The 144,179-nt window shown below is 36.9% G+C and overlaps 4 protein-coding genes across 7 annotated transcripts; 1 reads left to right on the forward strand and 3 right to left on the reverse strand.

The window, feature by feature from the left end:
* Positions 1–14,626: 14,626 nt before the first annotated feature.
* LOC141291244 (uncharacterized) lies at positions 14,627–32,380 on the reverse strand. The gene is made up of 6 exons (XM_073823415.1): positions 32,211–32,380; positions 26,337–26,618; positions 25,928–25,993; positions 15,717–15,859; positions 15,369–15,440; positions 14,627–14,798 (listed from the first exon to the last, which is right to left on the reverse strand). The coding sequence occupies exons 1-6, from the start codon at positions 32,242–32,244 to the stop codon at positions 14,793–14,795; spliced, it is 603 nt and encodes a 200-aa protein (XP_073679516.1). The 5' UTR covers positions 32,245–32,380; the 3' UTR covers positions 14,627–14,792.
* Positions 32,381–56,766: 24,386 nt separating this feature from the next.
* LOC141290661 (uncharacterized) lies at positions 56,767–66,359 on the reverse strand. The gene is made up of 4 exons (XM_073822764.1): positions 66,179–66,359; positions 59,666–59,992; positions 59,121–59,218; positions 56,767–58,252 (listed from the first exon to the last, which is right to left on the reverse strand). The coding sequence occupies exons 1-4, from the start codon at positions 66,357–66,359 to the stop codon at positions 58,208–58,210; spliced, it is 651 nt and encodes a 216-aa protein (XP_073678865.1). The 3' UTR covers positions 56,767–58,207.
* Positions 66,360–71,460: 5,101 nt separating this feature from the next.
* On the reverse strand, positions 71,461–82,130 carry rprd1b (regulation of nuclear pre-mRNA domain containing 1B). Of its 4 annotated transcripts, none has more exons than XM_073822964.1 (8): positions 81,915–82,130; positions 80,362–80,540; positions 78,837–78,966; positions 78,213–78,376; positions 77,755–77,873; positions 75,817–75,943; positions 75,560–75,735; positions 71,461–72,378 (listed from the first exon to the last, which is right to left on the reverse strand). In XM_073822964.1, exons 2-8 carry the CDS (start codon positions 80,510–80,512, stop codon positions 72,229–72,231), a joined length of 1,017 nt encoding a protein of 338 aa, XP_073679065.1. In that variant the 5' UTR covers positions 80,513–80,540; positions 81,915–82,130; the 3' UTR covers positions 71,461–72,228. The 4 variants fall into 4 exon arrangements, with proteins under 4 accessions (XP_073679065.1, XP_073679067.1, XP_073679064.1 ...); XM_073822966.1 differs by having other exon boundaries at positions 78,213–78,352; positions 81,915–82,129; XM_073822963.1 differs by having other exon boundaries at positions 77,755–77,876; positions 81,915–82,128.
* A 73-nt stretch (positions 82,131–82,203) lies between these two features.
* On the forward strand, positions 82,204–97,677 carry tti1 (TELO2 interacting protein 1). Its single transcript, XM_073822962.1, has 8 exons — positions 82,204–82,445; positions 84,203–86,489; positions 86,586–86,744; positions 88,123–88,265; positions 88,371–88,511; positions 88,852–89,056; positions 92,771–92,858; positions 97,304–97,677. Exons 2-8 carry the CDS (start codon positions 84,227–84,229, stop codon positions 97,509–97,511), a joined length of 3,207 nt encoding a protein of 1,068 aa, XP_073679063.1. The 5' UTR covers positions 82,204–82,445; positions 84,203–84,226; the 3' UTR covers positions 97,512–97,677.
* Positions 97,678–144,179: the final 46,502 nt, after the last annotated feature.

Raw genomic sequence — 144,179 nt, forward strand, 5'->3', positions numbered from 1 at the left:
GGAGCACTTCATGCTTCCATCTGCTGAAAAGCTTTATGGGGATGAAGATTTCATTTTTCAGCACGACCTGGCACCTGCTCACGGTGCCAAAACCACTGGTAAATGGTTTACTGACCATGGTATTACTGTGCTCAATTGGCCTGCCAACTCTCCTGACCTGAACCCCATAGAGAATCTGTGGGATATTGTGAAGAGAAAGTTGAGAGACGCAAGACCCAACACTCTGGATGAGCTTAAGGCCGCTATCGAAGCATCCTGGGCCTCCATAACACCTCAGCAGTGCCACAGGCTGATTGCCTCCATGCCACGCCGCATTGAAGCAGTCATTTCTGCAAAAGGAAACCCGACCAAGTATTGAGTGCATAACTGAACATAATTATTTGAAGGTTTACTTTTTTTGGGTTTTCATGAGCTGTATGCCAAAATCATCAATATTAAAACAATAAAAGGCTTGAACTACTTCAGTTGTGTGTAATGAATCTAAAATATATGAAAGTCTAATGTTTATCAAAACATTACAGAAAATAATGAACTTTATCACAATATGGTAATTTTTTGAAAAGGACCTGTATAATAAATTTTTTATACAATTTTTTTGGCAAAGGCCAAATAATTAATGAGACGGTTTAAACTCAACAAAATGGTAGAATGCATCCATCAAAAGCATGCTTTCCGCTTTTAAAATAGTTCAGTTTAATAATGGAAAAGTGACTATGTTTCGTTTCATTTTTTTTAAGTTAATTTAGAAAAAACGTTTGAAGCATTTTTTGTCATTAATGGTACCTTAAATGTTTTTAAAGTAAAGACTAAGCGGCCAGCGGCAGTGAGTTGATCATCTATATTTGATCAATTTAGCCTTCTCAAAGCACAAGGACTTGCCTAAATTAAAATTCTTTATAAAAAACAGTTCAAGCATATTACAAATGTTAGATTAAACATTTAACCTTGATAAATGCGCGCTGTTGGATGTGTGGAGACTGGAAGGCAGCTGAAGCATGCTTTGTAGGATGGAGGCGCCAGTGCATCACTTGTTTGTTTGTTTTTTTTCTGTGAAAACAATCTAAAAAAAAAAATCTTCATTTTTGCTCATAAGGGTAGGAGTGATACATCATTCTGACCTGTAACTCGTCAACTTTTATTTTAGTGCACTCACAATATAAACAACTCATTGTGCGTTTATAAAATAAATAGGAAAACAGAAGATGCGCTTTCTGCCGTCTGGTCTTGAACAGCATCGCTTCACACAATGAACTGAAACTCAGCGAATAGCCTCACAGACATGATATGATATTTTATATATATACAGTATATATATTTATAAAGCTTTAAATTACCACTTTAAAACGAAATAATTCAAATCGAAAATAGAAACTTTCATTATGTAATCTGTAAAGATTTAAAGATATTTCTACTGTATATAAAGGCACGTCCATTGAAGAGATGGCAAGTAATTTTTTTCTTCATCTCAATTATTGATGAATGTCTAAAATATAAAAATAAGGAAAAGCTTTAAACAGGCCCAATTACATTTATTTTATAATTCAATTAAAATTATGTTCTATAATATACTATAAAATTATAATTACAAATTATACTGGCATTTGTGAAACTTTAATAATTTTAGCTGCTTATATTTTCTGATTTTTATGTTTCTCTGTTCTAAATATCTTAAAATTTAGAGGATTTGCTGAAACACAATTTTGTACAATATGCGATTTATTAATAAGCCTATTAGTATTTTAATCCATACTGCAAATGTTTTAAAAACACCTTTAAAAATTACTTTATTGCATTCCAGGTGCTTTTAAAGAACTTTTCAATATATATGTTATCTTATATCTTAAATGTAAACCATGAATTTGTTGTATTCCCTGTAGGGCTGCAACGATTAATCGAACGATGTTGTGAGGCGCGTCTAGACAATGAAGCCGGTACTTTGATTAGTAGTAAATCTCCATCACGTGCGTTCAGCTGGAGCGGCAATTCAAACACCCCGCCGTAAATCACTGACAAGCCACGCCAAAAATCGAATGAAAATCGAATTCGATTTTCAGCGCGATTTGGCGTGGCTTGTCAGTGATTTACGGCGGGGTGTTTGAATTGCCGTTCCAGCTGAACGCACGTGATGGAGATTTACTACTAATCAAAGTACCGGCTTCATTGTCTAGACGCGCCTCACAACATCGTTCGATTAATCGTTGCAGCCCTAATTCCCTGTGTAATGAATCACTTAACATTGTAGGTGTTAATATTTGTATTGGGTGTGCCCTCATACTGCTCATGTCATATGCTCATGTCACCTGTCTTCCATATAAGGACACATGCAAATAAAGGCAGTTCCGGTTCATCAGCATACCGAGTAGTCAGCATGTTTTCTTGCCTCCGTATAAATTGATATAATTTACCGGTTATCCTACGCAAAATGGCTGCGCCAACAGTAGGTATATCTGAGCTTTGTTGTTTATGATGAGAAAAATCAAGAGTTGAGGACACTCAACAAAACTGACAAGACTCATTTGAACACTTCTGATTAGACATTGCATTCCTAAACTCAGCAGAATCATGTGTGATGGTTATAATATACATAACATCCTTCAAGATAGACTGGAAAACTGGGTCGGGCTTTCTGGGATGGTTCTAAATTGGTTCAGGTCATACTTAGAAGGGAGAGGCTATTATGTGAGTACAGGAGAACATAAGTCTAAGTGGACGTCCATGACATGCGGAGTCCCACAAGGCTCAATTCTAGCGCCGCTGTTGTTCAGCCTGTATATGCTCCCACTAAGTCAAATAATGAGAAAGAACCAAATTGCATATCACAGCTATGCAGATGATACCCAGATTTACCTAGCCTTAATGCCAAATGACTACAGCCCCATTGACTCTCTCTGCCAATGCATTGATGAAATTAACAGTTGGATGTGCCAAAACTTTCTTCAGTTAAACAAGGAGAAAACGGAAGTCATTGCATTTGGAAACAAAGATGAAGTTCATAAGGTAAATGCGTACCTTGACACTAGGGGTCAAAAAACTAAAAATCAAGTCAAGAATCTTGGTGTGATTCTGGAGTCAGACCTCAGTTTCAGTAGCCTTCTGTTTTTATTGTTGTGATTTATTATGTATGATTTTTATGATTTTAATTCCTCTTATGTACAGCACTTTGAATTACCACTGTGTATGAAATGTGCTATATAAATAAACGTGCCTTGCCTAATATGCAACACTGTAAAAACGCCTAAAGAATTACGGTGCAGATGAGCAGATCTTAATGTAATGCCGCAATTGACCCTCTCTATTCATTTTCCTTTTATTAGCAACAGACGTAATATATTTAATTTGTTTGTGCAGGGGAATATGTCCATTTAGTGGCATTATTTGCCCCAGGTCCCCGTGGCCAGTACACACGCTCCACTTGAGTTCCTAACTGAATGTGTTCTAGCACTCAACCAAATGACGAGGACGTATTGTTTTTTAAGCTTATTATTATCAATTCTTTTATAACTGTATTACACGTCCATAAATATGACTAAAAGTGGGTTTTGCGTTGATATCCGAACATTATATCATAAAACATATTCTTTAGCAGCAGTAATATGTAGGCTACATTCATAAAATTAAATTCAAACTGTTTTACTCAAGTCTGTCAAATGATTGAATTACTGATATACTTACAATTAGTAGGGCAGTTAAAAAAAATTATAATAATAATAATTATATATGAAATATATATGAAAATTAATTTTCTAATAAACTTTTTTGAATTAAAAATATAATTACATCAAAATCACTTGAAAAACAAAAGATAAAAAATAATATTTCAACATTAATATGTTAAATTAAGTAAAACTTGAAGGTTAGACCTATTCACATCACTACACTTATTACACATTGCCACCTGCTGTGGAAAGAGGGTAAGAGTTTTTTTTTTTTTATTAATGCCATAAACAGATAATACAGTAATACAGAGATAATACAGAAAACATCAACATTCCAATCAAGTACAAGCAACAACAACAAAAAAAACTAGAGTTATTATTTGATCATTTTTAATTCCTAATGTTCAAATTGTATAGCGCTGACGTCACGTGAGGTCGTTACGTGGACCTGCAGAGAGTTCAAGACGTGTGGTCAGACATTCTGTTAGCCGTTCGGTCGGTCGCTCGGTCGTTCGGTTGAACGGTTTTGGCACGGAGTACGCGCCATAATAGTCCAACTCCGGGCAGTCTTCCTTATCTCTCCCACTTGCTACATTTCTACACGTGACGTAACCTATAGCACTCAACTTTTACTGTCTGTATGTCCACACACACCTCTTGTTTCGCGCAAAAAGGACACTCACTACGTGCACGAGGCTACATTGCGCATGCGTTGAACCGTGTGACGAACACATGTTTTTTTTTCATGTACCGTGCCACCCCAATAATTTAGGGGTTAATTTTTACTGGCTAATTTAGCTTGATCCATGATTTTGTGTCTGTAAGTCAATACTGGAGATGCCACAACATGTTCCAAGACATCAACACGTGAAGACCACATGTGCACAGCAGCACCAAAGATCTTACACTTCTGAACAAGACTCCATTTCAGTTAAGAATACTATGACAACTGCCATTTATAAATTATAACTGTTCGTTGACAGGACATTTAAGATACACTTTTTAAAAACTCAATTTTTAATTGTTTAATCGCTGTCTGGCCGTCTGAGATTTCTGTATAATCACAATTTGTTTTGGCAGTTTTACTGTTTTGGTAGTACTACCGCACACCATAAATGAGAATTGTTCGTTGTTTACCTTGAGCGGAAATGACGCCGAACTTTTAAAGACACAAATGGCGCTTATCAAAACAGATAACTTTAGCCATAAACTATTAACCAACCATTACGCAAAATCAAAAGTTCTCCGCATGAAACACACACGACTGACAGATTAACCTGTAAATGACAATATTAGCCTCAGTCACACTTCACAAATGACACCAGAAAACCGTTTAACGTAGCCTACTAGAGAAAACGAATAACACGTGTTGATCTGTCATTCGGGTTTCATCCGGAAAAATCCACCGTGCAGCACACATCCAAACATACATATAAATAAAGCATCAAATAATAATAATAAACGCCAAACAATACACTTAAATAATAAACAAATATAAAGCAAAAATATAATTACTAACAGAATTGAAAGCCTTACCGGCAATGACACATGTTGTCGAATAACGATTCATTTCACAATGTTTTACAAAACTACTGCTGAAGAGTGAACCGCTCTCCTTCTGTCTTGAGATTGAAAAGACAGTAGTTAACTAGAAAGGTACATATAAGCTAACCTGCTCAAAACCTTGCCCACCAGTGTCTGTTTATAGCGGAAGTAAATAGGTGTGACGCAGCAAGAAAGATCGCAAAACCAAGGTCTTTCGTAGCGGTTCACCATCATAAGTATACTCCTTTGGCCATATATGTTCTGTCGTTATACTAATTCATAATCTTTGATGACTTGTGTTTTATTTAAAAGTAGTTTTTGATCTTTGACCAAAATGAGCAAACTGCTAGAATAAATATAATGGTGGTTAAACAATGAGCATTCTTGTGCTTTAAGCATACCGTTTCTAATAAACATTCCGCGTTTCAGTATTTGCTTTAATTTGGTGTTGGATGTCATGTTGTCTTTTGATAATGCAGGTTAATGTAGCAGGCCCAACTCTTTCTCTATATTGACACTGGACTAAAAGCACATCAGTTAATTGATCAATATCATTTTAACCCAGATGTATCCTATAATTTTCAAACACTCAAATGCACACACCTGTATCCTGTGCGAATGCTGCTGATCACTGCGGATCCTCCAGGCAACTGAAGCCAAACACCTTCTCTGTCGGCCATATCTCATGTGACACACCAGTCTGTATGTAAACAGACAACAGTGCAGTGTTTTTTTTCTCCAACTCCACCAATATAGGCAACAACTGACCTATTGACTATTAATTTCTATAAAACCTCTGCAATTAAAATTACCAACATATGAATAGCAATCCATGTTGTAATAAACAGCTCACTGCTGCCTGTACCAATAAACCAAACTGGCTCCAGAGAGTAAAGTAAAATATTTTTACCTGAATAATGATCAATGATGCACACTTGATTTAGAAGAATGCTTTGCAACATACAAACAGTGCTAGACATGTTTGAAAACGTAAGACTTAGCGAGCCTACATATATGCCTATATATTAATTATATTTTACTTAACCTGTTAGTGGTATCTGTATTATTTAATGTGTTTAAATAAATCTATCAAGAAAACAAGATATTAAAACCACTGTGTTAATTATATTTCTGAAAAATGGATAGAAATGTTTATGTAAAAACTACTTTATCTGCAGTTTACATGTTTGCATATAATATTTTTTTTTTATTTGAATGTTGATTCACAGTTTGGGCTGTGTTGTTAACTATAACCTTTATTTCATAGGAAAGTGCAAGTAATAGGGCTCCTATCTGAATTAGATTTTTATTCTCAAGAAATTTTGATTATGGTTGAACTAATTTAAAGGCAGAGTAACAATTTGTTTAGTAAACCACTATTTAAAAAAAAAAGATTATTTTTTTCTTCCTGCTGTCAGCTTGTTAAAAGTCATTTGTTACAATTTTGTGACAAACTATTAATTTTAGTAATTAATTTTAGAAGGTGTTGAGCTCAGACAGATCTCGCTATGGGCATGCGCACATCAATCTAACGTTATTTTTATCTCACTGTACAACAATAATAGTGTTTTTTTTTATTATTATTATTATAGTAAGGGCTAAGTTTAGGGTTGGGGTAGGTGTAGGCGTTAAAAAAAACACAATCTAGTAATAAGTAGAAAAATTTATTTCATTGCCAGTTTCCGGTCGGAGCTGAATGACTTCTAGTCAGAACCATAGAGATATATATCTTTCTATGGCTCTGCTTCTAGCCTCCTATTCTTCTTTTTCTTTGAGTTTTAGCAGTTTGCATCCAAAAGCGTTGCGTTGCCGCCACCTTCTGGATTATTCTCCTGCCATGTTCCTCCGGTTTATTTCCTTCAGCTATTTCCTCTATCATATTTTCCTCATCAGACCCGTTCTAATTAAGAAATTACAAATTCTTCTACTGCCTTGCCCAATCATATCACTTTGCAGTATGTTTTTTATACAGGTTACCTTCCAACCCATCCCTTCTTAATTCTTCCATCATATTTTTTCTTTGTTCTTCATATTGTCTGCAATTTAAAATGACAATGGTTTCTAATATCTGACAATACTCACAAAAACCAGTAGGATGCTTCACTGTGTAATGTACTATTCAAATAGCTGTGTCCTATTCTTATTCTTGTCATCACTATTTCTTCTTTCCTAATCCCTCCCCAGTTCCTCACAGTGCCAACTTTATTTTGAATGGCATACAGATGCCTTCCTTTAGCTTCAGCTTCTTTTCAAACTATACTTTTTCCTTCAGATTTTGACATCTTTATTTTTACTTCAATATTATCAAATTGCTTGTTTAAATCTTCTTCATGTGTTTTATAGTTACTGCTATTCGTCACCTGCACTGCAGGGTTGGCAAATCAGTGTGACAAAACCAGCCCAACTACTGCTCAAAACTAGTCCACTCATGGCCAAAACTATAGCCCAATCATGCTACGAGGCAAATTGGCTGTCAAAATCACTCCAACATTGAGTTCCAGGAGTGCATCTTCACTTGAAATCGCATTCTGGGAAAAATTGAGAGCATTGATAGTAGCATATACATAATGCTATTTGGGAAAACTTTATTCTAACAAAACTGAGAAGGTGCTGACATTCTAATGTTGGGAACCTTTCTTAGCCTCTTGATGTTCAGTCCTTTCAATCCATCAGTTAACATGGAAATGGATGTAAAATCATATTGTGACTGCTGGAACAGAAGACTAAAAAGAGAGAGATTAGTGGTTGGTGGCAGCTGGCAGTCTGATTCATGACCTGCCACTGATAACATCTGAATATGTGTTTGTCACAACATCAACCACTCTCAAGAATGTATGAACCACAATGACAATAAAATGCAGAAGCATGTGTCTTGCAACCAGACACACCACTAGATGTTTACAGTGACAGAGTTTGATCTGAAAATTAGAGGTCATAAGTTAAAGAAGTTCACTTCCAGAACAAAAAAATTGATCATTTACTCACCCCCTTGTCATCCAAGATGTTCATGTCTTTCTTTCCTCAGTCATAAACAAAATCATGTTTTTTGAGAAAAAAACATTTCAGGATTTCTCTCCAAATAGTGGACTTTTATGGTGCCTGTGAGACTGAACTTCCAAAATGCAGTTTAAAAGAGCTCTAAACGATCCCAGCTGAAGAAGAAGGTCTTCCAAGCGTTATTTTCTAAAAATAAAAATGACAATTTATATACTTTTTGACCTCAAATGCTCATCTTTTCTCTGTACTCTCTGTATTCTGGTTCAAGACAGTTAGTGTAGGTCAAAAAACTCCTATCTCATTTTTTTTCCAACTTCAAAATCGTCCTACATCGCTGCAGAAGTACTGACCAAGTGTTTACAAAGTGAATGTGCAAGAAGATCAAACGCCCTTTACCAAAAAAAAAAGAAAAGGTAAAACAGCGATGTAGGACAATTTTGAAGTTGGAGATTTTTCGACAAACGGTCTTGAACCGGAAATACACTGAGCTAGACAAGATGAGCATTTGAGGTTAAAAAGTATAGAAATTGTAATTTGTAATTTTTTAGAAAATAACCATTTGTTTTGCTAGATAAGACCCTTCTACCTCCGCTGGGATCATTTCAAGGCCTTTGAAGCTGCATTTAAACTGTATTTTGGAAGTTCAAATGGGCAGGGCACCATAGAAGTCCATTATATGGAGAGAAATCCTGAAATTTTAAATAAGATTTAAGAAAGATAAACATGAACATCTTGGATGACAAGAAGGTCAGTAAATTATCTGTAAATTTTTGTTCTGGAAGTGAACTTCTTTAGAAGCTGTGATTGTTCATTGTTAATTTGTTCATTATTATTTTGGTGCCATCTAGTGTATAATAGTTTAATTGTCAGAGATCACTTCCTGATGAAGTCATAAAACGTAAGATCTTCAGTGAATGATGATCAAATGAGCTCGAGCTCCAGGGGCATCATCAAGACAAACATCATTATATTAAAATCTGATACCTGTTCTCAATGTCCATCAGCATGTGGGTTTTCATCCTGTTTTTCACCAGTCTGGAAGGTAAGGTGTTTTAGATCTAGTATTTTGTTCCATTCTTTTAGTGGTTGTGGTTTGCTCTTTTCTATTTCTATTCCTTTAGTGGTTACTGTGTAGCTTGTTGAGACACTCAACTCAACTGTCATGAGATGCACAAACACAAGAAAGGATTTTTAAACATCACCGTACATTTGCCTAACATGTAACTGTTTCCAAAAGCTTCTAAACTGAACTGATGTTAAACAAACATTTATTTATTTTATGTAAAAATGCATAGATAGATAGAAAGATAACCACATCCTGCATCAAGTATCTCCACTGTGGTTTGTGCTTGTGCTGCTAAAATGCGTCTAGATTTTTTTTTAAAGGAAACTAAATTAAATACATTTTCTTAATTCTAACTTGATTACTTGATTTTATCTTACTTGATTTTTTCTAGAATAGCTGTTTGTTGCATTTTTTAACCCAAATCAAACCTGCTTTCAGTGTGTGGACATGCTAATGCACCTGATAGAGTTCGAGTGATGGAGGGAGATGTCCTGCGTCTACATCCAGGCATTCTTGAACTCAAGACAGATTTTCAAATACTGTGGTCTTATGAGCAAATCAATGTAAGCACTCGTGTCGCACAGATTTATGAAGGGAAAATTTACACCAATTATGATGACAGATTCAGTGGCAGAGTCCAGCTAGACCAAAAGACTGGAGTACTAACCATCTCAAACATCAGGACCAATGAATCTGGACTGTTTGAAGCATTCATTGTTATTAACAGACAGATCTCAAAACGAAAGTTCAACGTTGATGTATATGGTACGTTTCAGCTGTTATTAATACTAACATATGTAAAATGTGTTAGTGGTCTGGCAGCATTTGCCTATTAACTATGTGTATGTTTCATTCAAAGTAGAGATCTCACTGGTTACTGAAGAACAATCTCCAGGTGAGTGTTTCTTCATTCACTGAGCTCATAAATAGTGCTAATCAGCTGCTCAGAGCAGAACGAGAGGAGTACTGCTCACTTTAGTATCACCTGCTGCCTCCAGTCCATAAACCATCTGGAGGCACGTAACACTTTGCTGTTGGATGGATAGATAGCAAGCTTGCAATCTGATAACTAGAAAAGACAAACATATTTGAGGCCATAAGTTGCTTTTCCTTTGAACTATCTATCAGGTATATCACAAGCAAGCAACAACAGCTGCAATCATCCAACCAACACCACAAATAGCTTCCTGCCACAAAAACCTCTGTGCAGCTTCTGTCTCTAAAGACAGAACAAATAAATGAAACAAGGTTTTGATGAATACATTTCTTCTCTCTCAGATTGCCTGCATCACTGTGGCGTCACTGAGGCTCTGGTTCGTCTGGTTCTGTCTGGTCTGGTGGGAATCACTGCTGTTGTATTTCTGGTTGAGCATTTGAGGTTCTCAGCTCAGAAAAGAGCAGCTTCTTCTGTGTGCTGATGATACTTTCTCATAAAATGCATTTGCTTTGACATTGAATTGACCTTCCAGGAATTAACAACTAATAACAATGGCCTTTATCATATGAGCTGAATGAAATCCAGTACTTATTTTTTACTAACTTCAGGCTGCTGATTTCAAAAATAGCAGCCGTTTGCTGCATCAATTTTACCACAACCAAACAGCCACAGAAAAGTACGGCTTTTGTGAAAAAAGAAGCTTATTTATGAATAAACTCTTAAAGTTCTTTGACATTAAATTGAGTATTTTAACATATTAGTCCAATCCTTTTTAGACTGTAAGCTAAATTATAGATTTTTTTCATATTCTGTAGGATCGCTAGCCGATCAAGTAGAACAATTAACATTTTAATCATTAAAAGAAAAAAATAAATAGGAATTCTTCAATATATATGCTTTCAAGTTTATATTCAAACATTTACTCACTTTTTCTTTATTAACTTTCTCAGTGTGGTGGGTAAAGTGAATGGGTCTTTTTGCTACAGTTGTTGTTTGTCAGAATATATATATATATATATATATATATATATATATGTAAACACTTGTGCCATTAGTTTGCTTAAGATTTTCCCTTCTGTTAAACATTTCGGTTATGTTGAGTTGCAATTTATTTTTCTTCTTGTTTTTACATTCTGGTTTTGTTTTTACAGAAGCATTACAATGGAAAGAATATAAAAAGTCCTGCATATTGACTGCTTGTGTTTAATCAAAGTCATTTCTAAACTAATCTCTACCCTCTCTGTGAGGAAACATCACATTTTAGTCTGCTTTTCAAAGAAGTAAACATTGTCATATTAGAAACAGGAGGAAAACAATAGGAAACAGGGAGAAATTGATAGCAAAAGTTTATTGGATAATCTTAGTTGTATTATTCCCAGTCATCGGCCTGACACGCAACAGCAAATACCAAAGCAACACTGATGACAAAATATTGCTTTACAATGACTTTATCTTGGGACTTGGATTTTTTTTTATTTCCAAGATAGATGGAAGATGATACAACATACAACATAAGTATTAATAAACTTAAATTTAATGTGTCCAATTCACCTGATCTTCATGTACACTGTTGTTCAAAAGTTTTAGAGTTTTTTTTTTTTTTTATGCTTTTGAAGGAAGTCTTTTATGCTCACCAAAGCTGCATTTATGAAATGAATGGTCTAACTAAATCCTTTTTTCCTGATATTCAAATAGAAAAGATGTTTAAATTGTAAAAATATTTCACAACATTACTGTTTTTGTTGTATTTTGGATCAAATAAATGCAGCCTTGGTAAGTGGAAGAGACTTCTTCCCAAAAATATCTTACCAATCTAAAACCCTGAACTGTGGTGGAAACCGAAGTACTCGGAAGAAAACCCACACAGACACGGAGAGAACATGTAAAACTCCACACCGTGCAAATAGCTACAGATATTTGATCATTTTATGCAATAATATTCACATTTGTCACCCAAAACTAGTATTTGGAAAACATATTACAAAAAGTATTAAAAATGTGCAAATGGCTAGGTTTACAAAAATGTAATTGTACTTTAAAAAAAAAAATCCCTTCTGACAATTACAACATGCACACACACACACGCACACACGCACACACTTAAAAACGGTGGTCAATTAATAAGCACATGAAAACTACCACTGAATAAAATTGGCAGTGATTTAAAAAAAAATTAAAAATAAACGCCCCCTGCTGCAACACTGTGAAAAGGACTTTAACATTTTACTAGCCTTTGAATGTAATGTTAAAGATTTTAGAAGGGGCAGTCAGTGACAGAGAGGAAAATATCAGTTTCTTTTTTCCTAAATACTTTTATACTGAGAACAGTAATTACACGATAACTTTAACGATACCTATAAAGAAAATTTATGATATTTTTGATACATTTTTGATGATAATTATAAACACATTAACAGCCAATCAGAATCGTAAAGCTTGAGCATTTACACTGGCAAATGACCGAGCTCCAGCCCTTATAACAAACAGACATTAAATGTTAATAAAGTTATCGTTATAGTATCATTAAAGTTATAGTTCTTGGTGTGAACGAACCTTTAGAATCCATTTTAATTTAGTGTTATCATCAGATTTCTAATCAGAGGTGGAATTTATATTTATTGACTATCAAACCAATGTTTCACCACTCAATGCATTTGTGTTTTTACTATTAATGCTATTATGTGTTCAATCATATTAATATTTTTCGAAAGACACAGAAATTTGAAAGCATAGCCTGGATGCTACATGGGATAATTGTCATTTGGTATTTTTGTTTTGCAAAGGCCTACACACTACTGAACGAAAGCATGCTTGTTTTCAAGTTTTAAACTGAATTTATTTGAACTAAAAATGAAACTGAAAAAAAATTAAGTTTAGTCAAATTAAAATTCACCAAATCTCCTTTTTTTAGGTAATCAAGCGCTCATTTTCATTATGGTCTTGGCTTCTACATGTAGCAAGATTCACAGGCTTTGTTTGGATTCACTTTGTTAATATTTGGCGCACTTGAGATGCATGTTGTGCAACCAGGGGACAGTGTATCAAATAAAAGATCCGCTAAATGAATAAAAGTAAATGTGAATGTAAAGGGTATGCACTGTCAGTGCACGTCTGTTTTGATGGGTTGATAACACATCTCTGGCCCTCAACTCTTCACTACGACACATTATTTAAGACAGTTCCATTTGTTACACTATTGATACAGGTACTTTGTTTATATATCGTTTTTACCTGATAAAAGAAGATCATTATGCCATCATTTGTAGCAAATATATATAGTGAGTAAGAAATACTAACAGAAAAACTAAACTAATGAAAAGTTTTTTTCTTTGTTTTTTTGTTTATTTTTTTTATTTTTTTTTTAAGAGAGGTTTGGACGGGGTTAGGAAGATCATTCCACTATTAAAGGTGCAGTAAGCGATTTCTGAGATATCCCCTTTGGTCTGCCAGGCGTACCTAGACGGACTCAAAATGAGAAATGGTCCCAGTTTTAATTCATTAACAACTATTTTTTTTTTTTTAAATCAGAACAGCTGTCATAAACACATACAATGAAAAAATGATCAAATATCTGTAGACTAGTAGTTTTTTCAATTCCACCTCTGATTAGAATCATTCTATGGCAAAAGACATTTTTTTCATATCTCTATTTATTTTATTTTTTTTTTCACTTCTATACTTTTATTATTTTCTGACCAGCTCTGACCAGTCAGTGTTTCTTAACCCCAGTCCTCGGGATCCTCCTGCCTGAATGTTTACATGTCTCCCTCTCCATCTCCTCAAACTCAGACCTGATGAACTGAATCATATGTTTTTATTGGGGAGACATCTGAAATCAGTGACACCTGTTGCTAGTAGGTTCCTGAAGACTGGAGTTGAGAAACACTGCTTTAGGAGACTTCTAGAGATTGAATGATAATCAGACCAATAAACTGATTTTAAGCAAATTTCCTTAATTCGGTTTTCGTTTCATGTTAGATCTACCAATAAATGGGGAAAATAATCATTCTGATAATAAGCCATCTAAACATTCTGAAACTAATTTGAAATGAGTTGACAAGCTCTGCTGTCATTTATGTTCATTTGAAAACGTTAGATTTATTTGCCAATTATTATAATTGTTGATATTAAGATATGAATTCACATGGGTATAAAGATAAAATTGATAAAAATGTGATTTTTCAAATTTGAATTCAATCCTATCAGTTATTAGATTCCAATAATTGGTATCAAAAAATAAAATCAATCTCTATTGATTTCTTGTTCTAATAAAGAAAAAAGTTAAATAATAAAAATCACAGTTTAAAACACATTGTATGCAAAACACATTGGCTCAGTGCACATATAATAAAAACTATATCTTAGAAACACTTGATTTTGTTAGTACACTGTGGCCCAATTTACTAAATGTTTGTAGTTATTAGAAATAATTAGTATAAAAAAATAAAATAAATAGAAATACTTATTTTTTTATAAATACACTATGAAACAATGCTGAGAAATTAGTTTAGTCAGCTGTAAACCTAACAATTGCACATGATTGATAACACACCAGTGTTATTCTTCAGTAAACATTTTTTTCTCTCTCTCATCACACCTGAAATGAGAAAAAATACAAAGGTTGTCAAACAATTCAAATAACTGATCTCTATAAATGTATAATTGTAGTGCATGTGCCAATGTAGAATTAATACATGTTGCACAATCTAGGACTAGTGTTACATCTGAAATGAAATATACCTATATATACACCTAAATTTATTTATGTATGTAACTATACAGGAAATAAATTTGGGATTATTCACAGAAATTGATTTTTATGCAATCAATACAAATAGTATGATAGTACATTGAGATTCACAATTACACATTACCTTGCCTGCAGTGACTTATTTCTCTGAAAAAGTTGTAAAGCGTGTTTTTTTCCCCCCTGAAGTTTCACTGACTAACATCGACTTCAGAGAAATATTAATTACAGGTACTGGATGGTCAACTCAAATTAGCTGTTTTTTACTTGACATTACAGTTGTCTTTTGAAATACATGTTAGTTGCTGATCTTTTGTTTGCTAATGCAATAAATATGAATGCAAGGCTGGTGCAGCTAAACCTGACATATGGCCTGTTTTTTCCCTCAGATAATAAATGAACAACTGCTTAAATGCATACCTGGTCTGGCAGGAAATTCACCATCTCAATGTGATTGGCAGCTGCAGGGTTTGGCACTGCATTTCGAAAGCGCTGTCAAAAAATGATAATAATAAAATGCATTTAATTTTGGTGACAAATATATTTGAATATCCTTCAAAACATGAAAAAATAAATAAAGCAAAAAAAAAAGCAATAGAAGAAAAGCTTTGAACAATGATTAAAATGGCATCACATCAGGTTTATTCATCAAATTACTTCAAAATACTATTTATTAGTGCATCCCACATAATACAGGGCTTTTTAGAAGTTCTCATGAAAAATGCTTTACAAGAGCAATGTCAACCATTTTTGTGTGGTAATACTTACCCTGTTGAAATCTGCTACTACTACTACTACTACTACTACTACTACTACTAGTACTACTACTACTACTACTACTACTCCTCTTCCATTTTCAACTTGTTTTTCTCCTTTGACTGGTTCAATCATTCTGCTCATGTTGAGTGGCTCTGTGAGGTACAAAAGGAACAAAAAAATATTAAACAGGATTTCAAATTGTATTTCCTTTCCTTAAATAGTTGCTGTCATGATTAAAGACAATCTGTAATTGTCTAAACCTATTGTGGACTCCTATATTTGGAAAATGACCATCTACAAAAAAAATATAAGTAAAACATGGATAAGACACATGAGTGGTGGCAGATGCTGAGTTTAGGTGTACAGTAGCTGTTACTTATTGTTTCAGCTGTCAGTGCAGGTGTTACAGAAGTTATTGGACCTATGTACGAAAACCAAAAGGGAATTTTGACCTTGTGGAGATATTATTTTTGGTCCCCATCATATAAATCATGCATAAACTTTTTTGAAAATCTAAAAATGCAGAAAGTTTTGTGTATGTGTGTCTGGGGGCCACTGTTCAGCAGAGTTTAGCTCCAACCCTAATCTAAGGGCTCTTCATTATTTACCTCAAAAGAAAGGAAGTAAAATGTTACAACATGCCCTGTAGGTGGGGTACATTCATTGTAACATCTTAGGGGCACGTTATAACAGAACCATATGACAGCTTAAAATGTTATCTGGTCGAATGAAAACTATATTGTCAAATTTGTCTCTTTTTAAATGAATACTAAACATTGAGATGAAAAATTTACTTCGGCCAGAAATGTACTTTTACTATGGTAAAATAAATGTTCAGCAACATCAATTGGCGGCTCGCCAATCATCTAAATCCGGCCCAGCAGGGAAGAAGTACGCACAGGTTGCTTGAATTGCACCAACAGAAAAAAAATGTGACCGCTCAGTCTGGAGCCCTACAAACGCCTGTCAAATCTGCCGTCTATTGATGTTGTCACTGCTGCGTCCCAATTCGCTTACTTATACTATGCATTAAAAGTATGTACTCTTTTTGTGAAGAAAAAGTACATACTTTTGAGTATGTAGCAGAATAGTAGGCAAGCTTTGGGACATACTACTTCATCATAACGGCTTCTTTAACGAACGCCCTGGTGAAAAAAACAGCTAAAACCAGCCTAGGCTGGTTGGCTGGTTTTAGCTGGTCATAGCTGGGAGGCAGGCTGGTTTTAGAGGGGTTTTGGCCATTTTTCCAGCCTGGCCAGGCTGGTCTTAGCTGGACCAGCTAAAACCAGCCATTTCCAGCTTAAACCAGCCTAGGCTGGTTTTAGCTGTTTTTTTTCAGCAGGGCGCTCTGTTGCTTAGTTACCTGAATCCTGTCACTGTTTAAACTGTCCTGTCAATCATCACAGTTAATATTCATATACATTGTTTCATTTATTTTCCTACCGTATTAGAGAGAAATGAAGAGGCACTTTCTTTCACGAGTCTTTCATGCCGAGAACTCTGCTCTTGTGTTTGCATAATTATGCATTTAAACGTTAATGACCAACCCTATCATTATAAAAGTTAATAATGTTGCTGCACATGAAATATAACACGGATAACATTAAATAAATGTATTTATCAGGTTACACACTGATTATTTATCACTCAAACCCCTTTCTCTACCTGTCCGTTGGTCGCGCATATCCTCCATGTTTGTAGTTTAACACTTTTTATACGTGTTTGTAGTTCTAATCGAATCCTCGTTCACCGCGCAATGTGTTGTGGGCAATATTAGCCGTTAGAGTGTGCATTGATCCACACTTCGAATTTAAGTAGTAGACCATCCGGGAAACTTTGGAATACTTTAAGCATACTACGTTTTGGGACATACTAATTCTATTATTAAATTCTATTTAGGACAGATAGTATGCGAATTGGGAAGCAGCAGTGGTCTCTGGTAGATTGTTGTTGTTCTTTAGCCTAGAATCTAGACGCGCCCCTAGCGGCAGCAAATTACATTTGCTTCCAAGGTCAGTCTAGTTACTAGGGGTGTAAATCGGAGCCTTCAAGACGATTCGATACGATACCGATTTCTTAAGCCAACGATTCGATTATTTTCGATACTTCAGAATTCCCTGTGATACGATGCGATTCGATCCGATTCGATTCAATATTAGATATTTTTACATGATATCTATTAAGTTTCAAATAAATCAACAAAAATGGTAAATAATTTGCCTTTTATTGAGAATACAGAAACAGTATTCTATTCACATAATGTGTATGTTCCACTAAAGCAGTTGTGCTCAATGCACTGCAAATAGAACAGCAAATATAAGTTACTGCATCTACAAAGTGCAATCAGATAAATTGTAATAAAAATAAAAAACTTATAGTGCAGGTCTACTATTGCCAATTAGCCTATTCATCGTTTTAAAAAAGTTTCTTTCATACAAAATTGGTTACATTTTGAAAATACAATTTGCATCTTATTTAGAGGTAATGGTCACACATCCTCTGCAGTAGATGAACTGCAAATAGAATACTAATCCACAAAATCAGTTCAAAATCATCGCTCTTGAAAGTCAGACAACAACGTGAGGTCTGTGTGAACATGAACAACATCATAGACGGACTGTGAAACGAAAGTAAGGCGTGTGAAGAAGAAGACAGTGAGGTTAGTGCCACCCGCAGCTTAGGAGTAGGTAGTACGCTTAATACATCGGAGCAGACAGTAAAAGAAAGGTCGGAACGGATTCTAAAAATAGACAAGTGAACAAACAGGCGGCAAAATAAACACATTAATCGATATTCTTGCGGACGAATCGATGCATTGAATCGGCGGCTGCATAATCGATGCATCGATACGAATCGATTAATATTTACACCCCTACTAGTTACTCTCAATTCACTTAAAATTCCGAAAAATCCAAGATGTACCAGGCCAATCACGAGTCGGTGGGCGGGCTTAACATGATGACGCCTGACCTGCGACCATAAATTCCGTCAGACATGAGGTGCGTTCGACTTCATGCGGCGCCGCCAGAAATCGGCTGCCGCCTTACAAAACAATGCATTCTGGTAAGATCATTTGTCCGACTTTGATCGGCGCTGCAGCCGCCTTTCGATCACGTGTTCCATCAAAGTACCGTGAGAGCAAAACGAGAGCAGCCGCAGAGGTCAGGCGCTGCAGCTGCTTAAAACCGGCTGCGAAAGCCTTGATGACGACCAACTTTATTCTCATTGGTCAGATTATGTGATGACAAGCACGACGTGTGCTGCGTGCTTTTCTTATAAAAGTTCCTGTATGTAATCAATCTTTATATCGAATATCTGATATTCAGACAAAACATTAATGATGAAAATGAAGATTAGGCGATATGGTAAACATATATTCTTATTGTTTAAGAGTTAAAATTAAAGTATACTGCTAAGAAAAATGTTTCAGCACACTACGGAAACTCCTCCCCCGACTGCAAGGGGCTGCTCTCGCCAGCCGGTGGCAGGCTAGTGTAGTGCATCTCGAACGCACCTATGAATTCCTGGTTCTGTGAATAGGGGTTATGCCCAACAGGCTTCCGTTTTCTGCTAAACAGGTCTCGTTGCTTCCGGTTCACGCGTTTTGCATATCCCTCTTTAAATATGAACATGATTTACTCAAGATTCATTCAAAGTAGACACTAAAAATGATCATAACCAATGTCCATCACATATGTGGATTGATATATAAAAGTTTTATATTTTTATTCTTTTCACTAACATTTATATATAAATATCGAATGAAACGTCCACAATAAACAGCTGGCTTGTTTAACTGATTACCTTAAAAGTCCGTCGATATCGCCATTATTTATTACGGGTATTAACACGTTCTCCGACAAGCGGAAGCAATGAGACCTGTTTTCCGGGGTTGGTCAGGTGACGTTCGACATATAGCCTATTACGCGTGGAAAACTGAACAGTATTTATATAATTTTTTACTTTGGATACACAGCCACGTCCATCTGTCCTGAGCAGGAGTTCGTTACATGTGAACGCGCTGTGGTGTAGAATACGCAAACACCGGAAGCGATCTGTGGCGTGCATACGACACTCATTGTTCACACAGTGCACAGTAGTGATGCGCGGGTCGTCTCATAACCCGCGGGCCCCGCGGGTAACCCGCGGGTCGGGTTGGGGCGGGTAAAGAAACTGTCACTTTATTTGCGGGGCGGGTTGGGGCGGGTCATTAAATACAAAATAAAATAAAAAAAATCAATGTATGTTGCGTGCAATTCCCTATAGCCTATATTACATATTTGGGAATATCTATTTTCATATTTTATTAAGTTCTTTAATAAGGTTATCAACACGTCACGTCACGAAAGCGCCAAGCAGCTCCCGCTGCCAGCCACAAGCGCATCAAGCGAACGCTCATTCGGCTCTGCAGGCCTGGTGCTATGCGTATTTAAATCTCCTCTGATGCGCATTTTCCTGCATTAGCCAAAATCATGACAGTCAACCACATCCAGTCATATGTGAATGAATGTAAATATTCGCTAAAAACACACAATAAAGACAGCAATGATGTAGTCAGGACTGTGGCGCCGGCTTGCTTTGAAATGTATTTGGTGATTGCGCCCGCTGCGTTTCCTGCACCCTAGTCATTTTAAACAGTAGCCTACATAATAACGAAAACAATATCTTACAAATAAAAAGAAGCAAATTTTCATGATCAGAACTTCCTTAAACCAGTGAACCTTTAAACCTTTCAGTCCAAGGATCCAGTAAACGAATGCGTTCAAACAGAAAGTTCAAGACGAAATGAAGCATATATACCCACATTTCTTCCGGCACCGCTAACGTTACACCACTGATTATCTTGTTATTAATATGATTTGATTTATGGTTCATATTCATAATCGTACAGTATTGTTGCCAGTTTAAAGGGCGAAAAGCACTTTCGGTTTTCATTTGCATTACAATGCATAGTATGTCTATTTAATTGTCGCGGGTGCGGGGCGGGGCGGGTTGTAAAAATAGACACAGTACTGCGGGGCGGGCCAAATAATTTCATAATTGCGGGACCCGCGGGTTGAAAAAAACCCCGACCCGCGCATCACTAGTGCACAGAGATTGTGGATATAGCGGCTATTCAAAATGGTAATTACTTGCGCTTATCCTGGTTGTTCAAACCCATTTAAAGCTAACAGATTACGTTTGCTTACGCAAACTCATCCTGGACTTTTTCACCGATTTCCCCTTCCGGTGTTTGCGTATACTACATCAGAGCAGGGTGTAATTTGGATTTGTCTGTGCATGTTTTTGTTTACTTTTAAAGGTTTAGTGCCCATTTATGTCTATTATTTGGCTGACAGACTGCACAGTGCACTGATTTTCGTTAAAAATCTCCGTCGCTCTGACTACGTCACCTGACAGACTAAGTCTCTGATTGGTTGTAGCGCTATCCTATTGCCAGAGCCATATAAAAAGAGAGTTGCGACACTCCCATAGGCTTCCATAGGAACTGAGGAATGCGGAAGTAAAGCGTGTCATGGAGCGGTCAATAGTTCCAAACAACCAATAGCTCCTCCATTGAAGCCCATTCATTTCAGCGCTTCTCAAGCACAGTCGCAAGTATATTGAAGAAATTACTGCATTTCTTTACATTTTAACGCATCAGTTGACCTCTCGAAAAACTGGCCAATAGTGGTGTTTTATGAAGCGTGTTATAGTTAATGTTTATCGTTAAAAAATAAACAGTTAAACTGTAAATGCAGCTGGATAACGTGAGAAACACCGTAATAGCGACCATAACCAGATACTAGTTGTCATATTTTTATGTTTTTAGTCTTTCTGCTATCTTTCTCTCACTGTAGGAGGTTGAATGAGTTTCAGTAAAGACTGCATTCAAGAAACACGATAAAAATGTATGCTGAATGCAATTCGTTGCCTTGTGTTTTTTTAAACATTATTTTCATCTTTTCTATTATGTTAAATGCCATTTTTGCTTGCCTTTTATAATATTCACTTATGTTGTATATTTGAATATCATAAAACAAGAGTAAATTACTTTTTTTTTATTTAACATTAAATCGTTAAATCGAAACATACTGTATAAAAAAAGAGTGTTTGATCATGTCCAAATACACATGCAGATGTATTTAACCTTAAATATTACACTAACTGTAATCTAAATACTATATTAGAAAATGTTATCTTTTAAATGGTCAGGATCATTATTGCACATATTAAGTACAAAAAAACCTCCTCAAAATATTTACTAAATAGAACTTAACTATATATATTACAGTTATTTAATTGAATAAAAGTTACACTTAAGGTGTTTGGTCACATTTGACTGCCAAAGAGTATGAGAACATATTAATTATGTCTCTTTATCACTCCCCAGAATAAAATGCGATTGTAAAGCGTATTCAGAGAAGTTATCAATACACAATCAATGCACATTATGTGTTAATAATTACTCGAAATTGCTGCAAATATAGTAAAACTGCTGTCTATCCTATTTAACTCCATTCAAACACATTGACAGCGCGGAGCTGTTTGGAACTATTGAGAGCTCCATGAACCACGTGACCGTGCGGCGGCGAGATCAAAGCGTGTCGCAACTCTCTTTTTATATGGCTCTGCCTATTGCGTGGAGAGGAGTTTGAAAGACAACCGTTTATCCCACCCCTCCGGTTGAGCCCTGTCTATGGAGAGTGCCCAGACCCTACATTTATGTGGGTCTGGCTTGCCAGGCTAGTTGTTCTTGGCTCTCTTGCTTTTCTTTTTCAGCTGGCCAGGGCAACTAATTAGTGCAAAAACAATTCAAGGCACCTGCTCATACTTCTCCCCAAAATGATTGGCGGGCCTCCAATTGAATAGCCTTGGTTTTTGTTAAGATTGTTTTAAAATCACCTGAATTAAAAGTTGTAATATATTCCAGATCGTATTAAATGTTGTCTTACAATTATACTGTAATGCTGAATGGACATAATATGTAAAAGAGAGAAAAGTCATTTAATAGAGACACCAGTAACAGTATTAATATCAATACTTTATTAATAATAGGCTACTTGGTAAAAAAAAAAATGCCATTAAACACATATTTAAAATATGCTGTATGTTGTTTCTACCTTAATTTGGAGGTGTATATAAATACATAAAATATAAAGACAATATAAATATAAATATGCAATTAATCATGTTTAATAACAGAAAAATGTTAGACAGCACTGATGTTAACCTTTTATAGATGTTGGTGTTGGTAATATTAGTTAATTTGAGTGAATATGCATTTCAATCTGATTGTATGCGCCCCCCTAGAAAGAGATTGGGACGGCCCCCACCCCCTTGGCCCCCTCTAGTGTTGCCATGTAAATCATTAAAAACCATAAATTTGGTTATGCTAGCATGTGTGGTTACAACTAACCCCACTTCAGTTTGTGCCCCACGCTTCCCTATATGTAAAAATTTTGCATCATATAGGTGCTTTATCAGAACAAATCTGGTGTTTTGGGAACCTGACACTGCTATAATTTTACACATAATGCTATATAATACAACTGGGTCCCAGAGTCGATAAATCTGAAAACAACGCCATTGCATTTTCATGTGTACAGCCAATCCATGTATTTTTTAATGCAATGATGTCCTCACCACACACGTCTTGACCAAGTGTGCCGTATGGTATGAGATCCGAAAAGTGAAGCCAAAAGTTTGATTCCCCCCAAATAATTTTTCCCAAAGATGGTTTCCATTGTGTGAGGTAGTTTGGTTTTCCAATAAGTTCGCTTTTAGGTAGTTATTTAATGCTATAAAAACGGGGTGTAGTGTCATGATTGTGATCTTGCGATTGGGTCTGGGTCTACTGCGCAGATTCTGGCTCCAAATTACGTCATTTCCCCCAAGATGGCAGCGACCATATAGGGGGTGCTTTTCATTTCTTACTTTTGCATCCTCGTTTCCTTTCCTTACTTCCTTTCCTCGCGTCTTAGCTCCACCCCCTTAGGATACGATGGAAAGATTAAAGGAAAGGAAATGAGGACAGAGGAATCAAAGGCTGAACATTGGAATATTCTTGACCACTCAAGCGTCACTTCAAAGCGTCTCAGCTGCGCTAAAGGGATCTGCCCATATGTTGTTAAAGTTCGTTATTAAAGGCATTCATAACAATTATTAACAAAGCAAGATGCCCTGTTTAAATATATGACATTATTTACACTGCAAAGGTAAAATATAAATGTAAATTATTATGACATATCTGAAGGGGGAGGAGCGCGTCACGTTTAGTCGATAAAACACTTCCGCATAGGATACACCCGCGTATCCTCGCTCAAGACTCCTCAGGAAGCCTCCTCACTCCTCGATCCTCACCTCCTCACGGTGCAATTAAAGAATTGAGATGTCCTACAAGATGGCTGAGCTTGATCGGTTTCCGGGTCATAGGATGGAGGACGGAGGAGCGAGGAAACGAGGAGGGATATTGAAAAGCACCCAGGGTCTGCATCCTCCTTAGGATCCTTCCTACCTGGTTGAAGGAGGAGGGGTCCTACGAAGACCGCAAAACCTGGAAGTGTCTGTGAATTTGGACAGCCTACCCTTCTTTCAGTTCCCTCCCTTACCCGTTGCTCATATTCTGTCGCCTAGCAACCATGACAGCGCTAAGCAAGAAGTAAGGTTATCTGTACTGCAAAAAACAAAAGAACTGCTCTTTGGTCCCTAAAAGCGTTAAAAACTGCTTCAATCACTAACAAGAAATTAGCTGTGTGTAAGGGGATATTCACAAAGGCAGTAAGAAAGAAGCTAGTTTACGAAAGTGATGTTCTTTAACATATAAACATACAATTTTTTTTAACATATAAAAAATAACATCATGACTACCGCTCGCTTCGTCCGCTATTATTTGAAAATTCAGGAAGCACTCTGCCGAAAGGAATTATGGGATAGGTAGGACGGGAAAGGATCCACCAGACCCATCCTTCCAATTCAGGGAAAAGGAGGACGTATTTGTGGGCCGCATTTGAAGGATCCTACGAATTTGGACAGCCTTCGTCGTGGCGCTGTAACGTAACATCCTTCAAATGAGTCCTACGAAGGATGTAGACCCTGAATTTGGACACAGCCCAAGTGTGCCGTACGAGTCCTGAAAAGTGAAGCCAAAACATTTTAATCGCCCCCCGGTGGCTGGCTGTAGTATATGTCATAAACCCCGCCCTCTCCATGTAATCTAATGGGACGTGAGCCAAAATGAATAATCGAAATTACACTACAAATATTTTTTTTCCAAAGATGGTTTCCATCGTGTGAGGTAGTTCTTATAATGCTGATTCATTTTCAGGTGTTCATTTTTCTAATAAGTTCGCTTTTAGGTAGTTATTTAATTCTATAAAAACGGGGTGTGGTGTCATGATTGTGATCGTGCGATTGGGTCTGCGCGAGTTTTGGCGGGATTTTGATTCCGCGGCTCTGCCTCACGACTCCACTGCGCAGACTCTGGAATGAAGTGGAGACGCGTCGTCCATCTTTTTTTGCAGTCTATGGTCCTGACAGACACAGCTACATCAAGTAACAGCAACAACAACATAAACAAACAAACAATGAGCGATTGTATTTTTATTAGCTAACATTAACACGGATTAATAAAGTCTAATAAACGTATCGTTCTATGTTCATCTTGTTGTGTTGGGTTTGTATACAGCGTGCAAAGTTTATGCACATGCTTTAAGTCTTCTTCTCCATTTTTAGTGTCTTTTTGTGGCTGAACTACAGCGTCACATACCAGTCTGGCATGTATACTACATAGTTTTGAACCGGTTTCGTGCGTACGCAGATATTTCTTAAGACAACGCTGTTTACAGAATTTTTTTTTTTTTTAGAATGAGGAAAAAAAGATTGGACAGGGAAAGCTCTGGCTTCGTGTGGATAATCCCCAACACACTTGACTTTGAAGATATTATTTAGTTTGTTCAGGTGTGTTCTGGGTTGGAGCAAGACTTTGCAGGACAGTGGCCCTTTAGGACTGAAGCTGCCCATCCCTGGTATAGGGAATAGAAAAGACTTTTACAGTACAAAAAAAACATTACACCAATGGCATGTCCATGTAATGCTATGATAGGAGTGTGAGTTTAAAATAATTAAGATTTAAAAAATATTTTTCAAAAATTTTAAACAGTAAATCAAAACTGCAAAATGAACTGGTTTAGTGATACTGGTGACAGACCGAGCAGTAGCTGCGTTTAGGCGGTCAGTACCTGTTTGAGTGACGCTTGTTGTCAGTGCTTCATGTGTCAGGTCAGGTGTTGCAGAGGTCAGGGGAACTTTGTACCAAAGGAGAGGTAGAGAGGTTAATTCCATAAAACGTTTTCAATGCTAATCATTTTAAAATTAATTTGCTAATCATATTTAAAAAATAAAACAAAAAGTTTAAAAAAATTCTAATTTCTGAATGTTTACTACTACTACTACTGATAAATACCTGAATACTCTTAGAATTGTTTTTACCTTTTACTTACATTTCTTGAGAAAATTAAAGCGGTTTACTTGCATTGTTTTAATTGGTTCATATTTCCTATAATACATAAACGTGGTAGTATCTTAAACGGTGACAGTAACAAGTTTTTGGTTGCAATCAAATCAAACAGATTTTTTTTAAATTCTTACCGTCATCAAAAGTAAAATTATTTTGAATATTTCCATTTTTGCCATAAATGAAATAAAAAAAACGATCGAATCGACTGATGTTCTGTATGATCAGAACCAAATAGTCAGACTGATTTTTCAGTTGGCCCATATTGTTTGGCTGATTCTCACAGATCCCTGAACGACACTGGTACTGTGCAACCAGCACACCTCCTTTTAACACAATCACTTGGCCATCTTTTCCCAGGTCAGAAATTTTACATATTGTCTTGGTGTAGTCACCCGCCAAGGATAGCAGCAGACCTGTAAACAAACAGATTGAAATCACAATCTACCCAAACTCACAAACGTAAGCTAACAGAAATGCATACAACAGTATAGAAATGAAAATGGTCTGTTTTGCGGCTTGATACTGCATACACGTATTTCTTACATTTATTCATTTATTATTGTATTCATTACACACCGGTTTGTAGTGCAGTTTTACAGTTTACTGTGCTTTGTTAATAGTCTAGAATCTAGATTTGCCTGTAGAAGCTATTAAATCAGAAGTCTGTCACATTCATAGAAAACAGCTTCAGTGCTGTAAAATAAGGTTGGATATTCCGTTAGGATATTGTGGCATGTCTACATTAATTAATTTCAACTCATTTGTAGGTATAATTAATTAAATTTGAAGGTTTTTGATGGAGGAATAAATTTTGACATTTCCCCCCCCTTGACTTTCAGGTTGCAGGCACCTATTCGGCAGTATAATTGCTGATTTTGAGTAATAATGCTTCACAGGAATACATTACATTTTAATGTCTTTTACAAGCAGTTATTTTAAATAGTAATACTATTTGGAACGATTTGGGTTTTTACTGTTTTTTGAGCACATAAATGCAGCCTTGGTGAGCAGAAGAGATTTCAGCTTGAATATTTAAAAATCAGTTTTCACAAGCCTGACAAGTGCTGCATGTGACAGAACAGTTGAGCTCCAGGACTGTGGATTACAGGCAAGAATGTTGTAAATAATTTTAAACTGTATTACACAGACCAATCATTTTGTTTCAGAAGACCTCAATATGTTGCATGAATCGCCAAGGACCATGGGTTTAGCTACTGGAAAAAGTCAGTCTCCAACTTTTGTTTGATGAACTAGGCTATTTTTAGGCTTTTGAGTTTGGATTATTGGTTTCTGTATTGCCTATTGATATAGTTGATTTTATTATGTTTATATTGGCTGAAATTAAGTGATTGTTTAAAGGAGTAGTTCACTTTCAGAACAATTGTTTACATATAATGTACTTACCTCGTTGTCATGCAAGATGTTCATGCTTTTCTTTCTTCAGTCGGTAGGAAATTATTTTTTGAGAAAAACATTAAGAATTATATCATTATATCCTGTTGTTTTAAGTTCACGGCTATTTTAAGCAGGCTGTTTGGGTGGTGTAATGTTATAATAAAATGTTTTCAGATAACCCATGTTATTTAAATTACTAAAGTGCTCTAAATAGACTATACTGAGCAATAATAAATTCAGACTACAACTTAAAAAGCACAGGTTTCACCTAATTAAATTATTAATTTGTTTAGCTATATAATTTATCATTTGAATATGAGAGCACTACCAATAAACGTGGTGTAATCATAAAAGAATTTATACATTAAATCTTTTTTTTTTTTCAGGAAATGTGCAGACTAGAATATAGCAACACAGTAGTGAACAATAAATGATAAAAAAAAAAGCAAAAACATTTTTTTTTTAAATAAGTAATTGAAAAAAGTCACAATATGTACGTTTTCGCCGATGTCGCATTTTCAAAACAATAAAATTGCGACGCTCGATGCAATGACGGAGCATGGAACGATGGGAAATGTCATTTCACAAATGATGTTCACAAAATTCTTACATATTGTGCCTTTAATAATATATATATTAACAACAGGGGATTATAAATAGCACAGTTTTAGTAAGTTAATGACTGGGAGACTTAGCAGCCATAGGTAAATTTGACCCCAAAGCAGTTCTAGTGTTAAAATAGTTGTGAACTTAAAACCACAGGACATAGCTGATGACTAAAAAATAATAATTTTATGACTCTAGACACTTGTGAAGACAGTGCCATAATACAGTGACTTTTTTAGCTATATCAAAACAGTAGTCATGTACATGGTAAATTTTACCCACTGGCATTTTTAGGTATACAAATACTGGAAGTGGTGCATTTCACCTTCTTTATATCTGTGCATTTCACGGACTAGTGTCCATGAAACACATTATTAGACTGTTTTCCAAAGCTGCATTCTATATTAAAAACCATTTTAAAAAGCATAATTGTGAATTCACAAAGGCTTTGATTCAGTTAAATAAATATATGAGATCCAGGTTAAATATGTGTGCGTCAATTATTTACAATGCATGCATTACACAGCAGCTCCGTTCACAGTACGCTGTTCCACAGGAGCTTAAACTCCATCTCTACATGTTGTTATGAGTTTGGGTTCTTAATAACGTTCATCTGGGAACTCAACGTGCGCCATTTCATCAGATTTTTAAGTTAAAACATTTATAAACCCACGCAAACTCAGGAGAGCACATCAATATCTGTCTCATTATGCTAAGTTCAAAATAAAAAAGTTTAAACCCTCGCACTGAGTTTTGATTAAATTACTGTGGCTATATCATTTCTGTGGTAAAGATATGGCCAAATATTAAAGATTAAGTGGACATTTCATTTAAATGTTGTTTAGTTGATATTAAACAAGGATTAGATCGAGCAGCGAAGTGTAAAAACTATATTCTGGGTGTTGACGCCCCCCTGCAGGCATTTGTTGCAATGAGTAATGTACATTAGCTCCATTGTTTACAATACATTATGTATTTCAACAGTTTTGTCTAAAAAAACCATGATTTCTTGCTTTTGATTCTTTATTTGAACTAATTATTGCCTCATTACTATTACATGTGTTTTTAGTCATTTTAAAAGGCTGTTCTTCATTTGCATCTATTTTTATTACCACAAAAAAGAGGGGAAAAAACATTATAGCGCCCTATGAAATCAGTTTGATTTCCAAAATTTAAATTTTAATTATTCTATACTTTAATCAAAAAGCTAATTACAGTAGTTTTATTTGTACCAAATTACTTTTCTGTATTCCATTTTAATAGTTCCATTAAATTCAAATGAATTAGAGGCAAAGTGGTGTTTGTGACGTAAGATATTTCTGAATGTGTTTTTTTGTGTGAATTTAATTCTTGTTTGTGAAATTCTAAGATTTATTTGTGGATCTCATTCTATTTATTTTTCAGTGTTTAATTTTTGTTAATTTATTTACATTTATTTGTGAATCATAACCTATTTATTTGGATTTATGCTACAATTCTACCCCCATATGTAATTCATCCCAGCCGAGGATAAGGGTCTTATCTCATAGACCCTATCTAGAAACGATTGGCAATTTTCCAAAAAAAAATTTAAATAAAAATGTATATACTTTTATATACATGTGCATGTGTACAATTAGGGTATGTTGAAAAACTCCCATTTCATTTTCTCCTCCAACTACCAAATCGTCCTACATCAGTGTTTTACCTTTGTTTGTAAAGGGCGTTTGACCTTCTTTGCACGGTTACTTTGTAAACACTTGGTCAGTACTTCTGCAGCGATGTAGGACGATTTTGATGTTGGAGGAGAAAATGAGATGGGAGTTTTTTGACAACGCATCCGCGTAGCAGAGCTAGACAAGATGAGCATTTGAGGTTAAAAATATATACTTATTTTTCTAAAAATGGCAGATCGTTTCACTAGATAAGACCCTTTTTCCTCAGATGGGATTATTTAGAGGCCTATTGAAGCTGCATTGAAACTCACGGGCACCATTGAAGTGCACTACAAGGAGAACATTCCTGAAATGTTTTCCTCAAAAAACTATTTCTTTACGACTGAAGAAAGAAAAGCATGAACATCTTGGATGACAACGGGGTAAGTACATTATCTGTACTTTTGTTCTGAAAGTGAACTACTCCTTTAAACAATCACTTAATGTCAGCCAATATAAACATTAAAAGCAGCTGTATCAATAGGCAATGCAGAAACCAATAATCCAAACTCAAAGCCTAAAGAAAGCCTAGTTCCTCAAACAAAAGTTGCAGACTTACTTTTTTCAGTAGCTAAACCCATGGTCCTTGGTGATTCATGGAAGATGACTGATCCCTGGTGAGGTATTGAGATCTTCTGAAACAAAATATAAGTCTATGTGCCTGTGTAAAACACTGAAAATTATTTACAACATTCTTGCCTGTAATACAGTCCTGGAACTCAAATGTTCTGTCACATCCAGGACTTGTCAAGTTTGTAAAAACTATGATTTTTAATAATCACACTGAAATCTCTTCTGCTCACCAAGGCTGCATTTATGCGAATTTAATGTTTCCAAACTTTGAAAAAGTACTGAATGAAAATTTGTAGAAAATAATGTGTGAAGTGATGCTATTGTTGTTTACAACAGATGCATGTGCAGAAGGCAGTGTAATCAGGAAGTAAATAAAATTGAACACAAGTTACACTGACAAATAGGTGTCTGCAACTTGAAAAGCAAGGAAAGAAAATGTCAAAATGTATTTCCTCTTAAATTTAATTAATTGTACCTACAAATGAGTAGAAATTTATTTAGCCCTGCCACAACATCATACCAGAATAACCAAACTTATTTCACAAGACTGAAGCCATTTTCTATGAATGTGACAGACTTCTGACTCCATAGCTACTACAAGCAAATCTAGATTCTAATCTAGATGTGTAACAAAGCACAGCAAACTATCTGCACTACGGTGTGTATGGAATACAATAATAAATCCAAGAAATGCAGGTTTGCAGTATCAAGCAGCTAAACAGACCGTTATCAATTCATTCTACATTGCTATTGGTAAAACTGCAACCGTTTTTTTACAACAATGAATTCAACTGTTAAATGAAAAGGTCCACTTTAGAGGATTAGTAGCTACTAGTTAATTCAAAAGTCAATAAATAAGCTCCTTTTTATGTGTATACGTTTAAAGTTCTAATAAAAAATATTTTTACTCAGGTGGCTAAAATGTTTACCCAATGGAGAAAAGTTTAGCTCAGCAGGAACATTGGGGGAACATTGCTTATAAATACCCGGCATTAACTGTTAACCCAAGTAAATTGTGAGCAGTGTGAAATCTGAAGCAAAATAACCCTGGGTTTCTTTTGGGGGGTTTAGAATAACCAAGGGTTAACTATTTCAAGTGTTAGAAGTCCTATGGTGAGTTTGCACTGTATTAGAGGCAGCTGCGTCTTTTTAGCAAGAATGCTATCAGTTCTCTTTATAGCGCATTGGCCTGCTGTTTTGAACAACAGATGATCTCATTTTGGATACATGGGGACATTTTATTATTTTGCATCTTATTCTTACCAGATGCTCTTCCCAAATGATTAAATATGAGATTTAAGAAACTACGCTAGCTGGTTAGCAGTATGCAAAGTTAGGGTGCTAACCAGATTAAGAATTATAAATATTTAATTTCAAAGTCTATAGCTTCTTTCCTTTTCCATTATCAGTAACATGTAATTGGAACGTCAGTTATCATTTATAATAAGGCAACATATCAGCTTAATTTGTACGTTTTTTAAACCAGCACAAAATGGCGTACATGTTTAAAGGCCTTTTAGCTGGAGGAATCACGTAAAGGGCCCCTGTTTTTTTTTTTTTTTTTTATAAAAAACATCAACATTTAAGGAACCACTTGTTTCTAACCATCACAAACCTGGCACGATTGCAAATTTCAGATAAAATTGAGTAGTATAATCCAGCCTTCACACAACGGTTTGCTTTTAATTGCTCTAAAACATCAGTAGCACACATGGAAAATATAATTAACAACCTTACCTGCAAAGACCAATACTGCCAATAAACTAGGCATTTGTCGATCTTCTGGTTGTTTAGTGTTTAAGTGCAGTGATGTGAACTAGGCCTACTACTACTTTCTCTTCGTGGGTGATGTGAATTGCTTTGTTGCAAATGCTAAAAAGAAAGCAATAACGCAGACATGCAGTTACCTGTCCTACTTCCTCCTTCCTGGCAAAAAGGTAAAAAAAAAAAAAAATTTCACCACCTACTGGGATGGAGTATGAAATCAAGATAGAAGGTGGCAACAAGAAAACATGTTCAGTTTCTTTTTGGGATGAGTAATTTTTTGGGATTTTTTTTTATAGCCACCTCATTGCACTCACCTCTACATGTGGTATTCACGAGACGTTTACTACTTATTTAAGTTGCTCTATACAATTTTTGCAATATTTCATTTCTTGTCTAAACTTGTTATGGCTGATTATGAATCGGAACAAAGCACTGCATTTATAGGATGATTTTCTTCCACTCACTGCATAGTCATTAGTAGTCTATTCTTGTCAGTTCAGTTGTAAATACAAAAGTACCTATAATTTGATCAAATAATAAATATATGCGTAGTCAAATATATTTAAAGTACATATCTGAATACTCTTAATACACGACAGTTATTAATACACGACTTGAGACAGTTAATGAGGGAATGTCTGTGTGACAAGATCACTTAAAGACACCAAGATTACATCTGGGAATAAAAAGTGTAGGCTTGTAACACTACTTTTCCCAGAAATGTTTATACAAAGTACTATAAACATGTTAGACTTATCATTTTTAATTATTTTAACCCTGCATAATAACACAATTCTATACATGCCATTATATATCTTTGTGTAAACCAAGATGAAGTTGAGTCCGGAAACCTTTTGGCTTACTAACACTATCCAAGTACACAAAATAGAAATATCCTACTGTAAATCACTCTTTTTTTCCCTGTCATGCACACAGATAAGGAATGTCGTTTCTATTGTCTTTCTTTTCGTTCAGTTTTCCGATTTATACTATAATGTATATTACTGAGAAGTCACATTCATTTGTGAATCAATTTGACAGTTCATGTCAAACATTTATACCTTTTTAGATCATGCTGTGCCAGACCTATAGCATTGCAATACTGACAATACTGAGTGTGGTGGCTCATTTATACTGTCAGTTACTGTGATGGTCCAATAGTGGATAAAATGTTTATAAAATGTTGATTACTGGTAAGACTTTACAATAACAGTACATGAATTATCATGTACTAATATGTGAATTAGTAATTTCTTGACTATAAACTAATTAGTTAAGACATGTATTAATCAAGAACTAATGAATACCTAATGTAACTATGACATGAGTCATATGAATTAGTGCATGAATAGCACCACCTTAATTACATGTTTGTTCCTGCATGTTAATGTATTAACACTTCAGGAACTCACAAACAGATGGCATGCAACAAAACTAATCTGGAGCAGAGATCTCTAAAAGAGAGCAAACACCACCACTCTGACCTGAACTTATCTCCTTGCTCATTTACGACCCCTTGCTCCGCTCTGACTAGTCCACCTCTCCCTCGCACACTTTTTCCCTTAAAGTTTGCACTGAAAGACAACATGTGTTAAATAGTGTGAATATGTTGTATTTCTGTCACGACCACACACACAGGGAGAAGGTGAGTATCTTTCAAGGTATTTATTAACAAACGTGCACAGTTCAACACACGTGCAAACGGGTGAATAAAGGTCTGTGGTCAAATCTTCAAACACAACACAACAGGTGAGTTCAAGTTCATAAGTAGTATAGCGTTAGCAACAGTCACTTCCCTTCAACACGATTAACGTGTTTCATAGGAGATCATCGGGGAAATCCACGAGGAGCATTTGGTGTGTTTCACAGGAGAACATCAGAGCAATCCACGAGGAGCACAGGAGAACATTGGAATTATCCACGAGGAGCACAGGAGAGACAACAGGAGGGGGAGAAGATCCACAGAGAAACATCCATGCAACTTCGATACCAGCCGGTGAGTGAGTGACAGAGGTAAGCATATAAAGGGTGTGGTGATTGCTGGTGCAGGTGACGGTGATTAGAATTCTGGTGATGGTTCACGGGTGTGCTGTGGTGGTGATTGGCTGGTTGGTGGAGGATCGTGGTGATTGGGGCTGAGGGAACGTGCAGAGGGTGTGACATCACCCCCTCCTCCACGGGTGACTCCTGGCACCCAAGAACGGCGACGGGGACGACCACGACCTCTGGGAGCTGGGCGTTCGGGATGTTGGCGGTGGAATTCCTCGAGGAGAGTCGGGTCCAGGATGTCGTCACGGGGTATCCACGATCTCTCCTCGGGTCCGAACCCCTCCCAGTCCACTAGGTACTGGAGCTGGCCGTTCCGCCGCCGGGAGTCTAGGATTTCTTGGACTTGGTAGATGTTGTCTCCAAGGATCTCTGGTGGGTCGGGAGGAGGAGGTGACTCCGATTCTGTGGAGGAAGGGAATAGGGGTTCAGTGTGGCGTTTGAGTAGGGAAACGTGAAACGAGGGAGCGATTCTGTACTGTGGAGGTAGGTTTAGACGGTAGGTGACAGGGTTGATTTGTGAGTGAACGGTGAAGGGCCCTATGTAGCGGGGACTCAGCTTCCTACTGGGCAGCCGGAGGCGTATGTCTCGAGTGGACAGCCATACCTGGTCCCCGGGGAGGTAAACTGGGTTGGGTAACCTACGACGGTTGGCGTGTTCCGTATGCCTCCGTACTGCCCGCTGGAGATGGACGTGCGCTGAGTCCCACACCCTCTCGCTCTCTCGGAACCAGTGATCTACCGCGGGCACCTCGGAGGACTCTCCAGTCCATGGAAACAGAGCTGGTTGATAACCTAGAATACATTGGAATGGGGTTAGGCCAGTAGAGGTTTGACGGAGGGAATTTTGCGCATACTCAGCCCACGGTAGATACTGGCTCCAGGTGTTTTGATGTTGGGAACAGTACGTCCGAAGGTAGCGGGAGATTTCCTGTATTTTCCGTTCGGTCTGCCCGTTAGTTTGAGGGTGATATCCGGATGACAGGCTGACTGTGGTACCCAGGAGTTTGAAGAAGGCCCGCCAGACCCTGGAAATGAATTGAGGTCCTCGATCGGACACGATGTCTTCTGGAAGTCCGAAGTTCCGGAATACATTGTGGAACAGTGCCTCTGCGGTTTCTAGTGCTGTGGGGAGACCTTTGAGAGGTATTAATTTGCAAGCTTTTGAGAATCGGTCGACTACCACTAAAATTGTGGTGTAACCCTGAGAGGGAGGCAGGTCTGTGGCGAAGTCTATGCCCAAGTGTGTCCAGGGTCGGCGGGGAATAGGTAACGGTTGTAATTTACCTTCGGGTAAGCGGCGTGGGGTTGTGTTGACGGCGCAGACCGAACATCCTTGGACGTACCGTTCCACTTCCCTGCTCATGTTGGGCCACCAATATTTCTGCTGGAGGAGCGAGAGGGTTCGCCTGCTGCCAGGATGTCCTGAGCCGGGGGACGTGTGCATACTATCCAGCAGAAGGGGTCTGAGACGGCTTGGGACATAGACACGACCCGGGGGAAGCTCCGGTGGTGCAGGTTCCTCGAAGGTGGCGGCCCGTATATCTTCGTCCAGCTGCCATAGTATGGGTGCGAGGAAGACAGATGGGGGTAGAACTGGATCAGGATCGTCAGAGGTAGGTTCAGGTGAGTACATGCGTGATAGGGCGTCTGCTTTGGTGTTTTTGTGGCCGGGTTGGTAAGTAATGTTGAAATTGAATCGGGCAAAGAATAGTGACCAGCGAGCTTGGCGGGCATTTAGTCTCTTGGCGTGCTGAATGTACTGGAGGTTCTTGTGGTCGGTTATTACGGTGAAGGGGAACTGGGCTCCCTCCAACCAGTGCCGGCACTCTTCGAGGGCGAGCTTTATTGCCAGCAGTTCGCGGTCTCCAATTCCATAATTCTGCTCGGCTGGGGTGAGTTTCTTGGAATAGTACGCACACGGATGGAGGGATCGGGGTTCATCAGACCATTGGGACAGCACAGCTCCTACGCCTACGTCCGCCGCGTCTACTTCCACCACGAAGGGCCTTGAAGGGTCGGGGTGCTTGAGGATGGGAGCGGTGGTGAACATTAGCTTAAGACGGTCGAAGGCTTGCTGAGCCTCTGGAGTCCACTGTAGTACCCGGCGTCCTCCCTTTAAGAGGGAAGTAAGTGGAGCCGATAGGAGGCTATAGTTTTTTATAAAGCGTCGGTAGAAGTTAGCGAAGCCTAAGAAACGCTGAAGCTCCTTCACCGTCCTGGGTTCCGCCCACTTGGCCACTGCGTCCACCTTACCGGCTTCCATACGGACTCCCTCCGCAGTAATCACGTATCCGAGAAAGGAGATGGAGGGTTGATGGAATTCACATTTTTCTAATTTCAGATAGAGTTGGTACTCACGGAGGCGTTGGAGAACCTGGCGGACGTGGTCTTGATGTTCCTTTAGGTTACGTGAGTAAATGAGGATATCGTCAATGTAGATGATTACGAAACGATGGAGGTAGTCGCGGAAGATTTCGTTCATGAAATTCTGAAATACGGAAGGACTGTTAGCCAGGCCATAGGGCATCACCTGATATTCATAGTGACCGGTCGGGGTGGTTTGGCGCCTGGCAGCAGGTCGATACTACAATCCCAGGGCCGGTGCGGTGGTAGTTGTGTGGCCCGTTCCTTGCTGAAGACATCGGTGAAAGACTGATAGACGGGGGGAATGGCGGTGGCGGATTGAGTGGCAGGACTTTCTATGGTGGTGGCGTGCAGAGGGATAGGACGGTATGGAGACTCTGCATCCGACGAGGAAGGATGGTAGCCGTGGTTCTCACACGTTTTACCCCACTCCAGGACCTCTCCTGTGCTCCAATCTATGCGGGGTTGGTGCTTAATGAGCCATGGTCTGCCCAGGATGACATCCACGTTGGCTCGCGGGAGTACTAGGAGGGTCAGATGTTTGCGGTGGTTGTGTTGGGAGACGAGGGTCATTTTTCTGGTCCGGCGAGATATCTTACCATCGCCCAATGGTGAGTTTTGGATTGTGGTAATTTGGTATGTGACCTCATTTTGAACGGTGGGAATTCGATGTTTAGCAATGAAGTGTGATGAAACAAAATTGCCAGCCGCTCCGGAATCCACGAGCACATAGATGGGGAGAGTACGAGAGTTTACTATTAGTTCAGCGGTAATATGGGGTAAGAGAGACATGGCTGGAGTAATAGATACGGTACTCACCATTGGACGAGGCGGGCGGACTGGACAGGCACTGATGAAGTGTGAGGCTTCTCCACAATATAGGCACAGGCGATTACTAATTCGTCGTTTCCTCTCCGCAGGATCCAGGCGATAGGAGTCGGTAATCATGGGCTCTTCAGCATCTCGTTGGGGTGACGGTGTTCGGAGTGGAGGGAAACTAGGTGCAGACTTTGCAGAAGGACACGCTGAGAGATGTTGAGAAATGCCTACTGCCTTCTTAATAAAAGTTTCCAGCGGTACATTGTCATCGTAGATGACCATATGCTTGCGGATCTGGGGTTTAAGCCCCTTACGGTAGGCTGCTAGGAGAGCGACTTGGTTCCAACCACTGGTGGCCGCTAGAGAGCGGAAGCGCAGGGTGTATTCATGAATATTGGACGTACCTTGATTCAGAGTAATCAGTTCATCGTGCACGGAAAGGGGAGTGAGAGCAGCTCCAAACACGTCCTTGAAGTGGGCAACGAAAGCATTATAGGAGATTAATGCATCGCTCCGTGAATTCCAGAGTGCATCCGCCCATTGAAGTGCCTGCCCAGTGAGGAGGGAAATCATAAAATATATTTTAGAAATTTCGTTTGGAAACTGGTGTGCGTTGGCTTCGATATAGAGGGAACATTGCAGGAGGAAACCATTGCAACCACCCGGGTCTCCGGAATAACTCATGGGGCGAGAGAGGGGCGTGTTGGAAATCGTCGTTGGAGCAGCAGGTAGAGATTGACGAAGGACGTTTACCATATCCGAAAATGGGTCGGGGGTGTCTTCGGTGATAGCGGCGCTCGCCTCCATGAGTGACGTGGAGAGTTATTACTTTTGGGCTGGTATCCTGTCACGACCACACACACAGGGAGAAGGTGAGTATCTTTCAAGGTATTTATTAACAAACGTGCACAGTTCAACACACGTGCAAATGGGTGAATAAAGGTCTGTGGTCAAATCTTCAAACACAACACAACAGGTGAGTTCAAGTTCATAAGTAGTATAGCGTTAGCAACAGTCACTTCCCTTCAACACGATTAACGTGTTTCATAGGAGATCATCGGGGAAATCCACGAGGAGCATTTGGTGTGTTTCACAGGAGAACATCAGAGCAATCCACGAGGAGCACAGGAGAACATTGGAATTATCCACGAGGAGCACAGGAGAGACAACAGGAGGGGGAGAAGATCCACAGAGAAACATCCATGCAACTTCGATACCAGCCGGTGAGTGAGTGACAGAGGTAAGCATATAAAGGGTGTGGTGATTGCTGGTGCAGGTGACGGTGATTAGAATTCTGGTGATGGTTCACGGGTGTGCTGTGGTGGTGATTGGCTGGTTGGTGGAGGATCGTGGTGATTGGGGCTGAGGGAACGTGCAGAGGGTGTGACAATTTCACAGCATATGTATGACGGCAAATCAATGCCATTAATAAACGAGCGCACCACTGATGCTGTCGTGCGCAGTAAATCATATGCGCCAGAGGAAAACAGATCTACATGACATGCGAGGAAACGGAAGGGGGTTACTTTTTATAGCAGGTCGAAAATACAGTCTGAAAAGATCTGTATCCCACTTTAAGGTTCAAAGTAAGAAGAACCTTGTCCATATTCACCACTATTATTAGACATAATGTGACGTATTCACAAAATAAAACCAGGCCATCGTATGAAGGAGAGGTAATACTTTTTATAGCAGGCTGAAGATACGGACTGAAAAGATACATATCCTACTATAACTTCAGCCAGGTAGGAACAACTTGACCATATTCACCACTGTTATGAGACATGATGAGAAGTACTCACAAAATAAAACACTTGATGATAGGCCAACGTATTTACAGTACGAAGGGGGAATACTTTTTATAGCAGGTTGAAAAAAGGGAAAATATCAATTCTGTTATTAGTCAATTCAAATCACAAGTCCTAACACATAATTTGTATTATCAACGTAAATGTTAAAAAAAACGACAATTGGGGCTTTATCAAAATTTACCAACAGGTCTAAAAGGAATTTTGCAAATTCTTTTAGGAAATCTGTATACGGCCCTGGTGGTATATACACAGTAGCCAGAGAAAGAGATAGAGATTTATTTTGCATGTCTGACAGAGTAACATTAAGTAGAAGTATTTCAAATTAATTTAAAATGTATCCTGTTTTCTGAGCAACACTGAGAATATCACTATAGATTGTTGCAACACCACCGCCACGACCAATCTGACGGGGCTCATGCTTATAACAGTAGTTCGGTGAAGTAGACTCATTCAGACCAATATAATCAATTGGTTTAAGCCTGGTTTCAGTCAAGCAGAGTACATCAAAACTATTATCTGTGATAATTTGATTTACAATAGCTGCTTTGGGAGTGATCTAATGTTTAGGAGCCCCAAATTTATTTTGCATTTTTCTGGTTTAAATCACAATCAGATTTTTTTTAGATCCTGTGTTAAATTGATGTTTTAAACTCACAATTCTAGGAACCGACACTGTATTTATAGACTGGACAGCGCCAGTACTATCATTTAGGTGTTCAGAACAAAATCCATCATCACAATAACACAGAAAAGCTTAGGACGCTTCCAGAAAAGACTTCAATAATCAACAAAGAGCAGATTCTGTTCTTTACACCATTCATTTAGAGCAAAGAGTCTACTGAACCTTTTGTGACCACGTCGATACATGGGACAGCAGTCCTGACACGATGATCTTTGTCGAGAGCGATGTGCTGCGTACCATTTCGATCAGACTCTTTAAGTCCCTCTTCAAGACCTCTGTCTGCCACAGCTTGATGTCATTCAATCGGGCGTGCAGGACGATCGAGCAGACTCTCCTTGTCCTTTAGGATTGTGGGTATCTGTGCAGGAATATCAAGAACTCAAGCACCAGGAAAACAGCAAGTGTGCACATTACCTTTAACTAAGGTAGAATGGATGTGTCAGACGATGGAGTCTCTGCCGATCACAGCACCGCGTTCCGTCTCGCACGGAGGGGAACGAAGTGGTTCCAAGTGGAGATCTCGAAGACTGGAGGCGGCGGAGAGGGAGAGGTCCTCGCCCAGGGCCTGGTTCGCGTCTTCCACTGCTGCTCCCAGGGTTTGTAGTGTCCCGGCGTCATTGTGAAGGATATCTGGGAAGATCACGTCCTGGGTGCACAGGACCTGTGCAGAGAAACACACAGAGTAGAGTTATTGGGAGTATTAGTACACTGTGTACTCACCTGGGATGTTTAGAGCATGGTTCTCCGCTCTCACAGCTTGGCCTTCCTCTGCAACAGCACATGAATCTGCTTCTCCATGTCATCACCTGCTCTCAAAGCTAGACACAAATTCGCCATTAATGCAAGTAACTGGGTAAACAATGGAAATGCGTGTCGGAATAGAGAATGTATGCAAGATTAGCAGCAACCTCATTGTCAATGCTAACGGGCTATAAGCGGTATCGGACTCAGGAAATCAAAATAAAACTAGTGATAAAGCGCTATGAATGCTTTTGTTGTAGATTACAAATGGGGTGTATTCACACGTTATAAAATACAAACTAAAAAAAAATAGACAATAAATTAGCTCGACAAATCTCCAACTCAAAGCATGTAGCAGTAACAAATAGGAAGTGATGTCTCCCACATTACTTTGAAACATGATGTGAAATATTCACAAAATAAAACACTTGATGATAGGCCATCATATGTAGGATGGGTAATACTTTTCATAGCAGATTAAAAATACAGTCTGAAAAAAATATCTTGCTATAACAAGAAACTTGTTCATATTCTGTTATTAGATAAGATGTGAAGTATTGACAAAATAAAACACTTGACAGGCCATCATTTGAACATTTTGGAGGGGGATATTTAGCAAGCCGAAAATACAGTCTGAAAAGATACATCTCACTATAAAACTTTTGTCAGGTAACAAGAAATGTGTCCATATTCACTACTGTTATTAGAAAAGTATTCACACAAAAAAATTACTTGATAGACAATCGTATGTAGGAGGGAGAATACTTTTTATAGCAAGTTGAAGATACAGAATCGCTTCAAACCCTAGAACTGAACCCGCAAAAAAAATCAAGCCAGCTGGTTCGGAGACTTACTAACCCGACTAACTCTACTAACACTAACCAGTCTCAGACCAGCACTGCTTCCCACTCAAAATAAATAAAATTAGCAAACAATCTAAAAATATATATCTGGAACATTGGGATCAAGAAACTAAAACACAAAGTAAATTATATCTATATTAAAAAATAAAAATCTAATTATGAATTGAAAGAATATTTCTAGAGTATTAGAAAGAGCTGGTTACCCAGAGAGGTGACTGCAAGACAGGAGACAGGAGACATTGAGACAGAGGTGCACTTCCTTCACTGCCACAAATTTACACACAATAGGAGACCTATATATATATATATATATATATATATATATATATATATATATATATATAGAACTTTACAGCAATGACTGCAGACCAACAAATAAAAATAATACTAGGAGAGGGACAGACAGCAGCACTGGCTACAAGATATGTATGGACGTGACACAGCCCTTTTTTTTCTTAGCATATTGCTATTTGTATTTCAAAATTGTCAATATTTTATTATGTATTCATAACTTTTACATTTATTATGTATTACACATATTGTTTTTAATTGTTTTAATAGTTTAATAGTTTTTAATAGATTCTCCTATCTTCTGTGGTATTCAATTCTATCAAGGATGAATCATCTTCTGTACCCTGACTGGTAATCGCTGCATTGCTTAGCTGCTTATTTGCAAATATATTCTTATTTTTGTAGTCAATAATCTCGTGAGAAGCTGTCTTTGACACCATCCGTCACTATTGATCTCTTAATGTCAGTGCTAGAATTTAAAGCAGCGTCTCGCTATGGTAAGAGTGCTTCAGGTGAGAGTTGGGCGAGTGAGAGAGTCACACCACCTGACGCAGTGGGTCATTCCTATAGATATGGTGTGATGGGAAAGCACTCACCACACAACTCTATCCACCACCATCTAAGACAGCAATCCTGCAAGAAGTTGACTACATAGGCCAAACCATCACCCACTGAGGTGCTTTATCAAGCTCTGTGATAAGCGAAGCCGCAATGCAAAGACTACCAAGTCTCTGAGTTGTTGGCCAGTAGGCAGTTTATTATGTCATTACTGACATTTATTTTTATTTTCTATATTCATACATATTCAGAATATGACACGCTTCCTGCTGCCAGTTGGTGGCGCTATAACTTTGACTCATAATAGTCACATTTATGGAATCGGCATCATACAACGAACAGACTGGTGAAGTTTCATCAGAATCAGGCAATGTGTGCAACAGTTATTTGACACTTCCTGTTTCTCATTTCTCGCCATAACTTTGTCGCCTTGCCACGGCCAAACCGTTCGAGATATCAAAAATCCCCTCGCAATTTAGCATCCCCAATGTCTTGAGATCATGTCGACCGAGTTTGGTGACAATCCAATATAAATCCTGGGAGGAGTACATTAAATTCCAGAGCATGCACTTTTTAAACAGCCCTAAATATCTCACTTTCTGTGGAGTGGAGCCTATGACATAGAGTACAAAGTTGTTTGGCTCAGTGAGACCTATATGTGTACCGAGTTTCATATCAATACGTGCAAGTATGTGTGCGCAGTACATCAAGTTTTCAAACTGTGTTCCAGGGGGCGCTGTAGAGGCCCTGAACCACGCCTGGGTCCCAGCCTCAGTAGCGTCCTGATGGCCGCAGATTCCGACGTGTGTGCAAATTTTCAAGAGTTTTTGAGTATGTTAAGGCCCCCAAAAGTGCCCTTTTGGCCTCGGACCCTAAAAAATCAAAGCATTATATGGCACCTTAAATATTTGAGGTGATTAGGGGATATTTTTATGATATTTTAATATGCTGCATTGTGACATCATAACACCCGGAAAACAACACTGTAATCCAAAGGAGCTGTTTATTTTAATTCTTGAAAAGTGATTTTTTTTTAAAACAAAATATCTCCTTTTGGAGTGGACTTTGAGATTTGAAACTTTGTAGATGTTTTTTATGCCCAAACATACACAGCACACACTGACTAAAATTCAAAAACTGAAAAAGCATAATAGGATGCCCTTTAAAGTTATAGTTTCCCACTGAAAATGGACAACACATTTTTTATCTGGATACTGTCGTGGTTCCTGTGTTTCACCTGGTTGCTTATTGATGGCAACATTGCCCAGCAGCATTGCTCAAAAAATGTTGACCTGTGTATAATCACCTTAAGGTTTCAGAAGAACACTCATACTCAAGACTGCGGGACAGGTGTCACTTCCTCTTGATGATGTCAGAGTAACAGAAAGAGAAAGATAGAAAAACTCAAAGTTAATGCTGCTCGCTTTAAAAACCAGGTGCAGCACTGAATATCTGATGCTCATTAAGATGTCTATCAGCATGGGGGCTCTAATATTGGTTTTCATGAGTGTGCAGGGTAAGTTTTTCTTTTTTATATAATAATGTTCTGGTTTGTTTTAGTATCCCACAGCAAGAAATATATATTTTCAAACATATATTTAAATATATTTCATAATATAGGGGAACATGGCCCAAAATATATTTTCTTAAATAATTTTCTAAATATATTTATGTAAATATATTTTACCAATATATTTAGGCCATTTTTTGTATATTTTAAAAAATATATTTTTTTTTTTAATTAAATTGTCTTGGCACTGAAATACATTTTAAAATATATTTTGGTATATGAAAATTATATTTCATTGAACTATACTATTTAGAACATATTTAGCATATATTTAAAAAAAATGTTTTTAATATTTTTCATTGCGCATCACTATTTAGAACATATTTTGCATATATTTAAATAAAGCGACAAAATATATGTACTTTTTTCAGTATAAGATTCTCTCAGTTGTTAACTTATTCAAACAGTTTAATTGATGGTGACAGTAGTCAGTACATAGTCTTTAAACAATTTTCAGTTCATCAAAAGTACTGCAAAAGTTGCAGTTTATCTTACATGGGCACGAGTTGCTACAATACATGTCTTAAGACAATATTTACAGAAACTTACGACGCTAGAATTATATAAATACATAAAGAGTATTTCATAGGTTTGACACGTCATGCTATAATTCTCGGATTCATGCTAAGATTTTCGGATACAGGATATTTCTGATTGCACACACAAGATGTGTTCAGAGGTTTCCAGTATAACAGTGTTTTCCCATTGTAGCATTTCAAAAAAGTAAGCCTAATTTACTGGTTTGTTGGTGGTTAACATGCCAGAGCCACTTAAACAGCGACCATATCCATATTTCTCTTCATAACTGCATTTTACACCATTTCACAGAAACACTTTCTGTTTAGGGGCAGGTAATTTCCAAACATCATTGTCTAAACCCTCAAAATGACCAAACTTCCTTTTCTACTCTTCAGATCGCTTTCTGTCAGACCACAGACAGGCGTTAGTGTTGCAATGCTGCAATGATTTCACTTTTCCGAGGTAATCACCTTATAGACTGCGACTAGAACTAAATGCTGCTAAACACAACTTTTACTACACTAATATACAACCCAGAGCAGTGGTTTAAACAAGGAGGTTTAAACACACAGCAAAATTGGTTGCCCACCTCTCCGGGTGTGTGTTCATGTGTTAATGACTAAACGTGTGTGTGTGTGTGTGTGTGTGTGTGTGTGTGTACCTGGTATTCATCACGTTGTGGGGACCAAATGTCCCCACAAGGATAGGAATACCAGTAGATTTCTCAGGTCCCCATGAGGAAACAGGCTTATAAATCATGCACAATGAGTTTTTTTGATGAAGTAAAAGTGTGCACAATCTCCTGTGAGGGCTAGGTTTAGGTGTAGGGTAGGTGTAGGGCGATAGAAAGTACGGTTTGTACAGTATAAAAACCATTACGCCTATGGAATGTCCCCATAAAACATGTAAACCCAACATGTGTGTGTGTGTGTGTGTGTGTGTGTGTGTGTGTGTGTGTGTGTGTGTGTGTGTGTGTGTGCACCTGGTATTCATCACGTTGTGGGGACCAAATGTCCCCACAAGGATAGGAATACCAGTAGATTTTGACCTTGTGGGGACATTTCTCAGGTCCCCATGAGGAAACAGGCTTATAAATCATGCACAATGAGTTTTTTTGAGGAAGTAAAATTGTGCACAGTCTCCTGTGAGGGCTAGGTTTAGGTGTAGGGTAGGTGTAGGGCGATAGAAAATACAGTTTGTACAGTATAAAAACCATTACGTCTAAAGGATGTCCCCATAAAACATGTAAACCCAACATGTGTATGTGAATGTGTGTGTGTGTGTGTGTGTGTGTGTGTGTGTGTGCGTGTGTGTGTGTGTGTGTGTGTGTGTGTGTGTGTGTGTGTGTGTGTGTACCTGGTATTCATCACGTTGTGGGGACCAAATGTCCCCACAAGGATAGGAATACCAGTAGATTTTGACCTTGTGGGGACATTTCTCAGGTCCCCATGAGGAAACAGGCTTATAAATCATGCACAATGAGTTTTTTTGACGAAGTAAAAATGTGCACAATCTCCTGCGAGGGCTAGGTTTATAGTCATAAGTGTTTGTCACATGTTTGTCTGTGATAAAACTATTTGAAAACCTGGAAGCTGAGGGTGCAAAACAATCTAAATATTGAGAAAATCGCCTTAAAAGTTGTCCAAAAGAAGTTCTCAGCAATACATATTACTAGTTTATGGTATATTTATGGTAGGGAATTTAAAAATATATATCTTCATGGAACATGATCTTTACTTAATATCCTAATGATTTTTGTCATAAAAGAAAAATATATAATTTTGACCCATACAAAGTATTTTTGGCTATTGCTACTAATATTCCTGTGCTACTTAAAGGTTGTATCAGCGATTTCTAGTGTAGCTGGGCTAATAATTATAAAATGTTGAATGTAAGTGAACTTCATCAAAAACTATTTCTTTTGTGTTTTGCGTTTATTGTGTTCTTAGTTATAAGATACAATGGTTATAATTTGTTCTACATGGAACCATATGCAGACGTTTTTGTTGTAAAGAGCACATATTAGTGACGCACATGATACCTCGTGCGGCGCGCTACAGCGCCATCTTCAGTATTAAATTTGCCGCTGACGGGGTCAGATGTATTATCTCTCGCTCTGCTAACGAGAACCTGGTAAGAATGTTTAAAGTGCAATGAATGAGTTCAGGGCATTATTTCATGAGATAAAGAATGTCTAATCGTAATGTAAGGCTGTGATGTCATGAAAATGAATGTAAATGGTCGCGTTTTGAATGCTTAACCGTGACTGGTATAGCTTACAAGTTTCTCCGTTCTGTCTGGGCAGAGTGAAGGGGAGAGACGTGTGTCCATGTCCAAAAGGAATAATTTGTGCTCTGTGTGTCTGCAGGTATGTTGTATGTTTACCGTGTTATATGTTGAGAAATGTTCAAAATGTTTAAAATCAACTTTATATGATTATAAATATATTATATGGTTTGTTAAAAAAAGTGAGGTCTGTCTGCAAAAGTGACATTGAATATTTGAATGCATCTTATTTGCATTTTTCTTTGATACATTCATATTTGAATGTTTGTTTATTTGTGTAAAATTTCTTATGTTTGACATTTTCCATTGAATTGCTCGCTGATATGAGTAAGAAGTGAAGAAACTATATTCTTATAGGACATTTAAATATAATATACTTTATATGCCATTCGACAATGATTTGAATCTTGTTGGCTATTCTATTCTGTTATTTATTTATTTTTGTATTTTGTTTTGTTGTCTTATGTTTTTGTAATTATTAGTTTAGTACATTGCCATCTTCAGTATTAAATTTGCCGCTGACGGGGTCAGATGTATTATCTCTCGCTCTGCTAACGAGAACCTGAGTGAAGGGGAGAGACGTGTGTCCAAAGGAATAATTTGTGCTCTGTGTGTCTGCAGGAATAAAAAAAAAACCTGAGACCTCCATCATCAACATCGTCTTTATTGAATGAAATCACAACCAGAGTAAAACCGCTACACTAGCCTAAAACATAAAGTGTCAATTTCAGCTGACCTTTCTTCACGATCCGCTCGCTGCCTGCCCCTTAAATTGTCTGTGAAAAAACCGCGTCTCTCTGGTCAGCCTAGGGTCCGAGATATGCCAAAAAAACAATCGGCACTACCAACCTTTCCACACAAAAACAAACAGTGTTCCAACCAATCAGCGTCAGGGGTTTGGTGATGTGGACTTTCGCTCCGCCTCCCTCACATCCCAGCACCAGTAGGAAAGTCCACAACACCAAACCCCAGACGCTGATTGGTTGGAACACTGTTTGGTTATCTGTGGTGTGTTGATAGCGCCGATTGTTTTTTGGCATATCTCGGACCCTAGGCTGACCAGAGAGAGACGCGTTTTTTTCACAGACAATTTATGGGGCAGGCAGCGAGCGGATCGTGAAGAAAGGTCAGCTGAAATTGACACTTTATGTTTTAGGCTAGAAATCGCTAATACAACCTTTAAGACTGGTTTTGTGGACCAGGGTCACATATATGCATATTACAATGGCCTCTAGCAGCCAATGCTGTGAAGAAGTTTTGAGAAAGAAACGGAACATAAAAGACCATTTTAATATTTAAAAGATAAAAAATATTTTCCTTGACCTATTCATTTTGATTAGAAATTGTTGTGTATTAAATTGTCAAACCTAAAGATTTTCTTCTATCTGTTTAACACAATAATAAAGAACAGCTGTTATATTAAACTCTGAGTGGTCACTATTGAAACTATATGTGGCCCCTGATGTATTGTATTGTAAGATTGTAGACAACAGGCTTTACTGCGGAGTATAGAAATAAAACAAACATATTAAGGAAGGAATTTTATTTCACTATTTAAAATATTTAAAATATCAATTTAAGGCAATTTGTGACCCTTTTTAAGAGCCACAGAAGTAAAATGAACAGTATGAGTAGGATTTGACTATGTACGGTAGAATATTAAGGCATAAAATGGCATGATTTATAATTCAGATACAGCTTCACACAAAACAAAAAAAAATATCTTATACAATGGAATTTCAGCCTTTATACCATTAAAAGGGATAAATCGAGTTTATCATTTATTATATTTATTTAAAACAATTACTTGTCTTATTTGTTTAGATTTTTATAAGGCACATTAACTTCTTTCACATTTACAACTCTGTGTTTGCTGCATAACAACGTAGGTCGATAATTGCAATAATTTGACCATAAAGAGCTGAAAAAATGTGGAAAAGAAAAAGTCATCCTCTGTCATAAGGGGGCGCTTTAAGAGTGCTGAAATATTAAGGTTTCCCTAGTAACGGCTGAATACAAATCAGCATTAACGCTGTTTTATCAGGCAATAAATGAAAATGACAACATGTTTCTGAGGACAGTCAGTTCCCTTCGGAGACCTTTGACAGAAGGGCACTTTGGGCATCTGAGCAAAAGGGGCGGGTGCTCGAGCAAAGTCCACGTAACAGGGACATTTTCTTTCTTATTCTTATTTGTGTCAAATAAGCAGTCCAAAGTTTAAGCATGCCTAACCTTAGTTAGGCCAATATATAGTTACGTATACAGTAGTCCTGGAACCTCACAGGAAATTTCACAACCCGACCACTCCTGGTGGTTGTGGTACTGCTGTTACGTGGAGGTCGACCTGGAACACACTCTACAGACGGATTTGTCACTTCTTGTGCCCCTGGGATGTGAGAGTGTGTATCATCGTGGGTCTCATCCACAGGATCCAATGTTTCTCCGTACTTGTGATTTGTTTTCCTCAGGTGGCGTCTGTTGCGGCGAAACTGTCGTCCTGCTTCATTGAGAACATTGTATGACCTTGGCTCATCTTGTTTTGAAACAATGAGACCTGGCTGCCACCCTCTGTCCGTTTCAATGTGTACAGTATTTCCTGCATTTAGTTCTGACAGGGATTTTGCTCCTACATTGTAGTGACACGCTTGCTTCTTTTGCAGGGTTTGGAGCGCTTGGTGAACACCTTAGGGAGTAGTTGGTTGCAGGACTTCACTAGACACTGGTAAGGTGCTCCTTAGAACTCTACCCATCAGAACCTGAGCTGGTGAATATGATGTACCAGTGATAGGAGTATTTCTCAGCGAGAAAAGAGCAAGGTGATGATCCACTCCTGATTGATCTGCTTTTTTCAGGACCTGTTTGACAGTTTTGATTGTTCTTTCCGCCAACCCGTTGGATTGAGGATAGGCTGGACTTGAGTGCAGACAGGGCCTCATCATGTTCTGGTTGCCACTGAAATGCAATGTCCTTTCTCAACAGCTGTCTAAGAGGGGCCGTCAGTGACGCCTCACCTCTAATGAATGGTGCAAGATATCGTATCATGCCCAAAAGGCGCTGCAGTGCTTGTCTATCCATGGGTGCTGGCATGCTTACTACTGCCTGTATGTTGCCGTCATCAGCTTTCACTCCCTGTGGAGTTATCACATGGCCCATGAAGTGTACATTGTTCACCTTGAATTGAATCTTGTCGGGGTTCAATTTCACATTGTGTTGTTCCGCTCTCTCCATTATTTTAGCAACAATGACATCGTGTTCTTGTTCTGTGGCAGCAGCAACAATCATATCATCGGCTACAATGTGTACACAGTCTATGTCTCCGAATATTCATTGTTGTACTGCTGGAAAACTTCACTAGCAGACTTGACACCAAACGGCAGACGTTTGAATCTGTATCTACCCCATGGCGTGTTAAACGTGCATAGTAGGGAGGATTCTGTGTCGAGTCTGACTTGCCAGTAGCCGTCCTTTTCATCGAAGATGGAGAAAATTTTCTTTCCAGCAAGCTTACACAGGACATCTTCAGTTGTTGGAATAGAGAAGTGTTGTCAAAGAACAGCTTTATTAAGGTCACGAGGATCTAGGCACACTCGTAATGACCCATTCTTTTTTTTCGGTGATAACAAGGCTGTTGAAACCTAGGAGTGGGCTGGGTGACTGGCGCTATAACATCTGCTTGCAACAGCTGATCCAGTGGATCCTTCAGTTTGCCGAGCACTGCTAAGGGATTTTTCTACAGCCATGTATGACTGGGATTGCCTTCGGATCAACATGAATATGATGTTCACCCGGAAACTGACCGAGCCCTTCAAAAACTGTTGGATGTTGTGCTATCAGCTCCTCTTTATTTAAAATGATTGATTACAACAGTCTCAACTCTTTTCAGCATTTGCATTTCACATGCTTCCTTACCAAGTATTGGAATGGACGAGTGTCTGTTGATGTAAAAGGGTAAGCAAACTTGCACTTTGGGTGTGACACACTGAAGGTTGGCCACACCTTCTGGCTTTAATTTTGTTCCACCATAGGCCACAAGCATAGTCGAAGTCGGTTGCAACAGCGCTGTTTTGTGCAAAGATTGATAAATGTTCAGAGGTATTATATTGGCTTCGGCCCCAGAGTCCAATCTGAACTTCACTGACACATTTCCAATGTCTACATCTGTGTACCATGCGTTCTGTACTGATCCACTGGTCTTGTTTAGTTCCACCGATCCGATGAATAATGAATCAACCATGACATTTCTATTGTGTTTAGGCTTTGTGTCTTTTTTTTGAGACATGCACACTGATGCAAAGTGGTTGGATTTGCCACAGGCATGGCATGTTTCGCCAAAGGCCAGACACTGTCGTGGAAGATGAGATTTTCAAATCTTTTGTCCTGTTTTGCATCTTTTGTCTTCTTCTTAATGGCGTGAACAGTTTTACTCTGCTCCCCCATTGCTTGAATCTGTGTTTTTGTTGCCTCTGCAGCTCTACAAATGTCCACTGTTTTTTCAAGGGTCAGGTTTGTTTCTCTTAAAAGCCTCTCCTTTAAACGCTGATCACTGATACTGAACACAATCTTGTCTCTTATCATGTCAGATTCTGTTGAGCCAAACTCACAGTCCTTACTCTTTTGTTTTAGTTCCATGACATACTTATCGATGGTAATCGCATCAAGCATGGAGTAAGCCCAGAACTGGTGCCTTTCGAAAACTATCTTCTTTCTTGGTAAGCAGTACTTCTCCAGTGCATTTATTATATCTTGCATTGTTTCATTCTCCCCTTTCATACTGTCTGGCTCAACAGACAGTGAGTTATATACTTCTAATGCCTCCTCTCCTAAAGCATGAAGTAGAATGGCAATTTTTACCTTTTCAGTTTTTGAGTCTGATCCTGTAGCAGTCATATAAATGTTGAACCGCTGTATCCATCTTCTCCAGTTTTTGCCTGTATTCCCCGACAGGACTAATGGAGGTGGTAATCTGAACTGATCCATGTTTATTTTCACTACGGCAGACTCACTTCAGTCAGGATGAGGTTACTTTCTTCATCAAGTGTCACTGCTGTCAACCGCAGGCTCAAGTTCATAAAACGACTCTCTTCTGACACCATGTAGTGTTTCTTCTTGTGCAGTGTATATTATAGACTGCTTACACAAAGAGGTATAACTCAGAAACACATTTATTTAACAGAACACAAGCAGCTCCGACCTCTAACCATCACATGCGTCTCAGTCTCTGTCATCTGACCCGGTAGAACCCCGTAGTCAAACCAAGGTGGCCTTCTAGTGGAGTCAATATGCAATTACATCACAAGTGCACATAACACTGCACCACATAGATCGAAATAAAATAATTCTTGATAATATTTAACATCGGAGAATCACTGACATAATTTAGAGTAGCCGAAAATGAAACTATTTAAATCTGTATAAAAGAAAGACAAACTAAGTCACAGCAAGAACAACTTTTTTTTTTTTCTTGTAATCTAGGACATTTCTTTTGACAAAATTACCTAATTAATGCCGAATGAGGTTTGATAGTGAACGCATCTCCACCGCAGAGCCACATATATTCGCTGGTGTCAGTCGCAAATATTAAACATGCGGGTCAGGAAGCGGGTCGGGTACAATATTTTCTTTTTCTTTTTTTTGCGGTCCGAGTTGCGGGCGGGTTAGTTGAAAACGTCGGTCGGGTTCGGGTTGTTTATACATTGACCCGCGCATCACTGCTCTGAACCCCTGGATTTAAAAAAACAGGGAAATTCAAAAAGTCTTAGGTTGTGCTCTCCCCTATAACTTTTACTTGCAGTTTGTAAAATGTAAAACATTGCCATAAATGTGTTGTAAATTACTAAATTCATTGTTCTAGGCCTATATAGATGGAAGAATATTGTTTTAGCGAAATATATAGTTGCATTTCACATAATTGTTATATGTAGCCTATAGATAAATATTAGACAGTGCATATGTTAACAGCCTGCACCATTCCATTAAAAAAAAATCTTCTTTTGCTCAGCTGAGCTGCGCATACAATTTTAACAAACATATCTGTCATGGGCTACTGTTAAACGCTGCAAAAACATGCTATAAAAATACGTTTTAATATAGAACTCCAGACTGACTGACTGACCGGCAGCAATGTTTTAACAAGTCTGAAGAAACAATCCTTACACATTAAAGGTTGTATCAGCGATTTCTAGCCTAAAACATAAAGTGTCAATTTCAGCTGACCTTTCTTCACGATCCGCTCGCTGCCTGCCCCATAAATTGTCTGTGAAAAAACCGCGTCTCTCTGGTCAGCCTAGGGTCCGAGATATGCCAAAAAAACAATCGGCACTACCAACCTTTCCACACAAAAACAAACAGTGTTCCAACCAATCAGCATCAGGGGTTTGGTGATGTGGACTTTCGCTCCGCCTCCCTCACATCCCAGCACCAGTAGGAAAGTCCACAACACCAAACCCCTGACGCTGATTGGTTGGAACACTGTTTGGTTATCTGTGGTGTGTTGATAGCGCCGATTGTTTTTCTGGCATATCTCGGACCCTAGGCTGACCAGAGAGACGCGTTTTTTTCACAGACAATTTATGGGGCAGGCAGCGAGCGGATCGTGAAGAAAGGTCAGCTGAAATTGACACTTTATGTTTTAGGCTAGAAATCGCTGATACAACCTTTAAAGTTGATTGGAGTACATTAATTGGGTGCAAAGTCTCTGGTAAGTTTGTCTTGCCATGTTCTTAATGATAAGTTATCAGTTTGATCAATTGGTCTGGTCTGGTTCTGTTTATCATTTTACATTACATTTATTCATTTAGCAGACGCTTTTATGCAAAGCGACTTACAAATTGGGAATACAACAAGTGATTCATCCTAAGGGGGCAGACCGACATAGGAAGGGCTCAAAAATACCATATAATCAAGCGTTGTTAGAAGAGTGCGGCTAGAAGGGGAGGTCGAGAAGAGAGGATTAAAAAAATGTATTGAGTCAAATACTGTTGAAAAACACAGTGCATTATGGGTTATCTCTAGCTGTTGAGCGTACATCGGTTGTACACTCGTTTTTGCGGTGCATTGTGGGATTGAATGAGTGCACTCGGGAACGTCCACTATGGTTTCGAACACCACTTAAAATGGCTGTCCCCTCAAATAGTGCCCTATTTGAGGGTATAGGGGGCGATTTCGGATACAGCCAATGGGTGTGACTCATTATACTATAAGCAAAGTGCCGTAAGTGACGTACGCTCTGCGCAACCAAAATGGCCTTTTTTACGCCGTCAAATGGCAAAATGAACGGCGTAAAAAGCAGCGCTTTTCTTGCACACTAAAACGCCGTCAAATACGGCGTCATTGACGTATTTTCGCGTATTTGTAATCACAACAGCGTATTTTGCGGCGCCAATATTGTTTAAAACGCCGTATTTAACGGCGTTTTGTATGTAAACGCGATTCATCTATAGAGTATTTCTGACCCTTTTGTCTTGCCATACCCTACAGTAAACTGCTGCCGAATTCTATTTCTGATGTCCTCACACAGTTTAAAACGCATCGCTTTGTAGCGTCCAGTGTGGCGACATGGTGTTAGAGAGAACCTTTCTGGCCTTTTGTACCATAGATATATATACGTTTTGTACAAGGTGACTTTTTTGTATTGTTGTTGTTGTTACAGTAATATAGAAATATTGCATTCTTACGGTCAAGACCTTATGACATTTGTAGGAAGTAACATGGCTTATTCTAAATATTTCCTGTGTTATTGTTTTTTTTAATCAACCTGTATATTTCACCTGTTTTCATATTTCAGTGGATGCAGAGGTTGATGATGCTGAAACAGTTAAAGTGATGGAGGGAGGTGTTCTCAATCTGCATCCTGGAGTTGATGAACTAAAGGGAGATGTTCAGATACTGTGGACGTTTGAAAGTGGCAGAAAAAGCACTCGTGTCGCACAGCTGTATCAAGGGAACATTTACACACATTATGACATAATATTCACTGGCAGGGTAAAGCTAGAGAGAGAAACAGGAATTTTAACTATCACAGACGTCAAGACTAACGAATCTGGACTGTATAAAGCAGTAATCATTGTCAATACAAAGATCACAGTGCAGAAATACAAAGTGGATATTTATGGTAAGTTACAGCTACAGTCAATATGGAAATATAACAAATAATATGGGATAAAAGCGATACATTTTAGGCTAATAACGGCAAACGGGGCATGATCTGATATGATCTCATGAAAAAAGTTTCACTGCAAAATCAGTGATGTGCATGTTTCCTTTTGTCCTACAGCCCCTGTCTCTGTACCTGCCGTCAGCAGCGGCTCATCCGTTAGTGTGCATCAGTCGACAGGTCTGTCATTTTCTGTCTTTTTGTAATGAACGTATAGCCTGGGTGTCTCTATGCTGCCTTCCACGCAGCGCGATTTTATTGGTCTGGCGTCAGCCAGGCTAATGAACGTTTACAAATATCGCACATCAGCAGTAGGCCTACACTGGTATTCAAGAAAATATTCAGGAGGGATGCAGGGCACCTAGTGAAAAAAAAAAAGAAAAAAAAAGATGCGGAACCTATAAATAAGCAAATACAGAAAATAATCAGAGAAGTAATTATAGGGTAAATTTTGACTTGAGTAAAGGTCATTTTCTGGTTAAACATCGAATAAAATTTTTGTGGCTATCAGTGGGGACCATGGTGGGGACAGAAAAAAATCCTTATAAAACGCATTTTTGTCAGTTTGGGTATAGTCAAGAAAAACGAAGCTTTTCAAAGCTCTGAATTACATGAAGCAATTCCTTCCTGAAATGATTCCAGCTGCTAGAAACAGCACACGCTCGCGGCATCTGTAAATGCAAAAAAAAAAACTCAGCCTAAATGAGTTACGACACATTTTACTGCAAATATTTTCATGAAAGTGTCTATTAAATATATATAATGAAATACCATTAAATTCAAAATGGTATAAAAAGTTAATGTGAAGTTGGGCTAAAAGGCTTAGCGTTTCAAACACTCTCAAAAAAAAAACTACCAGTGTATACACTGTGAAATGCATATCTTAATTACAGATATGTACACACATCTGCACTTTGTTGTTTCTGAATTCGACAGTAAGTTGTCTTCAGTCTACTAGCTAGTGAAGAAACACCAGCATTTTAGCCATGACTTATCTGAACGCGTCTGATTGTTACATAAAAGAGTTACTTTGAAACAGGCCATTGAAAACAAACTGTCCTAAAGAACCAGTTCATGGAAATGAATCAGACCATTTGCCCCAAGCTATTTACAATGTTGTAGCTATATAGTGTTGCACAGACGAGTGTTTCACTTCATTAGACCTCAAAATATCATCAGCACCCATTTGTGATGCTTTTCCCTCTCTTTCTCAAGTGATGGCAGTCGCTGACTTGAGCTTTATGAATCATTCTGAGTACACTAACAGCAAATTTTCATGTAACCCTACAAATTGAAACTGTCCACCAGGTACATCACAGGGATCAGAAGTCAGCAGCAGCACCACGCATCTTCAAACAAGAGAATTCCGCCCTAATAATCAAGGTACAATGAACATGTTACTTCTGTCTGCCACAAAGCATGGGTTTTCCACAAAGCTATTTATTTGTAGATCTCAGTTCATGAACAACACTCTGTATTTTCAGATTCTGTGCAGCACTGTGGTGAGGCTGAGGTTCTGATCCGACTGATTCTGTCTGGTCTTGTGGGGTTTGCCACTGTTGTCTTTCTGGTTGAGCACATGAGGTATTTCACAGCTGGAACAGGAACTCACTCTTCTGTGTGATGATGATACAAATCTATGCAACATCACATGATCTGTATTTTCTCATTTTAAACTACATGTAATGTATACATTTACTTCTGCCAAGGTACTACTAAGGTATTACACATTATCTTTATAACACCATAAAAAGTATTTTTCCAGTCTAGCCTCATGAAGTGGAATGTGAATGAATAATGAAAAAATAAATACATAGTGCAAGGTAGAGTGTACAGTGAGTGAAAATAGTTTATTGTTTGCTTCTCCCAAACAGCAACATTAGCAAACATGTAATGTTGAAGAATACAAAAGTATAAAATATCATTTAGAAGAACAGTGGTTTGATAAATATTTATTTCAAAAAACCTATGAGCGTTCTATTTTTAAATGTATCCTTACTATACATTCTTGAGATAGGCTTTGATTATAGCTTTGAAATAAACTGCCTGGCCAAAAAAAAAGTCGCCACCTGAATTTAACTAAGTGCTATGATCTGAGGTTGCTGCAGTTGGTCAGGTCTAGGTTCAGCAACAGTATGTGCTCAAAGAATGAGGTCAGCTGACTACCTGAATATACTGAATGACCAGGTTATTCCATCAATCGATTTTTTCTTCCCTGATGGCACAGGCTATTCCAAGATGACAATGCCAGGATTCATCGGGCTCAAATTGTGAAAGAGTGGTTCAGGGAGCATGAGACATCATTTTCACACATGGAGTCCAGACCTTAACCCCATTGAGAATCTTTGGGATGTGCTGGAGAAGGCTTTTGCACAGCGGTCAGACTCTACCATCATCAATGCAAGATCTTGGTGAAAAATGAATGCAACACTGGATGGAAATAAATTTTGTGACATTGCAGAAGCTTATCGAAACAGTGCCACAGCGAATGCGGTCCAACGAAATATTAGAGTGTATGACCTTTTTTTGGTGGCGACATTTTTTTTTTGGCCAGGCAATGTATGTACAAAATATTTTAGCTTTCTGAACTGTTTGTAGCAAATATCCGGCTCATTGTTAATAAGCAGAAACAATTTACCCAATGAAATTGTTGTAGAGAACAGGCTGGGAAGAACCACATTTACATGCTTAAATGCTTTGTTGTATATTAATAAGTGTGACTGTCAAAGGGTCTGTCACCAAAAACATATTTGAGAACCATTGTGCAATGACATTAAAATGACAGCCTACTTTTAGGCACTTACAGGCAGCTTTGTTTTTTATAATGGGTGTAATTTTGTGGTAGAATGTAGATTGTTAATGTAGTTGCTGAGCATAATCATATCGTTAATTTAACTAATATGCATGACATATAAACTACTTCAAGAACTTTTGTGAACTTAGCAACACATTAAGACATATCAATTCATTAAGGAACTTTAAAAGTGCTTTATCTAATCAGAATTGGAGAGTCTTTTGTTTGCAATTCAAATGTTAATGTTTAAGGCTATAACATATATACATTTAACCATTTTGTTCCACCTCAAGTTCATGGTTTTCAGTGCTGTTGCAAAAACCAGAGGAGTTTGGATACTTATACATTTACTACATGACTACAACCGACTAAAGAAATACAGCATTTAAATATACCATCTTTTATCTCTTATATATCCCTTGATGAGAACAGTCAAGATGTGCAACAGTGGACTTAATGCTGAAGGTATTATGCTTCCAACGATGCTGTTCTCTGAAAGTTTGAACAGCCCTTCTGTAAAACAAACCAAGCCACAGTTACAGAATATAAACATAATCATGAAAAGGATGTTAAATAAGTGCAAACTATTTTTTATCATCTATTTTTTGGCTCTAACATATTGTAGGCTGGGGCTAGTTGTCACACTTTTTACTCCATTAAAATAAAAGGGCAGGGGGGGATGCAAACTGAGTGTGTTGCATCAAGAGAGGAATCATTTAAATGTGTTTTTATTTTTCTTGTATTCATTTGTAGTTATTTATTCATATAATCATGTATAATAATAAGCCATTTATATATTTTTTATCATTCATTCACTTATCTTATATTTTTATTATTTTTCATGCTTATGCAGTTTCATTATTGTTTGATCTGATGATTGTGAGTTTTAATGAGCGATTTTGTCTGTATGAATAAGAGATAATGAATGTTTATGGGAAATTCAAGGTTGAAGTAGTTTGGTATAACACTACTTGTTATATTTTATGCTTGTCAGACAAAGTTTGAGCATTGAAACACAAAACTAAAATTGTACAATGAACTCTGCTCCTTTTTACCATCATCCCTTCACCTCCTGCTTCTCTGGTTTTACTCAGTCAACTCTTGGCTGATAGAAGACTGTTAATACAGTTTTGGGAACCAGAAAAAAATGGTACCAGACAAGGCTTGGTGTTAATGGGTTTTGGGTATCGACAGCCCTGCTGACTAGTTGTCCAGGCACCAGACAAAACAGATCATTTCTGGTAGGATCTGACGTCTAGGACTGGATCTTAATTATTTGGCATGGAGACTTGTTTTAACGCCAGTCAATTAAAGTTTTTTAAGGGTGACTGATGTGTGAATAGTTGAAACTTTTTTTTTTGTACCAATATGAATATCGTACCTTTTTGTAGTTGACAAAAATGATCAAGAAGGCAGCAGCTAACAATGCAACTGCAATTACAATTACAGGGATCAACCAGACTGGTTGTTGTGGGACCTCTGTAAGGGATGACAAAAACAGGACAAAAAAAAACACTTAGTTACAATAGTTCATACTTCCGATATATCACAATCAGCTCATATTAGAATCAACCATTAGCTCCAGTTGTCTTTGTCATGCATGCATGGAGGACAGTAACGTCTTGATACTGAAAACATTTCTTTAGTCAAGTCACCTTTATTTATATAGTGCTTTTAACAAAACAGATTGTGTCGAAGCAACTTCACATTATTTAAACAGCACAATAGTATGTAAGTAAGCATTATTGTAAACAAGAAATTTTCAGTTAAAGGCAGTTCATCAATAAATTCAGTGATATCATCGTAGTCATCACACAATGCAAAAATAAAGGCCATAATTTAAGGCCAACAAGCAACAAGTGCAGGTAGGACTCAAATTACTGATTGAAATCAAATCAATCAGACATAGTTCTGTAACATACTGACCTTCAACTTGAAGGGTGAAGTTCAGCACATCCTTATACCCATTAAGCACTACTTTGTATTGACCAGAGTGATTGATGTTGACATTTGGGATGATGAGACATAAATTCCCTGAGTTTTCTTGAAACTGGACCACCAATTCTGGGGAGTTGTGACATGTCCCATTATTGCAGAAATACTGAGCACACATTTTTTCATTTCTTGATGCAATCAGCTGGTCATCCTTATTTAGTGCTATAGCTTTAATTACTGGTTCAGTCACTGTTGTTCCCTGATGAACAGTCCTTACAGCTGTGTGAGCATAAGTCCAGATGGCCAGTAGGGAGATCACTATGAATGAAAAGATATATAACATTTATAAATAGAAATTAATTTTTAATACATTTGTTAATTGTATTGTTAAAATATTTAACAATTTATGCATTTACAACCATTCCTATGAACTATTTTTAACTTATTAAAACTTAACCCTTTCATTTTATCAGCCATCTGCTGTATTTTATATAGAGTGTATCTGTTACAATAGGGAGTATGCATGTGAGTTTTCAGCAGTGGGTGGAACCGTCAGCTGGAGTGGCTGCAGTTCCACTAACTGGTTTTCAGCAAGCATGCTGCGACAGAACACACAAAACACATCTAAAATAAGAAAGAGCTTTGCGATTGATTGTACAAATAGGGGGGGGGGGGGGTTCTGGTGGGAAAATTAGCTTTTTTTGAATTACTATTTGTGACCCTGGACCACAAAACCATAAGGGTCAAATTTTTTTAAATGTAAAATTTTAATTTATCTGAAAGGTTTGGATAGAACAATATTTGGCCGAGATACAACTATTTAAAAATCTGGAATCTGAGGGTGTAAAAAAAATCTAAATATTGAGAAAATTGCCTGTAAAGTTGTCCAAATGAAGTTCTTAGCAATGCATATTACTTTTATTACTTTTACATATTACTAAAATTAAGTTTTGATATATTTACGGTAGGACATTCATAATATATCTTAATGGAACATGATCTTTACTTAATATTCTAATGACTTTTTGCATAAAAGAAAAATCGACAAGTTTGACCCATTCAATGTTTTTTTGGCTATTGCTACAAATATACCCATGCTACTTAAGACTGGTTTTGTGGTCCAGGGTCACAATTCTTTTTTATTATTTAAATGTATTATTGGTTTTCATATAGAATAGTTTGACTTAAAGGGATAGTTAACCCAAAAATGAAAATTGTTGTTTGATATTTGATCTGCTTACCCCCAGGGCATCTAAGATGTAGGTGACTTTGTTTCTTCAGTAGAACATTTTTAATTCAAACCGTTGCAGTCTGTCGGTCATATAATGGCAGTTAATGGTTACCAAATCTTTAACAGTAAAAAAAAAAAAAAAATGTTTTTTTTTGGTTTTGTCTGTGTATGTTTTTTTGACTCTCAAATCTGCAGAGCCCATTGACTGCCATTATATGACTGACAGACTGCAACGGTTTGAGTTAAAAATCTTTGTTTGTGTTCTACATTAGAAACATGTTTACATAACCACCTGTGCAAGTACTGCAGCCTGTGCCACATTGCACACCCTTCTCCATCTGCTGTAGGTACACATAAGCCTCGTTCAGACTTTCAGCCCAAATCCGATTTTGTCCATATCTGGATAGAATCAGATTTGAATAACTGACTGTTCACACAGTCCTATCACAATTGTTCAAATCCGATTTGTGTGTCCATAAGCACTCTTGCGTTTTACAGAATGTGCGTTGGTTTCTGTGGCAATCCTGTTGCGTTGTAATGTCAACGCTAAAATCGACAATAACAGCGATACAGTTTGCAAAATTGATGTTGTCTTTCGACATGACAATGTTGCCGTCGCGCTGGATTATATTAGTCTTCTAAAGCAGCGGCTGGAAGCTGGAATGAGCGACGTTATTCTGTGCTGCCGTCTCCGCTGGTTTCCAAACTCAAAGAGGTGAGTATACTTGTTGTATATTAACTTTTCCCGCTTGACTTGGTGTTCGCAACAACACAAGCTTGTTTCTGCAAAGACGTTTGTTATGTTTTCCACAAAACCGTCTGACGTGTTTACGTTTTACGTGGCATGAAAACATTAAGCGGAAATCCGATTTGAATAGGATTCCAAACCACATACGAATGTAGCTCGAAACTGATTTGACCAAATCGGATTTCATGTAGTTCGTTGCTGTTCAGACTACCTAAATATGATTGGATTTCAATTGGATTTGCATACAAATCGGATTTGGGCTGACAGTCTGAACAAGGCGATTGGTATATGGTTTGGAATCCTATTCAAATCGGATTCCTGGAAATCCTTTTCAGTCAACTGATAACAGCGCTCAGTCATACACTGCCCTCCTAAAGTTTGGAAACACCCCTGGCAAAGTGTGGTTTTGGACGATGCACTATAAAAAAATGTCAGACTTCCCCTACAGTGTTGGGGAAAGTTACTTTTAAAAGTAATGCATTACAATATTGAGCTACTCCCTAAAAAAGTAACTAATTACAGGGCTCGCAAAATTTCAAAATCTCTGGTAGCCCTTCGGGCAGGTACTGTTTAGATTTTGGTAGCCCAAAAATAATTTAACTAGCCCAAATAAAAAAATACTTTTTTTTTTTTTTTTTTTTTAAATATAGAAAATCAGATAGGAGTCTAAGGCCCGGTTTTGTAGATGGGACTTAGCCTAAACCAGGATTAGGCCATAGTTCAATTAGGACATTTAAGTAATTTTTATAACCGTGCCTTAGAAAAGAAACTATACTGGTGTGCATCTGGGGACAAAACAAAGGCGTTGATATATTTTAAGATCAGTCAGTCCAAGTTTCTTTCAGTTGAAACAGCTCAGATTTACATTTAATCTAGGACTAGGTTTAAGCCTTGTCTGTGAAACTGGGGGTAAATGTCAATCAAAAATGTTTTCAATACACAAATATAAACAAATATCAAGGAATGAATTTTATTTCACTATTTGGCGTATCTGTAGAATTTTTAAATATAAATTTAAGGCAATTTATGACCCTTTTTAAGAGCTGCACAAGTAAAATGAACAGTATGAGACTATGAGTAGGACTGGACAATGTACGGTAGAATATTAAGCCATAAAATGGCATGATTTATAATTCAGATACAGGTTCACACAAAAACAAAATATCTTATACAATGGAATTTCAGCCTTTAGACCATTAAAAGTATATCATTTATTATATTTAAAATGGTATACAATAGTATATCATTTATCATATTTATTTAAAACATATATATTACCGTCTTAATTGTTTAGATTTTTAGAAGGCACATTAACTTCTTTCACATTTACAACTCTGTGTTTTCTGCATAAAACATAGGCCGATAGTTGCAATCATTTGACCATGGAAAAATGTGTAAATAAAAATTCATTTTCTGTCACTAGGGGGCGCTTTAGGAGCGCTGAAATACTACGGTTTCCCTAGTAACGGCTGTATACAAAGCACCATTAACGCTGTTTTATCAGGCATGACATGAAAATGCCAAAGACACGTTTCTGAAGACAGTCTGTTCCCTTCAGATACATTCATATAAAGACATCCGTGCCGCGTTTTGACTTTGTGCAGCCTGCATATTTATTCAATGACATCATTGCCTTTTGAAGTTTAATCCAGCACTATTCTCGTCTTTCCGTCCCCAAATGTGCGACCTCCTAAAAATTATAATGAAGACTTTTCTTATACTATTTAAGATATTTAAAACTTTTTATGACCTTAAATTTGATACAACTCAATTAAGGAGTTTTTAAGGTCCTGCAGGAGCAGTCTAATTTATGATAGCCCGTCGGGCAGCCCATTCTGGTAGCCCGACTGGAAAACACAATAGCCCCGGGACGTCGGGCTAGCGATTTTGCGAGCCCTGAATTATGTTAATGCGTTACTGCATTACTTTTTGCTTGTTTGTTTTTTAATATAAAAAGCTCTATTTTTTGCTAATGTAAAAACCTTTTCACACCAAAAGCCTCAGGGTTAGAGAAAAGTATATTCACGTCTGTACAAAAGTCAACTCTGCAGCAATAAAAAAAGGAAAACAAATATTAAGATTATCTTGAGTAATTTTCGCTTATTAGTATGGATGAATTGGATAATCGAAGGTCGGCAGCAAAGAAATTGGTTAATAAAATTAGAATCAACAGAACAAACTAAAAAAATGTCTTCATTGTTTTTCTTTCTTTTTTATTGCTGAAGAGTGTTGAACTTTCTTTGTTTGAGTCTGAGGCTTATTCATTTCACTTTTGGTGTGGAAGGGCTTTTAAATTTTCAAAAATATCACTTTTTAAAAACAAACGAGATAGATCTGCCAGATTTGTAAAAACTTGACTTGTTTAAGGCTGGCTGCGGGAGAAGGCTCTAAAATCCTTCAGAGGCAGCATTCCAAGGAGGCATCAAAGCAGGTTGTGGCTAGAAGGGATACATCTCCGACTGGAAGCTAACAATGAAATTAACTTTTCTACCTATTAGATTGTGTTTTTTTAACGTCTACACCTACCCCAACCTTAAACTTAGCCCTTGCTATAATAATAAAATAAAAAAAAACAGTATTATTGTTGTACAGTATCATAAAAATAGCGTTAGATTGATGTGCGCATGCCCAGTAGCGAATCATGTCTCCCTTCTAGTCTTTACCATCAAAGCAGGCCCGAATCATAGATCAGTGGCCCAAATCCAATACTGCTTTACTTCCTGTCTCAGTTAGGTAACCTAGCAACGGGGTAACGTTACCCCAGAGCCATATAAAAAGAGAGTTGCGACACTCCCATAGGCTTCAATAGGAACTGAGGAATGCGGAAGTAAAGCGTGTCATGGAGCGGTCAATAGTTCCAAACAAACAATAGCTCCTGCATTGAAGCCCATTCATTTCAGCGCTTCTCAAGCACAGTCGCAAGTATATTGAAGAAATTACTGCATTTATTTACATTTTAACGCATCAGTTGACCTCTCGAAAAACTGGCCAGTAGTGGTATTTTATGAAGCGTGTTATAGTTAATGTTTATCGTTAAAAAATAAACAGTTAAACTGTAAATGCAGCTGGATAACGTGAGAAACACCGTAATAGCGACCATAACCAGATACTAGTTGTCATATTTTTATGTTTTTAGTCTTTCTGCAATCTTTCTCTCACTGTAGGAGGTTGAATGAGTTTCAGTAAAGACTGCATTCAAGAAACACGATAAAAATGTATGCTGAATGCAATTCGTTGCCTTGTGTTTTTTTACACATTATTTTCATCTTTTCTATTATGTTAAATGCCATTTTTGCTTGCCTTTTATAATATTCACTTATGTTGTATATTTGAATATCATAAAACAAGAGTAAATTACTTTTTTTATTTAACATTAAATCGTTAAATCGAAACATATAAAAAAATGAGTGTTTGATCAAGTCCAAATACACATGCAGATGTATTTAACCTTAAATATTACACTAACTGTAATATAAATACTATATTAGAAAATGTTATCTTTTAAATGGTCAGGATCATTATTGCACATATTAAGTACAAAAAAACCTCCTCAAAATATTTACTAAATAGAACTTAACTATATATATTACAGTTATTTAATTGAATAAAAGTTACACTTAAGGTGTTTATTCACATTTGACTGCCAAAGAGTATGAGAACATATTAATTATGTCTCTTTATCACTCCCCAGAATAAAATGCGATTGTAAAGCGTATTCAGAGAAGTTATCAATACACAATCAATGCACATTATGTGTTAATAATTACTCGAAATTGCTGCAAATATAGTAAAACTGCTGTCTACCCTATTTAACTCCATTCAAACACATTGACAGCGCGGAGCTGTTTGGAACTATTGAGAGCTCCATGAACCACGTGACCGTGCGGCGGCGAGATCAAAGCGTGTCGCAACTCTCTTTTTATATGGCTCTGCGTTACCCTGCCTCTGAAGGTTGTCCGAAACTGTTCCCGGAGTTTCCTTCGCAACCCCTCTGCTTGATGCAGTTATTTTGGTTATTCTAATCTAAATATATACTTGAAACTAGTAGCATAGAAAATGTTTTCAAAACATGCACATTGTGGAATGGTTTCCTTTGCTGCTCTATAAACCTAGTGAATACTAAGGAGACCATGGTTTCTGTGTGAACTGATTATTTTGTAGACATCTTTTGAAAATTAAACAATTGCATGAGTTTGAGGAAGATAAAATAAACTTTTTAAATTATTTTTTTAAAAGGAAGTCAGTGTTGCGTTTTTCGTTTAAAAAAAAAAGAAAAAAATACGTAATTATGAGAAGTGCCCTTTATTTCACTTGAGCCCCTGCCCCTCAAAATGTCTGTGCACGTCCCTGCAGTACAACGTTCGTTTTTGCGGCACAAATCAGCGAATGGCATAGTTTAAGTGACTAAATTTTATAGGGTGCTAATTTCTCAAGGTGTTGCACCTCTGTGTTTGATAAGAGAAATGACGATGCCTTCATCTGAAACGTCTTGTGCTTGCAATTCTTAGATTTAATAACGTCTTACCTTGAAAGATGAGTGTCATTAGTGATGTGACGTTTGACACCGAAGCTTCGAAGCTTGTATCAAAAAAACGAAACATCTCACAGTGAAGCACTGTACCGGAGCTTGATTCGTTTTGTCCATAACCACGTGACCTGTGACGTCCGAAGCTTCGTTTTCGCACACAACCACGTGACTGCTTCATATTCTGATTCAAATAACGCGAACCCCTTTTGCAAGTATCAAGTGTCATTCACTTTTTGTTAAGAATAAATCATAATACGAATAAATATGTACATGTGTAGTTTTGTGCATATTCATTTTGTAGTTATCCTTGCTTCACAAGCACTTCTAATTAACACTAATATTAGTCAAAATTATTCTTAATTTACTTTGAACATATATGCCTACATGAACCATGCTTATACTTGTATAATTTTATTAAAACGTTTATTTACAGATCAATTCGAGTAAAATTACTGTAAAATTTCTGACATAGCACAAATTGATGTGTTTAATGAAACTGTCCAAAATCGCGAAAGCAGCTTTTCCCACCTTTGTCCACAAGATGTCATTAGTGTGCAACATGTTGAAAAGCTTCGAGTAACGAACCTTTTTACGATACAGTTGAGGGGAAAGCCTCGGTGCTTCGAAAAGCTTCATTTTCCCATCACTAAGTGTCATTCCAAGTGTCCCAAGTTCAAAATGTAACCGCTACAAATGTATAAAGGCGAATGTATCTAGCGTTTTTCTCGACAAAGCATTCACGCGTTTAGTAAAGATCAGTGTTGGGCAGTAGCGTCGCTACAAGTAGTGACGCTACTAGCTTAACTACATTTCTCAGTAGCGTGGTGGTAGCGTCGCTGTTTTCTGAATCAAATAGCTTTTCAGTAGCTAAGCTATTATTTTGATCAAGTAACGCGGTAGCGTCAACAAAAGCTATAAGCTATATATTGTTCTATACTTTAAGCTCAAATCGGAAATATAACTGCTACGGATCACTGATCCTGGGTCAGTAAGCGACGCCACCGCCACTAAACCTCGTGACGCCATTGGCTCATTAAACTGTCAGTCAAACCGTATTATTCCTCCCGCCTCTCTCGTCAATGAAGTGCGTGCGGCGCGCAGTTTGAAGCATCTCAGCGTGTTTGCAGACTTGAGGTAAATAAAGAAGTGTTGATTGAAAGTACATGTTTTCTGTATTTATAACACAGCACTGTATTTATAAAGGGTAATGTTTTTTTTTTTTGCATTCGAGGAGATGAGAAAAGTGTGTCTTAGTCTAACACTTGTTGTCGATATTTTAGCTAAATGTCAGAAAAAAACTGAGCGCCCACATAGCAACAGAAAACTGTATAATCTGCAATGTAAAACGTAGTATTAGAACTAGTGATGGGCGCCTTGATTTTAGTCTTTGAAGCAGGCTAGTGCTCTGGGAAGATCTCAAACTCAGAAGTACGAGATGGGCAGAGGGTGGGTGTCAAATTTGTGGCGAAAGGCAAAATGTTTCGGTTCGTTAGTAAAAACAAACAAACATAAAACGACCAGGTTCCATAGCAAAATAAGAATGAAACCGTGTTCTAGTCTAAACGAATTATAATAATCTTTGCTAATATTCTTAATACTTCAAACTGCTTTGGACTTTGCAGTAGTGAATTATGCCTTTACTATGACCAACATGACAGAATATGATATTCAGCTGTTTGATCGCGCTGGTGTCTACACGCACACATTTGAAAAATAAAACAGTCACCCAAAAGTTACATTAGTCAATTTAAATAGTATGTATTACGTGCAGTTCAGCATGACCACCGGTCCCGTGGCACATTTTTGCTCATCATGATATTTTCCATCGACGTGCATGAAGTACAAAGCTTACCCAATGCATAATAATTTTGCTTCAAATACATTGCAGATATGGAAACATTTGTATTTGTGGCAAGAGTGGTAGTCTACATAAGCCCAACTACTTTCAGTTTCACATTTAATTTGGTTTGGATTGTTTAGGCAAATTTATTTATTTCATCATTGTTCTGTTCTGAATAAGATTAAAGTTAAAGGATTTGTTGTGGAGTGAGGGAAATAATGTCATTATATATGTCAACATTATGGTGTAGGCCTGTTTATTTCAGAATATAATAAAATGTGACTTATAGGCCTAGCCGCTGTGACCTGTCGGTTTAATATTTCCTCTCAAAGACTTACAATTTACGTTAATGTGTTTTACCTTCTGCAAACGAAAATAGCCGCTTGACTCGGTTATATATTCTTACTGTCAGTTAACAAATTTACAAAATTTAGCTTTGCTTCCCAGATAGTAACAGGGTCTGGGCCAAATCTGGCTTACATTCCACACTTGTCTTTTATTCACAGTCTTGACTGCAAAAGTTTGTGATTTGTTTTTATTTTTGTATTTGTTATGTACTATAGATTCTGACAATTAAAAAATAGGCTCCTGTATTCATGAAATCAATCACTATCTTTGTTCAAACACGGCAGTAAATTAAAGTGCTGTTTTTGTGCGGTCTGTCATATTTTAGTAGCTATATACAACAAATCTACAGCGCTTCCATTAGGCTGTTTTTTACGAAGCTGTCAACACTGTAAACTCTGACGACATGCAATCAGTTGACGAACACCTATTCATATATAGACTATGTTATTCAATAATATGTATACAATTATTTTATTTACAAATTTTGTGTTTTCCCTGTTTTATTCGTTTAATATTGTGAAACTGGTGCCATTGCTTTTTTTGTTTTTATTTTTTTCAAGAAAGAATTCAACCCCCCAAAATATGAGATAAATCCAGGCGTGTACATGATACAGATTTTTTTTTGCCAAATTGGTTGGGAAGAGTGGTTAAATAAACAATTAAACTGAACTTGTATGCCTGTATGACTGACAATTTAATTGATCACTGAGAGAGCACTGACTTGGTATGATGTTGGTTCAATAGAAAAATGAAATTTTAAAAAATAGCTTAGATGTAGTGAACTACTTTTGCCATGATGCTGTAGCTTAGCTTGCTACATTACCCAAGGCTGTAGCTTTAGTGTAGTTAAGCTTCATTTAATGAAGAGTAACTGTTAGCTTGGCTCACTACATTTTCCAAGTAGCTTGCCCATCACTGGTAAAGATAACAAACCGTCACGAATCAATTGTGGTGCTACTCCCAAGTTTCGAATCAGGAACGCGAGCTAAACTGAGATGACTTTCTCAAAAGTATCGCTAGTTGACTGTGGTAGTTGCAAGTTCAAAGGGACCTGAACCCTGACTAATAACGTGTTTTCAGTAATCGAGGCTTTGTTACTACACAATTGTTTCTAACCGTTTCGAAAGTTTAATGGCTCGCCTTTGAGGATCGAGGATCTCTGTGCTAGTAGCTGACTGAAAGGGAGCTCAGTAGAGATGGGGAGTCGACTCCAAAAGAGTCGATTCCTCGACTCTCACTAGCCCTAGTTTCGGAATCGACTCCAGGTCAAGAATCGACTCCCAGTGTCGAGTGTTTTTTTTTTTTCAAGTTCAACACAGCAACAGCTCATTATAACGAAAAGATTATAATGAATGTAAAGATACAGAAATGAAAACAAAAAGATAAATGAGAGGAAAAAATAAGTAATGCCAGGAAAACAAAGAACAAGAGAAAGAGAACTCGGCCAGTAATTCAGATGAACTGTCGAGGTTAGGAATTTTTGCAACAAATATTTGTTTATATTTAACGTGCCTATTTAACACTTATTTAGGCTAAGCCTAATTTAAATGTATTATTTCTTTTATTTTAGCGTTTTGTAGGCTGCTTGTTCACCGACAGAATTGCTAAAATAAACACGCATGATTGTGAATAATGTTTGAGCCTCATTTATTATAAAACACCGCACCACCGGCGATGGTAAAAATCTGCCACCGTCACAGCCGTTCCTATACCCTCCATAAATTCGTGCACTACATGTTGAATTTAAATCTAAATTTAACATTCAACGACAGATGTTTCAGTACAATGAATGTTTTTTGCGCTGAGTATTAATTGTCTCCCTGTCTGTGTTCCAGTCTGACTCGCTCATTCAGTAGCTAAAGATTTAAACTTAACACAGACTGCCAGAATGGACTTTTATGCATAAATGGAAATGCTCGTGTGAATGTACAGTATGACATTTACAGATAAGGATATGGCCGTAAACTGAAAGTTTTCATGCTAAGGGTTACAAACGGATCTCAAAGCACCTCACAGGGCAAGCAATTACGCTAAACTTCAAGTTTAAAATAATGAATTCTCATGTTTTGGGCAGCTTGGATCAGGTAACTCTCCTGCAGCATCTCAAATGCATTTTTAGATGCAGTTTGTCTGTAGAAATGCGTCATTTTTTAGGGTCGTAGTAGGACATACGAGCGAGAAGTGAGGAAACGAGGAAGCATATTGAGACGCATCTTCTGAATCCTGACCCTATTTTAATTCAAAGTAAATGGAGTCGAGGAGTCGATTCCACAGACTCAAAAATTAGGAGTCGGGAGTCGGAGACGACTCCAAAAAAACCGGAACCGAACACCCCTAGAGCTCAGTCCTCACAGCGAACTCTGCTGTCAGTCACGAGACTGTGAGTCATTCTGATGCAACAAGGGGTGCGTTTCTCAAAGTACTCTCCGTTTCTCCGTAGTCACAGAGTTCAGTGGATCTAACATGGTTAGCTAAAGATGCTTTCGGGAAATGACCTCCAGGTTAGCTTTGCTAATAGACAAAATGTCTGAAACATCCTCCCAGGATTTTTTTGTTCTTAAATAACAAATAATAGCATAATCAGCGTCGCAAGTCTTGTGGTGTTTGTTTGTTTATAATTAATTGCAGTTAACTTTTTAGTGATTCATCCTTTAGATATGCTTCATAAAAAAATAGGTTTAAAAAGTATAGAATTTGGTAAATGTATTCCCACTAACAATGTGTTATATATTGTTCTTAAGATCACCAATAGTTGTATCGCTCTACTATTCTAAGCAGTAATTAATTCTTCCAATAAACACTAAAGTTAATATATGTCCTTTAACACTGTTTAAGGTCATTTTGTCTCATATACAGGATGCAAAACAGAGACAGTTAAGGGCCAAAATTACCTCTAGCTGGCCCTTAACTGTTGCCTTTTCTCAGCAAGTAAATGTTCAGTTTAATACAAACGCATAGTTAGAAAAGAAGCAGAGAGGTTCACAGGCATATTGACTGTTCATTCAATAAAAAAACGATTACATAATAATAAAAATATTACCAAGAGAATGAGCTTAGTATTAATGTTGCAAAAGATGAACAGCAGTCTACGTAGTGATAAACATTCTCATCTGCTAATTTAATTTAAGAAATGTATTGAACAGAGTTTGACCACTTTATATACCATTGATGCTTCGCATCATCTCATTTACATGTCCCTCTGATACAGCAATCCATTCAAATCAAACCCCAATGATTGAGTCGTATCAAAAAGCACTGTTGTTGCTGAATGTGTTCAGTCATATTTAATGAGAGACACTGTAAACATACAGTGGCCATAGAGGAGAATGCAATCACACTGTATTCTTCTCACAAATATCAGCCAATCTGTTGTGTTTATCAGCAAAATAATCATTTGAAGAAAAACAGGTCAGGTCTGTAACCAAAATATATCACAGTTTAATGATGGGCATGTGTTTCTAATTAATTTCTCTCGATGTCATGAACTCATTAGCAGTGAGGTGTTTAAAACTGAATCCTCATGTTTAGTTTCTTCCAAAACCAAAATGAAGCGAAATTAAACTCTGAGCAGTAAAACTAAAAACCTACAAATATAAGACAAAGCAAAGGGAGTCGCTTTCCACAGCAAAGTCACATCAAAACAAAATCTCCACACTTTGAGTCCGGTTTAATGACGGATCGACTGGCGGGTTTGATCTCCATGAGGTTTAGCTGACATGAGAACTAATGAAAAACAAACGTGTGTGAAAGCTGAGCTGGTGACAGCAGATCTTCATCACTCGCTCCATTACTGATGTTACTGTCAGTGAGGAGGAACCCAGTGTCTGATCGTACAGGACTGTGAGTCTCATAGAGATGTTCAGTCTGTGGAAAACAGATCTCCAGCCGACGGGAGAGGAGCGAGACCGCCGGTGACGTTCGGGAGGAGAGAAAGGTCTGGAAGACTCTGGATGTGAGACTTGAGCTCTTTCCTCACTTGTGTGACGCGAGCCAGTTTCTGCTTGTATTCCTGCAAGAATGACGGATAATCAATGAATGAATGAAGGAATTAATGAATCGACAACCGTTCATTTTTCAGTAAAGATGCATTCGATTGAGCAGAAGTGACATTAAAAACATTTATAGATTACAAAAGATTTTAAATAAATGCTGTTCTTTTGAACTTTCTATTCATCAAAGAATCTTTAAATAAAAAATGTTTTACAATTTCCATAAAAATATTAAGTGGTTTTCAACATTGAATATTATAAGGAATGTATCTGAAAGCTGAATAAGCTTTCCATTGATAATATGGTTTGTAAGAATAGGACAAAATTTGGCTGAAATACAACTATTTGAAAATCTGGAACCTGAGGGTGCAAAAAAAAAAAAAAATCAAAATATTAAAAAACTTGCCTTTAAAGTTGTTCAAATTAAGTTCTTAGCAATGCATATTACTAATCAAAAATTAAGTTTTGATATTTGAACTGTAGGACGTTTACAAAATATCTTCATCGAACATGGTCTTTACTTAATATCCTAATAATTTTTGGCATAAAAGAAAAAGTGATAATTTTGAGCCATACAATGTATTTTTGGCTATTGCTAAGAGTGGTTTTGTGGTCCAGGGTCACATATTAAAATGATTTCTGAAAGATCATGTGACACTGACGACTGGTGTAATGATGCTGAAAATTCAGATTTACATCACAGGAATAAATTACATTTTATTTTATATTAAAAAATAAGTCAGTTATTAGAAATTGTAATAATATTTCGCAATTTCACTGTTTTTGCAGTTTTTAAGTTAAATAATTGCAGCCTTGGTGAGCAGAATAGACTTTTCAAAAACATTTAAAATGCCTATGCATTTCGGACACTTCGAGCTCATTTAAAGAAGTAGTTCACTACCAAAACAAAAATGTACAGATAATGTACTCACCCTCTTGTCATCCAAGATGTTCATGCCTTTCTGTTTTCAGTCGTAAAAAAAATTATGTTTAAGGAAAACATTTCAGCATTTCTCTCCATATAGTGGACTTCTATGGTGCATGTGAGTTTGAACATCCAAAATGCAGTTTAAATGAAGCTTCAAAGGGCTCTGAACGATCCCTGCCGAGGAAGAAGTGTCTTATCTAGTGAAATGAATTCTTAAATAAATTTAAATTTATATACTTTTTAACCTCAAATACTCGTCTCTGTGACGTGCATGTTTTAAAATTGTCCTACGTCGTTGCAGAAGTACCGACCCAGTGTTTACAAAGTGAACATGCAAAAATTGATGTAGGATGATTTAGACTTTTGAAGAAAATGAAATGGGAGTTTTTTTGACATACCCTAACGGTATTGACCCAGATTACACCAAGTACGAATGCGCATTGCAGAGCAATACAAGATGAGCATTTGAGGTTAAAAAGTATCTACATTTTTATATTTATTTATTTATTTTTAGAAAATGACCATTCGTTTTACTAGATAAGACCCTTATTCCTTGGCTGGGATTGTTTAAAGCAGCATTGAAACTGCATTTTGGACATTCAAACCAAACACGGGCACCACTGAAGTCCACTATATGGAGAACATTTCTAAAATGTTTTCCTCAAAAAACAATTGCTTTACGACTGAAGAAAGAAAGATATTAACATCTTGGATGACAACAGGGTGAGCACATTATCTGGAAATGTTTATTCTGGAAGTGACTACTCCTTTAAGTAATGCATTAACCCAAAAATGTCTTTTTTTAGTCTTTCCAAATGTTTGATTTACTTTCTTCCATAAAACACAAAGAAATGTTTAACAAAAGTTTGTTTTCAATCATGTGACACTAACGACTGGAGTAATGATGCTGAAAATTCAGCTTTACATCACAGAAATATATTATATTTTACTATATATTTAAAAAATAAATAATTTATTTGTAATTGTAATAATATTTTGCAATTTTTCCGTTTGTACTCTTTTTCTAATCAATTAAGCAGAAGACACTTAAAAATCTTATACACTTAAAGCTCATTTAAAGTAGTTCACTTCCAGAACAAAAATGTACAGATAAATATACCCCAAATATGTACTGAAGAAAGAAAAGCATGAACATCTTGGATGAAAGAAATTATGTTTTTGAGGAAAACATTTCAGGAACTATGTTCATATAGTAGACCTCGATGGTGCCCGTGAATTTAAAACGTCCAAAATGCAGTTTAAATGCAGCTTTAAAGGGCTCTAAACGATCCCAGTCGAGAAATCAGTCTTATCTAGCTAAATTATCTGTCATTTTAAATTATTTTCAAATAAAAAAAAGTAAATTTATATACTTTTTAACCTCAAATGCTCGTCTTGTGATGTGCGTGTGTTAAAATTGTCCTACATCATTGCAGAAGTACCGTGTGTTTACAAAGTAAACATGCAAAGAAAGTCAAACGGTCTTTACAAAAAAATTTATTATAGTTTTTCGACATACCCTAACTATCTTGAACCAGATTACACTGAGTGCGCATGTATTTAAGGTTAAAAAGTATATACTTTTTTTTTTTTTTTTTTAGAAAATGACTGATCATTTTGCTAGATAAGACCCTTATTCCTTGGCTGGGATTGTTTAAAGCCCTTTGCTGCATTTAAACTGCACTTTGGACGTTCAAACTCGCGGGCATCATAGAAGTCCACTATATGGAGAACATTCCCGAAATGTTTTCCTCAAAATATAAATAATTTTCGACATTATCTGTAAATGTTTGTTCTGGAAGTGAACTACTCCTTTAAGTAATGCATTAATCCAAAAATGTTTTTTTTTTGTATTTTTTTTTTTGTGTGTTTTATGGAAGAAAGCGTTTAACAAAGGTTCGTTTTCAAGCTCCAAAATGGATAAAAAGTACCATAAAAGTATTAAAACTATCCCAAAAGTTGTCCATATGACTTGGCATTATATTCAAACTCTGAAACTAAGACAGCTTTGTGTGAGGAACTAAACCCAACGAAACACAATTATGATTTATCAGTGAATTATGATTTAATTTAGGTGTTTTTATCACATAATGCTATCGGATGACTTCTGAAAACTTTGAATACAGCACATAAAGTAAAATGGACTACATTTATAATACTATTTTGTTGCTTGAAGGTTAAAAAAAAAAAAATAATAATAATAATTATATCATTATATTGAAAACAAGAAGTTCTACCATGTTAGAAAAGAAAATCAAACTGGTTTTTCGTACCTCCAGTTTCTTCTCCCTCTCGTTGAGCGCTTCTTTCTGGCTCTGTATGTATTCTGTCAGCATTCGGGCCAGTTGTCTCCTGTCCTCCAACTCAGCTGCCAGACGTCCGTTATACTCGGCCAGCAGCAGACAGGCCTCGTCCACTGTCTTTGATAGTTTATCTGCCGCCAATTTATCTGCAAAGGACAAACCATCAACAGTTTTATCAGAGAGCTACTTTCTGTTGGACAGGGTTACGTTTCTCCTGCGAGACTCACCTGTGATCTTTTCTAGAAGAGAAACGTCCTGCACTTCCTGTGGAAGGGATGCGATTTTCTGTCTGACGGCAGCGTCACCGGATGCAGCGTTTTCTAGATCCTGCAGCGCTTTCACCAGCTCCTCCGTCTGTGGATCATGTCAGTCACACACAATCTTTCTTATAAGTCAGGTTCTTACAAATCAAATTGGTTGCTGCTTTGAAACATCAAGCAGTTTTGGCAATATCTGGCAATGTGACATCAAATCAACTACATAAGCCTTTTCTGTATACATTATATTTCATACATTTATAATATAATACATTTCAAGAAGAAGTATGATTCTTACCCTCGATTGTTGATACTGATTATTATGACATTTTTATTCAAAGTTAAGCTTCAGATTCAGAATGAATTTGTATTTAAGTTTACACACACCTTGCAGAATCTGCAAAAATGTTAATTATTCTACCAAAATAAGAGGGATCATACAAAATGCATGTTATTTTTATATTTAGTGCTGACCTGAATAAGATATTTCACACTAAAGACATTTACATATAGTCCAAAATATAAAATAATAGTTGAATTCATAAAAACGACCCTATTTAGAAGTTTACATACGCTTGATTCTTAATACTGTGTTGTTTCCTGAATGATCCACAGCTGTTTTTTTTTTTTTTCGTTTAGTGATAGTTTTTGAGTCCATTGTTTGTTCTGAACAGTTAAACTGCCAGCTGTTCTTTAGAAATATGCTTTAGGTCCCACAGATTCTTTGGTTTTTCAGCATTTTTGTGAATTTGAACCCTTTCCAACAATGACTGTATGATTTTGAGATCCATCTTTTCACACTGAGGACAACTGAGGGACTCATATGCAACTATTACAGAAGGTTCAAACACTCACTGATGCTTCAGAGGGAAAAACAATGCATTAAGAGCCGGGGGTGAAAACTTTTGAACAGAATGAGGGTGTGTACATATTTCTTATTTTGCCTACATATTATATTTTTTTTCATTTAGTACTGCCCTTCAGCAGCTACAGAAGATGATTACATGTTTCCCAGAAGACAACATTAGTTAAACATACCCTGATCTCCACCCCCAGCTCTTAATGCATTGTTTTTCCTTCTGAAACTTCTGTGAGCATTTGAACCTTCTGTAATAGTTGCATATAGGGCATTTTCATCAGTCATTGGTTTTTAATTATCATATTAAGAGAATGTGCATGCGTTCTTTCGCCTTTTTAAGACCTCATCAAGTGATCTAGCAGCACCGACGGAAATGGTTAAGCACACACAGAAAAGAATCAAGTGTATGTAAACTTTTTACGTTATATTTATAAATTCAACTATTATTTTCTCTTGTGGACTATATGTAAACATCTGTTATGTGAAATATCTTATTCAGGTCAGTACTAAAAAAATAACATGCACTTTGTATGATGCCTCTTATTTTGTTAAAATTGGTTTCAACTCTATGTATTTTTATATATTATTTTAGTACCATTTTTAAAGTTACCATTTTTTTTTACTTCATCAGTCCATTTTTAATGATCCTGCAAAGTGACAAATTAACTGAAATATAACTGAAAAATATAATTGAACATTTTTTCATATCAATAATTACATGTGAAGCAGCTTAAGCAGTGTCTCTGATATTGTTTTAAACAACATTTTTTTTATTCTACTGTTATAGACATTTTTCTATTATATTTATTATATTATATATTATAAATTAAATAAACGCATTTGTATTTTACATTTTAAATAAATTTTTCTCATTGCAGAAACATTTAAAAAGCACCAATTAAGTCAAACAAGTTTTAAAATGGTGCAAAAAAAAAACAGACAAAAATTATAAATGTAGAATCCTCATATTGAATAGAAATGCTAAAATAAACAAATGTCAAGAATCAAGGGTTATAATCACATTTCTTTTGAGCAAATGTTATTCGTACCAGTTGTGGAGCAGCTGCGTCTGTCTCTTGGGGAGAATAGTGACCTCTGTAATCGTCATCTTCCTCCTCCTCTTCCTCCTGGACTTTTTGGTAGGTTCTCTTTAAATTTTTTCTGTCATCTGCTACAAAATAGCATGCAAAGCTTACTTCACTTTATATTCATAAAGAGGCAATTCAATTCATGCTTTCTACAGAACAAGACAGAGCAGTAAACAAACATTACAGACATGCATTTCAGAGAAAACAATGACTGATGAAGGTCGCATGAACAAATCTTATACTAAAACAAGATTTGTGAGCTACAGCAGTTATGAAAACTGAAACAACACAAAAGAAAGCCTGGGAATGATGCTCTTATAATTGAGCTTCTCCTTTATCTAGATTGCAGCTTTGATCACTCTGGACATTTATATGCCAACTTCATCAACTTTTACTAAATATGTAGGTATTATGCCAACCTGCGGGCTTCTGTTTGGGGCTGTCTGAGTCCTCGATAGCCAGTTTGAGCTGCTGGATGAAGTCTGCACGATAGAGGTTTCTCTCCTGCCAGATGTTCAACAATCTCTCCATGTGCTTCTTACAACCCTCATCTCCGTCTCTGCCAGGGAAAGACGTAGAATATCTGTGAGACAAGACAGATTCATGCTACTGAACACATAAAGCGTATATGTGACCCTGGACCACAAAATCAGTCTTAAGTCGCAGGGGTATATTTGTAGCAATAGCCAAAAATACATTGTATATGTCAAAATTATCGATTTTTCTTTTATGCCAAAAATCATTAGGAAATTAAGTAAAGATCATGTTCCATGAAGATTTTTTGTAAACTTCTTTCTATGAATATATCAAAATGTAATTTTTGATTAGTAATATGCATTGTTAAGAACATAATTTGGACAAGTTTAAAGGTGATTTTCTCAGTATTTTGATTTTTTTGCAACCTCAGATTCCAGATTTTCAAATACATGTATCTCGGCCAAATATGGTCCCATCCTAACAAACCATACATCAATAGAAAGCTTATTTATTGGGCTTTCATATGATGTATGACTGGTCACAAATATGTATAAAGGTGTGTTTACCTGGCCACATGTGAGCAGGCATCAACCAGGACGCCCTCGAAGTCTTTGGTGAACTCGGGACCCTTTTTCTTACTGTTCTGAATCACGTCATTAGCCAGATACAGAAACGTCAACTTCCTGCTGGTTTTAGCTGAACAAACACATTCAAATATCGTAAACTTTAAAACAAAAACATTTTGTGTGTTTTAGTTTTAATGTTTCAGCATTTCAGTCATTTTTGAAGGTTATCCATGTTTATACACCGCAAAAAAAGGCTTGTCTTACTTAGTATTTTTGTCTTGTTTCTAGACAAAATATCTTAATTCTTAAATTGAGATTAATTTACTAAATAAGCAAAATGACAAGATATTTAGCCTTGTTTCCAGGAGGGAAAAATTAAAGTGCGTTTTTGTTAAAACAAGTAAAATTATCTGACAGTGGGGTAAGTAAAATACTCTTGTTCTAAGAATATTTTACTTATCCCACAGACAGATAATTTTACTTGTTTTAAGTCTCAATTAACGAATTTTTAGATATTTTGACTAGAAACAAGACAAAAATACTAAGTAAGACAAGACTTGTTTGCAGTCAGTGTACAACCAAGATGCCTTTTGCAAACTAAACTAAATAAGTAAAGTTTGGTCTTGCGTTCCTTGATTCCCAGATCTGTTTGCACCATCTAAAGCAGCGGCTCAGCCAAAAAACTACATTTTCTGAACATGCTTTCATCCTCAGGCCATCCAAAAAAAGTAGATGTGTTTGTTCTTCATCAGATTTGAACAAATTTACCATCACTTGCTCACCAATGGATCATCTGCAGTGAATGGGTGCCGTCAGAATGAGAGGCCAAACAGCTGATAAAAACATCACAATAAACCACAAATAATCCACACCACTTCAGTCCATCCGTTATTGTCTTGTGAAGTGAAAAGTTGTGTGTTTGTAAGAACAAACAATGATTAAAACATTTTAACTTTATAGAGTTGCTTCCGTAATTCATAATAACACTTCCTTCAGTGAAAAAGTCCATCTCCTCTTGTCTCTCACATCAAAATCTCCTCACTTATTTATTTTTTTAGATTTGTTTTGGCTTGTGAATGGTGCTTGATCTGTGCATATTTCTCTCCTGATTCAGACGAGACAACACTGAAGAAAGCTATATTATGGATAGAGGATTGCATTTTAACCAGAAGCAATGGTTTGAAGTTAAAAACATCTTAATCATGGATTTGTTTCTTACAAACACAGTTTTTCACATCTCAACATATTAATGGACTGGTGTGGTGCGGATTACTTGTGGATTATTGTGATGCTTTTATCAGCTGTTTGCTCTCTCATTCTCATTCTCTAAGAGGATCCATTGGTGAGCAAGTGATGTAATGCTACATTTCTCCAAATCTGATGAAGAAACAAACTCATCTACATCTGGCATGGCCTCAGGATGAGTGCATTGTTTTAGTGAACCATTCCTTCAGCACCATTGTTAACCCAAAGCTGCAGCTGGTAAGTGATCACCAGTGTAAGCAGCTGTAAAACTCTTTCCTACCTTTCTTCAGTTCTCTGTGCCACACGCGCACGATGAACGATGAATGCTTGCGGTGATGAATGATCCACAGAGACAAAGTCTGAACGCTCTGCTGTGAGTTACTCAGTTCAGACAGCTTCTTCTCCAACGCAGACTCGGAGAAAGACGACATGCTGACCGCTGTCTCTCACCAAACTACCCTGAGAAGACACAACAGGTTTGGTTTATTATAATAAAATATCAATTATAAACATATGGGTAGTTGACTTGACATTTCACACACACGAAATTGCTAAAACTGTCTGACATGTCATTATGCATCTGAAACTACTTTTTACATTTACATTACAAATGCATTTATCCAAAGCGACTTACAAAAGAGGACAATGGAAGCAATCAAAATCAATAAAAAGAGCAATAATGTGCAATTAATTAATAATATATATACATATACAGTGGTGTGAAAAGTGTTGGCCCCCTTCCGGATTTAATGTTACACTTTAATGTTTCAGATCATCAAACAAATTTAAATATTAATCAAATAACACAAGTAAACATAACATGCAGTTTTTAAATGAAGGGTTTTTTTATGAAGGGAAAAAAATCCAAACCCAAATGGCCAAGTGTGAAAAAGTGTGACAAACATGCAAAAAAATTAAAAATCAGGAAGGGGGCCAACACTTTTTCACACCACTGTACATACATATGTGATTTTTAATTATATAATAAATAAAAAGAAAATAGATAGCATAAAAGAAAAAGCAAGCTATAGTGTTAAGAGGCCTAAAATAGATAGAATACAAGAACAGAGAAGCTAGTGTTAATTTTTAGCAGCAAGTAAATGAATAGAGTATAAGTCTAAAAGGGCAAGTTTTTTTAAATAGAATTAGAACAGAACATTTTTATTATAGTTCTTATTCTATTATAGCATATACGTGGAATATTTGTATTAGAATTGTATTTTTCACACTGCAGGACCATTTACTACTAAAATTTTTTTTTTTAAATGATGTCAAAATTAAAATATACACGTTTTCTCACAGTGTCATATTTATATTTTTAATCTGGAGGCTTGATATTAAATGAAAACGCAATAACAATTCGTTTTATTTGTTAACTAACCATATTGCACACTTGGATGACAAAATGTTATGGTATGCCCTGCTATACACCATAATAAACTACTGCATTTTGCTTACTATTTTTAAACAATTATTATGCATATACGATTCGTGATCTCATTTTGATAGGACTACAGTTTTAAGAGAGACCACATGGATCACTTTTAAAGACCAATATTGTAAAGCAAAGTACATATCAATAAAACACACATATACAAACGGTAGTTTGATTGCATATCTCTGTAGTTGATAACTAAAGAGTTTAATTTTAGATAGAATTTAAACCATCTGCACTCCATGCATAACGAGTTATTAATTGGTTGAGAAGGGGTTTAGTTGTAATGCATGATTTCTGGGACATGCAGCGAGCATTTATAGACAGTAAAAGCTAATTAAGCAGGTTAAAGAAACAAACCAAGCAACAAGTAAAAGATAAAGTAAATAAATCCTCACCTGTCAGCAGTTTCTGTAACGTTAGCCTAATCCTGATTTAACTTCAATATGGCACAACGCACGCGGAAACCACTGAAATACGAACCGCCTCGGATCAAAAGGCTGGTTTAAGTCGCGATATTAATAAATCGAAGTAATATGATACGATCCGCGTGTGTATTCCTCGAAACTTTTGACGACCGTTTGAACACGATGAGATTTTGTTGCAAGTTGGTTGATAAACAAACGAGGGTCGCGCGCGTGACGTCATACCGAGTGCGACGCGACATCATGCTGGATGTGTTCTTTGCAACACTGGGATCTTCACAATCTGTGTCGTTTTAAATAACAATAGCTGTGGTTTTCAAATTAGGTGTGCTCTTTTTGTCTAAGAAACCAGCTTTTGTTTGGAAGCAGGCATAGAGGGTATCACTATCTGGATTGAATTTTGTTATTTTTTGTTTAATGATATGAAGCAAGAGTTTGATGTGATTATGAGCTTGAAACTGCCTATGTGCTGTCGCTGACATGATTTAGCTGGACTGAACCACAGTAAGTATTATGGGAAATTTTAAGGGGAGGGGCTGAAAGTAGCCTAATATTCAATATGCGCTTTCCCTCTTCCTATATTAAAGTGAAACTTGATCATAGAAGAATATACTAAAAACAAGTTGTATTGTGACTTTACAACTTTAAGTTTTTAAATTTGATTACTGGGCATCATCTTATTAATCATACACAGTAACAAGAATGATATACATAAGATATTTCATGATTTAGTGTGATAAGCAGTTCATAGTAACTGTTTTGTTAATGTTTTTGCCTGTTTGTTTGTAGATAACATGCCTTACGTATGCTGTTGAAAACTACTTAAAGGAGTAGTTCACTTTCAGAACAAAAATTTACAGATAATGTACTCACCCCCTTGTCATACAAGATGTTCATGTCTTTCCTTCTTCAGTCATGAGGAAAATATGTTTTTTGAGAAAAAAAAACATTTCAGGATTTCTCTCCATATAATGGACTTCTGAATTTCTTTACGACTGAAGAAAGAAAGACATGAACATTTTGGATGACAAGGGGGTGAGTATATTATCTGTAAATTTTGTTCTGAAAGTGAACTACTCCTTTAAGTCACGATTTGGTCAGTTACCCGGATGCGCGGTCATATTGGCGATACTTGGATGTAAACAACAGCATGGATTGCACGGTTAATGTATAAATGAATACTTTTAGATGCTAATTTAATGTCTAAATTATGGAAAACATGTGAAAGCTGTAAAATCATACTGAGAAGGACTTAGTAAGCAGTAAAGGCTGCAATATTTAAAAAACTAAAGTTAATAGGTGTTAAAGATGCATGATTAGTTAAGATATTATCCTAATATTTCACATATCTGACTAGAAATGGAACCTGGAAGTTCTGGTTCAGTTTGGCCAACCACAAATGCCTTTTGTTCTTCAGACAGTTTTTATGCACTCTTCTACTTATCAGGGCTCCTACACCTTGCTTAACTTCAAATTAAAGGACCTTCCAGGTCCCATACCCTTAAATTCAAGGACTTAATGTGGGGACACATTTCAGGTGAGAGCAAATACACATTGTTACAGTTTTCATGTGTCCAACTTTTTAATTTTTTTTTTTTTTTTTGCATTTATTTTTGGCCATATGACAGAGATCTGATATTCTATTTGTTGTAAATGTGCGTAATTAAAGTAAATCAAGCAAGTTAGTATGCATAGGCCAAAAAGTGTTGTCGAAAAAAACATTAGTGGACCAGATGGTATTTTTTTTCCAGAAAACTTATTGCACAAAATAAATTCAAGCACTTTCAAGAAGACGTAACTATGTATGTTCATTTTCAAAAACTTTCCAGGGCCTTGAAATTAGATTTTTTTTTTTTTAAGATTCACAAACTTTCAAGGATTTTAAGGACCCGTGGGAACCCTGACTGATTTGTTATAACTTTTGGCAGTCTATAGTACTCCAAATGTTTTTTCCCAGTCTTACCAATTAGTACAGTCCAATATATTACAATAATTGACCATTTTCAGAAGCAATAAACAGCAAAATATGCAAGTTTCGTTCGGTTCAGTGGCATTGTTTACATTTAGTACCGCCAATATGGCAGATTGATGATGCATTGTAAAAAACTTGAAGTGATTGAATACTAACTGATGCTGATTAATACTTTATTTAATTCCTAAAAGTATTGTAAAATCAGTTAGCTATTATTTTAGATGCTTTCTTGAAAATTGTGCTTCAGAAAGTTAATTTGTTATATCCCCACTGAATTTTCCTTTAACAGATCTCATAGCTCCATACATGAAGAATGGCTGAACATCAGATCAAAGACCCAAAGATTGCATTTGCATATCTCCGCCCATCCTGTGTCCTCCTGACGAAAGAACCCACAGTTGCTAATGTAGAAGCTCTAAGCGGTCATCTCCGCAGTGTGAGCGATGGAGCTCTCCAACAGCTCCAGGACTATATTCTGTTTCCTCTCAGATTTGTCCTCAAAACTCCTGGCTCCAAGCGGGAGGGACTCATCCAGGCGGTCATGAAAACCATGACGTATGTGCTGGAGAACACTTGCGTTCAGAGTTGGGATTCTCTGCGGGATGTTTTCTCTGAGCTGTGCCTTTGTCTTTGTTCCCCTAAAGACCCGGGAAAGCCTGCGACAACCTCTGAGGAAGTAAAACTGGCCGTCCTTAGATGCCTGGATGCCCTTATGCACTCTGCCTACGGTGACATTGTTTTTAAACTCTACGAGCCAAGCATGTTGCCCGGACTTGGAGCTGCCGTTTCACTACTTCTGGCATTAGCAGAGCATGAAAAAGCCAGAGGAGTTCAAACGGCTTCTCTTAAATGTCTCCTTTCTTTGTTTCAGCAGTGCGACTGCAAAGAGGAACACATTGAGCCCAGACGGGACGAGGGGTATCTGCTCGGACGCACCCTGGCTACTTTTTTACCTGGGGTTTCTCGAGCCCTGGGTCACGTAATAAGTGGAGATGTAAGACAAGGTCATGCGGTTACAGTGAAGGCCATGAAGGTTTGGTACAAAGTGGTTGGTCTGGTAATGGCAGATGAGCAGCTTCAGAAGACGGACAGTGATGTGGCAGCTGGTGATCTGGGAAGGGTTGCGGAGCTTGTTGTAAAAAGGACTCCATCCTGGCGGAAAGCCACATCCCAGCGCCTTACTATGGTCTTACAGAAGATCATTTCCTGCACTTCTGCCCACCCGCACTGGAGAGTCAGACTTGAGTTGGTCAATCTATCCCATTTCCTCCTTTCTCAGTGCAGCCAGTCTGTGGGTGAATGTGTCGGTCCTCTATTGGAAGCACTGGTAGGCGCCATCAACGATGAGGAGCCTGAGGTTAAGAATAGGTGCATTGCAGCACTGGATGAGGTAGCACAAAAAGGTCAGGACTTTACTGATATTCTATCCGAAAACCTCCACAACTTGGCATCATCCTTACCTAGACTCATGAGAACTTCCGATGACCAGCGCAAGCTCTTTGTTCTTAACGTGTTCCTTGGGTACCTCAAGATTCTGGGCCCCAAAGTGGATGCGGTACTAACTTCAGCAGTACATCTTGAACGCATCTCCAAAGCGCTGATGCAAGTGATGGAGCTGGACGTAACAGATGTGAAGATCATCGAGGAGAGAAGTCTAACATCTTCAATAGAATTGAGACCTGACGTGCACCAAATCCCATCCCAGAGGAAATACTTCCTCTACTTCACCGACGACAAGATATTCTCAGCACTCAGGAAGATTTGCCGCATGTTGGGATACTACGGAAACCTCTACCTTCTTGTTGACCGCTTCATGGAATTGTACAAGGAGTCTTCGGTCTACAGAAAGCAAGCTGCTTTGGTTCTCAACGAGGTCGTTGTTGGTGCCGCAGGCATTGGCGTAGAGACAGACAGTTCTAGAATCGATTGTTCCAGAACAAATCAAGAAGACTTGAAATCTTCAATCGTGTCCATTATTGAGGAGTACATCAGTTTGGGCAACTGGCATCTCCCTACAGTCTCAGAAGCTTTGGAAGGGAAACTTGAGTCTACAACCTCTTTAGTTCCCAACAATCTAGAACGAAATTCTCTGCAACTGCTTCCAGTGTCCAAAACCCCAACGATTCACCAACTCAACAGCAACATCTGGCAAATCTGTATCCAGTTGGAGGGCATCGGGGGCTTCGCCCTGGCTTTAGGCATTGATTTCCGCCTGCTTCTAATGACATTGCTTTACCCTATCCTGGAGAAGGCCGGAGATGAGACGCTTCTTGTCAGCCAAGCAGCTTTTAGCACCATGTGTGACCTCTGCAAGGCTTGCGATTACAGTTCACCCAAAGAACTGGTCATTAAGAACTCGGACTACCTTCTCAATGACATTTCTCTAAACCTAGCCAGACCTAGCATTCACCCTCATGCTCAGAGAGTTCTTGCAGTCATGTTCACTCACTCAGATGCAAGTTTGCTGCCTCTAGTGGCTGATGTGGTGCAGGATGTGTTAATGGCACTTGATCTCAGCTATGACCAGAGAACGCCACAGTTCTGTGGTGTGCTACACTCACTCATGAAAGCACTTGGTGAGTCTTACTTTCAAACTATAATTTCAAACAAAGTGACTCTTAAGTATTAGTGGCTGCTCTTTAAGTTTGAAAAATCAACATGTTTTACCACAGTGAGATGGTTTCCAGCTACTACAGGACACCAGAAGACACCCAGCAAAGAGACCCAAAATAAAGAGTGTGTGGACTTGAGGCAGTTTCTCCTGGACTATAAGAAGCAGAAGGAGCTTGCAGAAGGCATTGGAGTAGAGGAGGAAGATCCTAATGATTTAGGTTTGTACAGTCATGTTTGGTTAAATTTCTGTAGTATTGAACTTAAAGGGAGAGTTTACTCAAAAATGAAAATTCTGTCATTAATACTCACCCTCATGTCGTTTCAAACCATAAGACCTTCGTTCATCTTCAGAACGCAAACAAAGATATTTTTGATGAGCTCTCTGATGCTCCAGGTCTAGAAAGGTACCAAGAACATAGACAAAAAAAAAATTACTAAAATAAATCCATGTGGCATTAGTGGTTCACGATAATACTTTTTGTTTAAAAAGTTATTTAACAATCATACATCGTAGTACTCTCCAAAATGGCGAATAAAGTTATTTTAGTTTTTTTTGCACTCAAAAAGTATTTTCATAGCTTCATAAAATTACAGTTGAACCACTGATGTCCCATGGACTATTTTTGATGTTCTTGGTACCTTTCTGGACCTTGAACGTGGTAGGACCCTTGCTGTCCATGGAGGGTCAGAGAGCACTTGCATTTCTTCAAAATAACTTAATTTGTGTTCTGAAGATGAAAGAAGGTCTTATGGGTTTGGAGCAACATGAGGGTGAGTAATTAATGACAGGATTTTCTTTTTTGCGTAAACTATCCCTTTTAAAGATGATGCATCCTGACAAATGTAGGTCCAAATAGATTAATTCAGGTTTGAATTGTGCACATACTGCCAGATTTAGCTGAAGAGCCTAAGCGATCAGACTTATGATTTTTGCCTGGTGGATGATAAAACTTCCAAGGCTCTTCAGCTAAATCTAGCAGAATTGTGCACCATTCAAACCTGAATTAAACTATTTGGAGCTACATTTCTCACAATGCATCATCTGTGTTGACTTTCTTTGAAATGCAGTTCAGTAAATTTCTCTACGACAGAAAACAGTTGTGCTTTACAGTTCCTGCCTGTAATTTAATTCCTGCACAATAGACGACAGTAATGATCCAGTGAGTTGTCGCAGCATAAAAGTAAAAGTGCCGGAGGTGTTACGTTAATTCTGCTAAAGGTTTCATCATAACCGCAGACCTGTAATAGGGGTAGTCGGTTCCCCTGGAACAAGCTGCGGTAAGTGCTTCACACAAGGGTACAGATGTAATAGAGCAGAATTATGATTGTATGAACTCCGTTTTTGGCTCATCTTCAATCTTTCACATGCTGAGACTTTCAACTCAGGGCTCAGATTTCTGATCATTAAACCAACACCACACAGAGCGAATTCCCCAAATGATCTGTTATTATGGCTTTCCTACTATCACGCTGAAGGTTTGTAGCTGATTTACAAGATGCATTTAGCTGTTTGCGTGATGATGGTCTCACAGAACATTTGAGCATGTTGAATGCACAGAAATGTCCAATCTGGTTTTTAAATTCTCCTGTCCACAGATGTTCCTCCACCAGCTTCTGATGAAGACATGGATGGTCCTGCAGAGAAAAAGGAGCTTCCTCTTCACATCCAGATTGCAAAAGATGTAATGGAGCGATGCATCCACCTGCTCTCCGACTCCAATCTGAGAATCCGCCTCAAGGTTGTAAAATCTCTTCTGTTGATGTATTATAGCTTTGGCATAGCTGCAGGCCTTTTTCCTTTAAGAAAAGCATGTCTAAAGTCAAACATGAATGTGCATTTAAAGGTGTTGGACATCCTGGAGTTGTGTGTCTGTGTTTTATGTGAGCGAGAGGATGAGTTGCTTCCCATGGTGCACCGGTGTTGGCCTGCTCTCCTCCACCGTCTCACCAGCGATGACCCTCTCGCTGTACCGCGAGCATTCAAGGTGAGATGATGGCTTTTAATTTATCAAAGAATGCTGAAAAATAAAATATTTTTTGAGCAGCAAATCAGCTAGAATGATTTCTGAAGGAAGTAATGATGCTGAAAATTCAGCTTTGATCACAGGAAAAAATGACATTAACATATATTACAATAGAAAATGTCTATTTTGAATTTGAATAATATTTTACAGTATTTACTGTATTTTTAGTGAAATTAATGCAGACTTGGTGAGCAGAAAAGACTTTCAAAAATAATGAAAAAAAAAAACCTTTGCAACCTCAAACATAGATCCAGCTGATCATCATGTTCCTCTGTTTTTCTGTATGGATCTCATTGTCCAGGTGTTGTGTGTTCTGGGCGAGTCGTGTGGGGATTTCCTGAGGAAACGCGTGTCTAAGGAGGTTCTGCCCCGTCTCACCTCGTCTCTGATGAAGCAGGCGGATGTCAGTGCTCGTTCTGGACCCGCCTACACACACACATTGGCTTACAAACTCCAGCTCGCCGTGCTGCAGGGTCTCGGACCTCTGTGTGTGAAACTGGACCTGAGTAAGTATGGACATCAGTGTCCCAAACTCATGCTAGAAACATGCCTAATAATATTAAATAGTATTTGATAATCAGTTATTAATGAAAAGTCAATAAGAGGTTATATATACACTACCAGTCAAAAGTTTTTGAACAGTAGGATTTTTTACTTTTGTTTTTTAAATAAGTCTCTTTTGCTCATCAAGCCTGCATTTATTTGATCCAAAATACAGTAAAATTTTGAAATATTTTTACTATTTAAAAAAAAGTTTTCTATTTAAATATATTTTAAAATGTAATTTATTTCTGTGATCAAAGCTAAATTTTCAGCATCATTACTCCAGTCTTCAGTGTCACATGATCCTTTAGAATGAATTCTAATATGCTGATTTGCTGTTCAAGAAACATTTTATTATTATTATCAATATTTAAAACAGTTGAGTACATTTTTTCAGGATTCTTTGATGAATTGCATTTCTCCAAAATAAAAAGCTTTTGTAACATTATACACTAAACTATTAAAAAGCTAGGAGTCAGTAACATTTTTATAAGATTTCTATTTCAAATAAATAATGTTCTGAACTTTCTATTCATCAAAGAAACCTGAAAAAAATCTGCTTAGCTGTTTTCAATGTAATAATAATAATAATAAATGGTTTTTGAGCAGCAAATCAGAATATTGTAATGATTTCTGAAGGATCATGTGACTGGAGTAATGACGCTTATTCATCTTTGAAACCACAGGATTAAATTACATTTTAAAATATATTCAAATATTTTAAATAGTAAAAATATTTCAAAATTGTACTGTTTTTGCTGTACTTTGGATCAAATAAATGCAAGTTTGGTGAGCAGAAGAGAAAAAAAAAATCTTACTGTACAAAAACTTTTGACAGGTAGTGTCTATATTTTTATATCAGTTATTGTTTAATATATTGTGTAAAAAAAATGAAAAGGTACTCAAACAAAAACATAACAAACTTTCATAACATTGAGGTTCAGCAAATTGTTCCATTGTTCATCCCACATTAAACTATATTAATTTGAATAAAAACTAGTTATAATGATTATAATGTATGTGCAGTGTCAGCATCATAACAAAATCATGTAAACACATCAATATGAAACTATGTTATTATATCTTAAAATGTAACACTAAATCCTGATTCTTATAGTATAATCTGCCCAAATTATTTCTAAAAACAAAAATGCATCTACTTTCTATAATGTGCTAAATGTCTGAGCAAAATGAAGTTTTCAGCTAGAATAATGTAGGATAGGACCTTATTTTAGGATTTGACCATTTTTGCTTAATATTAGTTTTCATTGCCTGCATAATCTTAAGGGACATGGCAATGTAAAAAAAAAATAGATGGAAGCAGTGTTATTTTAATCTTTTTAGTCCTTGATATACTCATAAAAATAAATCCCAATTTAAAATATATATATTTTGTTTTCACTGTAATATTAAGGTTTTAGTAATTTTTGTAACTTAGTTATATAACTATAGTTTTTCCTTATATATATATATATATATATATATATATATATATATATATATATATATATATATTACTTTTATATTCATATATGTCTACTTTTAAGGGTTCAAATAAGTTTTTGGACTATAAAATGTCACAATTTGATTAAAATAATGTTACATTGTCATTTAGTGTAACGCAATATTTATGTAAAAAAAACAATCAAACAACATACGTATTCTGACTTGTACATATTAAAATATATAAAAGAATACAGAAGCATAATACATTTTATTTAGTTTTAAATAAGTACAAAAAATTACAGACAAATGGACAAAATGTAGAATTACAACTAATCAGTATTTAGGGTGAAAGTAATTTGTCTTTTAATATGTCAAATAGATTTTTATTGTAAACATGCCTGACAAGATTGTTACACTGAATGACATTTTAGTGGGTGTCTTCTGTAAATTAGGGAAAAGTGTATGATATTTATTTTTTGCTCAGAAAAACAAACAAAAATGCAGTTAAAAATTTAACAGAAAACTTTTAAATATTTTTTGGAAAAATAATTTAAAGCAGTATTACACTTGTTTTTATGCTTAAATCCTTTTTTGTCTTTGACCCATATATATTTGTTTTTTTTTGTGTGTTTTTAGTTTATTTAATTTTATTTATTTTTAGAAATATTGCCTTAACTAGCTGGAATTCAATAAGTTGAAGTTTTATCTAATTGTATTTCCTTTAGCATTTATTTAAAGTAAGGAAAAAGTTTTTAATGGTTTAGTTTTAAGTATAATAATCCTCATTTGGAGAAAAAATATATAAATAAATATTTTAATGCTTTGTGTTTTCTCACAAAGTGAATGCAAAACTAATGATGGAAATAATATGAGATGGAATGACAATTTATTTCAGTGCTTCTGGGGAACAACATTTTTTTTAGTGCATAAACACTGAAATAGTCATTTACTTTCCTTAATACGTCTTTAAAAATCATAAATGTATTTTTTGCTTTATGTCATGCTAACGAACTGTGCACAATAATATCAGAGACATTTAAATGTGCATTTTATATTGTCTAACAGCGTTTATGAGCACAAACAATCACCACTAGATGGCAGACTCGCATCAGTCTTGTATTGTAGCTGCAGCAAACGTGTCAAAGTCAATCTTACCGTAAGCGATGAAGACGTGTTCCTGTTGATGTCACATCACAGCTCCATCTGAAAGCCCCAGAGCTTTGCTCAGACACACACCATCCTGTGTTGCTCTGTTCATTCCCCTGGAGAAGCTCCGAGAGGGGATTTTTAGTCTTTCCTATCAGTTGTTTTCATTTTTTTCTCACCCTCACTGGCTTTTCTGATGTAATCCAGACGGTTTGCACGGGGTGAAAACCTCACATCTCAAGCATTCAGGCTTAATGCATGCAAATAATATTGGCTATTGGCTGATAAAATATCATTTTCAATATTAGCCTCAAATCTAGCAGCATCTGGCAACCGTGTAACAAACCAAACCATGAGAAATCTGAAGCCAATGGTTTGTGAAATGCTAAAGCGATTTGTCGTTTCATGTGGAGAAGATTCATCCGGAGAAAAACGTGTGTGAGAGGAGGAAAATACTGAATACTGATAGAGTTACCATGGTTATGAGAGACACCTGAGAGACAGACGGACGGACGGACAGACAGACAGACATGAGAGGTCATGCTGTTTATTTCCCAGCTGGCTCTAGTGCTCTCTCTCCTGCTCTGGCGTCATTTTTCCTCTTTATTATTCTCCATCCATCCCTCATTTCTCTCTGTCTCTGGTCTCGCCGTCCCTCTGCATTCACCTCCATTTTTCTAGAGTAATGAGGCTCTACATCAGGCTGCTTAATTAATTAATTAGGATAATGCTGCCATGGAGACTATTAGAATATATTAGAACATCTGTGGCCATTATGACGCAGGCGTTCACTGTTTGCATTTCTGCTGTGAATTTTAAGTCAACGGCAGTGAATTCACTGGAGAAATAAACTGAGGTTTGTGGGAATAGAGAACAAATCTGTAATAATGTACAGAGACTCAAACACTGTTTGATCACCTAAAATATTGGCTTTTTCACTAGTTTTAATATTCAAAGCTGATTTTTCCTAATTAATTAAGAGTTTCCCGTCAATAAACTCCTAATTTGCTGCTTATTAATAGTAAGGTACAGTTACTGATATTTGTGTTGGAGGACGAGTCTTTATTCTGAATGTGTGTTTGCAGTGGAGGCGGATCTGGATCGGGTGATCGACACCTGTCTTCCGTACCTGAGCTGCCGACAGCCAATCAAACTGCAGGAGGCGTGTCTCAGGTAAAGCCCCACCCACTGCAAAACTGAAATGGGATATTTTTTAATTTACTTTTTCTTTAATCAAAGCGGATTTAAAATGCCCCCAAATTATTTTATTTTATGAAAGTGATTTGTTTTGCATTAATTGTTTATAGTAGGGATGCACCGAAATGAAAATTCTTGGCCGAAGCCAAATAAAATTAAACACTGGGCCGAAGGCCGATTACCAAACAAGGTTTTTTGTGTTTTTCCCCCCATGTATTTTGCCAATTTTTTTCACTATTGCATAAATAAAATAGCCAAAATGTGCTTTTTAACAGTTTACTTTAAAAAAAAAAAAATCAATTACAAAACAACAATTTAAAAATATTTACTTAACACTGAACATTTTTAACATTCTAGTAGATAATTATAGCCTACCAACAAAGCACAGTTGAACTTAAAATCAATAAGTTAGTAAAATAATATTTTTTGGCCATTTTAGGCATGTTTTTAATGTACAGATAACTGCAGCCTTGCTGAGAACAAAGGAGAATGTTATAATAAATGTATTAATAGAGCTGTTGTAATGACTGTTATCATTGTTTTTGTCTTACTTTATTTTATTTTACAGAACAACAGTAAAATCACATGTGCATTAGACAACATAATGTTCTGTAATTTATTTACTAATAGTTTAAGACCATTTCACGATTTCAGTCATCATACAGCAACCAGCAACAACCACCCCTTTCTCTTCTCATCAAAGACATTAAATGCAGTAATGTCGTTGCTTGTAATGTTTTTTGCATCTTTCTCAGATGGTTATAAATAGGGATGCAACAATACAGTTAGTCCACGGTTCAATACGTACCTCGGTTTTTAACCACGGTTTTCGGTTCGGTTCGGTTCGGTTTTGATATCTTGCCACTTCAGTGTGGTTTTTTTTGGAACAAATAAACAAAATACTCCTGTAAACCTCTGCACATTAGATAAAGTGTGGTTTAGTTTGTGTCTGCTTAATTTTTCTTTTGAGAGAGGTATAATTTTTTAGATTTTTACGCAAAATAGAATGGGTTTCGTTCATACTGGATGCCAGAGGGCGCCCTTGTGCAAAAAAAACCACACATATGCATCAAAGAAGTAGCGCTAATAACGTTCCAGTCCAGCTTCTCTAATATGGATAAAAGCATCGCTATTGCTGTAACTTATTAAAAACAAGATATAACGGTAAACGTTTTGAATGATGAAATCTAAGGACAATAAGCACTCGTCTGCAATATTATATGGTTTATCTGTGTTCTTCAAGCCATCTCGGGTATTTTCAGAAGCCATTGCTAATCGACATACATTGAATATGAGTATAGAATTTATCGTCTGCCTCATTCTGTGATGAGAATCCACATCAGATCACAACATAAGGAAGTTATTTCAAACACTCGACTGATGTTGTGAATTAAAAACAAGTTATAATTTTTTTGTGACTTGTTTTTATAACTTTTGTTGGACAACAGGTTTAGAAAGGCTTATCATTGCATGTCATTAGAATGGAAGATGCTCTGCGTGTTGCGTAATTTTTTTTTCAATTATTCCATGGAATGTCTGGATACTGGATTCTGATTGGCTGGCAGGTGTGCAGTAAAACCGTTTAATGCACAGGTAGTTCCAAGTCAGTTTAATCACCGTTCTATATTAATGCGCTGCTTTAATTGATGCACGCAAAAGCACAGAGAGAGAGAGAGAGAGAGAGAGATCGCATTGTGCTGCTCACATACATAAACTTCTTGTCAGCGTTTGCCTGCGATCCTTATTAAAATAGCCTAGATATTAGATCGCTACATTATATTCCTCAGCAACGGGGCGGTAAAGATGCTGTTTTGTAATGAATTGTTGTTTGTAGAGAGAGACGCACAGCAGGCAGGCAGGTAACGTTAACGTTACGCACACACACAACTGTCATCTCTCTTGCCTTCACACTCTCTCTTGGTCGATCGATAATCTACTGAAACAAATGCTATATTTCATTCAAATAAATGTGATCTTACCGGACTATTTAATCTCCGAGTCTGATTTGAAGCGGGCAGAATGCTAGAGCTGCGTGTCATAACTGACGAAAATAACCGTCTTTTTTTTCGCGGAGGCAACCACCCTCCGCTTCGCGTCGGGCGGTTATTAGCCTCCACGTCGTGCATTTAAAATCCTTTAACGCACGGCAAACCGTTGATTATCCCTTACATATAACAGGGGAAGCGTTTTCTCATTTCAGCACATGAAATCGTGGGCAAACATACAGCAAATTCCAAGAGAAATAAAAGGAAGGAAGATATTTAGATGCAAAACCGAAAAACCGCAATTCACAAGCACGTATTGAACCGTGGAGGTCGTACCGAACGGTTCAATATTATATTGAGTATTGTGACATCCCTAGTTGTAAATGCTTCCACATTGCCGACATGTTTGCTGCATTAGTGCGCACCTCTATCTGACCGTGTCACGTCATTGTTTGGTATAATTTATTTGGCCTTTTCGCTTATACGGCAGAACACCAAACATTTTTTGCTATTTTTGGCCGAATAATTTCGGTTGCCGGACATTCGGTGCATCCCTAGTTTATAGTTTCAGGAACTAATAGACTAATATAAACTTTATTATTATTGTAGATTCATTCTCTGTCTGCTGTAATTTTTTGGTTTGCAGTAAATTAATATATCTACCAATATTTGGTCATATTGAGATAAGACAAACAGAGTGAGAGAGTGCAAGAGATGTGTGTCAGGCTGAATTATCAATTTGCCCATTCATAAATAATTGACAAGCATTGACCAAAAGCAAAATAAGTGACCTTTGACTACAAAACCATAAAGTCATAAGGGTCATTTTTTAAATTGAGATTTATACATCATCTGAATAAATAAGCTTTCCAATGACGTATGGTTAGTTAGGATAGGACAGTATTTGGCCGAGATACAACTATTTGAAAACTGGAATCTAAGGGTGCAAAAAATCTAAATACTGAGAAAATCACCTTAAAAGTTGTCCAAATTAAGTTCCTAGCAATGCATATTACTAATCAAAAATTACATTTTGATATTTATGGTAGGAAATTTACAAAATATTTCCATGGAACATGATCTTTACTTAATTACCTAATGATTTTTGGCATTTAAAAAAGAAATATCAATAATTTTGACCCATGCAATGTATTTTTGGCTATTGCTATAAATATACCTGTGCTACTTAAGACTTAAAGGGATAGTTCACCGAAAAATAAAAATTTGATGTTTATCTGCTTACCCCAAGGGCATCCAAGATGTAGGTGACTTTGTTTCTTCAGCAGAACACAAACGTAGATTTTTAACTCAAACTGTTGCAGTCTGTTAGTCCTATAAAGGTAGTGGATGGGCACCAAACCATTTGAAAGTAAAAAAAAAAAACATGCACAGACAAATCCAAATTACACCCTGCAGCTTGGGACGATACATTGATGTCCTACAGTCCTAAGATGCAAAACAATCATTTTTGGTGAGAAACTGAACAGTATTTATATCTTTATTTACATCTGATATACAGCAATGTCCAACTGTGTTGAGTGCATGCTCAGCATCCGGCACCTTACGTTGCATGTATACGACACTCATTGTTTACACAGTGCACAGAGATTGTGGGTATAGCGGCTATTCAAAATGGTAATTACTTGTGCGTATCCTGATTGTTCAAAACGATTTATAGCTAAAAGATTACGTTTGCTTGCGCAAACTCATCCGGAACTGTTGACTGTTCACCGATTCCCAACTCCTGAGCCTGATCACTTAGTTATGGTTGCTTGCTCTTTGGATGGATAACACACCCATAAACTTAGTAAAAGTGTGTAGGGTCTGCAGCGATCATTTTTCCCCTTCCGGCGTTTCCGTATACTACACCAGAGCACGTACACATGTAACGCGCCGGATGCCGAGCACGCGCTCAGAACAGTTGGACATTGCTGTATATCCAAGGTAAATAATGATATAAATACTGGTCAGTTTCTTGCAAAAAAACAATCGTTTGTGTCTTAGGACATTAATGTATCGTCACGAGCCGCAGGGTGTGATTTGGATTTGTCTGTGCATGTTTTGTTTTACTTTCAAAGGTTTGGTGCCCATTCACTGCCATTATATGACTAACAGACTGCAACGGTTTGAGTTAAAAATCTTCGTTTGTGTTCTGCTGAAGAAACAAAGTCACCTACATCTTGGATGCCCTGGGGGTAAGCAGATAAACAATTTTCATTTTTGGGTGAACTATCCCTTTAACAGTCAAATCAAAGTTTCATTATCCTGCTCTCTAGATATCAGCCAGTCATTAGAATGCAAGTTCCCATAATTATACTACAAATTGAACAAGCTGTAGTTCACTTTATGCGCTGCTGTAAGTAGACACTCCCATATCCTGCTGTAATAGTTCGAGTTACACTAATAGCTGTTTGCATTATGTTTTGTTGTCTATAGTGTGTTCCGCTCACTGATGGATCTGGACGCTGATCTGTGCTGGTTCGGTCTGAATGAGCTGTGCTGTCCAGTCGCGTACGAGCCGCCTCATCCTCATCTGCTGCCCGTGACGCTGACTGGATCAGACAAGCCCAGAAACCAATTCACAGACAACGTCCTCAAATTACTGCAGGAGTTTGATGCCCCGCAGGAACAGGATGCCACATAACAGCGTTTTCATACATCTGAACGCTAGATTTGAGACGAGGAATATTTATAGGATTGTGATCTTCCTTGGCTACACGCCTGACTGGAAAAACTTTTGGACGAGGCTGAAAAAGTGACTTTTTCATATGATGCAAATAGCTATATCTACAATAGAACAAACTGTTTGAGACGTGACAAAATTCCATGTTTAATTCCATGTTATTATTACTTATCTAAAATTTAAAAAAGGTTTATTTTGGATCTTTCAGAATCATCTTTTTTTTAATGACATTTTTTGTGCTTAATATCAAATATTACAGTTTTAATTAACTGGTATTCTGTCAGAAAGCAATCAGTACCATAGTAGAGCTTTGGATGTTATGCCTGTTGTACACGATACAAAAAATTAATGTTATTGTACATTATATACTGTTCTTTATTTTTAATAAAAAAAAAACTGCAATCCTGAATATCTTCCTTAAGTTTTTGTTTAACCATTCTGGTAAACATAATTATATTTGTACATCTTTTAAGGTATACAGCTGGATTTCATTAAATTTCATTTTGAAATTCCAATCTTCCTTATAATTTAAATGATATGCTTATTGAGTGTTTGATGTTATTATTGATGGATTATTTTTATAATTCCGATTTTTTTTTTTACTATATGATATTAATTTATCAATTAAATTGATTTGTAAACTAAATAATGCTATTTTATTGTACAGTTAGTTATTAATTAAATGAAAATACAATAAATTAATTCAATTTAATTTAATTAATAAATTCACAGACAAGGCTTGAGCCTAGTCCCAGACTAAAATGTAAATCTGAGTTGTTTCAACTGAAGAATCTTGCACTGACTGATCTTAAAATATATCAGTGCTTTTGTTTTGTCTCAAGATGCACACCAGTAATGTTTTTCTAAGGCATGTTAATAAAAATATCTCAAATGTCCTAATTGAACTATGGCCTAATCCTGGCTTAGTTTAAGCCTTGTCTCTGAAACCAGGCCTAAATGTTTTAGTACCATTTCTGAGAGACTTGTGGACCTCACTAAAGTCCATCAGGTTCTGGTCTAGTTACGCAGTTGTGTCCTGTTGGTCGGGATCTTCCGTTGAGTCTCGTGTGGTCGCGGCCTCTTCTCTTGACAGTCTAATAAATGTGCCGCCCGTGAAAGCCGCATTAAAGCTGCCTCATATGCTTTGTGTTAGCCTGCTGCCGTGTTATCTGCACTGTACTTTGCTATTTATCCTGCTGCCAGGGCTGACAGAGGCGCTATTATTCACCGGGCCCGAGCGCCGGGGCGAGCGGCTAACACGCGGCATACGGGGCTAATGCAATTTCCTCTCGGCCGCTTCTGATAAGTGCAGAAGCATCATTATAGAGTCAAACCGCTTGACATACGCTTTGTTCGAGGGATTCGCCGCCGGTAAAGACGACAAAGCAAATTGAAGTGACGAAATAATGAAGAATTGAGGTGGTTTTTGAGGTTAAGTAGGCGGTGAAGCTCTTTTGTTAGATCGAAAGGTAAAAAGGAGTTAACTTTCAATGTTTTTTTTAGTTGTTTTAGTAAATTATCTATAAATTTAGCACTATCATTTGAAGAGTTTTATAATATTATAATCGCAAGTGTTACGCAGGTGCACATGCGCAAACAAAACGTTAAAAAATGCACTGGGTAAATAAGTTCAGGCCGCTCATTTACCGACATGGGGTGCATTTCCCAAAAGCTTTTTTTTATCGTTACCAATACCGTTCCTAGGAACTTGTGACTAGTTAGCTAACGATGCTTTTGGGAAATGCACCCTTGGTTGACAGCTGTAAATTCACAATAACCATTTTAGATTGACTAACTGTAATACTGTAGATTTATATTCAAACTAAATGCATAACGCTAAAAAACTATGTTCTGTCAGTTTAAGAGCAAAACTCAAAAACGGCATTAAAAACAGTGCATAAAAGCTTGCTGAATTTAGGTTAAAAATCTTGAAAATTATTCAAATTCATGTCTCATTTTCTTTATCAAAGTGGGCGTGGCCATTTGTACATTTTATGGGTGTGGCTTCCAGTCTCTTCTGGATCCAGCTATTTTTAGATGTACAAAACAGCTTGTTTTGCTGCTTGATATGGCAAATTGGTGTGTCTTACCATATTATTTTAATATATTATCTAAATTATAAGCACTTTGGTTTGTAGTGCTAACAGTTTTACCATTTACTGCATGTTGTTATTCTTCTCGTTATTTCCCTATAGACCAATAATTGGTTTGTAAACATTCGGGATGCGCGCATCATGGTTTTAAAAAAGATTATAGATTATATTGATTAAATGTCATTTTTTAAATGTTCTCCGCTCATTACAAGAGCTTGTCACTCAGCGATAAGCACTGTTATTCAACAAAATTGACATTAGATAGTGAGATAGTCTCACAGATCCAAAAAAAGGGATAACGTTTTTTTATAAAATAAGTTTATCTGGTGGCAGAAAACTCACTATTTTTGGGTTAAATCTAGTTAACTCTATTTAATTAGGAGATATAGGTCAAACCACCCGCTCCCGTGAGATTTAACTCAAAGGGGTCTCGAGGGATTCCAATCCCAATGCAGCTAATCAGTGTTGCCAAGTCTGCGGCTTTCCCACAGTATTGGGCTATTTAACACTGTTGCCGCTGGTTGTTTTTCCATGTCCGCAGGTTGAAGCAACCTGAATGACATTTAGCACCTTGGAATGAAAATTTTACCAGTGGAAATCCATCAAAAAAACGTGTATTTTGGCCCCCAGAATGCAATTTTTAATGGGCAAGTTTTGAGTAGCAATTGGGCAGGAGAAAGTAACGCCCAATATGCCGAATACATCCTGCCTTCTAAATGCAAGAGCCAATCCTTTTTAGTAAAGTCACTGCGTCACTGCAGCTGCCATTGGAAGCTTTGGTTCTTATAAAAACGGGCAGTGTTCGCAAACTTGCACTCATGACTGTGAATGCGCATTGGATGGTCTAGCATCAAAACCACGCTCTTCCGAATTTCCGAGTGGCCGCCGAGTGGAATGTCTTGTCTTAAAGGGACTTTGGTGCAATGTGAGCACCAAAAAAAATATCCAGGCACTTCTATGAGAACCTAGTCTCGCGTAGCCAGACCTTCAGACTGACGGCTGAAGGTCTGGAACTCATGACAGCTTTTATTGGCCAAGTCCCGCCCATAAGACCGTTTGATCGACATGTCAAACAACCAATCACAGTTCGTTCCGTTCAGCGTCACGTTTCGCCCCCACAACAACAGACTGGCGTGCAACAAGTCAGTCATTGAAATAACCAGCATTGAAAGATAACGAAGAAGAGGGAGAACAAGCAGTAAGTCAGTAATTTGTTCGCGAACGTCGCATATGTGTATAACAACAATGGCGTCTGCATAAGCACATTTTAGCAAAACGCCGAGTAAATCAGCCTGCGCTTTGTTTCCCGGCGGACCGAAAATAAAAGCGACACTCGCATCTTCCGGAAATCCGGTCAAATTCAACTAATCAGATGACGACTTCGACATTCCTGAAGTGTTTCCAGTTAAGCGTGCCATATGCATCAGACGTTTAGCCAACGTTCCGTGGGCATGACGTCTGAGGCTGAGACTAATGAGAACCAGACTAAAAAAAACAGTGCAACAGTGCATTCCTAATTATAAAAAGGTTTATTGCAGCAAAGAGTCAATTTAGTTTAGGATCCTAAAGCAATTAAGCCACAATGCCACGTTCACACCAAGAACGCTAAACTATCCCTGCTGAAAAAACAAAAACAAAAAACAGCTAAAACCAGCCTAGTCTGGAAGTAGCTGGTTTTAGCTGGTCTCCCAGCCTGGTCAAGCTAGTCAGGCTGGTTTTAGCTGGTGGTCTCCCAGCCTGACCAGACTGGGAAAGTGGCCAAAACCCCTCTAAAACCAGCCTGGTTGACCAGCTGGTTTTTATTTTTTAATTTTTTATCAGAGATAACAAACATACTGTCGCCCACACCGAAGGACGATATGACAATCCGTTTATTTGTAGCACGTTTGGAAAGTTAATTGGACATAATAGATTGCCCGTGTCAATGTTTTTGGGTTTAACAACTGGAACAATTGCTCTGAAAGTGATTTCAACAAAATATTTCCTCTCTATTTTTACAGTTACACATATGGTGTTGTTTTCACCTTACGATAATTAACCATGGTTTATAGTAAGAATGCATTATGTTTTTGGCATATTGATTACCATTTGTGTAGCGGTTTGCTACATATAATATGGTTAAACTATGGTTAGTGTAGGAAAAACATTGTTCATGTGTGGTTAGCATGGTTTAACTATAGTAACCATGATTTTTTTGTTTTAATTGTTATAATTTTATTATGTTGTAATTTTCGTAAGGATCGTGTAGATTATGTTTATGGTTGTTTGTCTCCCCCGTGTGGTCTATAAGAGGTGACGTAGGACGCCCTGGGGGCAGTCATGTGTATGACACGGAAATAGGTGTTGTGCGTGTGCTGGTTGTTAAATAAAGAAGGCGATACCGCAGTTCTACAAATTAGTCTCAGCTTATTTGCCCATACACATCTACATGGTGTCAGAAGAAAGCCTGTACTGACGATGGCACAAGGACTTCGCAAGATAGACCCTCTTGTATTTGACGAGAATATTGCGGACAACTGGACAAAGTTTAAGCGCGAGTGGCACATATACAGCAACGCCGGTCTTTCAGCAGCAACTAAAAAAGTGCAAGCGTACACTTTTCTCAACCTCGCCGGTCCTGACGCCCAAGATAAATATGACACTTTCACTTTCGAGGAGGGGGAAGATTCAGAAGATGTAAAGGTACTGGTAAAGAAGTTTGAGGAAATTTGCATGCCTGTAAAGAATGTAATTATGGACAGACATGCATTTAATACAACAAATCAGAAGCCGCATGAAACAATTCAGTCGTATGCTGCCACGTTAAAAACACTAGCCAGAAAATGCGAGTTTGGAACGCTGCATGACGAACTGATAAGAGATCGATTAGTATGCGGCATTCACAATGACAATATCCGCACACAGCTGCTAAAAGAAAAAAATCTAACCCTAAACTCAGCTATTGAAATATGCATGCTACATGAGCAGTCTGAAAAGGGAAACAAAGAAATAAAAAAAGAAACAGGTTCCAAAGAACTGAAGAAGGAAAACGAAGTTTGTGCCGTGCAGTATCCTCCATGCTCAAACTGTGGTGGCCAGCATTCATCTGACCGCAGCAGCTGTCCAGCCTTCAACAAGCGTTGCAATGCATGTGGAAAATGGAACCACTTCTCTAAATGTTGCAGATCGAGCAAAACACGCACCTACAACAGACTGGGACAAGGTCAATCTCAATCAAGCAGAGCCCCCCACACCATACGCAGGGGAGGACAGACACATAGAATAAGTGAACTTGATGCACAGGTTGCATATGACTCAGCAGACTTGTTTTACTGTGAAAGTGTAGAGATGCCAGCGGATAGAGGAGAGATATTCACCATCTTGTCCACTTCCAACACAGAGAAGCAACTTAAGGTGAAGATCGACACGGGAGCCCGGTGCAATGTACTCTCCAAGGGTGATCTCCAGCACATTGACCCAGGTGCTCATGTTGACCACAGCCATGTAGTCAACCTGGTGGCTTATGGCGGTCAGATCATAAAGACTCTAGGTATCACTAATGTAAACTTTACATGCGGGGCACTACAGTTCCATGTCGTTGACAGTGATGTAAAACCTCTATTGGGCCTCAGAGACAGTGTCAAATTAGGCTTTGTGCAACTTGGCCCAAATGTGCACGCTCTCCAGCAGGGGGCTCCTGAGCTCACAGAGTATAAAGATATCTTTGACTGCAGCACTGTAGGCAAACTGCCTGTAGTGTATCACATGCGCCTTGACCCCTCTGTGCACCCTACAATATGTGCTCCCAGACGAGTGCCTTTGGCAATGAAAGACAAAATAATCGAAGAACTAAACAGAATGACGAAACTGGGAGTCATTAAGCCAGTTCAGGAGCCCACTGAGTGGGTCTCTTCTATGGTGGCTGCATGCAAAAAAGATGGTTCCGTAAGACTGTGTATCGACCCTGTCCACCTCAACAAAGCTCTCCTCAGGCCGCATCATCCTATGAAAACAATAGAACAGGTGGTCGCCGACATGCCAGGAGCCAAGGTGTTCAGCATCCTTGATGCAAAGTGTGGATTCTGGCAGGTGCCACTTAGTGATGAATCATCGAGGCTGACTACTTTCATGACCCCGGTGGGCCGATATGCCTTCCTCCGAATGCCCTATGGAATATCCACAGGAAGTGAAGTCTTCCAAAGGTGTATGGAGCAGCTTTTTGAAGGGCAGCCATGTGCGATTGTTGTTGATGACATTCTCGTTTGGGGCAGCACAACAGAGGAGCATGATCTGCGCCTCCAGCAGGTCATGGACAGAATTCGTGCTGTAAATCTTAAACTGAACCCTGACAAGTGCCGTTTCCGGGTGTCTGAGGTCTCGTATGTGGGTCATCTTTTAACTGACCAGGGCATAAAGCCTGACCCTACAAAGACAGATGCAGTCAATTCTATGCCATCCCCAGCAGACAAGCACGATGTTCAGAGGTTCTTGGGAATGACTAATTATTTGTCAAAATTCATCCCAGGCTATAGTGAAATCACAGCACCCCTGCGTCAACTCCTGCTTCAGGATGTAGAATGGAGCTGGCAGGAGCACCACATGGCAGCGTTCAACAGACTTAAAGAGCTCCTTACAAGTCCTCCTATACTCCAGTATTTTGACGTGCACCAGCCAGTGGTGGTATCTGCAGATGCCTCTCAGCATGGCCTGGGTGCTGTCTGTCTCCAGAACAACAAACCAGTGGCGTTTGCCTCGAGAGCGCTGACGGAGACTGAGTCACGCTATGCTCAGATCGAGAAGGAGCTGCTGGCCCTTGTATATGCTTGCCAGAAATTCCACGACTACATATATGGCCGCCAAGTGACCGTAGAAACAGATCATCAGCCCCTTATCACTATTCTAAAAAAACCGCTACACTTGGCTTCTGCACGCCTTCAGAGGATGATGCTTAAGCTGCAGCGCTACAACCTTAATGTAATCTACAAGAGAGGCAAAGAGCTATACCTGGCAGACGCCCTCTCACGTGCACACCTGCCCTCCACTGATTGGGCTGAAACTACTGAGGACTATGATGTGATGACAGTGGAAGCCCTCTCCTCAAGGAGAATTGAGGAACTGAGACAGGAAACACAGGCAGACCATCTATGCAAGCGCCTATCTGAGATCATTGCTGTAGGCTGGCCTGAGTCATCAAAGAAGCTGCCACATGACCTTAGGCAGTTCTATGCCATAAGGGATGAACTTACAGTTGATAATGGCCTACTGCTCCGTGGTCAGCGTTTCATCATTCCCCACTCACTGCAACGCTATTACATTAGACAGCTGCATCAAGGTCACCCAGGCCTAGAGGCGACAAAGCGCAGGGCCAGAGAAACCATGTTTTGGCCAAGCATATACCAGGACATTGAACAGGAAGTCTCCAGGTGCGCTCCTTGTAACGCCCTCAGGCCACACCAAACAAAGGAGCCCCTTCAACTGCATGATGTACCAGACTTGCCATGGGCCCTTACGGCAGCAGATGTTTTTGAGTGGGGGGGGGAAAGAACATTTGGTGCTTGTCGACTCATACTCCAGCTGGTTTGAAATTGACCAGCTGCCAAACATGACCAGTGCGACCATCATAGCCAGGCTAAAGCGCCACTTTGCCACCCATGGAGCTCCTCAGCAGCTAATGACTGATAACGCAACATATTTCACAAGCAGGGAGTTTCAAGAATTTGCCCACACATGGGATTTCTGCCATGTCACCAGCAGCCCCCACTACCCTCAGTCAAATGGGCTGGCTGAGAGAGCTGTACGCTCAGCCAAACACCTGCTAGAAAAATGCACACGTGATGGAACAGATGTGTATGCGGCACTGCTCAATCTACGCAACATACCAAGAGATGGACTGCCCTCACCAGCCCAGCGCTTGCTTTCTCGGCGCACCAAGACCCTCATTCCCATGACCAAGGCTATGTATGTGCCGAGAGTGGAAACGCAGATTCAGGCAATTTTAACACGGAACAGACAGAGAGGAAAGGCACATTATGACAGGTCAGCCAGACGTTTGATGTCACTGCAGGCAGGGCAGACAGTAAGAATACAGACAGACCGGGGATATGACAGATTGGGAACAGTAATTGGAACAGCTCTACAACCAAACAGCTTCAAGGTCCAGGCCGGAGATGCCACATATGTAAGAAACAGGCGCCACCTTCTACATACACCTGAGCAATACACCCCACCTACAACAACAGGGGTCCCACTTAACACCAACAGTGAACCTCTGCCAGAGCCCCAGCCTAATGTCGACCAACCGCAGACAGAGCAGGTGCAGGAACCACCTGTGATTGTCACCCGCTCTGGAAGAATATCAAAACCCAACTCCCTATACAAAGACTACACTACTTAAGCTCAGACTCCTTATACCACTTCTATTGCATCAGTCCTGTTCTTTGTGACTGTGTAAAAAAAAAAAAAAAAAAAAAAAAAGTTGGAATAATGTTGCATTACATTTTTGGTATGCATGTCAGGTTGTACGCTGTTTGCTAGTCTTGCTGTTTTGTGCAGTTAGTAGGTGTCAGCTATGTTTTATATATATATAGCTGTTAAATCTCTCTTCTGTTGTTGTGCATTATACTTCTATCCAATGTTATAAATGCTCAGGTATCCTCTCTTTAAGAAGGGGATGTAGATTATGTTTATGGTTGTTTGTCTCCCCCGTGTGGTCTATAAGAGGTGACGTAGGACGCACTGGGGGCAGTCATGTGTAGGACACGGAAATAGGTGTTGTTGTGTGTGCTGGTTGAAAAATAAAAGAAGGCGATACCGCAGTTCTACAAATTAGTCTCAGCTTATTTGCCCATACACATCTACAGTCAGTGAGGAAAGTTATGTATTTGTAGAGTAAAAGATAAAACAGGAGGTGCGAGACGGATTCAATTTAACTTATTTGTTTTACAGCAATTTTCAAAATACATGCTTCAAAGCAGCTTTAGTAAGCACCTTACAAACCCAAAGGATGACAAACTACACAGTATTAACAATAATGCTGACCAATCTGGTGTTTAATTGAACATAATGTAATAAATCAGACAAATACCTCTCATCCTGCAGCATTTGAAAATCAGCACGACTGTCACTAACAAATATGGAGAAAGTGCCAGAACTGAACTGAGTATGTGGAGAACTGAGATCTGAGACTCTGAATGAGACACTGAAGAAGAGACACACAATCACTTTATCAAGCACCATATCTGAACAAGAACATAAGAAGAAATAAATCAGCTCACAGTTTCATTGACTCTCACCTCTGACTGAGATCCAGCTCTTGGGTGACTCTCCTCTCTCTGTGTGTTTGCAGTAGTAGAAACCCTCATGTGACTTTGAGACAGTAGAGATGGTCATCTCTGTAGTTTGACTCTGGATGAGTGATCCATCTTTATAGAAATCAGCTCTGAGGTTTGGTGGGGTTGTAAATTGATATAAACAGCGTAGAGTCAGAGTATCTCCTTCAGTCACAGGATGAACAGGACTCTCCAGAATCACACCAGCTACAGAAACAGAGCAAACATCAACTGACAAATAGTAGGAATACTGTAAGAAAGTATCAACAAGAATAATAATACATATTCTCAGATTTGGATTTGTTGGATAGTCTTGTGGATTTGATGTCATTTAGGAATAATATTGTGTGGGTGATTGAATTGAGATCACATTCTTAATGTGAAATTATATTAATTTACTGAGATTTCAGTAGGCAGATATTAATCAAACCATAAGTGTTTATACAATTTAAAATATACAATTTGCTGATGTGCACATTGATGGAGTGTCCTGTGTTTTTGTTAAAGTTCCTCCTAGAATCGATGTGTGGTCAGAGAGATAAAAATTTAAAATACATTTCATAATGAAAACACTATTTAATAAATAGGTCAGATTATACATTTTTATGACACCTATTTGATTATTTTCCCACAAGTCCATTTAAGTAACACTGTTATGCCACAATAGTTATATTTTAGTTTTTTCAGCTTTCCAGTGTTTCACTCATTCTGTGGTTCATTTTAAACTCACCAGTGACCCATATTAACTGTTTGTTGCTGATGGTTGTGTAATAGCCTGGTTTTCCTCTCTTTGCTCTGCACACATAAACTCCTGTGTGATTTAGAGCAGCAGATCTGACAGTGTAGTTTCCTCCAGCTCCTCTGCTGCTGTCTGAGAGCAGCTCATAACGATTGCTGTTGTCTGTATGAAGTGAAAATGTGCAGTTACATCAAGAAATTAGCAGTCATTTATACATGAGTCTTAAAAATGACCTGTGTTGGTATAATCAGAGTATATTCTGATTGACTAAATATTTTTAATCTCTGTAATATTTTTTATGAAACCAGTTTATTCAGATGTTACTACATGAAGCACATTATATCATACCTGATGGACCAGTTCGAGTGAACCAGCTGAATGTCCAGCCTGTAGAGGAGTCATTAACCTCACAGATCAGAGTCACTGGATCTCCTTCAGTCAACCACGACTGTGGAGAAACACTTAAAGCTGCTCTGGGAACTGAAGTTGACAAATCACTCATTAATAACATGTTTAACTTGTGTGTGTTTATGAAGAGATGATCAAACTTACCTGATACTGTCAGTGTAACTTCATCACTCATTTGTGACCAGCGTGATCCTCCTCTCTCTACTCCATAACAGGAGTATTTACCTGCATTAAACTCAGTAATAGGACTGAATGTGTGTTCCTGTAGTTGACTGAAAACACCGACTGAACAGAGACAGGGGTGACTGCAGTCTGGAGCAATGGGCGTGTCGAAAGGTTTCTCATTGGTCTCGCTTTTACTGTATTGGCCAATCAGCGTTAAACTTTTGTTCCACACTCCAGTCCAGCTGCTGGCGGTTACTTTTCAGTTGGTTTGCAAACCGCCAAACAAACTTTAAGAAGAAGAAGGCCAATCAGCGTTGAGTAATGAGGAAGGACTGGAGAAGAACGAAAACGTTTGGAAGAGACGGTGGATTGTAATCAAACTGTATCGTGAGTGTAGCAATGGATTATGATTCCGATGGTGATGGTGACGAGTGGCCTTTAGAAATGGAGGTTAATAAAACAAAAAAGGCAAGGAAAAAAGCATGGTCTGAAGCAAGTAGTGGAGGAGAAAGCACCCCAAGACAAACTAGCAAAAAAATCAGAGCTAAACACAGTGAAAACAGCAGGATTGATGATGACAAACAGGAAGAGTGGAAAGTTATTGTTACGCTTAGTAATGATAAAGGACATTTTCATCCAGTACAGATAACTAAAGCGATTGAGAAGGAAATAGGCAAAATAAAATATGCTAAATTACTGAATAGCAGAAGAATTCTAATTTCAGCAGTAAATAAGAAACAACAGGAGAAGATTCTGAAAATGAGTAGTCTAGGGGGTGGAAAGATTGAAGTCCATGTACCAGGAATGGCAGCAAAGTTAAGAGGAGTGATCTCAAATGTACCTATGGAAATGTCTATGGAAGATGTGAAGAAAGAGATTCAAGGTGGGAATATAATAGAAGCCAAAAGACTGCAAATGAATAAAGGTGGTGTTAAATCAGATAGCCTGTCTGTAATGCTTGTTTTTGAAAAGATAATGCCTAATGAAGTCCAAATGGGTTGGATCAAATACAAAGTGAGGGAATACATTCCACAACCATTAAGGTGTTTCAAATGTCAGAGAATGGGACATACAGTGCAACAGTGCAAATGGAGGCAAAGATGTGCAAAATGTGGAGGAGAGCATGACTATGGCAAATGTGAAAAGGATGCTAAGTTAAAATGCTGTAACTGTGGAGGTGAGCATAGTGCTGCATATGCTGGATGTGTGGTTCAGAAACAAGCTAAAGAAATACAAAGATTCAAAGTTATGAATAAGGTTACATATGCAGAGGCATTAAAGGGTGTTGATAATTATGGAAACAAACAAAATAAACCAATACATCAGGAAAACTTGGATGGCAATACCAGATATGCAGTACCACAGAGTTCAGACATAGGAAGAAATCTGTCAGGAAGATCAGCACCTCCACAGCAGCCATGCAACCATAAGTGTAAAGTTGAGGAGAACACCTTGATTGTAGAAAAGAAAAGCTTTATAGCTTTTATATGTAAAGTTATTAATGTTGCAACACGACAAGAGAGAAAAAGCGATAAAATCAAGACAGTGGTGGAAGCTGCAGAAGAGTTTCTAGGCATTAAAGATGTAAAAGCTGAAGATATACATGGCATGTTGAGTACTAATAATGATGGAGGATCTCAGAATATTACTTAATCGATGGTATTCCACCTCTTACAATGGAATGCTAGAAGCTTGATTGCAAATGGTCAAGAATTTAAAAAGTTTGTAGTAGAATCTAAAGTTCAACCTGATATTATTTGCATTCAAGAAACTTGGCTTCAACCACATCTTGATTTTATTATACCTGGATTTGAGTCTGTCAGATTTGATAGAGATGGAAGACAGGGTGGAGGTTGTGCAACATTTGTTAGAGATGGGATATCATTTAAAAGAATAGCAATTTCAATAGAAATAGAATGTGTAATTATTGAAGTATATAAATCAGATGGAAACCTGGTAGTTATCAACTTTTATAATCCTTGTAAAAATTTAAGCCTAGATGCTTTAGTGAACATAAATAGAACAAAAGGAAATAGGAAAGAAATATGGTGCGGAGACTTCAATGCACACAATAGCCTTTGGGGAAGTAAGCATACAGATAATAATGGGGAAGTAGTAGAAGAATTGATGGATGTTAGGCAGTTAGTTTGCCTTAATAATGGAAATGGCACAAGAATTGACATTCGTTCTAACACAATGTCTTGTATTGATCTTACCCTAGTTTCTAATAATCTGGCAAATTCTTGTGAGTGGAATATTAAAGACAATACAAGTATTGGAAGTGATCACTTTCCAATAATTTGTTCTATGAATGTTGAAATAGATATCCAAGAAAGGCCTAGTCATAAGAAATGGGATTTTACAAAAGCTGACTGGGAAAAATTAAAAAAAATATGCTGTGAATCAGCAGGTTTAATTTCAATGGAGGGTGATATTGAGGAATATACAGCTGAAGTTACACAATCAATTCTAAATGCAGCTCTAAATAGCATACCAATTAAAGCAGTAGGTGGAAAAAGGAAAACAGTTCCATGGTGGAATGATAAATGTACAGAATTGATAAAAGAACGAAATAATGCTTTGAGAATATTAAGAAATAACTTGAACCAAGAAAATTTAATTAATTATCAGAGGAAAAAGGCTCAAGTTCGGAGAGAAATTAAGAATAGTAAACGAAATGCATGGAGGAATTACTGTTCAACTATTGGTAAAGAAGTTCAAGTAGGATAGATTTGGTCAATGCTGAAGAAAATGAGTGGGAATAAAGTGTATAATAAAATACCAGTATTAGAGGATGCAGGAATAATGGCAATAACAGATAAAGAAAAGGCAAATTTATTAGGAAAGAAGTTTGCTAGTGTGCATAGTGGAGATCATTTAGATGATATTCACAGACAAAATAAAGAAAAAATCTTAAATGAAAATAGGGATGTACTTTTTAAGAAAATAAATAATGTGATGAGTATCATGGATGAAGGAATTAATATGAATGAAATAATGATAGTATTAAATGATGTCAGAAATACTGCTACAGGAGAAGATCAATTAAGTTATATCATGTTTCAAAGATTACCAAAAAATTTTTTAGAGATTTTTTTATTTTTTTATTTATTTAATAAGATATGGGAAGAAGGGTAAATGGCAAAAAGTTGGAAGAGAGCATTGATATTGCCTTTTAAAAAGCCTGGAAAGGATTCTAATAATGCTGGCAACTACAGACCCATTGCCCTAACATCACATCTATGCAAGTGGATGGAGAAGATTTTAGTCAGAAGACTTAATTATTTCCTTGAATATAGAGGTATATATGCGCCATACCAAAGTGGATTCAGGAAAGGACGCTCTACAATGGATGCTGTTGTGAAAGTAAGTAATGAGATAGAGAAAACATTTAAAATGAAACAATTAATGAATATTGTATTTTTCGACATTGAAAAGGCTTACGACTCTATGTGGAGAGAAGGATTATTAATTAAACTAAATGAGATTGGAATAAGAGGTAGGTTTTATAATTGGGTCTTAGATTTTTTATCAGAAAGAAGATTTAGAGTTAAAGTAGGATTAGAAGTATCTGAGGAATTTGAAATTAGTAATGGAATTCCACAAGGGAGCGTCATAAGCCCAGTGTTATTTAATGTTATGATTAATGATATTTTTATGAACTTGGATAGAAGAGTTGGGTCAGCTTTGTATGCAGATGATGGGGCCATTTGGGTAAGAGGACGAGATCCCACTGGTGTGATGAGTATAATTAAGGAAGCAGTTAAAAAAGTAGAACAATGGTCATATAATTGGGGTTTTAAGATTTCTCCAAGTAAATCTTGCCATATGTTATTTACCAGGAAGAAAGGGATATGCAAACAGGAATTGAAGTTATATGGTCAAAATATGGAAACAGTAGATTGTTTTAAATATTTAGGTATGTGGTTAGATCAAAAAGGAACATGGAAAGTACATATGGAAAAGGTGGAATCAAAATGTAGGAAAGTTATAAACTTAATGAGAGCATTAGCTGGAAAAGATTGGGGAGCAGATAAACAATCATTAATGTATGTGTATAGGGCTCTAATGAGATCAACAATAGATTATGGATGTTTTGTTTATGGAGCAGCAGCTAAAACACATTTAATGAAAATGGATAGAGTTATTAATAAAGCTTTGAGGATTTGTTCTGGTACGATGAGATCAACACCAACTAAGGCAATCCAGGTAGAGTTAGGAGAAATGCCCTTAGATTTAAGAAGAGACAAACTAATGCTTACATACTGGTGTCGTTTACGCGGTTGTGGTGATAAAAATCCCACCAATAGTATTATTAAAGAATGTTGGGAGTATAACTCTTTTCAAGGTAACGGCTTTGGATGGGCAATAAAGGCTAAATCAGATGAATATAGACTAGACAGTATTTGGTTTAACAATCCTACTCCTATTAGTAATATCCCTATTTGGTTGTTTCCTAAAACTAATGTAGATTTAAATATAATGGAACTAAAGAATAAATGGGAAGAGAGTGAGAAAGGATATATGGCAAGTCAATACATTAAAAATACATTTTACAGTTATCTAGATATTTATACAGATGGATCCAAAGATGAAGAAAATAGAGTAGGCATAGGAATACATATACCAACACTGAATGTAAGTATTGGGAAAAGACTACCCGATCAATTATCAGTTTATACGGCAGAGATGATGGCGATAATTGTAGGGTTGCAGTGGGTGGAGGAAGTAAAACCAGATAGAGTGGTATTTTGTGTGGATTCTATAGCAGCTATATATAGTATTCAAAATATGAAGTCTAGCAGAGAAGACTTGATGCTAGAGATCCATCAAAATTTATTTAGATTATGGAGCCTACAGATAGATGTGAGATTCTGCTGGGTACCTGCTCATGTAAATGTAAAAGGAAATGAGAAGGCAGACAAAATAGCAAAGAAATCAACCAAGATGAGCGATACTATAAATATTCCTTTTGGTAAAGGAGAAGTTAAGACAATAATTAAAAAAGAAATGAAGAAGAAATGGCAAGAGAGGTGGGACACAGATAAGAGTGGAAGGAAATATTATAGTATACAGAAATCTATCAATGCACAGGGTGTGAATGGAAGAAATAGAAGGGAGGAGTCAGTTTTAACCAGGATGAGATTTGACCACTGGGTTAAATAAAACATTGTTTTTGTTAGGTAAAAGTAAATCAAATGAATGTATGGAATGTAAAATTACAGAAGATGTAGAACATATACTGTTGCACTGTGGGAAGTATTGGGAAGAGAGGATTAGATTAAAGCAAAAGATTAATCAGACAGGAAGAAACTGGAACCTTGAGGGTATTTTGGGAACAACAGGAGAAAGGGTTAAAGATGTACAGGATGCTGTTTTGGAATATCTGAAGGATACAGGGGTATATTATAGGATATAGGAAATAATATTTGGTCACGGATTAAATAAATTTTTAATTTTTTTTTTTTTTTTTTTTTTTTTGTCTGTATAAAGTGGAAAGATATAATTCATGCTACATACTCCGATACAGTAGGTGGCGGTATGCACCTGATGTGTCATGAATGCAATCCGCCATAAAACTTAAAAGAAGAAGAAGAAGAAGCGTTGAGTAATTTCCTTTAGGCGAGAGAAGATTGCGGTGGTAAGTGTAATTCATCATTATGTATATTAATGCAAAATACTTATACGTTATATCTCAAAGCTTTTAGTAATTAGTTTAACGTTACTGTTGTTTTTTATTATTATTATTAATGCAGGAAAAAATACAGGAAAGAGTTGACAGATCGTTTGCACATAATATACAAAGAAACAAATATATGCATTATGTCAACTGAAATGACAGTGTAAGAATACAAGGTAAAGCATGGAAGAACCAAAAAAAAGGACAAAAATATAAAAACTTGAGGGTAAGACACCTAAACGTTAATTACATTATACAAATCAAAGTCATTACAAAATGAAATAGTTCTTCTAGCTTTCTTATTCTGTGACAACGAAATAGTATTTAGATAAATTCCAAATTCTTTCAAAAAATCAAGAAAAGGTGGTTTGTTTTTAGTAAACTTACATTTATGAATATAAAATTTACAAAGAAAATAAATTAAGTTTATAACAAAACAAGCATTCCTCTTAGTTGAGTCAGAGTCATAATGTCCTAAAAAGATTTCTTTAAAAGTAATAGGTACATCTCGCTGGATATTATTCTTAATAAATAAACCAATATTTTCCCAGAGTTGTACAGTATACTGACACGTCCAAAATAAATGAAAAACAGTTTGAGTATTAAATTGACAAAATGAACATTTTGTATCAATATTAACCTTATACTTCTTCATATAAAGTTTAACAGGGTAAAATAAAATTTGTTGATTAGTTTGAAAGATACTTCTTTAACTTTATTAGTAAGAAAAAACCTCTGTTGTAAAGACCATATTTTTTTCCAATTCAAATTTCTAAATAAACTATTCCAATAAGGAATGACAGGCGACAAAGAAGAAACTTTTTCAATGAAAAGAGACCTAATTTTGTAATTTCTATCTTTTTTAACAGAAAAAACATTTTACCTATAGTTGTCTCTAATGGGTCAGAAAAAGAAGCATTTTTAATAGGGGAGAAATTGCTATTTTTGAAGATCATAATAATTCCTGAAGTTAATGTTCCCATAACAATGGCATAATCCTTTGGACTAACCGGTATCTTATATGTGACCCTGGACCACAAAACCAGTCTTAAGTCGCTGGGGTATATTTGTAGCAATAGCCAAAAATACATTGCATGGGTCAAAATTTTAGATTTTTCTTTTATGCCAAAAATCAGTAAGAAATTAAGTAAAGTTCATGTTCCATGAAGATTTTTTGTAAAATTCCTTCTGTGAACATATCAAAATGTAATTTTTGATTTGTAATATGCATTGTTAAGAACCTAATTTTGACAACTTTAAAGGTGATTTTCTCAGTCTTTTAGATTTTTTTGCATCCTCAGATTTCTGATTTCAAATAGATGTATCTCGGCCAAATATTGTCCTATCCTAACAAACAATACATCAATAGAAAGCTTATTTATTGAGCTTTCATATGATGTATAAATCTCAGTTTTGTCAAATTTAACCTTATGACTGGTTTTGTGGTCCAGGGTCACATATTCTGAAATAAATTCTCTATAATTCATTAATAAACCTCTGTTTTTAAATAACTGACTCGCCAAAATCAAACCATTATTAAACCACTGATTAAGAAATAGATATCTATTTTTATATCAAATATTTTGATTATACCAAATAAAAAATCTATGGGGGGTAAAATTGTGTTTATATATTAAAGCCCAGGCCAAAAGTACCTGTTGGTGGAAATTTGAAAGCTTAACCGGAATTTTGGATATGTTATAATTGCACATCAACAAAAATGTAATACCTCCAACAAATGAAAATGCTTGCTGTGGAAAGATATACCAGATTGAATTTTGATTTTTCAAATACTGATTAAGCCAATTTATTTTAAAAGCATAATTTAAAGAATTGAAATCTATAAAATGTAGGCCACCTTTGTTATATTTAGATTAGTTAGATTTAGTATAACAGACTTTTTCATATAATGGCATTTTTTTTCAGACAAAGTCTGTTGAAGTTCGATCAATCAATTTACATGTAGGCTTATCTACATATAGAGATTGTGCAGCATACGAGAGACGTGAGCCCCTCAGCTTTAGTGCGCAAAACTCTTCCTTTAAGAGATAAATCTCTCTGTAGCCAGCCATTACATTTTTCCTTTGTTTTTGTGATGATTGGATTAAAATTTACATCACATCTGTTTTTATTCTTAGTTATATTTATGCCAAGGTATGTTACTGTGTTTTTAACCGCTATACCACAGACTGAAGAAAGACAAGAGTTATTAATGGGCAGTAATTCACATTTATCTATATTAAGTTTTAGACCAGAAGCTTTGGAAAATGCTTGAAGAGTATTTAAAGCTACTGAAACTTGGGATGAATCTTTTAAAAACAATGCTGTGTCATCAGCTAGTTGAGTGATAATTAGGGCCCGAGCACTGCAGTGCGAGGACCCTATTGGAATTGCTCCGTTTATTAGGGCCCGAGCACCGATGGTGTGAGGACCCTATTGGATCTGCTTCGTTTATTATTAGGGCCCGAGCACTACAGTGCGAGGACCCTATTGGAATTGCTCCGTTTATTAGGGCCCGAGCCCAGAATGGGCGAAGGCCCTCTTGTTTTCCTAAGGATTCTTATTTTTTTAGGGCCCGAGCCCAGAATGGGCGAAGGCCCTATTGTTTTTCTAAGGATTATTATTAGGGCCCGAGCCCAAAAGGGCGAAGGCCCTATTGTTCTTCTAAGGATTCTTATTTTTTTTTTTTTTTTTTTGTTAACCTTCCGGGCACTTAAGGGGGTCTTAACATACTCAAAAACTCTTGAAAATTTGCACACATGTCGGAATCTGCGGCCATCAGGACGCCACAGAGGCTGGTACCGGGGCGTGGCAAGGGGACTCTACAGCGCCCCCTGGAATTTTGAGGGCCATATAGCACACATACTTGAACGTACACATATGAAACTCGGTACACATATAGAACTCATTGAGCTGAACAACTTTTGTACTCTATGTCATTTTCTCAATGCAACAGGAAGTGAGATATTTAGGGCTGTATAAAAAGCGCATGCTCTGGAATTTAACGTACTCCTCCCAGGATTTCCATACGATTGTCACCAAACTCGGTCAGCATGATCTCAAGACATTGGGGACGCTAAATTGCGAGGGGATTTTTGATATCTCGAACGGTTTGGCCGTGGCAAGGCGACAAAGTTATGGCGAGAAATGAGAAACAGGAAGTGTCTAATAACTGTTGCACACATTGCCTGATTCTGATGAAACTTCACCAGATTGTTCGTTGTATGATGCCGATTCCATAAAGGTGAGTATTATGAGTCAAAGTTATAGCGCCACCAACTGGCAGCAGGAAGCGTGTCATTTTCAAAATGCTTTGAAATCAGCCTCTTAATTTTACTTGATTTTCTTTAAACTTCATTAAAATCATGTCAAAACACGGCCGATAAGAATATGTAAAGGGGTCGATGATAAATCAAATGCTGTTGCCATGGCAACGTCTCAAACTTTAAAATTAGATTCCTGTCTTTTCGAGGCAGATAACATGCTTAGAATTTCATTAAAATCATGTCAAAACACGGCCGATAAGAATATGTAAAGGGGTCGATGATAAATCAAATGCTGTTGCCATGGCAACGTCTCAAACTTTAAAATTAGATTCCTGTCTTTTCGAGGCAGATAACATGCTTAGAATTTCATGAAACTCAACACACACATCAATATTAATGATAGTTAGACACTGGCAAAAGATCATAAATGGGCGTGGAGCAGGCACTCTATAGCGCCATCTTTTGACAAAAGTTGGGGGGTTAGTTTTTCCTACAGTCACCAAACTCTGTACATATATTGTTCTCATCAATCTGGACAACTTTCTAAATTAAACTAATTAGCTAACACCAACAGGAAGCCGGCTATTTTGATTTGAATGTGGATTTTTGGAAAAATCAGGCTGTAAACAAATTTATACTCCTCCTAAGAAGAACAAGCTGTTCACACCAAACTTTTTTAACATGGAGAGAAGATTCTGAAGATGTTAAATTGCGAGCGGTTTTGGGATATCTTGAACGGTGTTGACGTGGTGATTTTTTAAAGATGTATAACCGTCATTTTCTATATCTTTAAAGTGCAGCATCTTAACTATTTAAAACTTTTTTCACACAGAGATCTTATCATTCTGAGCAAGTGCTGTAAATATCAATTTAATTCAAGCTTCTACGAATTAAAGAAAATTAAAAAAAGAAATCAGAAGCCTGCTGTCACTCTGCCTTGAGTGTCTGTGTTCAGTCACCATTAAGTGACTGAAGAGAGACTGAAGGGGGAGGGGTGAAAGGGAGAGAGGGAGAGAGAGTAGAACATGCTGTCTTGCTAAAGACCATCTTTGAGGAAAAAATGCACATTGATGTTACATAAATATGTTTGATCTTTGAGAGTCTGATATTTTGAGAAAATATAAAGGGTCACTAAGTCTTTCATTGTTCGTATTTTGCAGTTGTTGTTTTTTATTTATTTTTTACTGAACTGTACCATGAACTTGTCCTATTCAGTCACATAGCAAAAGATTAAGAAAAATACAACTTTTTAGCATGAGCGGTTTATCTTCATTGATAGACATTTATTTTCATAGTGTTATTTATTGAATATAACATTTTAATTAACAGTTTCAAGACAAACTTTGTCAACAAAACAAACTTTGCTGTTATCTGTTCAAAACATCTGAAAATTTTACCATTTTAGGATCAGTTATATATATATATATCGCCCCATTACAATACTCAACTTGATTTTTAAAGATATTTTGAAAGAAAGAAGCGTTTATAGAGCACTTTGTGTATTGCTGTACACCCACATGAACTGTGTTCATGTTCATGTTAATTCACAGTACATAAACTAATGTTAAAATATACTATTTTACCATTAAACAATATATGAATACTTTTTTTTAGCTTAATATTAATTAACATTAATAAATACTATTTAATTATTGTTCATGTTAACTAATATAGTTAATGTTAACAAATGAAACTGGTTGGCAATTTTATATATTGTGTGTATGTGTCTGTGTGTTGATTTTAAAGTTTAACCCTTTCAATTCAGTAAACTTTAAATCCAACTGACTGAGGGTTACTGTGAATGCATGTGCCAACTGGGCACCGTTTTCCTAATTGATTCTTTCTTAGTTATGTAGCGCTTAAAAGTGATGTCTTATAACAGGAGTCACCTGCAAAGCAATATCCACACACAAATTGTACAGATAGGTAACGATGACATTTAAGCAGAAGTGGTGGACGTAAAGCAAGCAATAATAACATTTTGTTATCATCATGAATTACATGTTCTTATCATCATCATCAGAATATAGGGAAAATGTTCCCTATATTGTGAATGGCTTTGGGATATCTTGAACGGTGTTGATGTGGTGATTTATGAAAGTAACAATAAAAAAAGATGAAGAGTTATTTTCATATATCTTTAAATTGCATTATTCTAACTCATCAAAACTTTTTACATATAAAGAACAAGAAATTCTTAGGAAATACGTGTAGTTTCAAAATGTTATCATGCTCAGAGGCCCCAAAAACATTAAAAGTGTCACATAAATTTGTCAGATTAAAGCTCTAATACCAGGGATGAACACTAGAGGTCCTCATAAGATAAGGAATCGTTTGACCTCTAATGCTATTTAGCTCATTCTCAGTGTATAAGAATGAAAATAATCCATAGAATCAGTTGATATAGACTGTATTGTCAGTGTACTTTTACATAATTATTTTGTATAGGTGCTTAAAGAGCATTAAAATCTTTTTTTAATCTTTTAAGGAAAAATTATATGATTTATATACATATATACAATCTCACTGATAGAATAAAAAAATCTTATAAGTATGACACTATACTGCTCAGTTCACTTAATTAGAATGAGAAACAAATACATCAACTAAGTTAATATGTATTTATTTTTAATATATTTGTTTATAATTATTTCACAGATGCTTATAGATCATTAAAATAATATTTAAAAATGGATGTAGATCATAAAACATGGTAACTATTTAAAATAGGGTCTCTTTTGTTAACATTGGTTGATGAACTAACACACGAACGAACAACGAACAATATATTTGTACTCGATTTTCTTCAAACTTCATCAGAATGATGTAAAAACACGGCCGATGAGAGTCTGTAAAGGCGTCCCTGATGCATCAAATGCTGTTGCCATGGCAAATAAATAAAAATACAAAATACATTCAAATATTTGTTTCCTGTGTTTTTGAGGCAGATAGCGTGCCTAGAATTTTATTTTCCATTTTAAATTTTCAATGATTTATTATATATTTAAAGTGCAGCATCCTAACTCTTTGAAACTTTTTTCATACAAATAACTATTCATTCTGATTAAACACAGTTCATTTCATAATTATACAAAACTCCACGAATGAAAGAAAATTAAAAAACAAATCTGATCTCACTCTGCTCTGCACTCTATGTGTGTGTTTGTGTGGTAAGTGGCTGAGTGTAAGGAGGTGGGATGGGTGGTAAGAGAAAGAGTCAGACAGGAGGAGAGACAGTTAGGGTTAGTCCAAAGGGTTATTGTGAATGCATGTGCCAACTGGGCACCGTTTTCCTGATGCTATCGGGATGGCGACTGCCAGACGGCGAGGGCCCGGTCAACGCTGCTTGCAGCTTTAATTAGGGCCCGAGCCCAAAAGGGCGAAGGCCCTATTGTTCTTCTAAGGGTTATTATTTTTTTTTTATTTTTTTTTTTTCAACCTTCCGGGCACTTTTGGGGGCCTTAACATACTCAAAAACTCTTGAAAATTTGCACACACGTCAGAATCTGCGGCCATCAGGACGCCAAAGAGGCTGGGACCCGGGCGTGGTTCAGGGCCTCTACAGCGCCCCCTGGAACACAGTTTGAAAACTTGATGTACTGCGCACACATACTTGCATGTATTGATATGAAACTCGGTACACATATAGATCTCACTGAGCCAAACAACTTTTGTACTCTATGTCATAGGCTCCACCTGACAGGAAGTGAGATATTTAGGGCTGTTTAAAAAGCGCATGCTCTGGAATTTAACGTACTCCTCCCAGGAATTCCATGGGATTGTCACCAAACTCGGTCAGCATGATCTCAAGACATTGGGGACGCTAAATTGCGAGGAGAATTTTGATATCTCGAACGGTTTGGCCGTGGCAAGGCGACAAAGTTATGGCGAGAAATGAGAAACAGGAAGTGTCTAATAACTGTTGACCACATTGCCTGATTCTGATGAAACTTCACCAGTTTGTTCGTTGTATGATGCCGATTCCATAAATGTGACTATTATGAGTCAAAGTTATAGCGCCACCAACTGGCAGCAGGAAGTGTGTCATTTTCAAAATGCTTTGAAATCAGCCTCTTAATTTTACTCGATTTTCTTTAAACTTCATCAAAATCATGTCAAAACACGGCCGATAAGAATATGTAAAGGGGTCGATGATAAATCGAATGCTGTTGCCATGGCAACATGTCAAACTTTAAAATTAGATTCCTGTCTTTTCGAGGCAGTTAACATGCTTAGAATTTCATGAAACTCAACACACACATCAATATTAATGATAGTTAGACACTGGCAAAAGGTCATAAATGGGCGTGGAGCAGGCACTCTATAGCGCCATCTTTTGACAAAAGTTGGGGGGTTAGTTTTTCCTACAGTCACCAAACTCTGTACATATATTAATCTCATCAATTTGGACAACTTTCTAAATTCAACTCATTAGCTAAGACCAACAGGAAGCCGGCTATTTTGATTTGAATGTGGATTTTTGGAAAAATCAGGCTGTAAACAAATGCACACTACTTCTAAGAACAACCAGCTGTTCACACCAAACTTTTTTAACATGAAGAGAATATTCTGAAGATGTTAAATTGCGAGCGGATTTTGGATATCTTGAACGGTGTGGACATGGTGATTTTTTAAAGATATAGTAAAAAATATTTTTATATCTTTAAAGTGCAGCATCCAAACTCTTTAAAACTTTTTTCACACAGAGATCTAATCATTCTGAGCAAGTGCTGGAAATAAAAAATGTATACAAGCTTCTATGAATTAAAGAAAATTTAAAAAAGAACTCAGAAACCTGCTGTCACTCTGGTGAATGTCTCTACAGTATGTGTGTGCGTTGAGTCAGGCACAGAGAAGCTCATTATTGCAGGGGGGAGGGGTGAGAGGCAGAGAGGGAGAGAGGGGTAGAAAGTGAAACATGCTATCTTGCTTATAGACCATCTTTGAGAAATGCACACATATATATATATAGTGTAATCGAAATAAATACGTCTGATCTTTGAGAGTCTGATATTTTGAGAAAATATAAAGGGTCACTAAGTCTTTCATTGTTTGTATTTTGCAGTTGTTGTTTTTTTATTTTTTTATTTTTTTTACTGAACTATACCATGAACTTGTCCTATTCAGTCACATAGCAAAAGATTAAGAAAAATTAAACTTTTAGCATTAGCGATTTATCTTCATTGATAGACATTTATTTTCATAGTGTTATTTATTGAATATAAAATTTAAATTAACAACTTCAAGACAAACTTGGACAACAAAACAAGCTTTGCTGTTATCTGTTCAAAACATCTGAAAATTATAAAATTTTAAGATGAGATATATATATATATATATATATATATATATATATATATATCGCCCCTTTCAATACTCAACTTGTTTTTAAAGATATTTTGAAAGAATGAAGCGTTTATAGAGCACTTTATTGTGTATTGCTGTACACCCACATGAACTGTGTGCATGTTCATGTTAATTCACAGTACATAAATTATATATGAATACTTTTTTCGCTTAATATTAATTAACATTAATAAATGCTATTTATTTATTGGTCATGTTAACTAATATAGTTAATGCTAACAAATAAAACTGAATGGCAACATTTTATATTTTGTGTGTATGTGTCTGTGTGTTGATTTTAAAGTCTAACCCTTTCAATTCTGTAAACTTTAAATCCAAACTAGCAGAGGGTTACTGTGAATGCATGTGCCAACTGGGCACCGTCTTCCTTGTTGATTCTTAGTTATGTAGCGCTTAAGAGTGATGTCTTATAACAGGAGGAGTCACCAGCAAAGCAATATCCACACAAAAATTGTACAGATAGGTAACGATGACATTTAAGCAGAAGTGGTGGACGTAAAGCAAGCAATAATAACATTTTGTTATCATCATGAATCATGTTCTTATCATCATCATCAGAGTATAGGGAAAATTTAGCATATTGGTTCACAGTTGGCATTATCTGAAGTCCTTGCATTGATTGCATTTAATTAAATCAACATTATATTTGGTCAGTCTGATCTTGAGGCCTTAGAGATGTTAAATTGTGAAGATCTTGAGTTTTCATTGAGTTGTTATAACTTAGCCATAAAATGTCTGATCTGCCACAAAATTCACAGGTTTGGTAAGAGTCCTGGCCTGAAGACACCTAAATACCAATATTCAGATATTATCATAGCGCCACTTGTTGGCAGCAGGATATATCATATCTTTCACTAACTCAAACATACCAAGGTCAATCTGCACCAAACTTCATATGTTTGATAATAGTGATGGCCTGAACACATCTACATGCCAATAATTAGTTACAGGCATAGCGCCACCATCTTTCAGCAGCAAGTTTGGCACATTTAAATGACTTATGACAGATTTTTTCTATATTTACTGTATTAAAAGCATACTGCCCACCGTTTGCTGATTTCCTGAAGCCACCGGTCGGCGGTGAGCCCGGGTGCGAGGGCCCGTTCATCGCTGCTCGCAGCTTTAATTATTATTATTATTATTATTTCATCAATGTTTTGGGGGATTTCGGGGTCCTTAACATACACGAAAACTCTTGAAACTTTGCACACGCATTGGAACCTGCGGCCATCAGGGCCGGACAAACTTTGACATGGGGGGGTCACCTGGGGGGGGCGTGGCACAGCGTTAAAAATTTCAACTTTTGAGGGACTCTGGAGCACACACCGGTTGACCTATATTTATCAAAATTCATACACATATAGACGTCTTCGAGCCGAACAACTCTAATGCTCAAAGTCCGTGCTTCGCCCAACAGGAAGTCAGCTATTCAGGGATGTCTAAAAAGCGCATGCAATGGAATTTGAAATACTCCTTCAAGGCCTTTCCACCGATGGCCTCCAAACTCGGTCAGCATGATCTCAAGACATTGGGGAAACAAAATTGCCAGGGGAATTTTGATATTTCAAACGGTTTGGCCGTGGCGGGGCGACAAAATTATGGCGAGAAATGAGAAACAGGAAGTGTCTAATAACTTTAACACACTTTGTCTGATTTTGACCAAACTTCAGCAGTTTGTTCAACGTATGATGCCAGTCACAGAGATGTGACTATTATGAGTCAAAGTTATAGCGCCACCAACTGGCAGCAGAAAGCGCAACGTTTTCTAAATGCTTTTAAATCAGCCTCTTAATTTTACTCAATTTGCTTCAAACTTCATCCCAATAATGTCGAAACACGGCTGATGAGAATCTGTGAAGGGCATTATCGATAACTTTTATCATGTCGCCATGGCAATGTGTCAAACTTTAACTTTAGTTTTTTGTGTTTTCGAGCCACTTAAAATACTTGGAATTTCATGAAACTCAACACACACATCTGTATTAATGATATTTAGACACTGATAAAAGCCTATAAATGGGCGTGGAGGAGGCACTCTATAGCGCCACCTTTTGACAAAAGTTGGGGGTTTAGTTTTGCCTACAGTCACCAAACTTGGTACGTATATTGCTCTCATCAATCCGGACAACTTTCTAATTAACACTCATTAGCTATAATAAACAGGAAGTTGGCTATTTTTATTTGAATGTGGATTTTTGGAAAATTCAGGCTGTAAATAAAATCATACTAAACAAAGCAGAAACAAGAAGTTCACACCAAACTTTGTCAACATGATAAGAATATACTCAAAATGCTAAATTGTGAGCGGATTTGGGATATCTTGAATGGTGTTGATGTGGTGATTTTTTAAAGTCACAGTAAAAAAAGTAGCATTAATTTTCATATATCTTTAAAGTGCCTAATACCAACTCTTCAAAACTTTGTATATATGAAGAACAAATCATTCTTAGAAAATACGCTTGGTATCAAAATTTTATCATGCTCAGAGGCCCCAAAAACATTAAAAGTATCCAGAAGTGAAAGAGAGAAATGAAAACTGTAATACAAGGCATGAACACCAGAGGTCCTCGTATGATAAGGAATATTTTTACCTCTAAAGCTATTCTGCTCATTCATAATTTACAACAAAGAAACGAATGCATAGATTCATTTGCAGTTGTTATGTACTGTACTTTCAGAATACTTTTAAATAATTTTAAAATAAACACTAAAAAGCATTATTTTATTTTTTTTATGAAAAATTATGAAATGTTTTGTTTGTCTCTCACTGATTTGGTAACACTTTCTATGAAGCCCCTGTTATAAGGGTATTTCTAAGGCATTATAATGAACGCATAATGCATTATAAAAAAAACGTATAATATAATATATTATATCATCCAATGAATATTCATAACAACAAATATCATACATTATAATACTTAAATATTAGAGGTTATAACTTTTAAGATTATGATTTATAACACACAATAGACACCATATTAAATCTACTTCATTTGTAATGGACTATATCATATTAGATTTATTTTTTACATTATATTCTATTCTATTGACTATAAGCAACTAAATCTCACCAACTAACACTCCTTACAGTGTAGACTTAGATTAATGTTAGGCTAAGTAGAAGGTTCATGTTCTTGCAAAGTTACTTATAATCAGTTTGTCTTTTGGGGAACTGTCAAAATACAGTGTTAGCACATATTTAGCACACTACTAATAATAATTACTACTAGCTGACATGCAGTTGCAGAGTTACTTATAAAAAGCTGTCTAACGGGTACCATCAAAATAATTAAACTGATCATATTATACATGCATCTGATCTGATACCTGATCTTATGGCTATTTGAGAATTATTATTATTATTACTTATAAGTGATCTTTGTATGCTTTAAGTAAAGTGACATCAGTAAGATGGCAAAATATGAGACTTATACATTATAACTATGAGGAGGTAATCATACTCATAAAAGCTATAATAAAAAAAGTAAAAATTCTAATACATTAAAACTGTTCTTATGAATGCTCATGAGATTATACAACATATTATAAGGTTTTTTATAATGTATTATGCATTCCTTATAATGCCTTAAGAATACCCTTATAATGTATTATAAATACATGAACCCACAAATATTTTTAACAAATATAAATAAATGTACTAATGTACCTTTTAATAATATATGAATACTTTCTTTTGCTTAATATTAATTAACATTAATAAATGCCATTTAATTATTGTTCATGTTAACTAATATAGTTAATGTTAACAAATTAAACTGGATGGCAACATTTTAAATATTGTGTGTATGTGTATGTGTCTGTGTGTTGATTTTAATTAACCCTTTCAATTCGGTAAACTTTAAATCGACCCTGGAAGAAGGGTTACTGTGAATGCATGTGCCAACTGGGCACCGTTTTCCTGATGCTATCGGTATGGTGACTGCGCAGATGGCGAGGGCCCGGTCATCGCTGCTTGCAGCTTTAATTAGGGCCCGAGCCCAAAAGGGCGAAGGCCCTATTGTTCTTCTAAGGATTCTTATTTTTTTTTTTTTTTTTTTTTTTTTTCAACCGTTGGGGCACTTTTGGGGGCCTTAACATACTCAAAAACTCTTGAAAATTTGCACACACGTCGGAATCTGCCGTCGTCCGGACGCCACAGAGGCTGGGACCCGGGCGTGGTTCAGGGCCTCTACAGCGCCCCCTGGAACACAGTTTGAAAACTTGATGTACTGCGCACACATACTTGCACGTACTCATATGAAACTCGGTACACATATAGAACTCATCGAGCTGAACAACTTTTGTACTCTATGTCATGGGCTCCACGCAACAGGAAGTGAGATATTTAGGGCTGTTTAAAAAGCGCATGCTCTGGAATTTAACGTACTCCTCCCAGGAATTCCATGGGATTGTCACCAAACTCGGTCAGCATGATCTCAAGACATTGGGGACGCTAAATTGCGAGGAGATTTTTGATATCTCGAACGGTTTGGCCGTGGCAAGGCGACAAAGTTATGGCGAGAAATGAGAAACAGGAAGTGTCTAATAACTGTTGCACACATTGCCTGATTCTGATGAAACTTCACCAGTTTGTTCCTTGTATGATGCCGATTCCATAAATGTGACTATTATGAGTCAAAGTTATAGCGCCACCAACTGGCAGCAGGAAACGTGTCATTTTCAAAATGCTTTGAAATCAGCCTCTTAATTTTACTCGATTTTCTTTAAACTTCATCAAAATCATGTCAAAACACGGCCGATAAGAATATGTAAAGGGGTCGATGATAAATCAAATGCTGTTGCCATGGCAACGTGACAAACTTTAAAATTACATTCCTGTCTTTTCGAGGCAGATAACATGCTTAGAATTTCATGAAACTCAACACACACATCAATATTAATGATAGTTAGTCACTGGCAAAAGGTCATAAATGGGCGTGGAGCAGGCACTCTATAGCGCCATCTTTTGACAAAAGTTGGGGGGTTAGTTTTTCCTACAGTCACCAAACTCTGTACATATATTGTTCTCATCAATCTGGACAACTTTCTAAATCAAACTCATTAGCTAAGACCAACAGGAAGCCGGCTATTTTGATTTGAAGGTGGATTTTTTGAAAAATCAGGTAGTAAACAAATTCACACTACTCAACTTATACTTATACAACCAGCTGTTCACACCAAACTTTTTTAACATGAAGAGAAGATTCTGAAGATGTTAAATTGCGAGCGGATTTTGGATATCTCGAACGGTGTTGACGTGGTGATTTTTTAAAGATATAGTAAAAAACATAACCCTAATTTTTTATATCTTTAAAGTGCAGCATCCAAACTCTTTAAAACTTTTTTCACACAGAGATCTAATCATTCTGAGCAAGTGGTGTAAATATCAATTTTATACAAGCTTCTATGAATTAAAGAAAATTTAAAAAAGAAATTAGAAACCTGCTGTCACTCTGCCTGTGCCTGTCTGTGTTCAGTCACCATTGAGTCACTGAAGAGTGACTGAAGGGGGGAGGGGTGTAAGGGAGAGAGACCAGTGGAACATGCTGTTTTGCTTAAGACCATCTTTGAGGAAGATGCACATTGCTGTAGCGTAATCGACATAAATATGTCTGATATTTTGAGAAAATATAAAGGGTCATTAAATCTTTCATTGTTTGTATTTTGCAGTTGTTGTTTTTTATTTATTTTTACTGAACTGTACCATGAACTTGTCCTATTCAGTCACATAGCAAAAGATTAAGAAAAGTACAACTTTTAAGCATGAGTGATTTATCTTCATTGTAGACAATATTTTCATAGTGTAATTTATTGAATATAAAATTATAATAATAAAAAATTTCAAGACAAACTTTGACAACAAAACAAACTTTGCTGTTATCTGTTCAAAACATCCGAAAACCATCATTTGAAGATCAGTTATATATATATCGCCCCATTAAAACACTCAACTTGATTTTTAAAGATATTTTGAAAGAATTAAGCGTTTATAGAGCACTTTATTGTGTATTGCTGTACACCCACATGAACTGTGTTCATGTTCATGTTAATTCACAGTACATAAACTAAAAGATACTAATTTACCTTTAAACAATATATGAATACTTTTTTTTCACAAAAATTGTACAGATAGGTAACAATGACATTTAAGCAGAAGTGGTGGATGTAAAGCAAGCAATAATAACATTTTGCTATCATCATGAATCATGTTCTTATCATCTTCATCAGAAAATAGGGAATTTGTAGCATACTGGTTCACAGTTGGCATTTATCTGAAGTCCTTGCATTGATTGCATTTAGTTAAATCAACATTATATTTGGTCAGTCTGATCTTGAGGCCTTAGAGATGTTAAATTGTGAAGATCTTGAGTTTTCATTAAAGGGCATGTCCGTGGTGGCCTGACAAAGTTTGATGTTTCTGCATAGACATAGAAGTGGTTATAACTTAGCCTGAAAATGTCTGATCTGCCACAAAATTCACAGGTTTGGTAAGAGTCCTGGCCTGAAGACACCTAAAGGCCAATATTCAGATATTATCATAGCGCCACCTGTTGGCAGCAGGATATATCATATATTTCACTAACTCAAACATACCAAGGTCAATCTGCACCAAACTTCATATGTTTGATAATAGTGCTGGCCTGAACACATCTACATGCCAATAATCAGTTATAGGCATAGCGCCACCAGCTGGCAGCGGCAAGTTTGGCACATTTAAGTGACTTTGACATATTTTTCCTATTTTTACTGTATTAAAAGCATACTGCCCACCGTTTGCTGTTTTCCTGAAGCCACCGGTCGGCGGTGAGCCCGGGTGCGAGGGCCCGTTCATCGCTGCTCGCAGCTTTAATTAGGGCCCGAGCCCAAAAGGGCGAAGGCCCTATTGTTTTTCTAAGGATTATTATTATTATTTTTTTTTTTTCAATGTTTTGGGGGATTTTGGGGCCCTTAACATACACGAAAACTCTTGAAAATTTGCACACACATTGGAACCTGCGGCCATCAGGGCCGGACAGACTTTGACATGGGGGGGGTCACCTGGGGGGGGGCGTGGCACAGCGTTAAAAATTGCAACTTTTGAGGGACTCTGGAGCGCACACCAATTGATCTACAGTCACCAAAATTCATACACATATAGACCTCATCGGGCCGAACAACTTCCGTGCTCACAGTCCGTGCTTCACCAAACAGGAAGTCAGCTATTCAGGGATGTCTAAAAAGCGCATGCAATGGAATTTGAAATACTCCTCCTAGACCTTTCCACCGATGGCCACCAAACTCGGTCAGCATGATCTCAAGACATTGGGGACGCAAAATTGCCAGGGGATTTTTGATATCTCGAACGGTTTGGCCGTGGCGGGGCAACAAAGTTATGGCGAGAAATGAGAAACAGGAAGTGTCTAATAACTTTAACACACTTTGTCTGATTTTGACCAAACTTCAGCAGTTTGTTCATCTTATGATGCCGATCACAGAGATGTGACTATTAGGAGTCAAAGTTATAGCGCCACCAACTGGCAGCACAAAGCGCAACGTTTTCTAAATGCTTTTAAATCAACCTTTTAATTTTACTCAATTTGCTTCAAACTTCTTCTCAATAATGTTGAAACACGGCCAATGAGAATCTGTGAATTGCATTATCGATAACTTTTATCATGTTGCCATGGCAACGTGTCAAACTTTAACTTTAGCTTTTTGTGTTTTGGAGCCACTTGAAATAATAAAAATTTCATGAAACTTCACACACACATCTGTATTAATGATTTTTAGACACTGATAAAAGCCCATAAATGGGCGTGGAGCAGGCGCTCCATAGCGCCACCTTTTGACAAAAGTTGGGGGTTTAGTTTGTCCTACAGTCACCAAACTCGATACATATATTGATCTCATCAAGCCAGAAACATTTCTAATTTACACCCATTAGCTACGATCGACAGGAAGTCGGCTATTTTGATTTGAATGTGGATATTTGGAAAAATCAGGCTGTGGAATTTTATATACTTCTCTCGGGAAAACCAACCAATTCACACCAAACTTTTTTGACATGATGCCAACATTCTGAAGATTCTAAATTGCGAGCAGATTTAGGATATCTTGAACGGTGTTGATGTGGTGATTGATTGAAATCGGAGTAAAAAAAGATAGCCGTAATTTTATTATATCTTTAAAGTGCAGCATCCAAAGTCTTTGAAACTTTTTTCATACAGACTACTAGTCATTCTGATCAGACAACGTTCATTTCATAATTATACAAAGATCTATGAATTAATGAAAATTAAAAAACAAATCTGATCCCTCTCTGCTCTGCACTTATGTGTGTGCGTGGTAAGTGGGTGTGTGTTTTTTGAGTGTTAGGGTGAGAGTGGGGAGGGGGGATGGGTGGAAAGAGAGAGTCAGAGAGGAGGAGATAGAAGGGAATATTTAAACTCTTGGTTGTTTATTCATTAGGATTTGAATTAGGGCTGGGTATTGTGACCAATTTGGCAATTCGATTCAATTGTTATTTTTATGGTTTCGATTCGATTCAATTCGATTCGATATCGATTAGCTATCAATATTTCATTTAAAATGTTAGTTTTGCAGACATGGGATCACTATTTTGATATAAATGCTGGTAACTTAAAACTCCCCTACTTAAGTTTATTACTGAAATACACATCTACATTAATAATAGGGTGCACACAGTTGTTTATTTTAAACAACTTTTATTTTAAATAAATACTGTAACAAGAAGTCATAAATATGTGCATCCAATGTACACCATGTAAACAAACTGCAAAATGCACATTACTGTAAAAAAATAAAAAGACTAAATGTGCAACAGTGAAATCTATTAAGAACTTCAAACATGTTTAAGAAATTTTTTTTTTTTTCTAAATTCAAATCAGGCCCATCATAAAGCCCTTGTCTGCATATACAAAACATTCTAACTGTCCATAAAACTAACAGTTCTCAACTACAGCCTAATAATTTTTGGTCACCAGATTTTTTTTGCAAAAAATTTACACCCATTAGCTACGACCAACAGGAAGTCAGCTATTTTGATTTGAATGTGGATTGTTGGAAAAATATAGCTGAATAAATTCATATCACTCATAGCAGAATCAGACACCAAACTTTGTCAACATGGTGCCAAGATACTGAAGATGTTAAAATGTGAACGGCTTTGTGATATCTTGAACGGTGTTGATGTGGTGATTTATGAAAGTAACAGTAAAAAAGATGGAGAGTTATTTCCATATATCTTTAAATTGCATTATTCTAACTCATCAAAACTTTTTACATATAAAGAACAAGAAATTCTTAGGAAATATGTGTAGTTTCAAAATGTTATCATGCTCAGAGGCCCAAAAATCATTAAAAGTGTCATATAAATTGTCAGATTAAAGCTCTAGTACCAGGGATGAACACTAGAGGTCCTCATAAGATAAGGAATCGTTTGAACAATAATGCTATTTAGCTCATTCTCAGTGTATAAGAATGAAAATAATCCATAGAATCAGTTGATATATACTTTTCTGTCAGTGTACTTTTACATAATTATTTTGTATAGGTGCTTAAAGAGCATTAAAATCTTTTTTTAATCTTTTAAGGAAAAATTATATGATTTATATACATATATAGACTCTCACTGATAGAACAAAAAATCTTATAAGTATGACACTATACTGCTCAGTTCACTTAATTAGAATGAGAAACAAATACATCAACTAAGTTAATATGTATTTATTTTTAATATATTTGTTTATAATTATTTCACAGATGCTTATGGATCATTAAAATAATATTTAAAAATGGTTGTAGATCATAAAACATGGTAACTATTTAAAATAGGGTCTCTTTTGTTAACAATGGTTAATGAACTAACACACGAACGAACAACGAACAATATATTTGTACTCGATTTTCTTCAAACTTCATCAGAATGATGTAAAAACACGGCCGATGAGAGTCTGTAAAGGCGTCTCTGATGCATCAAATGCTGTTGCCATGGCAAATAAATAAAAATACAAAATACATTCAAATATTTGTTTCCTGGGTTTTTGAGGCAGATAGCGTGCCTAGAATTTCATTTTCCATTTTCAATTTTCAATGATTTATTATATATTTAAAGTGCAGCATCCTAACTCTTTGAAACTTTTTTCATACAAATAACTATTCATTCTGATCAAACACAGTTCATTTCATAATTATACAAAACTCCACGAATGAAAGAAAATTAAAAAACATATCTGATCTCACTCTGCTCTGCACTCTATGTGTGTGTTTGTGTGGTAAGTGGCTGAGTGTAAGGAGTGGGGATGGGTGGCAAGAGAAAGAGTCAGACAGGAGGAGAGACAGTTAGGGTTAGTCCAAAGGGTTACTGTGAATGCATGTGCCAACTGGGCACCGTTTTCCTGATGCTATCGGGATGGCGACTGCAAGACGGCGAGGGCCCGGTCAACGCTGCTTGCAGCTTTAATTATTTTTTATTTTTTGTTAACCTTCCGGGCACTTAAGGGGGTCTTAACATACTCAAAAACTCTTGAAAATTTGCACACATGTCGGAATCTGCGGCCATCAGGACGTCACAGAGGCTGGTACCGGGGCGTGGCAAGGGGACTCTACAGCGCCCCCTGGAATTTTTAGGGCCATATAGCACACATACTTGAACGTACACATATGAAACTCGGTACACATATAGAACTCATTGAGCTGAACAACTTTTGTACTCTATGTCATTTTCTTAACGCAACAGGAAGTGAGATATTTAGGGCTGTTTAAAAAGCGCATGCTCTGGAATTTAACGTACTCCTCCCAGGATTTCCATACGATTGTCACCAAACTCGGTCAGCATGATCTCAAGACATTGGGGACGCTAAATTGCGAGGGGATTTTTGATATCTCGAACGGTTTGGCCGTGGCAAGGCGACAAAGTTATGGCGAGAAATGAGAAACAGGAAGTGTCTAATAACTGTTGCACACATTGCCTGATTCTGATGAAACTTCACCAGTTTGTTCCTTGTATGATGCCGATTCCATAAATGTGACTATTATGAGTCAAAGTTATAGCGCCACCAACTGGTAGCAGGAAGCGTGTCATTTTCAAAATGCGTTGAAATCAGCCTCTTAATTTTACTTGATTTTCTTCAAACTTCATCAAAATAATGTCAAAACACGGCCGATAAGAATATGTAAAGGGTACGATGATAAATCAAATGCTGTTGCCATGGCAACGTGTTAAACTTTAAAATTAGATTCCTGTCTTTTCGAAGCAGATAACATGTTTAGAATTTCATGAAACTCAACACACACATCAATATTAATGATAGTTAGACACTGGCAAAAGGTCATAAATGGGCGTGGAGCAGGCACTCAATAGCGCCATCTTTTGACAAAAGTTGGGGGGTTAGTTTTTCCTACAGTCACCAAAATCTGTACATATATTGTTCTCATCAATCTGGACAACTTTCTAAATCAAACTCATTAGCTAAGACCAACAGGAAGCCGGCTATTTTGATTTGAATGTGGATTTTTGGAAAAATCAGGCTGTAAACAAATTCACACTCCTTCTAAGAATAACAAGGTATTCACACCAAACTTTTTTAACATGAAGAGAAGATTCTGAAGATGTTAAATTGCGAGCGGATTTGGGATATCTTGAACGGTGTTGACGTGGTGATTTTTTAAAAAACATAACCCTTATTTTTATATCTTTAAAGTGCAGCATCCAAACTCTTTAAAACTTTTTTCACACAGAGATCTAATCATTATGAGCAAGTGCTGGTAATATTATAGTTATTCAAGCTTCTATGAATTAAAGAAAATTAAAAAAAGAAATCAGTAAACTGTTGTCACTGGGCTGACAGTCTGTGTTGACACTAAGAGTGACTGAAGGGGGGAGGGGTGAAAGGGAGAGAGACCAGTGGAACATGCTGTTTTGCTTAAGACCATCTTTGAGGAAGATGCAATTTGCACATTGCACATTGCTGTAGTTTAATCTGCATAAATAAGTCTGAACTTTGAGAGTCTGATCTTTGAGAAAATATAAAGGGTCACGAACTCTTTCATTCTTTGTATATTGCAGTTGTTGTTTTTTATTTATTTTTTACTGAACTGTACCATGAACTTGTCCTATTCAGTCACATAGCAAAAGATTAAGAAAAATACAGCTTTTTAGCATGAGCGATTTATCTTCATTGATAGACATTTATTTTCATAATTAAAATTTTTGATTCAATAAAAAAAAACCACTAACAATTTCAAGACAAACTTTGACAACAAAACAAACTTTGCTGTTATCTGTTCAAAACATCTGAAAATTGTACCATTTTAAGATGAGTTATATTTATATATCGCCCCATTACAATACCCAACTTGATTTTTAAAGATATTTTGAAAGAATGAAGCGTTTATTGAGCACTTTATTGTTTATTGTTGTATACCCACATGAACTGTGTTCATGTTCATGTTAATTCACAGTACATACACTATGTTAAAAGATACTAATTTACCTTTAAACAATATATGAGTACTTTTTTAGGTTAATATTAATTAACATTAATAAATGCTTTTTATTATTGTTCATGTTAACAATGTTAACAAATGAAACTGGATGGTAAAGTTGTATATTTAGTGTGTATTTGTCTGTGTGTTGATTTAAAAATGTAACCCTTTCATTTCTGTAAACTTTAAATCCAAACTGGCAGAGGGTTACTGTGAATGCATGTGCCAACTGGGCACCGTTTTCCTAATTGATTCTTAGTTATGTAGCGCTTAAGAGTGATGTCTTATAACAGGAGTCACCTGCAAAGCAATGTCCACACACAAATGGAACAGATTGGTAACGATGACATTTAAACAGAAGTGGTGGACGTAAAGCAAGCAATAATAACATTTTGTTATCATCATCATGAATTACATGTTCTTATCATCATCCTCAGAATATAGGGAAAATGTTCCCTATATTGTGAACGGCTTTGGGATATCTTGAACGGTGTTGATGTGGTGATTTATGAAAGTAACAATAAAAAAGATGAAGAGTTATTTTCATATATCTTTAAATTGCATTATTCTTACTCATCAAAACTTTTTACATATAAAGAACAAGAAATTCTTAGGAAATACGTGTAGTTTCAAAATGTTATCATGCTCAGAGGCCCCAAAAACATTAAAAGTGTCAAATAAATTCGTCAGATTAAAGCTCTAATACCAGGGATGAACACTAGAGGTCCTCATAAGATAAGGAATCGTTTGACCTCTAATGCTATTTAGCTCATTGTCAGTGTATAAGAATGACAATAATCCATAGAATCAGTTGATATGTACTGTACTGTCAGTGTAATTTTACATAATTATTTTGTATAGGTGCTTAAAGAGCATTAAAATATTTTTTTTATCTTTTAAGGAAAAATTATGTGATTTAAATACATATATACACTCTCACTGATAGAACAAAGTATCTTATATAGGGATGGGAATCGAAAACCGGTTCTTGTTGAGAACCGGTTCCCAGTGTTTCAATTCCATCGAATCCTTTGCAAAATTTGCAAACGATTCCCTTAACGATTCCAGTGGGCACGAATGACGTCATCACGCGCATTGCGTAGCTTACGCTCAGTCAATAAGCACTGGCGCCTAAGCGGAACAAACGCTCAAAAGTCTGGTAGTATTTCACCAAAAAAGACGAAAATAGGGCAACTTACAATACTCGCAGCGTAGATATTTCCTCAAAGGGAGGAAATACCACTAACATGCTAAAACATTTGCGCACACAGCATGCAATAACAATAAAAGAATGTTGCGTTTTCGATCCGCTCCGGACCAGAGCCATATAAAAAGAGAGTTGCGACACTCCCATAGGCTTCCATAGGAACTGAGGAATGCGGAAGTAAAGCGTGTCATGGAGCGGTCAATAGTTCCAAACAACCAATAGCTCCTCCATTGAAGCCCATTCATTTCAGCGCTTCTCAAGCACAGTCGCAAGTATATTGAAGAAATTACTGCATTTCTTTACATTTTAACGCATCAGTTGACCTCTCGAAAAACTGGCCAATAGTGGTATTTTATGAAGCGTGTCATAGTTAATGTTTATCGTTAAAAAATAAACAGTTAAACTGTAAATGCAGCTGGATAACGTGAGAAACACCGTAATAGCGACCATAACCAGATACTAGTTGTCATATTTTTATGTTTTTAGTCTTTCTGCAATCTTTCTCTCTCTGTAGGAGGTTGAATGAGTTTCAGTAAAGACTGCATTCAAGAAACACGATAAAAATGTATGCTGAATGCAATTCGTTGCCTTGTGTTTTTTTAAACATTATTTTCATCTTTTCTATTATGTTAAATGCCATTTTTGCTTGCCTTTTATAATATTCACTTATGTTGTATATTTGAATATCATAAAACAAGAGTAAATTACTTTTTTTTAATTTAACATTAAATCGTTAAATCGAAACATACTGTATAAAAAAAGAGTGTTTGATCATGTCCAAATACACATGCAGATGTATTTAACCTTAAATATTACACTAACTGTAATCTAAATACTATATTAGAAAATGTTGTCGTTTAAATGGTCAGGATCATTATTGCACATATTAAGTACAAAAAAACCTCCTCAAAATATTTACTAAATAGAACTTAACTATATATATTACAGTTATTTAATTGAATAAAAGTTACACTTAAGGTGTTTGGTCACATTTGAGTGCCAAAGAGTATGAGAACATATTAATTATGTCTCTTTATCACTCCCCAGAATAAAATGCGATTGTAAAGCGTATTCAGAGAAGTTATCAATACACAATCAATGCACATTATGTGTTAATAATTACTCGAAATTGCTGCAAATATACTAAAACTGCTGTCTATCCTATTTAACTCCATTCAAACACATTGACAGCGCGGAGCTGTTTGGAACTATTGAGAGCTCCATGAACCACGTGACCGCGCGGCGGCGAGATCAAAGCGTGTCGCAACTCTCTTTTTATATGGCTCTGCTCCGGACTAACAGTTCTCAACCCAGCAGCGGCAGCAGCAGCAACAACGTTAGCCTGTCCTCGGCTAATAAAGCTGCAGGACTCATTCATTCCCATTATATATTTTCTAGGGAGATGACAAAGATTCTCAGCCCTAAGTACAAAGCCCCAAACAGAGACAGTTTAACTATGCTAATCAACAATTTGTTGTCCCTTTTCTTCCAGATGAGAATCGATAAGGGAATCGATAAAGAATCGAATCGTTAAGCAGAATCGAAAATGGAATTGGAATCGTAAAAATCTTATCAATTCCCATCCCTAATCTTATAAGTATGACACTATACTGCTCAGTTCACTTAATTAGAATGAGAAACAAATACAAAAAGGCCAAAAAGTCAACTAAGTTAATATGTATTTATTTTCAATATATTTGTTTATAATTATTTCACAGATGCTTATAGACTATTAAAATAATATTTAAAAATGCTTGTAGACCATAAAACATGGTAACTATTTAAAATAGGGTCCAATACCTACAAAAAAGCCTCTTGGAGCAAAATTTGACACCCAACAGGAAGTCGGTTATTTTTTTCTCAGCAAATTTTGTCATTTTTGCCATTTTCAGGCCTCGTACTTGAACGAACTCCTCCTAGAGATTTATCCGGATTAACGCCAAATTTGCTGAGTGTAATCTAAAGCACTTTGTGACGTTAAATTGCAAAGATCTAGAGTTTTCATTGGAGGGCGTGTCCATAGCGGTCTCGCAAATTTCGATGTTTCGCCATGAAAAAGGAAGTTTCTATAACTCAGGCATACAATGTCCGATCTGTCCCAAACTTCACATGTGTGATAACACTCCTGACCTGAAGACATCTACATTCCCATATTCAGTTATAGTCATAGCGCCACCTGCTGGCAACAGGAAGTGTCATGCTGTACTCTACAACAAACTCCTCCAAGAGATTTATACAGATCAACACTAAAATCGGTCAGTCTAATAAAAAGGCTTTAGTGATGTTAAATTGCGAAGATCTTGAGTTTTCGTTGAAGGGCATGTCCGTGGTGGCCTGACAAAGTTTGATGTTTGGTCATGGACATAGAAGTTGTTATAACTCAGCCATAAAATGTCCAATCTGCCTCAAACTTCACATGTTTGATAAGAGTCCTGGCCTGAAGACATCTTAAGGCCAATATTCAGATATTATCATAGCGCCACCTATTGACAGCAGGATATATCATATCTTGCACTAACTTAAACATACCAAGGTCAATCTGCACCAGACTTCATATGTTTGATGAAAGTGCTGGCCTGAACACATCTACATGTCAATAATCAGTTACAGGCATAGCGCCACCAGCTGGCAGCAGGAGGTTTGGCACATTTAAGTGACTTTGATCTATTTTTCCTACATTTACTGTTTTAAAAGCATAATGCCCACCGTTTGCTGTTTTCCTAAAGCCACCGGTCGGCGGTGAGCCCGGGTGCGAGGGCCCGTTCATCGCTGCTTGCAGCTTTAATTAGGGCCCGAGCACCGATGGTGTGAGGACCCTATTGAATCTGCTCCGTTTATTAGGGCCCGAGCACCGATGGTGTGAGGACCCTATTGGATCTGCTTCGTTTATTATTAGGGCCCGAGCACCGATGGTGTGAGGACCCTATTGAATCTGCTCCGTTTATTATTATTAGGGCCCGAGCCCAAAGGGGCGAAGGCCCTATTGTTCTTCTAAGGATTCTTCTTTCCTTTTTTTTAAATTTTTTGTTAAACTTTTGGGCACTTAAGGGGGTCTTAACATACTCAAAAACTCTTAAAAATTTGCACACACGTCAGAATCTGCGGCCATCAGGACACCACAGAGGCTGGTACCGGGGCGTGGCAAGGGGACTCTACAGCGCCCCCTGGAATTTTGAGGGCCATATAGCACACATACTTGAACGTACACATATGAAACTCGGTACACATATAGAACTCATCGAGCTGAACAACTTTTGTACTCTATGTCATGGGCTGAACGCAACAGGAAGTGAGATATTTAGGGCTGTGTAAAAAGCACATGCTCTGGAATTTAATGTACTCCTCCCAGGATTTCCATAGGATTGTCACCAAACTCGGTCAGCATGATCTCAAGACATTGGGGACGCTAAATTGCGAGGGGATTTTTGATATCTCGAGCGGTTTGGCCGTGGCAAGGCGACAAAGTTATGGCGAGAAATGAGAAACAGGAAGTGTCTAATAACTGTTGCACACATTGCCTGATTCTGATGAAACTTCACCAGTTTGTTCCTTGTATGATGCCGATTCCATAAATGTGACTATTATGAGTCAAAGTTATAGCGCCACCAACTGGCAGCAGGAAGCGTGTCATTTTCAAAATGCTTTGAAATCAGCCTCTTCATTTTACTTGATTTTCTTTAAACTTCATCAAAATCATGTCAAAACACGGCCGATAAGAATATGTAAAGGGGTCGATGATAAATCAAATGCTGTTGCCATGGCAACGTGTCAAACTTTAAAATTAGATTCCTGTCATTTCGAGGCAGATAACATGCTTAGAATTTCATGAAACTCAACACACACATCAATCTTAATGATAGTTAGACACTGGCAAAAGGTCATAAATGGGCGTGGAGCAGGCACTCTATAGCGCCATCTTTTGACAAAAGTTGGGGGGTTAGTTTTTCCTACAGTCACCAAACTCTGTACATATATTGATCTCATCAATCTGGACAACTTTCTAAATTAAACTCATTAGCTAAGACCAACAGGAATCCGGCTATGTTGAGTTGAATGTGGATTTTCTGAAAAAACAGGCTGTAAACAAATTCACACTCCTTCTAAGAACAACAAGCTTTTCATACCAAACTTTTTTAACATGAAGAGAAGATTCTGAAGATGTTAAATTGCGAGCGGATTTGGGATATCTTGAACGGTGTTGACGTGGTGATTTTTTAAATATGTAGTAAAAAACATAACCCTAATTTTTTATATGTTTAAAGTGCAGCATCCAAACTCTTTAAAACTTTTTTCACACAGAGATCTAATCATTATGAGCAAGTGCTGGTAATATCATAATTATTCAAGCTTCTATGAATTAAAGAAAATTTAAAAAAGAACTCAGTAACCTGCTGTCACTGGGCTGACAGTCTGTGTTCAGTCACTAGAAGACTGACTGAACGGGGGAGGGGTGAAAGGGAGAGAGACCAGTGGAACATGCTGTTTTGTTTAAGACTATCTTTGAGGAAGATGCACATTGCACATTGCTGTGTAGTGTACTCTACATAAATATGTCTGAACTTTGAGAGTCTGATCTTTGAGAAAATATAAAGGGTCACGAACTCTTTCATTCTTTCTATATTGCAGTTGTTGTTTTTTTATTTATTTTTTGCTGAACTGTACCATGAACTTGTCCTATTCAGTCACATAGCAAAAGATTAAGAAAAATACAACTTTTTAGCATGAGCAATTTAGCTTCATTTATAGACATTTATTTTCATAATTTAAATTTTAGTTTCAATAAAAAAACACTAACAATTTCAAGACAAACTTTGACAACAAAAAAAACTTTGCTGTTATCTGTTCAAAACATCTGAAAATTATATCATTTTAAGATGAGTTATATATATATATATATCGCCCCATTACAATACTAAACTTGATTTTTAAAGATATTTTGAAAGAAAGAAGCGTTTATAGAGCACTTTGTGTATTGCTGTACACCCACATGAACTGTGTTCATGTTCATGTTAATTCACAGTACATAAACTAATGTTAAAATAAACTATTTTACCATTAAACAATATATGAATACTTTTTTTAGCTTAATATTAATTAACATTAATAAATACTATTTAATTATTGTTCATGTTAACTAATATAGTTAATGTTAACAAATGAAACTGGTTGGCAATTTTATATATTGTGTGTATGTGTCTGTGTGTTGATTTTAAAGTTTAACCCTTTCAATTCAGTAAACTTTAAATCCAAACTGGCTGAGGGTTACTGTGAATGCATGTGCCAACTGGGCACCGTTTTCCTAATTGATTCTTTCTTAGTTATGTAGCGCTTAAAAGTGATGTCTTATAACAGGAGTCACCTGCAAAGCAATATCCACACACAAATTGTACAGATAGGTAACGATGACATTTAAGCAGAAGTGGTGGACGTAAAGCAAGCAATAATAACATTTAGTTATCATCATGAATTACATGTTCTTACCATCATCATCAGAATATAGGGAAAATGTTCCCTATATTGTGAACGGCTTTGGGATATCTTGAACGGTGTTGATGTGGTGATTTATGAAAGTAACAATAAAAAAGATGAAGAGTTATTTTCATATATCTTTAAATTGCATTATTCTAACTCATCAAAACTTTTTACATATAAAGAACAAGAAATTCTTAGGAAATACGTGTAGTTTCAAAATGTTATCATGCTCAGAGGCCCCAAAAACATTAAAAGTGTCTAATAAATTTGTCAGATTAAAGCTCTAATACCAGGGATGAACACTAGAGGTCCTCATAAGATAAGGAATCGTTTGACCTCTAATGCTATTTAGCTCATTGTCAGTGTATAAGAATGACAATAATCCATAGAATCAGTTGATATGTACTGTACTGTCAGTGTACTTTTACATAATTATTTTGTATAGGTGCTTAAAGAGCATTAAAATCTTTTTTTATCTTTTAAGGAAAAATTATATGATTTAAATACATATATACACTCTCACTGATAGAACAAAAAATCTTATAAGTATGACACTATACTGCTCAGTTCACTTAATTAGAATGAGAAACAAATACAAAAAGGCAAAAAAAATCAACTAAGTTAATATGTATTTATTTTTAATATATTTGTTTATAATTATTTCACAGATGCTTATAGATTATTAAAATAATATTTAAAAATGCTTGTAGACCATAAAACATGGTAACTATTTAAAATAGGGTCTCTTTTGTTAACAATGGTTAATGAACTAACAAACACGAACAAACAACGAACAATATATTTGTACTCGATTTTCTTCAAACTTCATCAGAATAATGTAAAAGCCCTGATGCATCAAATACTGTTGCCATGGCAAATAAATAAAAATAAAAAATACATTCAAATATTTGTTTACTGTGATATTTAAGGCAGATAGCGTGCTTAGAATTTCATTTTCCATTTTCAATTTTCAATGATTTATTATAGATTTAAAGTGCAGCATCCTAACTCTTTGAAACTTTTTTCATACAAATAACTATTCATTCTGATCAAACACAGTTCATTTCATAATTATACAAAACTCCACGAATGAAAGAAAATAAAAAAACATATCTGATCTCACTCTGCTCTGCACTCTATGTGTGTGTTTGTGTGGTAAGTGGCTGAGTGTAAGGAGGAGGGATGGGTGGTAAGAGAAAGAGTCAGAGAGGAGGAGAGACAGTTAGGGTTAGTCCAAAGGGTTACTGTGAATGCATGTGCCAACTGGGCACCGTTTTCCTGATGCTATCGGGATGGCGACTGCACAGAGGGCGAGGGCCCGGTCATCGCTGCTTGCAGCTTTAATTAGGGCCCGAGCACTACAGTGCGAGGACCCTATTGGAATTGCTCCGTTTATTCTTCTTCTTCTTCTTCTTCTTCTTCTTCTCCAAAGTGAAAAGTCTTTTTGAGGGCCTAAACATGCCCGAAAACTCACGAAACTTTGCACACGCATCAGACCTGGCGAAAATTTACATCTGATATGGTTTTCAAAAGTGGGTGTGGCAAAATGGCTCGATAGCGCCACCTATAAAATTTCAACGGAGTGCCCCTCGAGCTACGTTTCATGTACATGTACGAAACTCGGTACACATATGTAACACACCAATACCTACAAAAAAGTCTCCTGGTGCAACATCCGAAACCCAACAGGAAGTCCGTTATATTGAATTTCCTGTACGATTTTTGTGCAGTTTTTGCCATTTTCAGGCCTCATACTTTAACGAACTCCTCCTACAGTTTTTATCCGATCATCTTCAAATTTGCTGAGTGTCATCATAAGGCCTTTGCGATGTTAAATTGCGAAGCTTTAGAGTTTTCGTCGAAGGGCGTGTCCGTGGCGGCCGGACAAACTTTGATGTTTCGCCATGAAAAAGGAAGTTGCTATAACTCAGGCATACGATGTCCGATCTGCCTCAAACTTCACATGTTTGATGACAGTCCGGTCCTGAACACACGTCAGTGCCCATATTCAGTTATAGTCATAGCGCCACCTGCTGACAACAGGAAATGACATGTTTAACACTGTTACGGACTCCTAGAAACATATTGAAAAGCGTTAACATAAGTCTTAAATAGGCTAGCAACATGCTACAAACATGCTAAAACATGCTAGCAACACTTAGCTAAGAGCTAAAGCATGCTATTAATACAAATACAAAAGGAAATTGCTGTAACTCATGTATATAATGTTGAATCTGACCCAAACTTAATATTCAACATGCTACAAAAATAATAAAGCATGCTAGCAACACTTAGCTAATATGCTAAAGCATGCTAATAATACAATGAAACAGGAAGTTACTCTAACTCAGGCATACAATGTCCAATCAGCCCCAAACTTAACATGTTTGATAAGAATCCTGGCCTAAACACACGCCAATGCCCGTATTCAGTTAA

Source organism: Garra rufa, chromosome 18 (assembly GCF_049309525.1).
Source record: "Garra rufa chromosome 18, GarRuf1.0, whole genome shotgun sequence".
NCBI classification, from domain to species: Eukaryota; Metazoa; Chordata; class Actinopteri; order Cypriniformes; family Cyprinidae; genus Garra; species Garra rufa.

What these genes read in the sequence shown, in the direction of transcription:
- tti1 (XM_073822962.1), top strand. Translation starts at nt 84,227, where the DNA reads ATGGCTGAACATCAGATCAAAGACCCAAAGATTGCATTTGCATATCTC. An exon ending in GTGTGTGAAACTGGACCTGA is followed by an intron (nt 89,057 to 92,770) that starts GTAAGTATGGAC and finishes GTGTGTTTGCAG; the next exon opens with TGGAGGCGGATCTGGATCGG. An exon ending in CTGCAGGAGGCGTGTCTCAG is followed by an intron (nt 92,859 to 97,303) that starts GTAAAGCCCCAC and finishes TGTTGTCTATAG; the next exon opens with TGTGTTCCGCTCACTGATGG.
- rprd1b (XM_073822963.1), bottom strand. Translation starts at nt 80,512, where the DNA reads ATGTCGTCTTTCTCCGAGTCTGCGTTGGAGAAGAAGCTGTCTGAACTG. An exon ending in GCACAGAGAACTGAAGAAAG is followed by an intron (nt 78,967 to 80,361) that starts GTAGGAAAGAGT and finishes GTGTTTGTTCAG; the next exon opens with CTAAAACCAGCAGGAAGTTG. An exon ending in GCCTGCTCACATGTGGCCAG is followed by an intron (nt 78,377 to 78,836) that starts GTAAACACACCT and finishes CTTGTCTCACAG; the next exon opens with ATATTCTACGTCTTTCCCTG.
- LOC141291244 (XM_073823415.1), bottom strand. Translation starts at nt 32,244, where the DNA reads ATGCCTAGTTTATTGGCAGTATTGGTCTTTGCAG. An exon ending in AACAAGCGTCACTCAAACAG is followed by an intron (nt 15,860 to 25,927) that starts GTACTGACCGCC and finishes TGTACCTCACAG; the next exon opens with AGCCACTCAACATGAGCAGA. An exon ending in TAGTAGCAGATTTCAACAGG is followed by an intron (nt 15,441 to 15,716) that starts GTAAGTATTACC and finishes ATTTTTTGACAG; the next exon opens with CGCTTTCGAAATGCAGTGCC.
- LOC141290661 (XM_073822764.1), bottom strand. Translation starts at nt 66,359, where the DNA reads ATGAAGCAGTCACGTGGTTGTGTGCGAAAACGAAGCTTCGGACGTCAC. An exon ending in CTTCACCCTTCAAGTTGAAG is followed by an intron (nt 59,219 to 59,665) that starts GTCAGTATGTTA and finishes CATCCCTTACAG; the next exon opens with AGGTCCCACAACAACCAGTC. An exon ending in TTTTTGTCAACTACAAAAAG is followed by an intron (nt 58,253 to 59,120) that starts GTACGATATTCA and finishes TTTGTTTTACAG; the next exon opens with AAGGGCTGTTCAAACTTTCA.